This window comes from Theropithecus gelada, chromosome 14, assembly GCF_003255815.1.
Source record: "Theropithecus gelada isolate Dixy chromosome 14, Tgel_1.0, whole genome shotgun sequence".
NCBI lineage: Eukaryota > Metazoa > Chordata > Mammalia > Primates > Cercopithecidae > Theropithecus > Theropithecus gelada.
In genome coordinates this window covers 115,992,040-116,116,909 of record NC_037682.1, presented here as the reverse complement: position 1 = coordinate 116,116,909, position 124,870 = coordinate 115,992,040, and the positions used below count along the sequence as shown (strand labels likewise).

At 45.4% G+C, this 124,870-nt stretch overlaps 4 protein-coding genes, 1 long non-coding RNA gene and 1 pseudogene across 12 annotated transcripts; 3 read left to right on the top strand and 3 right to left on the bottom strand.

The window, feature by feature from the left end:
* Nucleotides 1–7,702: 7,702 nt before the first annotated feature.
* Nucleotides 7,703–11,900, bottom strand: LOC112606027 (annotated as a pseudogene).
* A 47,589-nt stretch (nucleotides 11,901–59,489) lies between these two features.
* MSANTD2 (Myb/SANT DNA binding domain containing 2) lies at nucleotides 59,490–94,152 on the top strand. 7 transcript variants are annotated; one of them, XM_025358425.1, is made up of 5 exons: nucleotides 60,263–60,796; nucleotides 81,531–81,620; nucleotides 85,668–85,923; nucleotides 87,590–87,650; nucleotides 92,632–94,152. In XM_025358425.1, the coding sequence occupies exons 3-5, from the start codon at nucleotides 85,848–85,850 to the stop codon at nucleotides 93,482–93,484; spliced, it is 990 nt and encodes a 329-aa protein (XP_025214210.1). In that variant the 5' UTR covers nucleotides 60,263–60,796; nucleotides 81,531–81,620; nucleotides 85,668–85,847; the 3' UTR covers nucleotides 93,485–94,152. The 7 variants fall into 7 exon arrangements, 6 of the variants coding, with proteins under 6 accessions (XP_025214207.1, XP_025214206.1, XP_025214212.1 ...); XM_025358423.1 differs by having other exon boundaries at nucleotides 81,531–81,666; XR_003115760.1 differs by lacking the exon at nucleotides 81,531–81,620 and having other exon boundaries at nucleotides 59,490–60,796; nucleotides 85,811–85,923; nucleotides 92,632–93,058.
* A 571-nt stretch (nucleotides 94,153–94,723) lies between these two features.
* Nucleotides 94,724–101,504, bottom strand: LOC112606019. The gene is made up of 2 exons (XR_003115575.1): nucleotides 101,246–101,504; nucleotides 94,724–95,926 (listed from the first exon to the last, which is right to left on the bottom strand). It is a non-coding gene; the product is annotated as an uncharacterized LOC112606019 (long non-coding RNA).
* On the top strand, nucleotides 98,321–107,351 carry ESAM (endothelial cell adhesion molecule). Its single transcript, XM_025355916.1, has 7 exons — nucleotides 98,321–98,557; nucleotides 102,117–102,295; nucleotides 103,887–104,088; nucleotides 104,269–104,424; nucleotides 105,716–105,838; nucleotides 106,139–106,265; nucleotides 106,518–107,351. The coding sequence occupies exons 1-7, from the start codon at nucleotides 98,488–98,490 to the stop codon at nucleotides 106,831–106,833; spliced, it is 1,173 nt and encodes a 390-aa protein (XP_025211701.1). The 5' UTR covers nucleotides 98,321–98,487; the 3' UTR covers nucleotides 106,834–107,351.
* Nucleotides 98,352–112,946, top strand: VSIG2 (V-set and immunoglobulin domain containing 2). Its single transcript, XM_025355917.1, has 10 exons — nucleotides 98,352–98,557; nucleotides 105,716–105,838; nucleotides 106,139–106,265; nucleotides 107,789–108,412; nucleotides 108,910–109,067; nucleotides 109,608–109,815; nucleotides 110,646–110,804; nucleotides 111,677–111,796; nucleotides 111,902–112,046; nucleotides 112,749–112,946. Exons 4-10 carry the CDS (start codon nucleotides 108,340–108,342, stop codon nucleotides 112,879–112,881), a joined length of 996 nt encoding a protein of 331 aa, XP_025211702.1. The 5' UTR covers nucleotides 98,352–98,557; nucleotides 105,716–105,838; nucleotides 106,139–106,265; nucleotides 107,789–108,339; the 3' UTR covers nucleotides 112,882–112,946.
* A 252-nt stretch (nucleotides 112,947–113,198) lies between these two features.
* NRGN (neurogranin) lies at nucleotides 113,199–120,516 on the bottom strand. Of its 2 annotated transcripts, none has more exons than XM_025355918.1 (4): nucleotides 120,329–120,516; nucleotides 114,681–114,907; nucleotides 114,421–114,438; nucleotides 113,199–114,011 (listed from the first exon to the last, which is right to left on the bottom strand). In XM_025355918.1, the coding sequence occupies exons 1-2, from the start codon at nucleotides 120,341–120,343 to the stop codon at nucleotides 114,686–114,688; spliced, it is 237 nt and encodes a 78-aa protein (XP_025211703.1). In that variant the 5' UTR covers nucleotides 120,344–120,516; the 3' UTR covers nucleotides 113,199–114,011; nucleotides 114,421–114,438; nucleotides 114,681–114,685. The 2 variants fall into 2 exon arrangements, with proteins under 2 accessions (XP_025211703.1, XP_025211704.1); XM_025355919.1 differs by having other exon boundaries at nucleotides 114,421–114,441; nucleotides 120,329–120,511.
* Nucleotides 120,517–124,870: the final 4,354 nt, after the last annotated feature.

Sequence of the window (124,870 nt, the reverse complement as noted above, 5' to 3'; positions counted from 1 at the left end):
TCTTTCTCAAAGCACCTAAGATGAAGGATGAGGCTCTGTCGAACTCTGCCCTTCCGCCCAACTTTAGAACAGGAGTCTGTCCTCTCTTTTCCCTAACCTTATGGAAACTGAGGCAAAGCGCAAGCAATGCTCCTTGCTGCCAAAGCTCTGACTTCCATTCCCTCTCAAGTCTAGGGATTTGGCGACGGAAGTGCAGGAGACTGGGGTGGTTTGCAGCAAGAGTTGGGAGCAGGAAAAGAACTCCAAGACAGGTCCACCTCTCTGCCCTCTGGTCCTCTGTTCTACAGCCTGGAGGCCAGGGGATGGTGCGGCGCGCCCTGACCCGGGAGTCCTGCTCCAAACGCCCTAATCTAGGAGTTCCTGTAGGAGACCGAAAGCCAGGGAAACCCCGGCAACTGTCATGTGCTTGAATACTTTTACATTACTCTGCTTTGACATTTTTTATTAAATTGTTTTACGTTTTTGAGGAGACTGAAATGGAACCAAGGATTCTAGGATAAAAACAAAGATAATATTATTTTTGTAAAGGCATGTGGGATTGATGCAAAATTCGTGCAAATCTGTTCAAATCTGATAACAGTCGTCCTTACTGGGGGGCGAGAAGAAAACCATGCACCCCCCCTCTCGCCTCCCACTTCCAGTCGCGGTCTGCTTCTGACTTTTCTGGGGTTCTTTCTACCTGAAGAGCCCCCAGTAGACTGGAGATGGCTTTGGGGTGTCTAGGAAAGAGAGAGGACGGGGCATTCCTAACCTGAGGTAAGACCCTGCTGATTGAAGAGTCAGTGCCTGAGTTCTGGCTCAGCCATCAGCTCCGGGATGAGACAAACTTCATGGGGCGACTGCTTCTGACCCCAGAGGGATGGGTGCTATACAGTCGCAGACCCGGGAGTAAGCAGAATCAAGAATTGAAGTATTTCAGGCAGAGCTTGTTGAAGGGAACCCGAGACGTTGTCAAGGGGTGGGGGGCTTCTTCCAAGCCTCCTTCATCAGTCCAGGCCCCTGTTTGTGAGCCTCCAACTATGGGTATTTAGGTGCCTTCCAACCCTAGCAGCTCTGGGCGGGACGTAGAAAGGCTGGAAGCACTGAGTGTGGGGGAACGGGGGAGGTGGGAATGAGGATGGGGCCGGATGGACCCCCACCTCCCCGCAACGCAGCGCCCTGGGAACTGTCCTCTTCAGCACCTCATCTGCCGGTGCCTAACTAGGGCCCTGGAGGCCCCACAGAAGACACAGATCCGAGCAGACCCTGAGGCTGAGGACTGGGTAGGTGAGAGACGGGTTAGAGACACATCCTTTCAAAAGCAAGAAGATACTAAGAGATTCGACGCCCCTCCCTTCATCGCTCCAGGGTTGGGTGTTATTCAGATAAGAGAGAAGGTAAGGGATATATTTCCTACCCGAAATCTATTCCTCAGGAATGACCAACACGGAAGTGGGTTCTAATCCTACGTTTGCCAAGTGCAAGACGTCGCCGCTTTGGACCTCAGTTTTCCCATCTGTTAAGGAGGAATTGGAGTGCTTGATCTACTCTGACCCGTGAGATTCGAGGCTCCGGGGCCCTTTGCTCCGCCCCCTGCTGACCGCGGTCACCTGGGTTCCATCACACCAGCAGCTGAACCGGGATAGAAACCCCGCGTCCTGGCACCAGGCCCTGCTCTGCGGCGGAGGGGGCCAGAAACCCTCCCACCATGCGGCTCCTGCCCTGTCCTAATCCCCTGATTTGCTCCCGGCTGGCCTCTCCGCAAACACAGGGCCTGCCAGCGTCTAGGGGCTTGTCACCCTGTTAGCGGATTTGTTCCCGGAGACGGCGCAGTTAATTGGCCCTTTATGTGGGGATCAGGGCGTATTTGCTTAGGGTTCCCTGAGCGGAGGCGCGGCTCAGCCCGTGGGCAAGGCTGCTTCACAGTCCCTGTCATGTGGGTTTGGAGGCTGGACAAACAGTGGGGCCACTCTCCTTTCCAGGAATCTGCTGTCTCTCCTACACCTCACCTCGCCTGGGTTCTCTCTAATTTTCACTCTCCACTTTTTCTTGTTTCTCTCTGTTCCTTCCTTCTTTGTACTTCTCTGTATCTTGATTATGCTCTCCTTTTAAACCAAACTCAGACCTAAGCCAAGAGGGCTGAGTTCTCCCAACTGGGGACATCACAGAATAAATACCTCCCAACTATAGTCCCTCCCTTTTCCTCCTCATTCTCTAGTGTCCCCTAGGGGGGACATTTCATAGTTCGCTCCCTTTTCCTCCCCATTCTCTAGTGTCCCTAGGGCCCTGGGCTGGGCAGAGGGCAGTGGAGGGTGGACAGAGAAGGCTGAGCAGAAGTCACACCTACCAGCTCTTCTGCAGCCCTCTCCCCACCTTCCCTTCTTTACTGAGGGTCAGATACACAGCCTAGAAACTGACCCTGCCCCTGTCCACATCCAGCTTCTCTCCTGGTTACCCCCATAGGCAGTTCTGAAATGGGGTTGCCTCCTACTAGTCTCCTCGTTGCCTGCTCTACCCTCTGAAAATTACCAAGACAACTCTGTACTTTTGCTGGAGTGGGTATGCAACTCATTGCAACTATGTCCATTTCCTAATTTGTCAACTGTAAGGGCCTGTACAGCACCTAAAATACTGAACAGGTGCCCTGCAATTGAAGGAGCCTCAGCCAGGGTCCATTCGCTCTGTTGACTTAAAAATTTCCAACTTAGGCTGGAGAAAGAGTCAGAGCTGAGTTTAGAGCCCCTCGCTTCTACCACCTCAGGAAACTGCTTCTTTCCCCGAGTTTTACCAACAATACATACAGTCCAGACTTTAGAAAGGGTAAGAAAAAGAAACAGAGGTTTTGAAGGAGGGTTGGCAGAAGGAAGAGAGAGTAGCAGGAAGCAAGGAGGATGGGGTGAGTTGAATTTGTAGAGTTAAGGGCTAAGTTTGTTCTGATAAGGTTATAGCATCTGATGGGAAGAAGTGTGTGTGTATGTGTGTGAGTGTGCGTGTGTGGGTTCACAGGTAGAGCCCTAGAAAAGAGCCCTGGGCCAAGAGTTGATGAGGTAATATGGAAGAGGAATATTTCTTTCCTACAGTGGTATTTGGGTGGGTGGATTTGCAGAGGAACATGGGAAATGGGAAGGGCAAGTGATTATGAGTAAGGCAGGAACCCTACACAAGAGTGGTGTTTTGGGAATCATGAGCCTCTAAAAGGACTCTCCATCCCACCACCGCCCCCCCCCCCCCTCCGCCGGTGTGTGTGTGTCTGTGTGTGTGCATTCACGTGCTAGGTCAGAGAATAGCTACCCCAGGCTAACTTCCTTGGCCTAGTGCCAGCATATCGGCCAGAGAATGTGGCTGGGAATTTTCAGTGGCCAAGCTGGGGCCATATGGGGAGGCTTCTTGGTGGTCTAAAGCCTGCATGCCAGCTGGTAGTGGATGAAGCTGCTGGCATGTAATTGCCCAGGAGGGCAGTCTGAAGACAACCCCCCATTACTACCACTGCCTCCCCCCAACGCACACACACACTGTCCAGTCCATTTTCATCCCTCCAAAGCCTGTAGCCTCTCATCACTCTCTGCCTGGACCCCTTCCCAGGGCATTAATAAATATTGAGTGTGAGAGTGTGTGTGTGTGTGTGTGTGTGTGTGTGTGTGCGCGCGCGCGCTGGGAGGGGGACAAGGAAATAACATCTGCCCCTTACTCCCACTAGGGTATGCCTGTGAATGGCCCAGCAGGGCTGCTGGCTTCAGAGTCATGATGCCAGGGGGCAGTGACCCAGCCAGCAGGGGCCAGAGAACCAAACAGGAGGGGGAATCAGAGAGCAAAGAGCAGGCACCCAGCTGGAAAGCAGACAGCAGGAGCCTGCCCCTGGCAGGAGCCAGAGTGTGTTGGCTCAACCCCTGTAGCTGCTGAGATAATAAGCCAAGGCCCCCTGCATGAGGGTACCCCTTTCCCCACAGGGTTCCAGTGGAGGAGACTATGGGGAGACGCTTTGCAACACACTCTACCAAGTCTGGAAATCTGGAGGCGACTGGGCAGAAATGTTCACATCCCGATACAGATATGACAAAGGCCAGGGAGAACAAGAGCTTTCTTGGTTCTTTTTATAAAACTAGATACAGAGCAAGCTTCCGTAAATATACCTTTGGTGACTATACCTGATTAAATAGTTAGTCCTCACAACTGCCCCTGCAGAGCCCACCAGACTTCTCTGTCCCTCCTTTTGCATTACAGCTGCTGTAAGAAAGTACCAAAAACTACGTGGCCTAAAACAACAGAAACGTATCCTGTCACAGGTTAGAAGCCTGAAATCAAGGTGTCAGCTGGGCCGTGCTCTCCCTGAAGGCTCCAGGGAGGGATCTCTTCTTGCCTCCTCCAGCATCTGCTGATTACCAGCAGTGCTTGGTCTTTCTCTTCATCACTCCATCTTTGCCTCTGTCTTCTCATGGCCTTCCCTGGGTGTGTGTCTCGGTGTCTCTTACCTCTTCTTATAAGGCCACCAGTCATTGGATTAGAGTCCACTTTAATCCAGCATGACCTCACCCTAACTAATTACATCAGCAAAAACCCTCACTTTCAAGTGAAGTCACATTGTGAAGTTTTGGGTGAGTAGGAATTTTTTTAGCGGAGGCAACGCATTTAACTTAGTGTACCTTATTTTCCTGTATTTCCTTCCTCTTCTGCTCTCTCCATATTTCTGATACTCTTCCAGGGGTCTATTATTTGAGTTTTTAAAATATTCTTGTAATGATAATCATAATGCATGCTCAGGCAAACATATTCAAGCAGTATAAGAAATTATAAGATGAAAAGTCTAAGTACTCACTCCATCATTAAGTCCTTCTTTATCCTACAGATCCAGTTGCCTGGGTAGCTACCACTGGTTTCTTGTGTGTCCTTTCAGATTTTTTTTAAAAAGCATATACAAGCATAGGTATCTCTATTCCTTCTATTTTTATTTATTAATATATTTTTTGAGACAGGGTCTCACTCCGTCACCCAGGCTGGAGTGCAGTGGCACGATCTCCGCTCACTGCAACCTCCACTTCCCAGGTGCAAGCGATCCTCCCACCTCAGCCTCCCAAGTAGCTGGCACCATAGGCGTGCACCACCATTTCCAGCTAATTTTTTTTTTTTTTTTTTTTTTTTTTTTTTTTTTGGTAGACACGAGGTTTTGCCATGTTGCCCAGGCTGGTCTTGAACTCAGCTTGGGCAATCCACCTGCCTTGGCCTCCCAAAGTGCTGGAATTACAGGTGTGAGCCACTGTGCCTGTCCTCTCTATTCTTTTAAAGTAAAATTAGCCAGGCATAGTAGCACAGGCTTGTAGTTCCAGCTACTTGGGAGGCTGAGGCAGGAGAATCACTTAAGCCCAGGAGTCCAAGACCAGCCTGGGCAACACAGTGAGACCTTTGTTTCAGTTTATTTGTACTGTTCTGCAACTTGCCTTTTTTAACCCATTGATATTTTTAAGGCATCTCTTTATATCAGTTCGTGTATCTCCACCTTTTTTACTTTACTAGTTGCCTAATATTCCATTCCATAGGCTTATTGTACGTTTGTAATCAGTCCCCTATTTATGGAGGCGTAGGTTGTTTCTGGCTTTTTGTTTTACAAACAATGCTACTAATAAACATCCTACACCTGTATCTTCATACACATCTATAGCTGTAGAATAAATTTTAAAAAGTGAAATTATAGAGGCAAATAATAGCTAACAACAGCTAATGTTTATTGAGTGGTTCTATTAGTTTCTTCATTCAGCAGATGTTCACCAGGTACCTACTGTGTGCCAGACAGTTCTGGATGTGCAGGCTATCAGGAATGAGAAAAATCTGAGCACTTTACAGGCATAATCTCATGTAATGTTCATAGGAACCGTGTGAGGTAGGTACTATTATTTCCAGTTTTCAGATAAGAAAATTATGTCTAAGAAAGGATAGCAAGTAAAGTAACTTTACTTAAGTAACTGCCTAAAGTTATATAGCGAGAAGTATGTGCATTTATATATATATGTGTGTTTTTTTGAGGTGGAGTCTCACTCTCGACTCACTGCAACCTCTGCCTCCCAGATTCAGGCGATTCTCTTGCCTCAGACTTTTGAGCAGCTGGGATTTCAGGCGCATGCCACAGTGCCTAGCTAATTTTTGTATTTTTAGTAGAGATGGGGTTTCACCATGTTGGTCAGGCTGGTCTCAAACTCCTGACCTCAAGTGATCCGCTTCCCTTGGCCTCCCAAAGTGCTAGGATTACAGGTATGAGCCACCGATCCCAGCCCCATTTAAATTTTTCATATGTATCATCACATTGCCCTTCAAATGGTGCCACAATTGACAGTCCCACAGCAGTGTATGAGAGTCTCTGTCTGTTTGCCATGACCAAATATTATTTTTTTATTTTTTACAATTAAATAAATATGTATTTAATTACTGTAACATCTATATAGTTAACTCTGAGTGAACTTGAGCACATTTTCATATGTTTAATGGGCACTCACACATTTTTTCCATGATTTGCCCTCTTGTGTCACTGAGGAAAATTTGTTATTTGTCTCATGTGTATATGTTGAAAATTCCCCGCAGTTTGTCATATAATTTTTGACTTGAAAATATTTTACCAGATTTTAAAAAACAAAGTCAAGTGTATTAATGTATTTCAATATAACTTTTCAGTCTGTTTCATGCTTAGACTTTCCTCATGCTAAGATTACAAAAATAGAATCTTTACTTTCTTCTAATAATTTCTAAGGTTTGATATTTTGCATACAGATCTTAGATGCATTTAGAATTTATTTTGGTATGAAGAGTAAGGTAAAAATATGGTTGTTTCTTAGATAAGCGGTTGTCCCTGATTCCTTCACTCATCTGCAGAACCACTTCTCTTATACGCTGAATTCCTATTTATATTCCTAAATGTGAATAGGAACCTCTGTTCTGTTAGTTGATCTGCATGTTATTACCCATGACAGTACTTAACTGTTCAATTATTATAACTCTGTAGCATAGTTTACTATCTGATAATTTCCCTTCATTACTCTTAATGTTTAGATGTTCTTTGGCTATTCTCATTTTTTTTCAGATGTCCCTAATTATTTTTCTATTAAGCTTTAGGTCCTTGAGCTGGAGCTGCAAGGAAAAAATTTTAAAATAGTAATAATAAACAAAGCTATAGGAAATATATATATATATATGTATGTGTGTGTGCGCATGTATGTATGTGTGTGTGTGTATATATATATATATTTTCTTTTTTTTTTTTTTGAGACAGAGTCTCACTCTGTCACCAGGCTGGAGTGCAGTGGCCCAATCTCAGCTCACTGCAAACTCCACGTGCCAGGGTCAAGCAATTCTCCCGCTTCAGCCTCCCGAGTAGCTGGGATTATAGTTGCCTGCCACCACAGCCAGCTAATTTTTGTATTTTTAGTAGAGACAGGTTTCACCATGTTGGCTGGGCTGGTCCCAAACTCCCAACCTCAGGTGATTCGCCCACCTTGGCATCCCGAAGTGCTGGAATTACAGGCATGAGCCACCATGCCTGGCCTATTTTTGATATTTTTGTTGAGTTACATTGAATTCATAGATTAAGAAATTTGACATGTTTACAATATTGATTCTTTTCAAGAACAAATTATGGGCTGGGCACGGAGGTTCATGCCTATAACCCCAACACTTTGGGAGGCCGAGGAGGGCAGATCACGAGGTCAGGAGTTCGAGATCAGCCAGGCCAGCATAGTGAAATCCCGTCTCTACTGAAAACACAAAAAATTAGCTGGGCATGGTGGCGCGTGCCTGTAATCCCAGGTACTCGGGAGGCTGAGGCAGGAGAATCACTTGAACCCAGGAGGCAAAGGTTGCAGTGAGTTGAGATTGCGCCACTGAACTGAAGGTTGGGCAACAGAGAGAGACTCCGTCTCAAAAAAAAAAAAAAAAAAAAAAAAGAACAAGTTATTTATTGAACATCTACTCTGTACCAAGCACTCTTTTAAGGCACTGGGAATACATGAGTTATCAAAATAAACAAAAACTCCCTCATGGAGCTTACATTCTAATGGTACTACAATTTAGCAGACAATAAAAAAGATAAACAACTCAAATATATAATAAGTTAAAGAGTCGTGAGAATTATTTGGTAGTGTCATGAGAAACTTACATTGAAATGGGATTCCCAGAAGCAGCCCCATTGAAAAAATGACATTTGAATAAAGCCTTTAAGGAAGTGAGAGAATTAGCCATGTGGCTACCTTAAGGAAGAGTTCTCCCAGATAAATGGAACAGCCAATGCAAAGGCCCCAAGATAGGAGCATAAAAAGTTAGTTGGAGGGAAAAACAGAGGTGGAGTAGGGTGAATAAGAGAAAGAGATATCAAGACTGGGGTAATTACGTAGGACCTTGTATGACCATAATAAGAACTCTAGCTTATTTTGGGTGAAATGGGATTCCATGGAGAGAGATTTGAGAGGAAGAGTGACATAACCTCACTTATTTTAATAGAATTTCTCTGTCTGCTATGCTAAGAACAGACTGAAGAGAAATCTGAAGAGATGAAGCAGGGGAAGCAGTTGGGAAACTTTGGCAAACTTTTGCAATACACACGTAAGTGATGGTGGTGTTTCAGATCAGGGTGGCACCAGTAGAAATGGGAAGTACCTGGATTCTGGATATATTTTGAAAATAGAACTGACAAAATTTTAGTGAGATGGAGAAAGCTAAAGGCACTGTAGATTCAATGGATAATATTAGGAACTCAGTTGGGGGCATGTTAAGTTAGAGATGTCTGAAGTTCCAGGGAGTAGTCTTGGCTACAGGTATATAAATTGGAGCATCCTCATCATATAAATGGCATATGAAACCACAGAAGTAGGTAAGATCATCAAAGAAAATTTTAAAAATCGACAGGTCCAAGGACTGGGCCTTTGGGTACCCACACATTTTGAATTTAGGGAGTAGAGAAGGAAGAATAAAGAAGACTAAGAAGGGACCCGAGAAATAAAATAAAATCTGGGAGAGTGTGGTGTCCTGGAAACTCAGTGAAGAATGAGAAAGCAAGTGAAGGAGGAGGGAGTGAACAATAGTGAAGTGGAGTAAGACCAACTAGCGTTACCGACTGGATGTCAGGGTCCCCTCAAAATTCAGATGTTGAAATCCTAACCCTCAAAGTGATGGTATTTGGAGATGGGGCCTTTGGGAGGTGATTAGGTTATGGGGGTTGAGCCCTCATATATGGGATTAGTTCCCTTGTAAAAGAGGCCCCAGAGAGCTCTCTCACATCTTCTACCACATGAGGGCACATGGAGAATACAGCGTCTATGAACCAGGAAGCAGGCCTTCCCCCACTGAATCTGCTGGCACCTTGAGTCTGACTTCCCAGGCTCCACAACTGTGTAAAATATATATTTGTTGTTTTGGCCAACCAGTCTTTGGCGTTGTGACAGCAGCCCAAGCAGACTGAGACAGCTAAGATGACGACTCATTGACTATTGAATTTAGTAACATGATGTCCCTGTTGACCTTATTAAAAGCATGTTTGGTAGATTGGTGAAAGCAAAATCTGACTGGAGTGGACTTAACAGTAAATGGAGGCACAGAAGTTAAAGTTTTGGTGAAATGGGAAGGACATTTATAAAGAGATAGTTGAAAAAGAAATGCGATCGGGAATTAAAATGAGAAAAACAAGCTCGTGTTTATATGCTAACTAAAATTAGGTCATTGAGAGGGAAAACTTATGATACAGAGAAGAGATGGGAGAGTTGCTGGAACAATATGCCTGGGGAGGACAGATGATGGGGTCTAGAGCATAAATGAATGGAGTCAATGAGCCAGGACACAGATATTTCATCCACAGTAATGGGACAAAGGATAGGGTATGTGGACACAGACACAAGGAGGTGGTAAGATGTGGGGCTAGGAGCCAATGGGAGTTCTCTCCTGATTGCATCTCTATTCTCCATGAAATAGGAAACAAAATTACCAGCTAAGAGTAAGAATAGGTGAAGAGGTGATGACTGTTTGAGCAGAGAGGAAAATATCTGACAGTCAGGAAGGAAAGCAGGACAGTTTACAGATATAGAAATATAGTAAAATTGGCTGGGCATGGTGGCCCACACCTATAATGCCAGCACTTTGGGAGGCCAAGGTGGGAGGATCACTCAAGGCCAGGAGTTTGAGACCAGCCTGGGCAACATAGTGAAATCCTATCTCTACAGAAAATTAAAACATTAGGCATGGTGGCATGTGCCTGTAGTCCTAGCTACTCGGGAGGCTGAAGCCAAAAGGATCATTTGAGTCCAGGAGTTCGAGGATGCAGTGAGCTGTGATCACACCACTGCACTCCACTCTGGGTGATGGAGCAAGATCCTGTCTCTAAAATATATATTCCTAAGCAGCATTAGAGGTCTGCTTCAGGTTAGTGATCACAGATTAAAAGTGAGACCAGTGTGCATGGTTTTGCACTTTTCTGCAGGTACATTCGGTTGCTTGGGTGCAAGTGAAGAATAGGTGGAGAGTTCGATTTGCCCAAGGTTGTGGGTTAGCCAGGCAAGCTCAAAGACGAGAGACAGGTAAGGAAGTTGAAGATGTAAGCAAGAAACTGATTCTGATGATTGACCATGGGAATCTAAACTGAATAAGGAGATAAGTGGAGCCATGAGTCAATAAATTGAAGGAGCAGCAGTGAAAAGAAAATTAAATCAGCAGAAAGAAATTGAGATCGATGGGTTGTTTTGGTGTGGCCTGAGATTTGTTGGAATTGGAATACCAGAAGAAGCGAACTGGAAAAAAATATGAAATAGTGACTAGCTTGAAACTGACATCATGCAGAAGTTCAGTTACTGGTTATGACAGTTTACTACGGTATTATCGCAGGAATGAATAGCTAAGGTAGAGTAGACAGCAAGATTGTGGGAGGAGAGGAGGTCACAAAACTAAGAAGCAATGATATTAGGTGAATCATCACAGTACACTTTGAGGTAATCAAGAATTAGAGCAGGGGAAGAGTTGGTGACAGTGAAATGAGCTGAGAGGTAAACTCTGCAGGGAACGAGGTACAATGACCCCAGGAGGAGGTAGTCAGTGGCACTGAGACAGCAGATAGTGTGTCTTATGACATTAGACTCAAAGATGGGAAGTTTTTAGGGAGGGTGAAGGGAGAATGGTTCAGATTTAACAATGAGGAGCAAGGAGGATGCCAACCCCACTAAGTCCAATAGCACAGTTATGAAAGATGAAACAGCTACCTTGTTCTTATAGTCTTTAATATTTTTTAAATTTTCATAATTTAGATCTAGATCATTTCTTGCTGTGTTTATTCCAATAATAATAAGTATTATTTTTGTGTTACAATTGTAAACAGGATCTTTTTCTGTACTCTTTTTAGCTTCTCCATACCCCTCTTAAGCCCTGAACCCCAAACTGAACATACCACTCCAGAACTGCTGAGAAGGAGTTCATCAACCCTGTACCTCTGCCCATCTCCATTGTGACTGTCTTAGTCCAGGTTTTCACCAAAGCCTCCTAACTGCCTGCAGTCCACCCACTACACTGATGCTGCAAGGAGTTGCTATATATTTGTTCAACTCCCACGTAGTTAAGCACCTACTAAGTGCCAGACACTGAGCTACATGCCTGTCTCTAATGTTCAGATCTCATCATGTCACTCACCTACTTAAAAATTATAAGGGTGGCCGGGCGCGGTGGCTCACACCTGTAATCCCAGCACTTTGGGAGGCCGAGGTGAGCAGATCACAACGTCAGGAGATCTAGACCATCCTGGCTAACACGGTGAAACCCCATCTCTACTAAAAATACAAAAAATTAGCCGGGCGTGGCGGCGGGTGCCTGTAGTCCCAGCTACTCGGGAGGCTGAGGCAGGAAAATGGTGTAAACCCGGGAGGCGGAACTTGCAGTGAGCCGAGATCGTGCCACTGCACTCCAGTCTGGGCGACTGAGCGAGACTCCATCTAAAAAAAAAAAAAAAAAATTATAAGGGCTTCTTTCTACGTCCTGTAGGATAGACCCACACAGGTGGTACACAAGTTATCACCATAGTCTGGGTACTGACTGCCTTTCATCCCAACTCTACCCCTTTGGCCATTTTTTTTTAAGACAGGGTCTCACTCTTTCACTCAGGCTGGAATACACTCTTTCACTCAGTCTCAGCTCACTGCAACCTCCATGTCCCTGATTCAAGCGATTCCTCTGCCCCAAACTCCCAAGTAGCTAGGACTACAGGCCTGCGGTCACCATGACCAGCAAATGTTTCTATTTTTGGTAGAGACAGGTTCTACCATGTTGGCCAGGCTGGTCTCAAACTCCTGGCCTCAGGTGATCCTCTAGCCTACGCCTTCCAAAGTGCTGGGATTACAAGTGTAAACCACTGCAACCGACCCCTCTTTGGGTATCTGTATTCCAGCACCAAACCACCTTTTTTCTTGACTGTGTGGTACTCTTTATACCTCTATGCCTCAACTCTTTCTCCTCCCTCTTCCTGAAATGCCTTCTCCTCTCCATTCTCCACTTTCTGAATTCTTTTTATTCCAGCAATCCAGCGTCAGTTAACTAACTAGTGACTCTTTCCCGACCCTCTCAGACTGTGTGTCTTCCCAGACCACTTGGTTTATTTCCCTCCTGCATAACTTGATAAGCAATGTTTTGATTGTTTGCTTACATGTATATTTTCCCCATAAGCTTCAAGTTCCCCATAGAATGCGGGGATTGTATCTTATTTGTCTTTCATCCCTGGTGCCTAACACAATGTGTGGTTTATAGTAGGTGTTCATTTAACATTAACAAAGACATGAATTTTCATATATAACATGAGTGTACAGTTGCTATTGTGAGGGCTGTTCCAAGTGCTGTACATGTATTCTGTAAAATAGAATGAGTCTTCTGATGAGCCGAGCAGAGGAGGTTGATTTTATAGACAGAAAAGGGCTGAGGAAAGCAGAAACAGAAAATAAAAAAGCAGACTGATCTTTTCAACATAACTTTTCTTGTAAAGGTGAAAGCAGAGGGGACTTCCTTATTACACCTGCTAAAATTGGTCAGTTGGGGATTTGGCTATTACCTGTCTCTCTCTCCCCACTGATTTCCGGGAAAGTCAGATGAAGACCTTAGTTTTTGGCTGGTTGTGGGGAACTTCAGCCTGAGTAATTGCATTTTGCTTTGGTCTGTTGGGTCTAGTGCAGGAGCTCAGTCCAAACCAATGGCCTCCTATACATTTTATTTAACACGCACTTAATTTTCCAATAACTCTAAGACTAGGACTAATTATTATCCACATTTTGGGTAGTCACGGTGACTTACTCCTGTAATCCCAGCACTTTGGGAGGCCGAGGTAGGCAGATCACTTGAGGTCAGGAGTTCGAAACCAGCCTGGCCAACATGGTGAAACCTCATCTCTACTAAAAATAGAAGTAGCTGTAATCTCAGCTACTTCGGAGGCTGAGGCAGGAGAACTGCGTGAACCTGGGAGGTGGAGGTTGCAGTGAGCTAAGATTGGGCCACTGCACTCCAGCCTGGGAAACAGAGTGAGACTCTGTCTCAAAAAAAAAAAAAAACAACAAATCCACATTATATAGATAAGGAGACTTAGGCACAGAGTGGTTAAATAACTTGCCCAAAGTTACTTGGCTGTGACATAGAACATCCAGGATTTAAACTCAGGCTGACTGTACACTTGCATACTTACTCAATAAGGTACACCACATCTCTTTGAAAGACTTGCATCTGTATAGCAGGTATAGCAGAAGGAAGACTCCTCGACTCCCCCTTCCATACACATTCTTCTTTTACGTATGTTTCTTGTAACAGAATGCCTCCTACCATTTTATTACTGAGTGTAATCCACTAAGACCTCTGGATCTTTTTCTGTCATTCTGTTTTTAGTTTCCAAATCCCTTAGTCCCTTGCACCTACCCATATTAAACCTGGTACTCTATGTGTTTGCTCTTTCACTCTCTTTAAAAAAAAAAAAAAAAAAAAAAATCAGCTTTAATTTCAAACTCTTTTTGTGTGGCAGAGGTTTATTTTTTTTAACTGAGGTAAAATACACATAATTTACCATCTTTACCATTTTAAGTGTACAGTTCAGTGGTCATAAATATGTTTATATCATTTTTTTCCCCTTTCATTCACTTCCTGCCCGCTTCCCAGCCTCTGGTAACCACCAATCCACTCTGTATCTTCGTGAGATCAACTTTTTTAGCTCCCACAAATGAGTAAGAACATGTGAGATTTGTCTTTCTGTACTTGGCTTATTTCACTTAATATCATGGCCTCCAGTTCCCTAGATGTTGTTGCAAATGACAGGGTTTTATTCTTTTTTATGGCTGAATAATATCCCATTGTGTATATGTACCACATTTCCCTTATTCATTCATCCACTGAAGGGTACTTAGGTTGATTCCGTATTTGGCTATTGTGCATAGTGCTGCAATAAACATGGGAGTGCAGGCATCTCTTTGTATATTGTTTTCCTTTCTTTTGGAATATATATATATATATATAAAACACACACGCGCGCGCACACACACACAGGGTAGTGCTATTTTTCGTTTTGTGAGGAACTTCCATGCTGTTCTCCATAGTAGCTGTACTAATTTGCATTCCCACCAACAGTACATGAGTGTTCCCCTTTCTCCATATCCTCACCGGTGTGTTATTGCTTGTCTTTTTGATACAGGCCATTTTAACTGGGGTAAGATGATAATGAATTGTGGTTTCAGTTTGTGTTTCTCTGATGATTAGTGATGTTGAACATTTTTTCATATACCCATTGACCATGTGTATGTCTTCTTTTGAGAAGTGTCTGTTCAGATCTTATGCCCATTTGAAAATCAGATTATTTGGTTTTCTTTTTCTATTGAGATTTCGAACTCCTGATATATTCTGGTTAGTAATCTCTTGTCAGCTGGCTAGTTTGCAAATATTTTCTCCAATTCTGTGGGCTGTCTTTTCACTTTGTTGATTGTTTCCTTCACTGTGCAAAACTTTTTAGCTTGATGTAATCCCATTTGTCTGTTTTTGCTTTGGTTGACCATGCTTTTGATGTCTTACACAAAAAGTCTTTGCTGAGATCAATGTCCTAGAGAATTTCCCCAAAGTTTTCTTCTGGTAGTTTCATAGTTTTAGGTCTTTAATCAATTTTGATATGATTTTTACGTACGGTGAGAGGTAGGGGCCTAGTTTCATTCTTCTGCATATAAATATCCAGTCTACCCAGCACAATTTATTGAAAGAACTGTCCTTTCCCCATTGTATGTTCCTTGCACCTTTGTGGAAAATAAGTCAGTTATAAATGCATGGATTTATATCGGGGTTTTCTATGCTGTTTCATTGGTCTATGTGTCTTTTTTTATGCCAGTACCATGCTGTTTTAGTTACCATAGCTCTGTAGTAAACTTCGAAGTCCAATATGGTAGTATGATGCCTCCAGCTTTGTTGTTGTTTTTAGAATCTGGGTCCCTGTCATCCAGGCTGGACGCAATTACGGATCACTGCAGCCTCAAGCTCCTGGGCTCAAGGGAGCTTCCCGCCTCAGCCTCTCAAATGGCTGGGACTACAGGCTTGTGCCACCATGCCTGGGGTTTTTTCTTCTTTTTTATAGAGAGGGGGTCTCACTATGTTGCTCAGGCTGGGCTCAAATTCAAATTCCTGGCCTCAAGTGATCCTCCAGCTTTGACCTTCCAAAGCACTGAGATTACAGACATGAGCCACTGCACTTGGCCCTGTTCTTTTTGCTCAGGATTGCTTTGGCTTTTCAAAATCCTTTGTGGTTCCATAAAAGTTTTAGAATTTTTTTTTATTTCTATGAAGCATATCATTAGTATTTTGATAGGGATTACTGTATTTGCCATTTCTTTCATTCCTGACACTTTTCAGTCTTAAGAAGGTCAGAAATGCACTCTTCTTTATTTCTCTCATCTTAATCTCTCTCTTCTCTCTCCCTTTCTCTCCCACATCCCTCCCCCACACCAATTTCTCTCTCTTTCTCTCTCTCTCTCTCTCTCTCTCTCTCTCTGTAGGTGAGGATCAAATTCACAAAGGAAGGGACCAATTAAGATCTTCAAATCCCCTACATCCTACAGAGGATGTCCCACTTTTCAATTAAAGAGGAATATTCCCATGCCTCTAATGATTTCCATTCAGAGGGAAATGCTTTTGTGTTAAATGCGTATATGAAAGGTTTTCCACCTGACGTTACTGAGTCTTTATTGTTCTGTTTCTGTGTGCCTGTATGTGTGTTCTTAGATTTGTTTGTATTCATTGAATATTGGACCTTTCTCCACTATCTGCAGGGATCCCTTGCCCCTAAAGTCCCTCCTTCCACTGCCTCACATTGATCTTTAGTTTCTTGCCCCGTAAGGGGCTCCTTTCCACTGAATTCTGGATCTCAATTCCTTTCAGTAAAGATGACTCCAAGATCTCCCTGGGCTCCCACAGAGAAACAGAGTCTGCCCTGGGAAAGTCCAGCTTCACTCTAACCTCACTCCCCATCTACACAGTGAGATGCATCTAGGTTTTAAGGGCATAGAGAGAAGTCACCATTCTGACAAGTCATGGGAAATACTCCCTCTCTCCTTCCTTCCTTTTGTGTGTCCCTCTCCATTTCTTATGGCTTCTCTTCCATGTCTCTCTCCCCTACCCCCATCCTGCTGCCTGTTTATTTTTTAAGCCTTACCTTCTAAATCCTGATTGCATAGCTCATAAATATTCAGCATCTCCTAGGAGGAACCTCTGAACAGTATATCACCACCCAGCGTTGTTCCCTCCTGTAATCAGAAATGGGGCTAGACTTTTCTCAGAGTCACTTGCCTTCAACCCCTGAGCCCTCCTCTTATCAGGATGAGGGCTTTATTTTCCTCTTTATGGTCTTAATCATAAAAAGATTCCTCACTGTGACTTTGGAGCCCGGTATGGATTCTAACCTCCATCATCTCAGGGTCCTGTATCTCCAAATGTGAAAATTTCCAAATATTCCCTGATGAGAAAGTTTACCTATTCCAAGGCAATTACTCTGGCATTAGAAGAGGAAAGGAAATAGAAATGAGTCTAGAGTTATAATCCAGGTGGAAAAATTATAAGCACTGTGCCTGGCACATAGAAGATATTCAGTAAATATTTCAATTATGCTGAATGATTTCCCATGTGCCTATGAAAAAGACGGGAATGAAAGATAAACCAAAGTATAAGCGATGGTGGAATCAGGTGTGAGACAATGTATACAACTTTTCCATCTTTCCTCCATTTTTTAATATTTTGTCATCCTAATTAATAATGGAAAAATATACAGTTATCATTTAGAGAGGGTGAAGTAGAGGAAAGTGGGCAGGCAGATTATGGCTGGCTCCCCTTAGCACCCCAAGCTCCTGCCTCTGTGGGCATCATAGAGCAGCCCAAGGCCGCAGAGGCCAGAGTCTCTTCCCCCCACTGATTTGGCACCAGAGCCAGCAAGGCCAGTTGTTTGTATTAGGGCGAAAGAGGGAACAAAGAGGTGGGAATAGGAAGTAAATGCAGAGAATCAGAGAAGTGTGGTTTCTTTGCAAACATCCTCCCCAAACCTCTCTTCTATGATGTTTTAAACAGATGTCATCCAGGTTTGACTCAAATCCTTCCAGAGGCAGGGAGCTCGGAACCTGATGGAGGGTGCCTAGGACAAGGTAAGGCAGCTCCCACAAACAGCAGGTCTTCTCTATAGATACCTGCCTCATCTGTTGGGCTAGTCCTGCCTCTAAATAATTGGTTCAGAAATGAATAGGAAGAGAGACTGGGCACAGCGGCTCATACCTGTAGTCTCAGCACTTTGGGAGGCTAAGACAGGTGGATCACTTGAGGTCAGGAGTTTGAGACCAGCCTGGGCAACATGGTGAAACCCGGTCCCTACCAAAAAAAAATTAGCTGGGCATAGTGACGTGCACCTGTAGTCCCAGCTACTTGGGAGGCTGAGGCAGGAGAATCGCTTGAACCCAGGAGGCAGAGGTTGCAGTTAGCAGAGATTACACCACTGCACTCCAGACTAGGTGACAGAGCAAAACTCTGTCTCAAAAAAAAGAAAAAAAAAGTGTATGAGAAGAGAGAGCAGAAGTGGAAGGCAAGATATAAGGAAAAGAACATCTCTTGGTATAAGATTCACATATTGGTTGAAACACTAAAGGCTGAAGGTCGAGCTCATTGTTTAACTTGCCTTTAGCCATTTCTGCTCAAAGTCTACAAGAGGACTGAGGCTGGCAGAATTTGGGGGTTGGCTGTGTAGCAGTGACTTGGGCCAGTATCCAGAAAAGCAGCTGCATAATCCCCATTTAAATCCTATTTCGGCACAACTTACGTTGGAGATGGGAGCGGGGACTATTCCATGGGGCTATTTCAGAAAGACCAGGGATGCTGTCAGCGGAAGCTGTGAAAGTGTCTGTGTGTGGACGGTGGAGACAGGGCCCATGTGTTTTGGGCTCTATTAACTATCTCCCTCCCATCCATCACAGCCTCCCCCCGGGCCTCCACAGCCCTGGCAGCTGGGTCACCCCGGGGAGGCTGGGCTCGGGGTCCCTAAAGGGAGCTAGGCTTCAGGCAGAGCAGCGGAGACACATGTGTGCTGGGCTGGGTTGGGGCCGGCACCTCATTGAGAAGGGGGCTTTCCAAGCTGGGCTTCATTAGGGCAGTGGCACTAATAGGGAGGGGGTCCTGGGGACTGGGCTGACAGCCAGTTACTTGCTCGTCTGCATTATGGATTAACCCATCTGGGCCTGAGAGATTGGCTCTGAAAGGGGCACAAAAGGCAGGGGGCGTGACCACAATCACACACTGAATTATCCCGTCTGAGCGCAATTGTCCACCAACAAACGGGGCCTCGGGATGGTGACCCCCTTGGGTTCTCTTCATCCCCCATCCCCATAGGGGATGCCCCATAGGAAAAGTCAGAGATAAACTGCTGCCTGGTTAAAAAACAGGGTTTGGGGCAAGGAGGACAAGGATGCCATTCCAGAGAGAGAAGGAATTTAGGGGAGAGGAGAGGGATTTGAGTTTCAGCCAGAGAAGCCAGGAGCCAAACAGTTCTCCCAACATACTTTCTGACTTCAGCCGTCTACCTCAGAAACAAAGAACGACGTAAGAATCACACCTGTCAGAAATACCAGGCAGAATCCCGGAGCAGAGGGGCTCAGCCTAGGGGAGAGGCATGGGAAGGATCAGAGTCAGGTGTCTCACATCTCACCCATCACCCCCTCTGAGGCTAATTGATTCCAGACATGAATAAGGGGCTCTCATTTGGGGTCTTGAAGGACCCCTGCCCTGCTCTGGCATCTCTGATGCTCTCCCAGTGGGAGTGCCCCAACCCCTCCCCCACATCCTCCTCCAGGAATAAGACCCTGTGCGATGCAGGGTGATGGAGGGAAGAACAGGAGGGGGCGGCAGGCAGGGGGCCCTCTCCTCTGCCTAATCCTCTCATTACCATCTCATAATCAGAATCACGCTTTCGATGTAAATGGGGATGTTAAATATTGGTTTCTCTAGACACAAGCTCCTTTGGAGAAAATTATTAATGCTCCCCCTTTTGCCAATACTGGTGGCCCCCACAGTGTAGGGGGGGATGGTGCAAAGTATTACTGAGGGCTGGGGATTTAGAGTCAGACTGGTGGGAAGGTGGAAGTGTCTGATTTCCACGGGGGTAGACTGATTTGTTTTCAGTTGGCCTGGGCAGCCTCAATTTCCCTGATTCAGCAGAATAAACTCATCCAGAGGAAATTGGCTCATTTCAAACTCATCAAGCCTTGGTTGGAGCTGATTGACTTCTGGTCTCAAATCATTCTCGACTGGAGATCAATATGGAGTTGTAGATCCCAAAATCAGATTACTAGGGGAGGGGAAGGGTATTCACTGGAGAGCTCAGGCTCTTTGCCCTGTTGCCCATTGCTAGAAACTCCTGGCATATCCCAGGGGAGTGACCTGCACTCTCCAACCAAGGACAAAAAGTGACAATGTCCTCTCACATCCAGAACTTCCTGTTTGCCATTTCACAGTAGTCCTGCAACATAGGGAGAGCAGCTACCATTCCCAACTGGCAGGATAGGCTCAGAGTGGATAAGCAACTCACCCAGGCTCACACAGCTGGTAGATGACAGATTCGTATGGTAACATGGGTCATCTGAATCCAAACTCACCCTCCTCCCTTTGCACCATGCTCTCTCTTAAAATTCGGGCTACTACTCCTCTGCTACTTGTAGGGAGATGGAGACCATTCGGTGTGTCAGTGTTTTGACCACAGAAGAGTGTGCATTGGGGGTGCGTTGAAGGCGTGGCGGTCAGGTCAGGCAGAGGTCACTGTCAGCTCTACTCTGCTCCTGCGGTTAGGACATGAGGACTCGGACTGCTGGAAAAGCCATCACCCTGCCTGTTCTCTTTGTTCAGTGGCTCCATCCCTCACTGCGTTGTCTGAACTCTGGGTTCAAAACTGAGAGTGAATGTGAATCACAAGAGTCTTGAGCTCCCGGCCTCAAATGATCATCCTGACTCAGTCTTCCAAGTAGCTGAGATTACAGGCATAAGCCACAGAGCCCGGTAAGTTAATATTAATAGCAATAATAATTGCTTCTTCTCACATTTGCTTAGTACTTTACAGTGTACAAAGTCCCTCTCTGGGCTGGGCGCGGTGGCTCATGCCTGTAGCCCCAGCACTTTGGGAAGCCAAGGCGGGCAGAACACTTGAGGTCAGGAGTTCAAGACTAACATTGTGAAACCCAGTCTCTACTAAAAACACAAAAAAATTAGCTGGGCGTAGGTGGTAGCCGCCTGTAGTCCCAGCTACTTGGGAAGCTGAGGCAAGAGAATCACTTGAACCCGGGAGACGGAGGTTGCAGTGAGCCAAGATTGTGCCACTGCACTTCAGCCTGGGCGACAGAGTGAGACTGTCTCAAAAACAAAAAGCCCCTCTCTGGATTTGGGGATATGATTTGATGCTCAAACCCCGCCTTGAGAACTAGCACCACAGCATTATGCTGAGGACAGGACGCAGGTTCTGGGATCAGCCTGTGTGTGTTCACTTCCCGGCACAACTGCTTATTAGCTGGGTCGTTTCTGGTAAGCAGCAGTATGACCTCAGGCAAGTTAAGTCCCAGCGCCCTGCCTCAAGGTCCTTATCCCTGAAGTAAAGACGGTAATAACAGAGCCTTCTTCCTAGAGTTGTTGGGAAGAATCAATAAGATTATACAAGCCAAGTGCTTAGAGTAGTGTCTGGTACTCACTAACAGTCATTTTTAGGGCGGGTAAGGAGTGTGATCCCATCTTACAGACGCAGAAGCTGAGGCCCAAGGGACTAAGTAACTTGTCTAAGGTTACTTGGTTGGCATGGCAGAGCTGATCCTTAATTCGGGTCTGGAACGCACTCTGCAGGTGGTCTGGGACCGGTGCCCAAAGTTCCCTGAGGAGAAAAGGAAAGGGGCGGTCTCCTGAGGCCCTTTGTTGTGTTTCAGATGGCAAGGCAGGCTCTTTTGCTGTTTAGCCGGGTTAGCCACACGCGGAGGAGGCGGACTCCACTGCGGCCGGCGTGACTTGGGGCGACCCCTCTTCCCCCGCCCCTGGGCTTGAGGCGGCAAGAGGAGCCAGGGGCACCATGTGGCTTGCGCTAAGCCGCTACTAGAAAGAGAAGGCGGGAGATGCCTTCGGAGGGCCCCCTCCAGGGCCTCGGAGAGGCCTTCCGCGGCTCAGCTCCCTGCGTTTAGCTTTCTCCTCATTAACTCCCCGGCCTCATTAATCAGCCCCGATGAAATGCGCCCCCGGGAACGCTGCCCGCCCGCTCCGCACTTTGGCGCTTTAATTATCCTCCCAGCGGGAGGAGGCGGGGCTGGCGAGGCTCTGTGTGTGTGTGTGTGTGTGCGCGCGCGTGCGTGTGTGTGTGCGCGCTCACACACGCGCACACACACACACGCACACATGCATGCACAGGTCCGCGGATGGCCGAGACAGGCAGAGCCCGGGTCGTGACCCAGCCAGGGCTGCAGACTCGGCTCGCTTCCCAGGATATTACCTCAGCCCCAGGCAGCCCTAATGTCTCCGGGCATCTGCCCAGCAAGGCTACTGCCAGGCTGTCATTTGCATCAAGTCCCTTCCCTTGCAGGGATCCTCTTTCTCTCCAACAGTCCACAAACCTTCATCTCTTTTGTTTAACTTCACTGACTAACCAAATCCATACTGGCCTGCACCTACTTTGTGCATGGGAAACATGGTCGGGAACATGGTCTAGGAGTTGGAGATACAGACACAGCCCCTGTCAGGCCTCAGGAAGCTCCCACATCGGCCAGGAGGGAAACAAGTGAAAAAACAAACCAAACAAAGAGCAAAACAACCCTTCAATGGCAAGGTCCTCATCTTAAAGGGAGCACACAATGCTATGGATGTGCAGAGTAGGATACGGAATGCAGTCAAGGCTTGCCAAAAAGGCTTTTCCTAAGATCAAAGCCTGGAGTGGGACTTAAGCTATAAGTGGGAGCCAGCCAGTGAAGCAGTGGATGTTTAAAGGAGTAAATAGCAAATACAGAGAGGACATAACATAGACAAAACTGTGTGCACAGAGCCCTGTGGGTATTCTGTCCAGCTGGAGGACAGGGTTGTGACAAGGAGGCAGCATGAGGTAAGGAGCTAGCCATGGTAGAGCCCAGGACCTGAGAAGCCTTGTGTGCTGTGCTAATGTTGACTTAGATGTAACCTAAAGGCAATGAGCAGTTAGTGACGGATTTTAAAGCCAGAGAGTGACACGGTTAGACATATGTTTTAGAAAACCTCATTGCGAGTGAGGAGGATGAGTTGGAGGGGGACAGGAATGGAGGAAGGGAGGCTAATTAGCAGGCTAGGTGGCTGATTGGATGTGGGAGGCAAAAGAGAGAGTGGAGTTTGGAATATTCCCAAGTTTCCTCTGCAAGGTGTGTTTGGAAATGGGGAGGAAGATTATCCTGAAGTGGTCCCAAGTCTCTGGCTCAGTTCAACTTGCAGGTGAGGGAAAGACCAGCTGGTTTTCCCTGTTTGCTTTACCCTTGTCTTGGTAGGCAGCCAGGAGACTTGTCTTCCAGTCTCAAGTAGGTAAGCTACTTCATCAGCGCTCTCATCTACAAGGTGAGAGACTTGGATGGGATCTGGTTTACAGACTTACTCCTGCAGGGCAGAGGGTCCTGGGTCTAAGAAGATCAAAGCATGCCAAGGCAAGAATGAATGCCTACTGAAGGAGGCAGTGCTCCTCAGCCAAAGTCTGCTCTAGTCTTGCTGGAAAAGGGTTCAAGGTTGCCAGATGTTCTACAATAGAAGCCAGAGGTCAATGTTTTTAATATGACATCTCCTAATTTTAAAATGCCCAATCAAAATTTACTTGGTTTGAAACACATGAGATATATTAGTTCATAAGTGCTTAAAAAAAATCATTGGTTACCATTAGGGGAATCTGAGGAATAACCTCATTACTCTGATAAATAATAAGGGAAAGAATCAAGCATTTATCCTGCCTTTCCTATTTGACATGTACCTCTGCATAAACAAATCATTGATGACAGATACTCTTTAAAGAAGTATTCAAGCTCATAAATGAAGAGTGAATCATAGAACTAGACTGTCACAACTTGGCAATCCCTAATGAAATAATGGATCTAGACAATGGTCGTTACTGACAAGCAGACATTACTTCTGATCGAATTAAACTATGGTCTATGAAATATTCTTGAAAAAAATCAAGCATTAATTGATCAAGCCTCTATATCTAACAACCAATTTACAGGAAATATAGAGGTAGAAGAACATGTTAAATAGCACCATGGGGATACATTAAACAAAATTCAGACTGTGGAAAATTCTACAGAACAAATGATCTGGTTTATTTAACAAATAAATTTCAAGGAAAAAAGAGATTAACTGGGGGATTATCAGATTAAAGGAGAGAATGCACTGTGGAGATTCATTTGGATCCCAATTTGAACAACAATAAAGAAAAATAAGACAATTGGGGAAGTTTGAACATTGACGATATATTTGAGGACAAGGAATTATTATTTTAGGTGTGATAGTGATATTATTATTATGCTATTTAAAAGAATTCTTATCTTTTAGGACTACTTTTTAGTACTTACAGAAGAAATGATAGGATTTCTGAGATTTGCTTCAAATTCTGGAGGAGAGTGGGAGAACAGATGAAGCAAGATTGCCTTTGAATAGATTAAGTGCTGAAATTGGGTGGTGGGACTATGGGGGTTCATTATAGCATTCTCACTAATTTATATATGTTTGTGATCCACAATATGCTATTATTCATGATAGAAAGTTTAAAAAACACTTTATGGACCAAAATGTGTTGGTGACCTGGATTTGGTCCACAGGCTGCCAAACTGTGGCCTCTAAATCTGATGACACTTCAGCTTCCATCCAACTGTAAATTGCCCGTGAGTCCAAACCATCAGTGGTGGGACTCCATATTACTAGACTTTGATTTCCCAAACCTTTTTCTGGTCCCTTTTCAGGTCCTTTCCCAGAGGTTCCCATCCCACAGGGAACGTGATAGTGTGGCAGAGCATTAAACAAAGCCACGACGACCAGCCAGAGTTCCCTGGGACGGAAGACACCAGACGATTGGGGTGCTTAGGACTGGGATGCTTGGAGCAGGACGTCTGGAGCTGTCACAGAGTAGCGCCGCTCCTCTATCCAGTTCTCTCGCCTCCATGTTAAAGATATACACTGAATCCGGCCAGACCCACTTTTTACCTGAGCATTCCAGAGCCCAGGCAAGGCAAAGGCTTCTACTACCCAGGAAAATAATAATAATAATAAAAGACTGAAGCCTCCCCTGCGGATTTCGGGTTAGAGAAGAGGGTGGTCAATGTCGGGGAGACAGAGCGATTGGGGCAGAGGAGGGGAAAGAGTGAAAGTCCCCTTATCCGAAGGCACGTGAGAAGGACAGTGCTGCAGACGGGCACGGAGCTATTTCCGTGCGGTCTCTTGTCTTATTGCATGCCCCCAGCCCCACGCAGTGAACAACCCTGGCACGTGTCTGCGGCGCTGGCTGCTCATTTAGAAACCAAGGGGCCAGCTCGCAGAGTGCATCGCGCGGGCTGCGGCAGAGGGGACGCACAATGGGCAATCAGCGGCCGCTGGGCGGGAGGGGAGGGCGTTGGGGCGCTGCCGGGGGCGCTGCCAGGGGCTCCAGCAGCCTGCGCACTCCACAGACGCTTCCGTTCCTCGCCAGCCCCGGGGCCTCTTATTGTTCGCTGGACCAGCTCCTGTTAGTCGGACTGGCGCTGGCGTGGGGGATTTGGCTAGAGTCGGTCTCGGCGGCTGCCTGGCCCGGGGTCCTGCGTGCAGGCGCTCCCTCTACTCGCCAGCGCTCCGACCCAGGTGTCCGCGTGCGCCGATTAGGCGGCCCGCCCGGCTCCCGCCTCCTCCATCAGCCGCTAATGGGCCGCCCTGGGTCTAGCCCCAGCGCTATTGTGTGCGCGTGGGGGTGACGCTGGGTCTCCACGGCGCGGTGGAGGGTGACCGCGCGCCGCTGCCACCCCGCTTCACACCTGCTCCCCGCCCCCAGCCCCGGCCGCGCGTCGGGTTCCCTCCCTCCCCGCGGGAGGGGTCTCAGCTGGGGCTGCACTTGGTAAAGAGGCCGTGGAGAGGCCGGCGGCGGCCCAAGGAGGAGCCATAAATTTGGAGCAGATGCGGCCTGACAGTCACCCAGCCCGGGGAGGTGGGGGAGGGCTCTGCGCCCCTCCCAGGCCGCGTCTTCTGGTTTGCAGCTGAGTTAGATGGATTCCAGGCCGAGGTGACTTGGGACTTTGGACACAGGGAGCCTGTGCTCTTCACGCCCCCACCTCTGCCGACCGCCCATTGTGTGCCCACATGCCGGGAGAAGGAATAGGGGGCAGAGACATGCCTGCATTCGCTTATGACTTTCCCCCTAAAAAGAGTCGTTTTTCAGTAGAGACTGGGACAAAGTCGGCCACCCTGGCTCTGAGTTGGTGCTTTTTGACAGCAGCCAAAGAAAAATATGGAAGATAGTAGAAGCAAGCTTCAGCTGTTCATTCTGCACTATTTATTAAGTGCCTGTTTTGTGCTAGAAAGGTAAGGAAGCACAAGCAGACAGGATGGGGGAGATGGGAAAAGGTGGCAGAAAAAATACCAAGGACTAATACTTGCCGTTCTGTAAGTATTGTGTGTACTGTAATTCTGCACATTTAAACAGTATTTTCCTTTAGAAAGTAGCGTTTCCTCCAGCAGAAACGGAGCGGGGTGCAGTGTCTTGGGGGTTGATGGAGTTCGTTCTCAATCCAGGTATCCCATCCACAAATATGCGTGTGTCAGGGGTGCTTTCCACGGATCTGGAAGGGAGTGAAGACAGTTGGAGCTGCGCCCAGGTGGGGTGGACACAGCCCTATTTATCTTACCTGCTCTGGGTACTGTAGGGATCCTTCTCTAGTGTCGCTTGAATCGAAGACTGAGTCTCCCATCTGAAGATCTTGTGACCAAGGGTGATTGAGGGGTCAGTGTCCACAAAGCTGGTGCCGAGTTGGCAAAAACCTCTGCAACCTCCCTTTGTGGCTCTTCTCTGCTCCCTCTAACACTCTGGGCTGGGCTGGGTAACTAGATTGGCTTCTAGGATCCATTGCCTCTCCTCTTAGCTCCCACTCCGACAAGTCTCCCTGGTCTGTGCCCACAGGATCACCCGAAGACTAGAGCAAGCTTGTGCAACCCGCGGCCCACAGGCGGCAGGCAGACCAGAACACCTTTGAATGCAGCTCAACACAAATTCACAAACGTTCTTAAAATGTGATGAGGTTTTTTGCAAAAACACATTTTTAACTATTGTATTTTATGTGTGGCCCAAGACAATTCTTCTTCCAATGTGGCAGGGAAGCCTAAAGATTGGACACCCCTGGACTAGAGGTTCACAGCTTGCATGAACATCACCTGGAGGCCTTATTAACCCTGCCCTACAGTTTCTGATTCCTTTGGTCTGGGGTAGAGACAGAGATTTTGCATTTCTGAACGTTTCCCAGGTGGTTACAGTGGTGATACTGGGGGCCACACGTTGACAGTACCGGCCTACAAGGAAAGGAAATTAGGAGTAGGCGAAAAAAGGAAGGAGCTGAAGTCTTCAGTGCTGGAGAAGGTTACTGAAAGCTGGAGCTGTCCAGGGTACTGGGGTATCTTCACCCTCTGTGAGGGATCCATGGGCCAAATCCACAAATAATTGTGGACATATTCCAGAATTTGTATTCCAAAATTTGGGGGGGGGAGTGTGTGTGTGTTTCTGGAGACTTAGCACTCCCCCTAATGGCCTCAGATGATTCTGCACTCTCCTCAGCCTTTCAACGGGAAGCAAGAATTACTCTTACTTTCCCAGCCTAACTTGGTTATCCACTCCCATCTCTGTCACTGATGGAGCAGGTGCATTGTCTTACACATTTGTTTGCAAATTGATGAGCATAGATTTTTTTTTTTTTTGCACAATAGTTTGTGTACTGATGAATGAATTAGTGCTTTCTTTCCTCTTTAGGAGAACCTTATTCTCCTAAAATCTCCCTTAAGTCACATTGGAAGTGTTGTAGGTGGTTCCACCAGTGTTCTAAAACACTTCAAATGTGATTTAAGGGATTGAGTTCCAGATGGTTGCTTAAAAATTCTCCCCAAGGTGTCGGTGCCATTGTCATCAGTTGGGAAATTTTGGCTGGTGGCAAGCACAACCGAGGTCAGAGGTTAAGGTTGGGTTTGCAAAGTAGAATTTTTAAGTGTGGTATATGGACAGATTAGATGAGAAAATCAAGTGGCATTTTATTTTTAACCACCAGGTGGCAGACCTAACCTCATTAATGAGAATCATCCCTAGATTTAAAGCTTGGCCTGCATTCTACTTTTTTCACATATGAGCCAGGGCAAAAGAGCTGTTCCTCTACTTAAATGACTCAGAAATTGGGGTAGGGAGAACAATGCTTGAAAATATCTTCGTAACTGCTGCCACTGTACTTGAATAATCCCTTGAGCTTCCTGATCCATGAGGAAAGGCTCGCTGAAACTTTTTTTCCTTCTGAAAAGAGGGAAAAGATGTAGATGTAACAAAATTGGTTACCTAAGAAAAATGCAAGGAATCGAACTAACCAGAGGTTTCTGCCACCACCGCATAAACACCTGGCAGCCCTAAACAGCTTTACAGCCACGTGGCTTCCTTCGCTTGCAGACCGTCTGGCAGGCACCCTCTTAATTCCTACCAACTGAATTCCTACCACCCGAGTTCTTTGTTCTGTCGCCCATATTGAAATTTCCTCAAACTAAAAATGAAAGCTTTATTCTAATTCTGGAATCTACTCAGGGCCTTCTTACTAAATTTAACTTGCAGTCTGTGGACATGTGGTTGATCTCTCTTTATCCCAAATGATCTTGACCTTCAGATCATAGTCAACGTATAAATTAAATTTAACCTAAATCATATAATAACTATAGCAAGGGTTACACATGCACAGCAAGAATGCAGGACGGACAAGGTGGCTCATGCCTGTAATCCCAGCACTTTGGGAGGCCAAGGTGGCGGATCACCTGAAATCAAGAGTTCAAGACCAGCATGGCCAACATGGTGAAACTCTATCTCTACTAAAAATATAAAAATTAGCCAGGTGTGGTGGCGTGTGCCTGTAGTCCCAGCTGCTCAAGAGGCTGAGACATGAGAATCTGCCTGGGAACCTGGGAACCTAGAACCTGGAAGGCTGAGATTGCAGTGAGCCAAGACTGCACCACTGCACTCCAGCCTGAGCAACAGAGTGAGACTCTGTCTAGAAAAATATATATATACACATATATATGCATATATATACATATATAGATTATATATGCATATATATACACATATATAGATTATATATATCTCTCTCTCACAGGAGGTGTCAATGAATGTTTTGGGAGAAGGGCGGTGAAGATTTCTGTTCTACATGCCTTTCTTATCTCACGTCTATGTTACAGCAAGTACTGACAGTATAGTAGCTTTTTCCACAATGTCAAGGTCAGAGCAGATCTATATCTTACATAGAAGACAGAAAATTGACTATACCAACATCAGGTCCTCTAGCATAGGTGGGACATTACCTTTTTAGCCTGCAGGGCTTAGTACTACTTTCAGCTGATTGGCTTTAGGCCTCTTCCTCATTTTGGAGAGGGCAAATCTCAGGTGCACATTGAAAATCTTAACTAAGTAAAACCCTCCAGCCCAGAGTGCTTCTCTGCATTGGGCAATTCACTTTCACTGCCACAGCTGCTTTATACACTTTAAATGCTTATAAATACACTAACAGACAGAGCCTATGGGAAACAATGCAAGAGGATTGAATAGTAAGTATTTGGTTTTTTCTATGTAGTTTGTTAACAGAATCAGTCAAAAAATATATTTATGGAATGCCCACAGGCTACATAGCATGGTACTTCACCCTTCATTGAAAATCCATTAAAACAATCACTGGGTCATGCTTGGAAAGTTTTTCCACAAAGGAATTTTCTTTAGTTGCTGGGTTGACAGGAACTAATTTAAGATGCAAAACTAACAACTCCATTTGAACTAGCAAGCCCTTATGTAAACTACTACAAATGATATGTTTGAATTTATTTGCTCGTGTGCCTGTATAGATGGACTTAAAAGCCAAAGACATCATGGTATTAATATGCATATAAGGTAAGAAGAGTTTTAAAAGTTAGTAAATCATCTTCTACTAATGCTTGGTAAATGTTTACCAAGAAGGTTGTGCCCTGGTTATAGGCCGGCAATGACCACCAATAAATAAAACTGTTTTCACCTCTATAACAGTTACGGAATGTCATTCCTTCTTGCCTTTCATACCAGGAAAACTAGGCTGAAAAAAAAATCACTTCTTTTTAATCAAGGCAAAAACAGACACATCCAACCAAAAACCAACCTTTGGTGTTTGAAATTAGTTTATAAACATAGGGAGAGTTCATTTTTTTTTATTGTTTTCTCCTACCTCTAACTTTAATACTTTAACAACCTTTTTTAGAATACATATATGTATATATAATTGGTTCTGTCTTCGCTAAATCATTTGTTTAACAAAGAATTATTACTTACTTAAGGCACTGGTATAGAAAATGTACCCCATTTCTTGCAAATCTTGCATGTTACGGGGTCTTATTAAGTGTTTCCAAGTTTAGTGGAATCACCACCATTTCTACCCCGGTCCATATTTTTAGTTCCAGATCTTCTCTGCAACCACTATCCCAATCCCAAACCCTCTACTGTACTCCCTGTCTTCTTAGTGCAGGAGGAGAAAGAAAGAGCAGGGTTTGGCAGAGGGTCTTATTCTGCCTTAAAAGAAGGATATACTTTCCGTCAACCGATAGAACTCTGACTGACTTAAGAAAGATACAGTAGTATAAGTTTAGACCCAAGGTCAGATAGTCCTGGAGCCAAAGCTCAGATTCATCACTTAGCAATTATGTGATTTGCTGCAAGTCACTTAACTTCTCTGAGCCAAGGCTGCTTTTCTCACTTGCAAAGTGAAGCTTAAATAATACATGTGAAAGGCTGGGTGTGGCAGCTGCACCTTAGTCTTTGCACTTTGGGAGGCCAAGGCCTGTGGAGCCCTTGAGCTCAGGAGTTCAAGGCCAGCCTAAGCAACATGGCAATACGCTGTCTCTACAAAAAATACAAAAATATGCTGGCTGTGATGGCATGTGCCTGTATTCCTAGCTACTTGGGAGGCTGAGGTTGGGAGTTCGAGACTAGCCTGAGCAACATAGTGAAAACCCATCTCTACAAAAAATACAAATATGCTGGTCATGGTAGTACATGTCTGTAATCCCAGCTATTCAGGAGGCTGAGGTGGGAGGATCGCTTGAGCCCTGGAGATTGAGACTGCAGTGAGCCGTGATAGTGCCACTGCACTCCAGCCTGGGAGATAGAGTGAGACCCTGTCTCAAAAAAAAAAAAAAAAAAAAAAAAAAAAGCACATGAAATGCTTAATGTCTGCCCTGCTACAAAGCATCAGAGAATAGAAGTTATTAGTATCTACCGGACCCAAACCTCTGCGAGAATAGAAGCCTGCTTCACTTCTGTTGCTTTGGGCGAAACTTCACCTGTGATGAAGAGAGTACGTGTGTGTGATACTGTGAAATATATATTTGGTCTTCTCCTGTTTCCTGCCATATAGCTCCCCAAATGCTTGGAATCTCTAAAGCAACAGGAGTCTTTTGTATGCTAATAAGATAACTAGTGGCCCAGCTGTGATTAGAGGGCTGGGACTTTCAGCCTCACCCTCCAACCTCTAGGGAAGGGAAAGGATCTGAAGTTTGGGTTGGTCACCAGTGGTCAATGATGTAATTATTCATGCCTACATAATGAAGCTTCCATGAAATCCCAAAAGGACAGAGTTTGAGGAGCTTCCAGATAGCTGAACACGTGGAGGTGACTGAAGGCTGGTGCCCTGGAGAGGGCATGGGAGCTCCGCGCCCCTTCCCTGTGCATCTCTTCCAGCTAACTCTTCATCTGTGTCCTTTGTAACATCCTTTTAATAAATGGGTAAGTGTAAGTAAAGTGTCTCCCTGAGGTCTGTGAGTCACTCTAGCAAATTAATCAAACCCAAGGTGAGGGCCCTGAAAACCTCAATTTATAGCTGCTTGGTCAGAAGCACAGGTTACGACCTGTGCTTATGACTGGCATTTGAAGTGGGGCAGTCTTGTGGGACTGAGCCCGCAACCTGTGGGATCTGACTGAGCCTGTCTCCAGGTGGAAGGTGTTAGAATTGAATTGGAGGACGCACAGCTGGTATCTGCTGGAGTTAGAATTGAACTGGAGGACATACAGCTGGTATCTTCAGTTTTTTGTTTTTTCTTGCCTCTTTAGTATGCATGTGCAAATACAACAGAAAACTCATTGATAGCTAAGCACAGTAGCTAGCACCCGTAATCTCAACACTTTGGGAGACTGAAGCGGGAGGATTGTTTGAGGCTAGGAGCTTGAGACCAACCTGAGCAACACAGAAGGAAAGACCCAGTCTCTTTAATTTTTTTTTTTTTTTTTTAATCAGCCAGGTATGGCAGCGCATGACTGTAGTACCAGCTACTCAGGAGGCTGAGGCAGGAGGATCACTTGAGCCCAGAAATTCCAGGCCGCAATGAGCCATGATCGCACAATTGCACTTCAGCCTGGTGACAGAGCAAGACCCCATCAAAAGAAAGAAAGATGGTGAGAAAGAGAGAAGGAGGAGTGGAAAGGAAGGGAAGAAAGGAAGGAAGGAAAGGAAGAAAGGAAGGGAGGCAGAAAAGAAGGAAGGAAAGGAAAGGAAGAAAGAGAAAGAGAGAAAGAAAGAGAGAAAGAAAAGGAAGGAAGGAAGGAAGGAAGGAAGGAAGGAAGGAAGGAAGGAAGGAAGGAAGGAAGGAAGGAAGGAAGGGAGGGAGGGAGGGAGGGAGGGAGGGAGGGAATTCTCGTTGAAGCACCAAAACCAGGATACTGCATCATAGGACTTATTTTTCTGGGAAAAAGCTGTGTTTTGAGCAGGATAAAAGATGACCAAGATCCTTTGCCTTTCTCTAATTCTTGATCAATTGAGTTGGATCCTTTCAGAGATGGACACTGAGATAAGCATTTGAGTGCAAGGAGTTTCTCTGAGGAAGATCACCCATAGGAAAATAAAGGTGTGAGAAGGGAAAGAAGCCAATAGAGGGTAAACTGTGGACATCTGGGGCTTAATTCCTTCAGGGAACTCTGGGAGAGATGGTTTAGGATGCACCTCAGAGTTTTCCTACCTGCGGGGCAAGGAAGTTGGGATATTTATCTACCAACTCTTTATCCATCATTTGTTAAGATCTGCTTCTAGGAGCATTAACAGTTGCAGGCATGGCCTTGCCACAAAACCCCAGAGGCCAGTACTGCAGCTTTCCTAACAGAGCTTGCAAGAGACTCTGTGTGGCCTACGTGCCTGCAACAAGTACCTCTAGCACCATGGAATTGCCAGGCACACGGCCCAAGCAGAAAGGCCACTTAAACTGCAGCTAGAACTTGCTGCGGAGTGTAGTCTTGCTCTGGGCCTCCCTCAAAATCCGTAGCCTTCAGAGTTACCCAATACATGGGTGGGAGCAGTATTCAAAGAGGTGTGTTGCTATCTCCAAAATCCCAAATCCCAGCAGTACCATACCTCTCAGTGGTAGAAAAGCAAGGTACAAGAACTTGTCCTCACCCGGGGATGTCTTGGCATACCCCAGACAACTGGACCCCTAAAAACTTCACTGATATGGTAGGCCCTGAGTCATTTTAGGGTTCATTTTCTCACCTCTGGTGATACAATTGACATAATGCCATCAAAATAGGGAAACTGCATGGAGTTCTGGGGTAAATATCAAGAGAAGCAAGGTCTTTTGGGCATTATTTTGAGACTGCTCTTGGAAAAGACCTTTAAGATTCTCAGAAGCCGTGACTGCAAGGTTCCTTCAGACATTGCCTTAAAATCATTCAGAGGTTTTCACAGGGGCTCTCACAACCATTCCCTTGATGTGATTTTTGGTTTTAACTTTCAGGAAGTTGAGGTCTTGCTCTCTTGCCCAGGTTGGAATGCAGTGACTCATCATTGCTCACTGTAGCCTCAAATGCCTGGGCTCATGCAATCCTCCTGCCTCAGTCTCCCGAGTAGTTGGGACTACAGGCACACACCACCACTGATTTTTTTTTTTTTTTTAGAAATGGGGTCTCCCTATGTTGCCCAGTCTTGTCTCAAACTCCTGGCCTCAGGCAACCTTCCTGCCTCAGCCTCCCAAAGCACTGCCATTACAGGCGTGAGCCACCATGGCTGGCCAACTTAGACTAATTTTTTACCAGCTGGGAAAACAGAGGATAAGAGACAGTTATGTTTTCCAAACTAGCAAATCCCTGGGCTTCTGTAAATCCTCTAAACTTTGCTTGTAAGCTGAATGGTTCCTTCCTTTGCTCATCTCTCTTTTCCTGTCTGTTATCATACACAGGAGAAGCCAAGTGGTACTTTCAACATTCTGCCTGGAGATCTCCTTAATCGTGTTTTTAAAATGTTATTAGGTCCTTTTTTTTATCTTTCAAGTTTCCCCAGAAAACATTTTGCCAGTTGTTCCAGTGACAACATAACACAAGTTGCCCTTTCTTCAGCCTGCAGTAACTATTTTCTCACTGCCTTTCCAGCTCCAGCAGCTGTTGGTTCGCCATTTCTCCAGCCTCTGCTCACAGCTTACTTGGTGCTTTTCCAGCCTCTAACCACCAACTGGTCCAAGGGCAGAATTCCAAGAGAAGGAGAGTGGAAGCTACAAGCCTCTTGAGGTTAGGCTCTGGAACAACATCAACTTCTGCCACACTTTATTGGTCAAAGCAAGACACAGGGCCTCTCCAGATTCAAGGAGTGGGGAAATTGACCCAACTCTTTATGAAAAGAGTTGTAAAATAATGAAACAATGTTTTTCAATTTGCATTAGACATCTTTTCACTAAAACATGGATAGATCTATAGAATAAATTCCTAAAAGTGAACTTACTGGTTCAAATGCAAATATGTATTTGCAATTTTGTGATGTATTGCCAAGTCACCCTTCACAGAGGTTGTACCAATTTTGAATTTTACTACCAATATATGGGCGTGCCAGATGACATTTCCCCAGATCTCACAACATCATGTGTTATCCAGAATACAGTTTTCCCTTTGCTCATATGACAGGGAAGAACGGCATCTCCCTGTAATTTTAACTCGTCTTTCTCATATTATGAGTGAGATTGGGCATCTTTTGTTTAATTAAGAGCCAATTACATATTTTTTCTCAAAACTGGCTACTCATAAGTTTGCCATTTTCTATTTATTTTATTGGCTTGTTATCTTTCCATGCACTCAAGAACTAGCATATGTTAGGAGAGGGATATCTGGATACCAATTCTGGGACAGGCTCTCAAGACTCTGGACTAAAAGTTTCCTTAGATAACCAATTTTAGTCTTGCTGAGGTCAACAAATTCTCTCTTCCCCTGGGAAAGGCCAACAGTATGAGGAGAATATAGTAGCTTAATTAAATAAAATATGGCCAATTTCACTCATTGTATGCAAAGTTTACTTACTTCAGACCAGCTCACTACAAAATAAGAGGTTCCCATGATCACCCTCAGGTTCAATAATTTTCTGGAATGATTCACAGAACTTGGGGCTGACAGTTTTAGTTTTATTATAATGACAGGATACAAATTAGAACAAGCCAAAGAAAGAGACACATATGGCAGAATCCAGAGCTAAGAGTGTCCTCAGGAATGTGTGGCAACCCAAAAAGCTCATTCTAGTTTTGATGTCCAGACTCCCTATTGAGGCTTCAGTAGATAATAACTCAATTATTACATGGGTATAATTGAGGGTGGCTGGAATTGGCTGAACACAATTTCCCACCACCTTCCCTCCCTGGAGGTCAGGCTGATTTCACTCCTGTAACTCAGGAAATTTCAAGGGATTCAAGGGAAATTTCCAGAAGCGGAAACAAAGGTCAGACCTTTCTTTGTATAGTGATAATTCTTCACTACACAAATACCAGTAGTTTTTCTTTGTTTTGGTTTTTAAATCTTAATTTAAAATGTATTTTTCTACAAAAATTAGCCCAGTGTGGTGGTGCACCCATAGTCCCAGCTATAATCCTTCAGAGACTGAGGCACAAGAATCGCTTGAACCTGGGAGGCAGAGGTTGCAGTGAGCCAAGATCATGCCACTGCACTCCAGCCTGGGTGACAGAGTGACACTCTGTCTCAAAAAAAAAAGAAAAAGAAAACGTAGTTTTCTTACATAGTAGCATAAAAAACAGCCGACACTTGCCTTTCACAACTTGTGTGGCCAATCCCATGTACTTTTGATATGTTTTGGTCCATTTCTGAGTTGTATCTTTTTCCTTAAAGGACTGGGGCATACACACCTCCTGTGGAAGTTCCCCTTCATTTTCCCTGTGCTAATGTGATGGTGTACAAAGTCTTGGAAGGGACAGAGTGTCTTTCATATCCTCTCCACCTTCCTTTTCTGCAATTTCCAATAACCTAATCGCCTTCCTTGTGCCCTGTGCACTTTGTTCACTGTCGCCAGGTCCTCCGCTGCTGCTTTTCACTCTTAGCCCTTGCTGGGGAGAGCACCGTTCAAACTTTACCAGGTTACCATTTTCGCCCTACTCTCAACTAGTTATCTGCATGAAAAAACAATATAGCAAACTCTTTTTTTTTTTTTTTTTTTTTTTTGAGACGGAGTCTTGTGCTGTTGCCCAGGCTGGAGTGCAGTGGCATAATCTCAACTCACTGCAACCTCCACCTCCCAGGTTCAAGTGATTCTCCTGCCTCAGCCTCCCTAGTAGCTGGGATTACAGGTGCCCACTACCATGCCTGGCTAATTTTTGTATTTTTAGGAGAGATGGGGTTTCACCATGTTGGCCAGGCTGGTCTCAAACTCCTGACCTCATGTGATCCGCCCACCTCAGCCTCCCAAACTGCTGGGATTACAGACGTGAGCCACCATGCCTGGCCCAATATAGTAAACTCTTAATGTTAGACTATTGAAGTCTGATAAAGATTTAGTGTGTTTTCCCTTTCAGGTATATTTGATTTTGAAAAAGAAATTTTTGTAAAGCACATGGGGATGATTCTCTAATTGCAGAATTTCAGGCCAGAGAGGAAGATATATTTGACAGAGGTCCTGATGAGGGAGTGAACTATGTGGTGGATATTTGGGGAAAGGTGTTCCAGGCAGAGAGAATAGCAAGTGCCAGGGTTCTGAGGCAAACGTGTGCTTTACATATTCTAGAATCAACGAGCAGACCAGGGTGGCTAGAGCAAGGGAGGCGGCAATAGGGGATGAGGTCAGAGAGGCAACTGGATTATTCTGATTGTTTGGGTGAAAGTAGACTGCAAATGTAGACGATGTAGACTGAAGATGTAGAAGAAAGTAGACTGAAGTGTTTTGTGCAGAAAGATCGGTTAGTTGGCTCTCAGAACAATCTAATCAAAAGAAAATGGTGGCCAGAGGCGGTGGCTCATGCCTGTAATCCCAATACTTTGGGAGGCCAAGGCAGGTGGATCACCTGAGGTTAGTAGTTTGAGACCAGTGGGCCAACATGGTGAAACCCCATCTCTACTAAAAATAAAAAAATTAGCTGGGTGTGATGGTGCATGCCTGTAATCCCAGCTACTCAGAGGCTAAGGCACAAGAATCACTTGAACCTGGCAGGCAGAAGTTGCCAAGATCGGGCCACTGCACTCCAGGCTGGGTGACAGAGTGAGACTCCATCTCAAAAAAAAAAAAAAAAGAGGGTGGGGGCAATAATGGTAGTGGTGACTTGAAACAGCAGTGGATGCTGTGAGAAATCCAGTTTAGAACAAATTTTGAAGGTAGAGCCATCAGAATTTGCTGATATATTGGACATAGAGTGAGAAAGAGTCAATGTCCACTCCAACTCCATGGTTTTTAGTCTGAGCAGCTGGACTGATGAGGAGGAGGGGAAGGAGCAGATTTGGAGGGGAAGACCAGGAGCTGTTTTGTGCACATAGTTTAAGAATCCTGTTAGGCAATGTGGAGCTGTCCGGGAGGTGGCACATTATATGTGTGCAGTTCGGAAGAGAGGCTTGGCCTGGAGATATAAATTTGGAAGCAATTAGCATGTGGATGAGTACTGAGAACTGGGAGACTTGTGCCCTCGATGTGGCACCATTCCCTGGGGTGATCAGCCGGCTACTTGGTGGCAGGTTGATTATACTGGACCTCTTCCATCGTGGAAAGTGCAGAGGTTTGTCCTCACTGGAACAGACACTCCGGTTGTGGGTTTGCCTATCCTGCACACAATGCTTCTGCCAAGACTACCATCTGTGGACTCACAAAATGCCTATCCACTGTTATGGTATTCCACCTAGCATTGCCTCTGACCAAGGTACTCACTTTACAACTAGAGAAGTGTGGCAGTGGGCTCATGCTCATGGAATTCACTGGTCTTACTATGTTCCCCATCATCCCAAAGCAGCTGGATTGACAGAATGATGGAATAGTCGTGTGACAAGGATCCCGTTTTTACCTGAACTAAGGAGAAAGTCCTACAATAACATTGCCTTTCCAGAAATGATTCTTCTTCTCTTTTAACCAAAACTTCTTGAAAGCAAGGAGTGACTGCTGTGTCCTCACATGGCAAAGGTGAAAGGGCAAAAGAATCTAGCTAGTTCCCTCCAGCCTTTTTATAAGGGTACTAATCCCACTGCTCTCATGACTTAATGACCTCCTAAAGGCTCCAGTGCTGCAGGTTGAGACTGGCTGGGGCTGGTGTCGCACGTGATAAAAGAATTTACCAAGACAGTTGTGGGTAAAGGAAGGCAGATTTTGGGCCAGGCACGGTGGCTTACGCCTGTAATCCCAGCACTTTGGGAGGCCGAGGTGCGCGGATCATGAGGTCAGGAGTTCAAGACCAGCCTGGCCAACATGGTGAAAGCCCGTCTCTACTAAAAATACAAAAATTAGCCGGGCATGGTGGCGCATGCCTGTAATCCCAGCTACTTGGGAGGCTGAGGTAGGAGAATCTCTTGAAACCAGAAGGCAGAGGTTGCAGTGAGCTGAGATCACACCACTGTACTCCAGCCTGGGTGACAGAGCAAGACTCTGCCTCAAAAAAACAAAAAGGCGGCAGATATTTTAGAGAAAGTACGAAGATACATTACAAGAGTGCAGCAGGCAGCACAGCAGAGAAGGTAGCAGACATATTTGGGAACAGAACAATATACTGTTTGCAGCATTTGAAGGTGAAACAGCTGAATTCTAGAGGACACAAACTTGACAAGTAAGTTGAGATGCAAATGCTGAAAAGGAGAAGGGCTCCTCATAATAAGGAGGCACTGAAAAATGACATCCAAGGTTGAGATGTCGGGGAAGGGGAGATGGAGCAGATGGAGTAAGTGTAATTGAATGTAAAACTGGTTTGTCAGGGGAAGAATGTGTGGCCTCAATCAGTCCACCGGGTTGGAGAGAATGGAAGAGAGTAGAGGAAGGCTGGTTTCGAATGTCTGAAGAGTCAGTGGGGCCAGAGAATTTGGCCAAGCACATCTGACAGGTTTGGCAGAGACTGGGATCCCGAGAAACAGTCAGGAAAGCTTGGACATAAAGAACTTCAGACCATTTAGAGAAATCATATCAGAAGAGGTTAAGCTGTAAAACAGTATTGGAGACAAGGGTCCCACCCAGAGGCCAGGCCTCCTGGTCTGGAAATTTATAAAGTGGCCATTTTGTATTACATGAGAAAATTAGATGTTTCTTTCTGAGAGTCTGAGGGTCAAATTGATCCCAATGCTTTAAAATGCAGCCCAGGGGTGAGTCTGAGGGAATGGAAGGGCTTTGTCCCATAGTGGGTCCAGGAAAGAATCTCTGCTGGGGACACGAACCACAGTTTTCTTGGGGGCATCCCACTGAGGGAAAAGGGCTCCCCTCACGTTCGCTGAAGGACTCTGAGATGCACTTTCCAAAGGGGAGGCCCACCTACCGGAAAGGATCTCCTGGCGTTAGGGCCTTATGTTAGACGAACACTGGGTGAGCAACCCCAGGTCAATGCAGGTACAAACTACACTGAGTGCTCGATCCAGGTGCCAAGGGAAAAGACTGAAAGAAAACTCACCAACCCAGTGCTGTTTGGGATCACCTGGCTTAACACAGCTGGAGCTGGCTGGTGGCTGTCTTCATGGAAGAATTTAGGGTGAGAAAGAGGGGGTCTGAGTTCCCCAAAACATGTGTGGATTCATCCTGGTCAAGCCGCCACCACCAATCATGCCCCGCATAGGGATAGGGAACTTTTGACCAGAAAGGATAAGAGAGAGCCTTCCTCCCTTTCAGGCAAGCTGCCAAACCTGTTCACCCCTTGGGCTTCAGGCTACACCAGGGAGTCGCCCTGGCCAGTTGCCATCACTTGCCGGAGGGATACTAGAGATTGTCAGCTCGAAGACTGAAAAGAAAACTAAACTCTCTCCAACTGGGCAGCGGTCAGACGTCTTTCCACCGGGACCTTCTGCTCTGCCAGGGAGTGGCCCCAGCTAGGACTGTCAGTCATCTCCAGGCCCAGACCCTCTTTGCCAAGAGGTTGGGGTTGAAGGGGGAGAAGGGGAGAGTTCCCTATATGGGCCACCAAAATATCATGGGTTGTGACTGGCTAGGGCTAGAATCCAAGTTGACAAAAGAATTTACCAAGACAGTTGCAAGTAAAGGAAGGCAGATTTATTAGAGAAAGCATGAACATACATTGCAAGAGTGCAACGGGCAGCACAGCAGAGAAGGGGCTCTCTGCCAAGAGGCAGAGTCTGGAGGGAAGTTTTAAAGGGTCATGCTGGAGGGGACTATATGTGGATAAGGTGCGCCGATAAGCTCATGCTGCTAGGGCTCTATGTGGAGCAAGATATTTGGGAACACGATGTTGTACCAGTGGGTTGTTTGTGGTTAGCCGTTTCTCAGAGCAATTATTCTCCCCAACCTGGGGACCCTTCCTCGTTGTTGCTTACTTATCAGGACTCCACATCCACCTCTTTTTTTGTTTGTTTGTTTGTTCGTTCGTTCGTTTGTTTGTTTGTTTTTTTGTTAGAGATGGAGTCTCGCTCTGTTGCCCAGACTGGAATGCAGTGGTGCGGTCTCAGCTCACTGCAACCTCCACCTCCCAGATTCGAGCAATTCTGCTGCCTCAGCCTCCAGAGCAGCTGGGACTACAGGTGTATGCTGCCACACTTGACTAATTTTTTGTATTTTATTTTATTTTATTTATTTATTTTTTGAGATAGAGTCTCACTCTGTCACCAGGCTGGAGTGCAGTGGCGTGATCTCGGCTCACTGCAACCTCTGCCTCCTGGGTTGAAGTGATTCTCCTGCCTTAGCCTCCTGAGTAGATGGGACTACAGGTGCACACCATAATGCCTAGCTAATTTTTGTATTTTTAGTAGAGAAAGGGTTTCACCATGTTGGCCATGATGGTCTCGGTCTCTTGACCTTGTGATCCACCCTCCCTGGCCTCCCAAAGTGCTGGGATTACAGATGTGAGCCACCGTGCCCAGCCAATTTTTTGTGTTTTAGTAGAGACGGGATTTCACCATGTTGCCCAGGCTGGTCACAAACTCATGAGCTCAGGCAATCCTCCCACCTCGGCCTCCCAAAGTGCTGGGATTACAGGCGTGAGTCACCGCACCCGGCCTTTTTTTTCTTTTCTTTTTTTTCAGACGGAGTTTTGCTCTTGTTGCCCAGGCTGGAGTACAGTGGCACAATCTCAACTCACTGCAACCTACACCTCCTGGGTTCAAGGTATTCTCCAGCTTCAGCCTCCCAGGTCACTGGGGTTACAGGAGCCCACCACCATGCCTAGCTAATTATTTTTGTATTACTAGTAGAGACGAGGTTTCACTATGTTGGCCAGCCTGGTCTGGAACTCTTGACCTCAGGTGATTCACCTGCCTTGGCCTCCCAAAGTGCTTTGATTACAGGCATGAGCCACCATGCCCGGCCATCCACCTCTTGATATAATCACACTGGATCTTAGGTTCTAGCATATGAATTTTAGGAAAACACACATATTCAAACCATAGCAGATTTCAGTACTCCCCATCTACAAATTGATCTACAGATTCAATGCAATCCCATCAAAATCCTAGCTGGCTTTTTTTTTTTTTTTTGACAAATTAATAAGCTGATGCTAAAATTTCTATGGAAATACAAGGCACCCAGAATAGCCAAAAGTCTTGAAAAAGAGTAAAGTTGGATAACTCATTCTTCATAATTTGAAAACTTACTATAAAGCTATAGTAATGAAGATAGTGTAGTATTGGCATAGGGATAGATGTACATTGATGGACCAGATGAGAGTCTAGAAGTATATTCTCACATTTACAATCAATTGATATTTGACAAGGGTGTCAATTCAATTGAGTAAGAATGGTCTTTTTCATGAACAGTGATGGATCAACTGGATATCCAAATGCACAAAACAGAAAGTTGGATCTCTCCCTCATACCATACACAAATATTAACCAAAAATGAATTATAAACCTAAATGTAAGAGCTAAAATTCTAAAAGTCTTCAAAGAAAATATAGGAGTAAGTCTTTGTGACTTTGGGTTAGTCATAGACTTCTAAGATTTGACAGCAAAAGCACAAATTACAAATTAAATAATTAGGTGACTTGAACTTCATCAAAATTTAAAACTTGTTATGCTTCAAGTGATGTTATCAAGAAAGTGAAAGACAGCCAGGCATGGTGGCTCACACTTGTAATTCCAGCAACTCAGGGAGGATGGGATGGGAGAATCTCTTGAGGTCAGGAGTTTGAGACCAGCCTGGACAACTTAATGAGACGCGTTTCTACAAAAAAAATTTAAAAATTAGCCAGGTGTGGTGACATGTTCCTGTAGTCTTGGCTACTCAAGAGAATGAGGTGGGAGGATAGCTTGAGCCTAGAAGTTTGTTGGTTGCAGTGAACTATGATCATGCCACTGAACTCCAGCATGGGCAACAGAGAGAGACCCTGTCTCAGAAATTTTTCTTCTACATGAATATTCATAGCAATATTATTCATAATAGCCAAAAAGAAGAAACAACCCAAATGGCCATCAACTAATGAACAGATAAAATGTGTTTATCCATACAATGGAGTATTCATTGGCAATACAAAAGGATGAATTACTAATTTATGCTACAATATGAATGATCCTTGAAAACATTATGCTAAATAAAAGAAGCCAGTCACAATAACCAACATATTATATGATTCCATTCATATCAAATGTTCAGGATTGGCAAATCTATAGGGAGAGCAAATGTATTAGTTGTTGCTTAAGGCCGGGGTGGTTTGGAGGAAATGGGGAGTGGTTGCTAATGGGTATGGCATTTTTTTTGCATGATGATGAAAATGTTCTAAAGTTGATTGTGATGATGGTTGTATAACTCTGTGAAGGCACTAAAAATCATCAAAATGTACACTTTAAATTGGCAAATTATATGGTATGTGAACTATATCTCAATAAAGTCACTGTATCTTTTTTTTTTTTCTTTAGATGGAGTCTTGCTCTATCGCCCAGGCTGGAGTGCAGCAGCACAATCTCAGCTCACTGCAACCTCTGCTTCCCGGGTTCAAGCAATTGTCCTGTCTCAGCCTCCCAAGTAGCTAGGATTACAGGCGAGCACCACCACACCTGGCTCATTTTTGTATTTTTAGTAGAGATGAGGTTTTGCCATGTTGGCCAGGCTGGTCTCCAACTCCTGACCTCAAGTGATCGGCCAGCCTCAGCCTCCCAAAGTCCTGGGATTACAGGTGTGAGCCACCGTGCCCAGCCGTGCTATATCTTTTTTTAAAGGGAGAGAAATTGGACAGTAACTGGAGGAAGAGGGTAGGTTTTGAGATTTTTTTAATGAGACAAAAATAATGAAAGCATGATATACTGAAAAGAATGATCCAATGCAAGGGGAAAACATTGCTGCTGAAGGAGTTAGAAGAGAAAATTTCTGGAACAATGTCCTTGTTGGTAGAGGTGATAGCATTTAGTGCTTAAGCAGAGGAATTGATCTTAGCTAAAAGTACAGACTACTAACTAGTACTAACTAGAGGTACACCATGCAGGTAAGTAAATGTGTTGGGAGCTTCAATTCTAATCCTTTCCATTTCTTTTTCAGTGAAAAAGGAAGGAAGACGATGAGCTAAGAATGAAGATTGGAGAAAGATTTTCGAAGTTTGAGGTGGCCAAAGGCATAACATAGTTGTATAGGAGAGTGAGAGAATGAATTAATACAAGAAACGAAATGGTTGCTGAGCCACATTAAGAGCTCACTTGAAATCTGTGGTCACATTTAACTGAAAGGAAGACCACTCGGCATAGTTTTGTGGTTTTTTTCTAGCCATAAGCAGTTATATGGTGCAGGCATGACATAGGCAGACAGTTGGATTTAAACAAGATTGTGGTTTTGCCAAAAGGATACTACAAAGAGAAGAAGGACCAGTGAGCTGAGAAGTAATAGCCCTCACTTACAAGAGCTGAGGAGGAAATGAGACAGCCAAGTTTGAGTAAGAGCCAGAAAGTGTAAAGAATGGTCAGATAAGAGATTGAGGACATAGGGATTTTTTTTTTTTTCTACCATCAATCCTGAATACCAGAGGATTTTGGAATGGGTGAGTAACAGAATCAGAAAAGAGAATTTGCAGAGTCTCGAACATTTAGAATGTCATCAGATTCCTGGGCTTCTCATAGTGAGTCTCTTCAGCAGGTAAAAGGGCATGATGAGATTAGTACTGGTGGTTCCAAGTCAGATAGTGTGACAAGGCTGTCATGTTGGATAGGAGTGGGTTTGGGGATGGGAGCCCTTCCATGCGGATAAGAGGAAATAGCATCAGTGATCTTTTATTGTGTTTAGTAGTACTGGGCTCCATGCAAAATACCCTTCATGAATTAGCTTATTTATGCCTCACTCTTTCCTGTGAGGTAGGCATTATGTCCCCATTGGGCAACAAATGTGACACAGACTACCTTCAGTGTTACAGTGGCCCAGGGTGGGCTGCAGCCATGGAAGGGAGGAAACACTACTGTGTGATTTCTTCCAATACTTCTTTTTTAAACAACCGATTTTCCTTTCTTAAAAATCACAAGACCATCACTTCTTTCTATGTAAGAAAACAAAGATAAATAACAACACAAAAACCAGCATTCAGCCTAGCCAATACTAAAACCAGTTGCATATTTATTTCAGCCCTTTTTCGAATTAACAAATGTAGGCCTATTTAAAAAAAAAACATTTTAATAAGCTTTATTTCTTGGAGCAGTTTTGAGTTTATAGAAAAATTGAGCAGCAGTACGGAGAGTCCCCCCCGACACGCCCTACCCGGCACCCCACACAGTTTTCCCTATTATTAACATCTTGCTTTAGTGCGTAATACCTTTGTTACAATTGATGAACCAATATTGATAAATTAGTATTAACTAAGGTCCATCATTTACATTAGGGTTCACTTTTTGGGTTGTATAGTTCTATGCTATGGGATTTAACAAATGTATGTTTCATATCCACCATTACGGTATCATACAAAAGAGTTTTACTGCCCTAAAAGTCCCCTGTGCTCCATCCATTAATTCCTCTCCTCCTCCCCCATGGTAACCACTGGTCTTTTTACTGTCCTTATAGTTTTACCTCTTCCAGAATGTCATCTAGTAGGAAACATAGTCTTTCAGACTGGCTTCTCTCACTTAGGAATATGTATGTAAGTTTCTCTCATGTTTTCTCACGGCTTGTTAGCTCATTTCTTTTTATCAAATACTACTCCATTGTGTGAGTATACCACAGTTTGTTTATCCACTCTTTAAGGGGCATCTTCCTTCCTTTGTGGTTTTGGTAACTATGAATAAAGTTGTTTTGAAAATTCATGTACAGGTTTTTGTGTGGACATAAGCACTATTGCTGGATCACATGGCAAGACCATGTTTAGCTTTGTGACTGTACATTTTGCATTTCTACCAGCCATGAATGAGAGTTCCTGTTGCTCCACATCCTCACCAGCATTGGGTGTTGTCAGTGCAAAATGAGTAAAATGTAAAGCATTGGGTTTTGTCAGTGTTGAGTGTTGTCATATGCAAAATGAGTAAAATGTTTTGCATTTTACTCATTTTAATAGGCGTATAGTGATAATTCATTGTTGTTTCAGTATACCAGTCCCTAATGACATCTTTCCATGTTCATATTTTTCATCTGTTTATCATCTTTGTATAGATCTTTTGCTTATATTAGGAAATTGAATTGTTTGTAATGCTTACTGTTGAGTTTTAAGAGTTCGTTGTATATTTTGCATGCAAGTCCTTTATCAGATTTGTATTTTGCATATATTTTCTCCCAGTCTGTGGCTTGTCTTTTCATTCTTTTAACAAGTCTATTATTATTATTATTATTTAGACACATGGTCTCACTATGTTGCCCAGGCTGGTCTCCCGAATAGCTGAGACTACAGACTACAACTGGCTTAAACAAACCTGTTATTTTGAACTACGTTAGTTCATTTACTAAACCATTTTTTATGTCAGAATAATATTTCATGGAATGAATATAGCAGTGTTTATTAACCAGTCTCTTACTGCTGGCTTTGTAGGTCAATTCTAATTTTTGATATTATCAACAGTAACGTGATGAACAGTCTTGTGACTACAATTTGTGTGCAGTCTTGTTTTCTTAGCATACATTTCTAGAAGTGGTACAGTTGGATCAAAGGGTTTTTATGTTGTTGGAGCTTTTGATATTTATTAAAATTGTCCAACAGAAAATTTCTCCCAGTTTACGTCTTATTAGTAGAGTAAGGGAGAGCAGCTATTTTCCCAATCTCTTGTCAAGTAGGTACGATAACATGCTCTATTTACTTATTGAGATGGAGTCTTGCTCTGTTACCCAGGCTGGACTACAGTGGTGGCATCAAAGGCTCACTACAATCTCTGTTCCCTCAGGTTCAAGTGATTCTCATGTCTCACCCTCCCAAGTAGCTGGGATTACAGGTGCACGCCACCATGCCCGGCTAATTTTTTGGTATTTTTAGTAGAGATGGGGTTTCACCATGTTGGCCAGGCTGGTTTCGAACTCGACCTCAAGTGATCCACCCACCTCTGCCTCCCAAAGTGCTGGGATTACAGGCATGAGTCACCGTGCCTGGCCATAACATGCTTTAGAAATGGAAATGACTTCTTTTGTTCTTCCAAATATAAAATAATATGCTTATTCCATCATTTAAAATTATTTGCAAACTGAAAGATTAAAAACAGTATTTCATTATTTTAATTTGTATTTTTAAATTGCTAATGAAGCCAAACATTTTGTCAGAAAAAAATATATTATCTCTAGTGTCACTTAAATGACATGAATTTGATGGATATGTAACAGACAATAACTTTTTTTTTTTTTTTTTTTGAGGTGGAGTTTTGCTCTTGTTTACCAGGCTGGAATACAGTGGTACTATCTCAGCTCACTGCGACCTCCACCTCCTGGGTTCAAGTGATTCTCTTGCCTCAGCCTCCCAAGTAGCTGGGATTACAGCATGCACCACCATGCCCAGCTAATTTTTTATATTTTTAGTAGAGACAGGATTTCACCATGTGGGCCAGGCTGCTCTCGAACTCCTGACCTCAGGGGATCCACCCACCTCAGCCTCCCAAAGTGCTGGGATTACAGGCATGAGCCACCATGCTTGGCTGATAACATTCTTAAAATAGCATTTATTGAGCACTTATTCCAGCATGGTATTTAGCCAGGTATTACATAAACATGTACGGAATAATCAATCCCTAACTGCTAACAAGTCACAGTCCAAGAAAGTCAACGACCGGTTTACAAATGGTTACTGAGTGCCTACTATTGCCTGGAACTACTTTTTATAATAACTTTATTAAGGCATAATTAATATACAACAAAGTGTACATACATACTTAAAGTATACAATTTGATAACTTCTAACGTAGGCATACAACTCTAAAACTATCACCACACTCAAGATATCCACCACCCTCAAAAGTTTCCTTGTGCATCTTTGTAATCCTAGCTGATTCTGGCTCCTCTGTCCTCTCACCATTTCCAGGCAATCACTTTTCGTTATCATATATTAATTTGCATTTTATAGAACTGTATATAAATTGAATCATGAAGTACATACTCTCAGGGAGCAGGGTCTGACTTCTTTGACTTAGCATAATTATTTTGAGAGTAATCTTTATTACATGTATCAACAATTCATTTCCTCTTCTTTTTTAATCCAGCTTGTGTGTGTCAGTGGTTTATTTCTTTCAACTGCTAGGTAGTAAATATAACACAATTTGTTTATCCATTCTTTTGTTGCTGGACATTTGGGCTGTTTCCAGTTTTTGGCTATTACAAATAAAGCTGCAATGAATATGTATGTGTATCTTTGAATGAACATATGCTTTCATTTCCCTTGAGAAATGTCTAAAAATTGTCTGGCTGGGGCATAAGGCAGATGTATGTTTAACTTTTTAAAAACTGCCAAACTGTGTTCCAAAGTGGTTGTGCATTTATCTACCAGCAGGGTGTGAGAGTTCCAGTTGCTCCAAATCCTCATCAGTTAATATGGGTTAGTCTTCTTAATATTAGACATTCTAATAGGTGTGTAGTGTATCTTATTTTGTTTTAATTTGCATTTTCCCAATGGTCAATAATATTCAATATCTTTTTGTGGGCTTATTTGCTATCTGTATATTTTCTTTTGTAAAATGCATGTTAAAATGATTTCTTAAATTGGATTGTTTTCTTATGATTGAGTTTTGAGATTCCTGTGCATATTTTGGGTACAAGCACTTTATCAGGTATGTAATTTACAGTTACTTTTTTTCCAAGTTTGTGGCTTGTCTTTTTATTCTCTTAACACTGTTTTTCAAGGAGAAAACATTCTTAATTTTAATGAAGTCCAATGTATCCATCCTTTTTCTTCTATGGATTGTGCTTTTGGTGTCAGACCTAATATCTTTGCTGGTCCGAGAGCTATGTCACAGAGCTGAGCAGCCATGACAGCCTGTTTCAATGAACAAGACTGCAAGCTGTTGAACCCCAAGCGGGAGACCCTGACCCACATGCTGCTGGAGCTCACAAGATCACTTTTCAATAGGATGGATTTTGAAGACTTGGGGATGGTAGTAGATAGGAATCACCACCTGCCTCCACCAGCTGCCAAGGCAGTGTGGTTGGGAACCTCCCCAGGACAGTCATCAGGAGCTCTCAAGCTGAGAGACACACACAAGTGCCCCATGTGCTTGAGGAGGAGGCGACTGTCGTTGGGATGCCTTGCCATTAACTTTTCCATTCTAACTGCAATTTGCCCTGGCTAAGCAAGACAGATCTCTGTCCCTTGTGCTGCCAGGAGCTGTCCGCTGATAACGACACTTGTGAGGAGCACAGAGGAGATAAGGCTCAAAACAGCAGCAGCAGCACTGTCTGGAGAACCTCTACAGAGCCATGTACATATGAGGAGGCTGGGGCTAAGCGCTGGCTCTCTACAAGGTCCTCCTCTTACACCTTGAACTCTCATTAAAGGTTTCTTTACCCACAAACACAAGAAAATATATTTGCCTAATCCAAGACGACAAAGATTTTACCCCATTTTTTTCTGATACATTTTAGAGTTTTAGGTTTTTACATTTAGATCTAGGACCTATACTTATTTTGAGTCAATTATTGCATATGGTGCAAACCGTGGATCCGAGTTCATTTTATGGATATCCAATTGTTCCTGCACCATTTGTTGAAGAGATTTTTTTTTTGCACTGACTTGCCTTTGTACCATTGTTGAAAATAATTGATCATATATATATGAGTCTATTTCTGAGACAAAACCCTTTTGAGGATTGTGTAGCACGGAGACTCATTAATCCTCTCTAACACTTGTGCCTCAATATTCTCTGCTGTTTCATCCATTCTTCTAGTTATGGTGTTAGCTGAAAGAGGAACATGTACCACCTTTTGAACAACAGCCTCTCCTAAAAGTTCATGACAAATGTCCTTAGCAGCAGGCAGGATCAACTCTTCACCAATACTAAAGGGCTTCTTAGCTTTAATAACGTGGTTAGCCACTAAGAACGATGCTCTCAGTACAGACACTTAATGAAGTGGTGGCCTTCAATAATTACTTCTGTTCTCCGTGTTCATGTTTTTTCTTTAGAAAAACGCCAAAGACTTGTCTTTTAATGCAGGGTGCTTGGTCTCCAGGTGGTGAAGCAGTTTTGAAGTTTTCACGCTTCCTTGAATAGCGGGTGATCACATAACATGCAAAGTGGGCTTAAAGAATGTGAATCACCTGTTGCAATTAACCCATAATTTAAGTAGAACTTCTGGCATTTCCTTTTTTTTTTTTTTTTTTTTTTTTTTTTTGAGACACAGTCTCGGTCTGTCACCCAGGCTGGAGTGCAGTGCCACAGTCTCGGCTCACTACGACCTCTGCCTCCTGGGTTCAAGAGATTCTACTGCCTCAGCCTCCTGAGTAGCTGAGATTACAGGCACGCACCACCATGCCTGGCTAATTCTTTTTTTTTTTTTTTTTTTTTTGGAAACATGGGTTTCACCATGTTGGCTAGGCTGGTCTCAAACTCCTGGCCTCAAGTGATCCACCTGCCTTAGCCTTCCAAAGTGCTGGGATTACAGGTGTGAGCAACCACACCTAGCCTGGTATTTTCTTTTAAGTGCAGCTTTTCTTGCTGGCAGTCTTAGAGTCTTCTGCTCATCACTGGGTCTCTCTGACTTTTCAAAGAAGCTCTTCAGTGATGTTTGCTTTTACTCATTTTAGCTAGGGTTAGCTTGTGGCTCACCAACACTGTGACTGAGACAAGTGTGCAGTGCAGGAAGAGACACGGACAGAAGTGGTAAATAAAATAATGGGCAGGCCATGCACAGACTAAATTAAGTGTCGGATTCTGACTTAAAACTTGCCACCAGATACAGCTGTGCAATTGAAATACATCAACTCACTTGCCTCTATAAGTCTGCCACCAGATGCAGCTTAATTGTCACTTGCCGCTCACTGATAGGGTTTTGATATGAGTCTGCAGGCAACTGTTTTATTTTGGTCTCTGTGCGGTCAACCCTCTCTGCTAATGTTAATCTGTATTTGCGGTCCCTCCCCAGCAACAAAATACCTACCTCCTAGCAATGCTGCCTCAGCTCCACCTCAGATCATCAGGCATTAGATTCTCATAAAAAGCGTACCTAGATCCCCTGCACATGCAGTTCACAGTAGGGTTCGTGCTCCTATGAGAATCTAATGCTGCTGCTGACCTGAGAGGAGATGGAGATCAGGTGGTAACGCAAGTGATGGGGAGTAATGCAAGTGATGGAAGATAAAAATATAGATGAAGGTTTGCTAGCTAGCCTGCCACTCACCGCCTGCTGTGTGGCCCAGTTCCTAATAGGCCTTGGACAGTACTGGTCAGTGCCCCTGGAGGTTGGAGACCCCTGCTCTGCCTAATGCCCCTTATCTATGGGGTCTTCCAATTTGGTGAGAATAGAAATTATTCCTGGTTTGTACATGCTCCACGTATTCTTCTCTTCACACTTTCAGGTGATTCTTCCCCTGGCCTTGGGGTGCTTTGTCACATGCATGTACTGATACGTGCACAGCTGAAGAGCTGAGATCTTTTGCAGATCTCTGAGGTTCTCTCTGTGCATCTATTTTCTCTCTGGTACTCTGCTCTACAAACTCCAGCTGCCTTGGCCACTCTGGAATTTCAAATTTGTCTCCTCAACTCAGGGACACCACAGAACCTCCCAGGATCCTCCTCCCTCTGCCATGGTCGGGAAACTCTTTCTAACTAGTAATATTGGGCTATTGCAGTACTCACCTTGTTTGTTTCCCAACTCAGTGTCTACTGTCCTTGGTTGTCTGATGTCCTATGTCTTGAAAACCAGGGTTTCATAAACTTTGTCTGGGTTTCCAATTATTGAAGATAGAAGGGTATGTCTTTTCCCTGTCATTCCATCTTGGTTGGTGGGGAAAGCCTGCCTGGCATTCTTCTAAGTGCTGGATCTATGGAAGTGAACAAAACGGACAAAGTCCTCGGCTTCAAACGGCTTACATTCTAGAAAGAAAATGCAGACAATAAATACATGAAAAAAATTAATATGCATAAATGAATGTTTTCTGAAAATAAGTGCTGTGGACGAAATGGTAACAGGCCTCTCTGGGGAGGTGACATTTGAGGAGATGAATTACAAGAAGGGAATTGTCACTGGAAGAGCTAAGATAAGAGTGTTCTAAGATAAGGATATATGACAGCTCCAAATGCTCCAAAACAGAAATAAGTCTGGCTCGCTTGATGGGGCAGATGAGGTCAGGGTGGCTGGAGCATAGTTGAGGTGGTAGATGAAGTTTGCACAGTAAGTTAAGCTCAGAGTTAAAAGGGCCTTACAGATTGTTGTTCCAAATATCCATTGCTACATACAAATACCTCAGAATTTAATGGGTTAGAACATACAACAATAATTCATTTTGCTCGTAAATCTGGGGGGTGCTTGGTGTCCACTAGGCAGCTCTTAGGATCTCTGATATGGTTGTCTTCAGGTGGTGGCTGGGCCTGGGGTCATCTCAACACTTCTTCATTCACAAGTCTGGAGCCTGGAGTAGGTAGAAAAACAACTGGAGGCTGGACTATTTCTGGCTCATTGGCTATCTTCTTTGTTCTCTTTGTGATCTCTCCACGTACACGTAGGATAGCCTAACTTCTTTTTTTTTTTTTTTTTTTTTTTTTTTTTTGAGACGGAGTCTCGCGCTGTGTCGCCCAGGCTGGAGTGCAGTGGCGCGATCTCGGCTCACTGCAAGCTCCGCCCCCCAGGTTCAGGCCATTCTCCTGCCTCAGCCTCCGAGCAGCTGGGACTACAGGCGCCCGCCACCACGCCCGGCTAGTTTTTTGTACCTTTAGTAGAGACGGGGTTTCACCATGTTAGCCAGGATGGTCTCGATCTCCTGACCTCGTGATCCGCCCGCCTCGGCCTCCCAAAGTGCTGGGATTACAGGCTTGAGCCACCGCGCCCGGCCAGGATAGCCTAACTTCTTACATGGTGGATGAAATCTTTTCCAGCAAGTATCTCAAGAGAAACTGCCAGAAGCTGCAGGGTATTTTCAAATCTAGCCTTGAAAGTCACCGTGTCACCTGTATCGCATTCGGTTTATCAAGGCAGTCACCAAGACCCACCCACATACAAGGGGAGGAAATATAGACTCAATTAATTTCTTCTTGGGAGAATGTCAAACAGTGTGCAGACATGTTTTAAAGCCACCACAGTCATGGCAAAGAGTTTGGATTATATCATTCCAAGGGAAAGCCATTGGTGGAGTTTTTTTTTTTTTTTTTTTTTTTTGAAACAGGGTCTTGCTCTGTCACCCTAGCTGGAGTATAGTGAATCGATCATGGCTCACTGCAGCTTCAACCTCCCAGACCCAAGCAATCCTCCCACCTCAGCCTCCCGAGTAGCTGCAAGTACAGATGTGCACCACCATGCCCAGCTAATTTAAAAAAAAAAAAAACTTTTTGTAGAGACAGGGTCTCACTAGGCTTGGATTTTTAAAAAGAGAATGACGTGCAATGATATACAATTTTAATCAACTGCTCCATCAGGATTACTAGATACAAGATAAGATAATCAATTAGTATTTTTATATACCAGCAAAAACAATTAGAAATTAGTCAGATGTATTGGTGCATGCCTGTAGACTCAGCTACTTGGGAGGTTGAGGCAGGAGGTTTGCTTGAGCCCCTGGGGGTGGAGGCTGAAGTAAGCCAAGTTCACACCACTGCACTCCAGCCTGGGTGGCAGGGCAAGACCCTGTCTTGAAGGGAAAAGAAAGAAAGAAAAGAAAATTTTAAAATGATACCACTTATAAAAACATTTTTAAAAACTCAACTACCTAGGAATAAACTGAACAAAAATGTGTAAGACCTTTATGAAGTAAATTATGTAACTTTATTGAGAGACTACAGACTAAATAAATGAAGGTTTATACCATTTCCAAGGACTTTAAGGGTGATTACTGTACAAATGTCAGTTCTCAAATTGGTCCATAGATTCAAGGCAATACCATTCAAAATAACCACAGTTTTTTTCTGTAGAACTTAACAAACTAATTCTAAAATGTATATGAGAATGCAAAGGATTAAGAATAGCAAGCTACTCTTGGAGGAGGAGGAGGAAAAGCAAGAGGGTGAGAAGGAAGCACTTGCTGTACTTGACATAAGACTTATTATAAACTCACAGTAATTAAAGCAGTGTGATATTATCACAAGCAACAAAAACAGAAAAATGGATAGACAAATAGACCGATGTAATAGAAGAAAGAGCCCAGAAACACACCCCTGCATATAGAGATACTTGTTTTATTTTTTTGTTTTTGTTTTTGGTTTTTTCGTTCGTTTGTTTTGAGATGGAGTTTTGCTCTTATTGCCCAGGCTGGAGTATAATGGTGCTATCCCGGTTTACTGCAACCTCTGCCTCCGAGGTTCAAGCAATTCTCCTGGCTTAGCCTCCTGAGTAACTGGGATTACAGACGTGTGCCACTACGCCCAGCTAATTTTTTGGTTTTTTTAGTGGTGATGGGGTTTCTCCATGTTGGTCAGGCTGGTCTTGAACTCCCGACCTCAGATGATCCGCTTGCCTCGGCCTCCCAAAGTGCTGGGATTACAGGCGTGAGCCACTGCGCCTGGCCCAGTCACTTGGTTTATGTCACAGATGACATTACAAAAAAGGGAAGGAAAGGATTGTCTTTCCAATAAATGGAGTTGGAATAATTTTGTATTCACATGGAAGGAATGAAAGAAGTGAGTGAGGGAGGGAGGGAGGGAGGAAAGGAGGGAAGGAGGGAAAGAGGGAGAGAGTTATAGAAATACTTGGACATATGACCTGGGAGATGTGTACAAGAATGTTCATAGCAGCATTATTCATAATATCCCAAATTTGAGACAACCCAAAAGTTCAACAGTAGAATGGATAAATAAAATGTGGTATATCTGGCTGGACATAGTGGCTCACACCTATAATCCCAGTACTTTGGGAAGTGGAGGTGGGAGGATTACTTGAGCCCAGGAGATCAAGAGCAGCCTAGGCAACATAGTAAGATCCTGCCTTACAAAAATGTTAAAAATTAGCCAGGTGTGGTGGTGCACACCTGTAGTCCCAGCTACTTGGGAGGCTGAGCTGGGAAGATCACTTGAGGCCAGGGAGGTTGAGGCTGCAGTGAGTCTTGACTGTGCCACTACACTCCAACCTGGGTGACAGAATGAGACACTGTCTCAAAAGAAAAAAAAAATGACATATCCACAAAAGAGCATTTTATAGAAAAAAAAAATGAACAACCTACAGCCTCATACACATACATAATTTTTTTTTTGAGATGGAGTTTTGCTCTTGTCACCCAGGCTGGAATGCAATGGCACGATCTCTGCTCACTGCAACCTCCGCCCTCAGGTTCAAGCAGTTCTCCTGCCTTAGCCTCCCGAGTAGCTGGGATTACAGGTGCCCACCACCATACCTGGCTAATTTTTGTATTTTTAGTAGGGATGGGGTTTCACCATGTTGGCCAGGCTGGTCTCGAACTCCTGACCTCAGGTAATCTGCCTGTCTCCGCCTTCCAAAGTGCTGGGATTACAGGCGTGAGTCACCGTGACTGGCCTGAACCTTAATTTTTTAAAGTAATATTCAATTAAGCAGGCACAATACATAATACATAATTTATAAAAAGTTCAAGACCAGGGAAAACTTTAGTATTTAGCAATGCATTATAAAATCATAAAGCTATAAAGAAAGACAAGTTAGGAGTGTGGTTATCTTTATAAGGGAGATGAGGGTAATATTGGCAAGGTGTGAGTGGGGCAAGACCTCTAGAGTTTTGGAAATATTCTGTTTCTTGATCTGGATGGTGCTTATGTGGTATTTGCTTTATAATAATTCATATAATTGTACATATATGTTTTATGTACTGCTCTATATGCATATTTCACCAAAAAAAAGTTTTTAAAAACCAAGTTCACTGTGACTACTGTGTAGGCAGGCAAGTTCACTGTGACTACTGTGTAGGCAGGAAGTCCAGTTGTTGAGTAAAGACAGGGTGGAGGCTTGGACTAGGGTTGAGAAGTGGTCAGATTTAGGAACTATTTCAGAGATAGAAGTAATAGGACTTGATGTGGAATGTGAAGGAAATAACAAAACAAATACACTGACTCATAAAACATAAGGCTAGAGCACGCAACAGAATTAACAAAGCTTTTGAAACAGAAAACATGAATGTGAGGTGCTAGGTTGTGTGAGTAGGTATTAGATGGAGGACCTCTGTCCAACTACCTCAGGGAAGACATAGAAAAGCTAGAAAAACCAACACTTGACACAGATTATGCAGGAAATGAATGAAGGATGATATAATTAAAGGGAGTAGTTGACAGTTTACAGGTTGAAGATGAGTATGTATTGTTTTATTCTCTTTTGCACATTATATTATTTTCAAGACATTTCATACATTACTTCTCAAATGATTTTTATTTACTTATATCATTTAGATCCACAATTAAAGGCGTACCACACTACTTCAAACACAGTAGGCATTCCATAAATTGACTGGGCTATGAAGTCTTGAGCAGGCACCTCACACATCCCCCAAAATCCAGGATCAGCCATGGTAAGCCAATACGACAAATACATGATCGCGGCTATTTGGCAGTGCCTATATAGTATGCAATAAATACTACTAACTTTTACAGTATTCGCTTAGTTTTAACTTTAGGATGTCGCTGGAAATTTCATTTTTGTTACAACTTTTTATCATTACATAGACTGATGGGTATGGGAATGAGGTGGGGAAGGGGTAATACAGAAATAATGATTAGAAACAGAAATTTGTGGGAAGGGAGACTTCTCAACCAAGCCATTCTATTTAGGAAGTCTTCCCGTATGATTCAGGGTTGATTTGAGAATCATCCAAAACTAGGCAATAGTGATGACAGCAATGTCCTGTCTGGAGTGGCTGCTGCAAAGACGCCAGCTGCAGCCAGGCTGTGTGCTCCAGAGAACCAGCTGGAGCAGAGAACAGGCGGGAGCCCTGCCCCCTTCCAAGATGGCAGGGCAGGAGCCCCACCCCCCCCGGCACAGCTGCAGCCACCCAGCCACAGCTGCAGACCTGGGCATCCCTGTACTCTCAGAGACCTAGGAAGCTCCTGCCCCTGCAGGCTCCGAAGTGCCTGATCCCACTGCCTGGCCTCTCCCCACTCCCCATGCCCACTCTGATTTTGGAGCAAAGTTGAGGCCGAGCCCAGGTGCTGTTGCGACCTGGCCAGGTGTGCTTGCGCTTAGGGCAGTGCTGACATGCCAGCCCCCTACTGCCTCAGCCCCCTTTGGACTTTGGACACTGACAAGCATGGGAGGGAGGCTGAGGGCAGCTCAGTGTGGGCCTGCAGACACCCCTCAACACAAACAGCCTGGGTGCCATGGGTGCTGCGGACAGCCGGTTGACAGTGGCAGGAAACTGGGTAGAAAGGGGTAGGTCTCGATGAAGCCCCCACCTTCAAACCAGGGACGACCTGAAGCCTGGGGGCTGGGCTGCCAGTTCTGTGGACCAGAGTGAGAAGTTACCACACTTTTTCTGGGCCCACCTATGGCCACCAATGGATCAATCAGCATGCACTTTCTCCCCTCTGAAGCCCATAAACACCAAGGACTCAGCCAGACTCAGGCAGACAACAGGATGACCTGCTTGCAGATAGGAGCTACCCATTCCAGTTCTCCTCTCCACTGAGAGCTGCACTCATTGGGACAACCTGCCTGCAGAAAGGAGTCATCCACTTTGGGTCTTCTGAGAGCTGTACTGTCACTCAATAAAGCACCTCTTTGCCTTGCTCATCCTCCAATTGTCTGCATACCTCATTCTTCCTGGATGAGGGACAAGAATTTGGGACCTGCTGAATGGTGGAAGTGAAAGAGCTGTAACATAATTAGGGCTGAAATACACATCTCATTTGCCATGTTGTGGACGACAAGGAGAGAAGAGAGGAGAGAAGAGCCGTGGCTCTTTGGGAAGCCCAGACCTAGGAACTCCCCAAGCCAGGGCTGTGACACCCTCTTTGGGACTCTGCAGTTCCTGGTGTCTCCAAGCTTCTGGGAGCCACCACATTCCCTGGTACCAGCAGTGGAAGCTGCTTGCGGTATGCCTGGTCCAGCTGCGGCCTCACAGGGAGCCAGTGCCCATGCTGGCTCCTGGAGCTGCCCAACCTGCCCTAGCTGATGTGCTATGTGCAGTGGCCAGACCCCACACTTGCTCACTCATGCACCCCTTGCTGTCTGTGCCTGGCTTACCCTTGGCAGGCATGGGATCCGGGCTGGTAGCATGAGCTGAGTGCAGCCTGCCAGGCTGAGTGGGCAGAAGGAGCCCAGTGGGCCCAAGCAAAACTTGGGCAAAGGCACCACCAGCCACAGAGATTTCTGGCTGGCAAAACGACATCCCAAGGATCCCATGATAATAGGAGGAGGGTTTTTTTTGTTTGTTTTTGCTTTTTTTCCCAGACTTGTGGGGCAATGAGATAAGGTTAAAGTGGTAATTTAAAAACTCTTTGGAGGGCTGGGTGCAGTGGCTCATGCCTGTAATCCCAGCACTTTGGGAGGCTAAGATGGGGTATCACTTGAGTCCAGGAGTTCGAGACCAGCCCGGGCAACATGGTGAAAGCCCGTCTCTACAAAAAATACATAAATTAGCCAGGAGTGGTGGCACATACCTGTGGTCCCAGCCGCTTGGAAGGCTGAGGTGGGAGGATCGCTTGAGCCTGGGAGCAGAGGTTGCAGTGAGCTGAGATCACACTACTGCACTCCAGCCTGGGTGACAGAGTGGGAGACCCTGTCTCACATACACACATACAACTCTTTGGAATCTCTGATTTAGTATATGATTTAGGCACAACTCTCCCTTTCATACACAGCAAATACCTTATGACATTAAAAATTTTATCACTGGGCTGAATGAGAGTTAATTTTGATAGATGTTTCAGATTCTAATACAGTCCTCACACAATGTTTACTGTGAACCAGGCACCGTTCTAAGGACTTTACCTATATTAACTCAGTTCTCTCTACAATGCTGTGACGTAATCCTCATTTTATAGATGAAGAAAACAAGGTACTGAGAGCTTGGTTAAGTAACTTTGCTAAGGTCACAGAACTGGAATTTGAAGCCAGGCAATCTGACCTTAGAGTCCATATTAACTGAGGTGCTAGATTGCATATTTCTTTGGAAAAAAGGGAAGAGGACATCATCCATTCAGGAACTTCCTCAGGCTTCTTCTGTTAGCTTATAAAACTACGGTCGTATTTTCATATGACATACGAAGACAATTATCTCCTCCTCTACTTTATCCCTATTGCTTAATCCTTTGGCTTTTTAGTAACACCCAATGGTAGTCATTCTCTCCAGTGAGTCTCAGAGTTAAAAAATTTAGCTGGTCTCAATGACACATTGGACTTTGGGGACTCGGGGGCTCAGGGGTAAGGGGGGGTAGTGAGGGACAAAAGACTACACATTGGGTACAGTGTACATTGCTCAGGTGCACCAAAATCTCAGAAATCACCACTAAAAACCTTATTCATGTAACCAAACACCACTTGTTATCCCCAAAAATCGATTGAAATAAAACAATAATTTAAAAAAGCACATAACCCCCCCCAAACGTAGCTGACCTCAGCTTAAAAAAACCATACATTTGTTATTTTTAAAAATATTGCATAGTTTATTCGCATTCATTGGTCAGCATCCTCAGTTATGTTTGCTTTGAAAGAAAAATCTGCTGAGGTTTTTAAGTTAATGATCCAAGATATACAATTAAGATTTTCAGCTTTGAAAAATATGGAAATACGGTACAGCTGTGTACTGGATGTGGCGTGCTACTGTTAAGTTTCAGTACTTTAAGGAACGTTCAGGACTGACTAATACACTAATTCATTCCCAGAGGTCACTGAGCTGTCATAATTGACAGTGTTCCTTGAGTATGAAAAACGGGAAAACGATGCAACTTCCAAACGAGGGAGGATGGAGAATGGTATTGGAAAGTAACTGTTCTGCTGGGCTCAGGAGTTTTTACATGCTCAAGCTATAGACAACTGTACCAACACAATAAAGACTAATGTAATCTAACTATTCTACAAACGGTCACACCTACCCAGACTAACTGGAAAACTGTAGTTTATAACTGGAATTAAACAGTTGCTGTTCTTTAATTAATGAGATTGGGGTTCTTGAAAAGCTACAGCGTACGAACTCTATCTAACCTGGTCCACATCTGCTTTTTAAAGCCCTCCCCAGAACCGCTCTCCCTCCAGCCTTGGTGCCTTCCCAGATATACCCTCCAGAGGCTTCCGTGGTCCCCATCCTGGACGTCAGCCTCTGCACCTAGAGGCCGGCTTAGAGGGAAGACGGGCAGAGGCGGGGGAGACAGGAAAGAGAGAAGCGGTCAATTCCTCCTTAACTCCGGGCCCCCTCGCGGGCCTCACCCCTCCTCCCGGGGGCTGAGATTGGAGAGGAAGTGGGAAGGCTCCAATCTGTTCCTCACTCCAGCGCCCTCATGCCCCCACCCTTCTCTTCAGCTCGGGGCTTCGGCGCGCCTCGTCCCCGCCTTTCGCCCCGGGAGAGGAGCGGGCGGCGTGGGAGGGCTCGCGGAGAAAGGCCCAGGGGGGTAGACGACCTCACTCCGGCAGCCACATCCTCGGCAGCAGGGACCCGGAGCCATCCGCCCGCGGGCGAGCCAGGCCCGAGGGCAGCCCCGGAGACCGCGGTGGCCGGATGCGCGGGCGCGTCACTTCCGGGCGGTGCAGCGGCGGCCGCTTGGAAGATGGCTGCGCCCTGTGGCTCGGAGCTGCCCGCCAACTCGCCGCTAAAAATCCCGAAGATGGAGGTGCTCTCCCCGGCTTCTCCTGGTGGCCTGAGCGACGGAAATCCATCGCTGTCCGACCCTTCCACGCCTCGGGGTGCCTCCCCGCTCGGGCCGGGCAGTGCGGCGGGCTCGGGGGCAGCGGCGTCCGGGGGTCTCGGGCTGGGGCTGGGGGGCCGCAGCGCCGCCTCGTCCTCGGTCTCCTTCTCCCCTGGTGGCGGCGGTGGCGGGGCTGCGGCAGCCGCCGCCGCCGCTTGCCGGGGCATGTCGTGGACGCCGGCCGAGACGAACGCGCTCATCGCAGTGTGGGGCAACGAGCGGCTGGTGGAGGCGCGGTACCAGCAGCTGGAGGGAGCCGGCACGGTGTTCGGCAGCAAGGCCCCCGGGCCAGCCATGTACGAGCGCGTGTCCCGGGCCCTGGCCGAGCTGGGCTACGAGCGGACCCCGTCCCAGTGCCGGGAGCGCATCAAGGTAACCGGCCGCCCGGCCTGGGGCAGCGAACCAGAGGCAGAGAGAAGGCGGGGAAGCGGGCCTCGGGGGCAGGGGCCGGTCTGAGGGCAGGGCTCCCCTCCGGGGCCCGGTGGGCGATTCGCATCTCCTCCGCCTTTTTCTTCTCTCCCTGGGAAGGGGGCTTTTTCCAGATGGCCGCCAGCCCGTAGGTTTCCTGAGTTTGAAGTTGGGCGTGCCTGCCGCCGCCCCTCTTTCTTGCCAATTGAGGATGTTCCTGCGCTCTGAAGTTGGTAGTTTCTCATTGTGCGCCGTGCGGCAGTCCCCGTGCCGCGGGCGCCTCTTGCCCCCACCGCCGGGGCCCCTCGCTTTGTTTCAGGCGGAGGGGCTCCCAGGCAGAGGCTTACCGGCCAGGGCGGGATTGAGGAAGGGCAGAAGTGGGGGCATTGAGCCCCCAGTTTAGGAATATTTAATAAGTGGCCGTAGCGGAGCCCTAGAAAAAGCGCCTTGGGACGACTGGCCTTTGTGTCAGTCGCTTTGCTTCTATCTTGAGTTACGAAGGACGAGTAAGACTACAGATGCTTTGGAGAATTGGAAAGGCTTGATTGTAGCCAGATTGTGTATTGTTACCGTGGAGTTAGTGGACACCATCAAAGTTAGCTTGGCCAAGAGTTGGTCTGGAATTTGGATTGTCGATGCCTCCAGAGTTAAGATTGGCTTGAGGCCCTGCGGTTTCTTAGGAAGCTCCTTCAGGAAAGCCAGTTTTTCCCTGCTTCAGTTACTGTGCCGGATGTGGTGACAAGTAGAACTCTCAGTGTGCATCTGGCCATCCTTGTGTACCTGCATGTTTAAATGCAGAGGCTTAATTTGGGCTAGAAATCTTAGCCAGTTTAAGATTTTGCTACTACTACTGACTAGGCGTTCATATTTGTATTATTGGCAGATAAGGAGTTGTATTTTAGTTAAGCTCATTTCCTCATTGTAGTGGCTGCTAAAAAGATTGTGGTAGGATTCTCCCAGGTTTTACTGAACTGCTTATACTACTTAGTCCTATTATCTGTGCACTTCTTTTCTGATACAGCTGGCACTTTTTCTGGGAACTTCTTGAGGGGGGATAAAAGCCACCAAGAACAATCATAAATAAGAATGATCACACTAAAGAACAAGAATAAAGTCTAATAGGCGCAATCATGAGTTAGAGTAAGCTAAAGGAGGGAAATTGCACCAAAGTTCTCCAGGTCTTGGCTCCAGTAGTATTCCTTTAGGGATGTTGTTGCTTAGAAAACTTGGTCCAGAAACTAAGATATTTAAAACCTTCTATTGTTCAAGCAATTTGCCACGCATTAATTACTCCATTACTAATTTAAATTAGTGTATTTGATAACATGTATCTTTGGGACTTAAGCTCTCTCTTTTTTTTGACAAGGACATTAAAGTAGTAGCTAACAGGACAAGGCTACTCTTCTCTGAATCTCATTTGTTCTATTCAAAGTCATTAAGGTTAAATATTAACTTTTATTTATGTATATTTAGAGACAGGATCTCCCTCTCTTGACCAAGCTGAAGTCCTCCTGGGCTCAGACTCTCCCTTTCTTGCCCAACCTGAAGAACTCCTGGGCTCGAACAATCCTCCCCAGTAGCAAGGACTACAGGCATGCCCCACCACACCTGGCTCCTTAAAAAAATTTTTTTTCTTTTTTTAGAGACAGGGTCTTCTACGTTGCTCAGGCTGGTTTTAGTTCCCTGGTCTCAAGCTGTCCTGCCTCAGTCTCCCAAAGCACTAGGATTACAGGCGTGAGCCACTGTGCCCAGCCAAGGTTTAATTTTTGGGAGAGTTTTTGTACTGTCTTGGTTAGCGTGTATCCATGACCTTTTCTTGAGTTAGAAGTGCACTTTAGGCATTTTAAACTGTTTTAGCTCAATTAATTTCTGTCCGTAGAAACTTCCCAATCACACAGAAAAAGTGTGTTGTGAAAACGTCACTGAATATAAATCTCTCCATAAAACTGTTTCTCAACCAGGGAGTATCTAATTGGGTTGTTTCATTGTCCAGTTATGAGAAGGATAACTTAAAGCAAGAAAAAGAGATTTATCTTACTTGAATAATTTTGAATAATTTTTAAAAGAGGATCGACTTACCTGTGTCCAGACAGGTAAAACCAAGTTGACCTCAAGCTCTTAGGATATTTTGAGAATGTGCTGATGAGTATGGGTTCTCTGATCCATTGTAGCTGTTAACAAGGAGGGCAGATAACTGTTTTGTGTTTTAAAGTGCTCTACTCTTTATGTGATTTCAATCAACCCAGACTTTTTCATTAGTAAGTTTTCATTAGTTGAGTTTTCCTGCCAGATTGATAAGCTAAGGACAGGTTCTGGTCTCTCTTATTCACTGCTGTACTAGCATATAGTAGACACTACATTTTTTGAATTTGTTTTAAGTTTATTTTTAATGGAGACAGGGCTTTGCTCTGTTGCCTAAGCTGGAGTGCAGTAGTGTGATCATAGCTCACTGCAGCCTTGAACTCCTGGACCTAAGTGGTCTTCCCATCTCAGCTTCCTGAGTAGCTAGGACTATAGGCATTTACTACCACGCCCAGCTAATTTTTGAATTGTGTATTTTTATTTTTTTAGAAACAGGATCTCACTGTGTTGCCTAGACTGGTCTCAAACTGCTAGGATCAAGTGATCCTCCTGCCTTGGCCTCCCAAAGTGCTGGGATTATAGGCGATAGCCACCACACCCGGCCTTATTTAATTAATTCACCAAATGAAGTCTAGAAAGAGAATTTTGGAAAATATAAAAATCTGCAGCAGTATTATTCAATAATACTGCTGTTTAACGCAAAAACAGACTCTGGAACCCAGTCTGAAGAATACTGCATTTGAGGAGATTTCGTGTGAATGTAATTTTCAGCACAGAAGCAAATGTGGTCACTGAAATCATATTCCTACACAATTATGAAGTGGATGTTCAAGTAACTCAAGATTATGCTCATGAAAATAAAACTACTACCTTAAAATCTCAGAGAATCTCACACCTCTGAAAACAAGTCATTAGATCCCAGTTTCAGAAATGCAGATTTAAAACAAGTAGTTCAAAAATCTTTCACTTTGTTGTGTTGATGAGTACTACAAAAAGAAACTTAGTAATACTTTTTGCTTTAGATTTTACAAAATAGAAACAAAGTAGTAAGATGTGGAAAAGGAAAAGGAAAAGGAGAAACTTCTTATGCAGACTGAAGTACAGGTGAACTCAATGTCAGAGGCTCACAGAGAAGGAATATGTGTGAATCAATTACATTTGTGGTCTAATATATTTGAAATTCCTGTCAAAAATTCAGTTATGAGCTGGGTACAGTAGCGCTTCCCTGTTGTCCCAGCTACTTTAGAGGGTGAGGTGGGAGGATCGCTTGAGCTTATGAATTTGAGGGTGCAGTGTGCCAGATCGTAGTACCTGTAAATAACCACTGTTCTCCAGCTTGGGCAACATAGTGAGACCTGGTCTCTTAAAAAAAAAGAATTCAACTGTGAAACCCAGTAAATAATTTCTTCTAACTTTAAAAGGAAGAGATATATAGCAACTTTAATTTTTCCATGCAAACCTTCCTTTAGTCAGATAATTTCTGATTAGCAGCCTTCCTCACACTATATAAAGGATCAGGAAGCTGAGTCTTATTGCACCCTTTTCTGACCACCTTCCTGAATCACCTTAAAGCATGTCACTTACCTTCTCTGAACTGTGCCCTGGTCCTCTTATCTATACAGTAAAAGTACTAAAATTATAAATAGTGAAATTGAATTAGTAATTTAACTCTTGGATTTTGAGACTAACATCCTACTTTTTAATACTGTCTGAATGAACATATTTCTAAGCACACAAGATTTTAATTTACAGTCAGATATAAACATTTGTTTATTGCTGCAAAGTTTGATTTTGATGTCTGTCATCTTATTGGTATTTGCTCTGTCGTTTGGGTAAAACGGATGTATTTGACACTGCCTTACTACATAGATTGTTTATCTTGAAGTTTTGTTGCATTTTTGTTTGTTTGCAGCGGAAAATTTGTCTGCTAACAATTCCAGCCCAATTTTGAAGTCAGATACACAAATCTAGGTAGTTTTTTGTCTAGTGATTGCATGATTTTTCTCTTTTACTATAGGCCTTTTCTTCATATCTCCAGTCACCAAATACTTAAGTACTTACTATGTGGAGGGCTGTCTGCTAGGTGTTAGGATGAATAAAAGAACTGTAGCTTTAAAAATAAAAGTAAATAAAGAAAAGAAGTATAATATACAATTCCTGTAGCCCAAGAGCATAAAATCCAGTTGAAGCTTGTATACATACATCAATGAGTCAAAAAGCTGGACAGGACAACACAAGGGATGGAATGCAAGGCGGTACTTGATTTAGTGTTATTTGCCTAAAGCAGACTATAAGCGTAATGACTTCAAAGGAGGGGGCAATCTCATCGCTGGCCATACTGTAGTAGTTGAAAGACCTATCTAGACTTGGAATTCATGAAAGCATTCACTCTGAGCCAGATGCTACATTCACACTTCAGTCGGTTAATCTGATGCACTGCAAAACTCATTCTCAAGTCCCATATTTTTGGGTGTTCTCCAGAAATTTGCCTCTTGAATGTTGGCTTTATGTCTTTGAAACAGATGTGTACTTCTAGCTGTGCCTCAAGATGAAATGCAGGGTGATTGTATGTGACCTAAAAAATTTGCCTTTTCTGAATCAGTGCTGGTCGCTTATCAGACAAATTTTAAAATGGTAAAAGAGGTCGGGCATGGTGGTTCATGCCTGTAATCCCAGTACTTTGGGAGGCTGAGGTGGGCAGATCATGTGAGCTCAGGAGTTGGAGACCAGCGTGGACAACATGGTGAAACCTGTCTCTACCAAAAATACAAAGAATTAGCCGGGCGTGGTGGCACACACTTGTAGTTATAACTCCTGAGGAGGCTGAAGTGGGAGGATCACTTGAGCTTGGGAGGTGGAGGTTGCAGAGCCAAGATTGCGCCACTGAACTTCAGCCTGGGTGACAGAGTGAGACCCTGTCTCAAAATACATAAATAATAAATAAAAGATAAAAGAGCCTTCTGCTCAGAAAACAAAATGATTAATTTTCTAGCGACATTGCTTAGATTTATTCATTAGTAATTGTCATCATCTTTGGAGCAAATTTTGTACTTTAACAGGAAAATCACCATATAATGTATTTGGTCTTTCATTTTAGCTCTGAAGCCTTGCAATTATTTATTTGTAAGAACCAACAGGGCAAAGATAACTAACTTGGAGCAAAAAGCTACCATTGTCTCTGATAAGCATTTTAATGACTCTGCGCATCTCTGAGGACTTCTTTTTCGTGTTTGCAGACAAGACATTTCTTCTGCCTTCTCATTGAAAGATTTCTAAGAAATATGATAAGCTACTCAAATAGTTCGTAAGAAAGATTTAGATTTATTTTCCGTTATTTTTGATATATTTAGTCTCTGTTGTTACCCTCCCAATGTTATCTGAACTCTCGTGCCTTCCAGTTTGCTTATCTGCTTATGAATTTGACAGAGGCTTGATGTGTATCCTCAAAGAATAGACCATCTCTGACTACCAGTCATATGCTTATACTTAAACTTTCAGTTTTAGAAGGAAAGGAGCTAACAAGCACATGTTAAAACTGTGAATGAGTAGGATTCTGGGTTTATTTTCTGGCATTTTTGGAAATACAGTGAAGGGTGGAGTTAAATATTCTGGTTACTTCATTAAGAGGATATGTTAAAGGAAAAAATAATTTAGAAAGCATGTAGTACGAACAGTACTGTTCCATAAAATTTTGTAGTGATGGAAATATTCTCTGTCTACCTCAGTTCAGTATGATAGCCACTGGTCACAGGTGGCTGTTCAGCCCTTAAAATGTGAGGCATTGTGCCTGAGAAACATAATCTTAAATTATATTTAATTAATTCAATTTTAAATTATAAATAGGCGTAATGTGACTAGTGGCTACCATATTGAACAGTGTCAGGTAAAAAGTTGTTATTCACAGTATTAAATTCATCTTTGTAAAAGGATTCTTGTGGCCACCTACTCAAACCTCTAGGGGGAGCTCAAGGTTCCTTCTTGACTTTTCTGTCACTTTACCCCTGTGTAGGAGGAACCTTGATAAAAGTCAAGAAAAATGGCCTGCCATTCCAGGAGGTGCCAGGAGTAAAAGTCTTATAACTTCAACTCACTGGGGCAAACAGTGCGTATTTTAGGTTCCCTAGGTGAGCCCTGTCCAGTAGAATTGACTGTGACGGTGGAAGTGTTCTGAATTTGCACTGTCCAGTACGGCATTACTAGCCACAGGTGGCTACTGAGGACTTGAAATGTGGCTAACGTGTGACTGCAAAATTGAATTTTAATTTTATCTAATTTACATTTAAATAGCCACCTGTGGCTAGTGACTGTTTTTTTTGGCCAGAACAGCTTTTGAATAATGAGTATTCAAACTTTTTGCTTGTGTACTCCCAAAAGACTTTGAAATCCGTGTATCCTCTGGAAGATTTTTAAGCTGACATTAAAATTTTTTCATCATGTGTTTGGAAATCTATAGGAAGTTAGCAGGACATAGAAAATGTTAAGTCTGGTGTGAGATGACTATGATGAGAATTGGCGATAAAATGTACTGAATAGCAAACTGAATCTGAAAAATACACATTAAATCATTATTTGTGAGTTTTATCAACTGTCTCTTGAAAATTTTGGTGTTAAGGAAATACTCAAGTTACATTTAAAAGAAACAATATCACTAGCCTATATTGTTTTGGTTATTCTAAATTCAGGGGCCAGGATTGATAAACAATATAAATAAGAGGGGGAATGACAGGAATCCCTAAGGTTTCAAATTGCCTCCATCAGTTATTAAAGGAGGCTACCCCAGTTAAATACTGCTGCTTTAGAACTCAGTATCTTTTTGATATCTTTCTTGGCTGATGCAGCGGTGCTGGGCTCCTGAATTCCCTTGCCATTAGAAAGCCAGAGGAAAACAGGAGAAGGTTACAGGGGAAAGTGTGGGGCTTAACTCTTGGCTAAAGTTCAGGTATCTGGCAGGGGGTGGGGGGGCGGGATTTAGGTATTTTGCTCATTCCCTGTCATCAGATTCAACTGACGGATTCATCACAAGGTTTCTTTAAATGCTAAGGTCTGAAATAAGTTCTTTATTTTTTTCATTATTCATCAACAGATATTTGAGTGCCTACTGCAGTAGGTCCGAGAATTACGGTAGTATACCATCACCTTCAAGATGTCCGTCTTCTAATAAAGGAGTCAGATTACTAAAGAATAAATTACAATATTGTGAGCAAGGTCTTGTGTGTCATGTTAATGTTATGCTCATGGTGCTATAGGAGCACACACATCCTAGGCTTTCAAAAGGTGGATCCTGAAGATGAAGGTGGACTCAAAGGTAGATGAATAGTTGGTATAAAAGCTCAGAGGCAGCATAACCTAGAATAGTGCAAACTGCAAATATAGTGAGATATACTTACCAAAGAATGTAAAACTGGAAGTCTCCAAACAGTCATATACTTTCAAAAATCTTTAAGTGTTCAGCTGTTTAAAAAGTCATGCTTTTCAATTGAAGAATAATTTACCAGTATTGCATGGCACGTGGTGAAAGAGTGATGTAGGAGTCATAAATGATGCCTTGATGGTGTCATAACCACGTAGAATGGTGGAGCCAGTAGTTTTGGGATGACATTGTAGTGAACATACCAATTCCAGGTCATTTATATGTTGTGATGAGTAACAACTTTTTCATGGCGTTGAATTGCAGTTGAGTAAATATCCATTATGTATCTCATTTCTTAATTTGTATGCTAGAAAGTAAACCCAAAGCAGTGCATCTTTTTTTGACCACAGTTCGCAGGAAGAAGAAATATATTTTATCCTGGGACCTGGTAGTCGCATAACATGTATGTATAACTGAAACAAATTTCACAAAACAGTGGTTATAACCAACACTTACATAGTATTTTCTGTGTGCCATGCACTATTCTAAGTGCTTTGTAAATGTTAACTTAATCCACATAATGGCACTATACTTAACTACATGTAATGTGCTCTGATATGTTCTGTTCTAGTTGAAGGCAGACACTCCAGCTGTAGAGCCTGTTTCAAAACAGTATACACATGTGAATGCACCTAACACAATACCTGCCCTGGCAGGGCATCTTTCTCTGCCCCCATCCTCCCCACACCCTCCTCCTCCTCCCCAGTGCTTGTCAGCATTGGCTCCCCTTTTCACCCCAGTCCCTGTGGTACCTCCCATCTTTCCCCTTCCCCAGCCACAGCCTTGGCTGTCTCCAAAAACGCCCTCACCAAATGCTGGTGCAAAGAAAGTCTGGAAGGATGGGAGCCGCCATCCTTTTGACCAAGGTGGTCACAACTTGCTAAAATTAATTGTGCAACCCACTAATGGGCCATAAGCTACAGTTAAAAGAGGACTAGAAGATAATACAGTGAGATCAATATTTATTTTTTCATTCGTTGTGTTCTTTTAGACTTAAGATATTGAAACTCCAGAAACATTGATTTGCAACGGCTCCTGTCCTAGATATTCTGGTGAAATTATATTATGTAGTTTTAGATAGATGTAGTTTGAGCCTAGGGTTTGAGATAAAGGGTGAAGCAGGGGAGTGGGAAGTAGTAAGAAATGAGACTGGAGACTTAAATAAGAGGTCAGGTGATGTGCTAAAGTGCTTGGACTTTATTCTCATCATCAAAGGATTTTAAGCCAGGCAATGACATGGTTAGTCTTAAATTTTAAAACAGTCACTGACTGTAATGTGGAGAATCAAAAGGGTAAGACTGGAAGCACAAAGGTCGTTTAGAGGCTTCTTGCAGCAAGCTAGATGGAAAGTGAAATAAAGCAGTGGTAATGACGATGGAGACACAAGAATAAATTTCATATACATCAAAACCAAGGACCTGTTCGAAGAATCTGGGAATTTTAATTTCCAGAATTTGTTAGATCCTAACCTGTGAGACAGCTCAGTATCTACTTCTCTACCAACTTACACAGAGGATTCTTGGCTGCGGTCATCAAAGACCATAACAATATTTCATAGCTGAAGTTTTTAGGCTTGATTTCTAAGAACCCAAGGAAAACCAACTACAATACCGAATGAAGACAGTCCTGTCCGTATGGCCTCTAGCATATAGTCTCTACAGACTTCAGTTCTGCTTCCCAGTCTTCAGAAGTGATTATCCTGCTTTCCCCCCCACTTTTTCACAATATTACCGGAGAGTAAGAAGTAAAATTCAGATCCAGTATTTCAAATGTTAAGTGTCATGTAGATAGATACCTGGATTTGTGCTCCTAGTGTTTCGTTAATATAGAACCAGCAGTTTTTTTCTGTGGAAAATTGTATCTGTGTAATGTTAAAACAAATGAAATAAAATAGGAAGAAAAAGTTTTGAGTTTCAAAAACCACAGACCAGTACTCTAAAGAACTTTTTAAAACAATTAACTGTTAGGATTGCAGTTATGACCAGATATTATTTAATTCTGTTTCTGATGTGGGGTTCCTCCACTGTGTTCTGTGTGCTATTAATATTTACCGTTGCGGAAGCTTCATTCGGTGTTGAAAATGAATGCTTAGTGGATCTGTGCCTTCTATGCATATGTTACAAATTATCTGGAGTTCATAATCAATGCAGAGTTCCCCTCCCCTCCGATTGTTCTAAATAATTGAAAGATGTCTGCTGTGGAAAAAGGCATGTGTTTAAATCTGTATAATTCTCAACTATTTTTAGTTGGGAAAAGTCCTTGAAAGCCAATGGAAATACTTTTTTTTTTTTCTTGGCACTGATCAAGTGAGTGTTACCTTTTCACTTAGTAGGATGTGTTGTTACTCTAGTAAAATACAAACCTGTGTTTATTCTCAGGTATTTTAGAAATAACAGCCATCATTTTATTTTATGTGTGTGTTCTTGGCTGTATTCATAAATTATATATTTTGGGCTATCAAATATTACTTCATTCAATATAAATAACAGTAGTAGAAGTTGTTTACTTAGATATGCTTTCTAGTTGCATTTTCTCAGCCTATGTAAGACTACTTTGTTGTAATAGCTTTTGAAATTTACACTACTGTCTCTACTATCTTCAGATTACTTGATTCAAATAAACCAATTATGTTTGTAATTGATATTAATAAAACCAGAATAAAAGTTCATATGTACCCAAAACTGCTTTTATTATTTTTTTAATTTGCAAATATTTTTCTCTAAAGGGAAATAGCTGGTTTATAATTTAGAGAGAATAGGATAGGTCAAAAAGCACTTCAACCTAATACTTGGTATCTCCACTACCTGTATACCATCTTAAGGAATTTTCCATTAATTCATTCGACAAAAATGTATTGCACCCCATTTACATGTTAGGCATTGATTTGGGCTCTGGGAATACTTTGGTGAACAAAACTGACACAAAAAACCCTGCCTTCAAAGAGCTTACATTTTGGTAGAAAATAATGTGATATTTAAAATACGTAATTAAGCAATTAACACAGTTAGGGAAAAAGATCCTCAAATATGATATTCCTTGATAAATCCTTGAAGTTGAGCTCTATACCTCTCATCATGCTTATGAAAGAAGTTCATTTGCTATTGTTTTATTAAGAATGATTTACATGATTTGATATCATTCCTTTGTCTTGTGTATATCCAGTTGTCATTGAGGTTTGTACCACCAAGCAGCAAAGTGCTACATTGTAACTCATTCAACCATCAGTTCATGAGCATCTGCTATTGTGCCAGGCATTATGTGGAGCCCTAAAGAGTCAGTCTTAAGCAAAACCAGGAGAGATCCCTTCTCTGTTGTACAGTTTAGAAAAGGAGGCGGAGCTTGCAGTGAGCCGAGATCGCGCCACTGCACTCCAGCCTGGGCGACAGAGTGAGACTCCGTCTCAAAAAAATAAAAAAATAAAAAAAAAAAGAAAACATGGCTAATAGTTGGGCCTTGAGCAATCAGAGTTGTGCCAATTTTAGAACAGTACAATTACTTTTTTCCTTATATAAGTAATATAAGCACACTATAAAATTAAAAGGAAAAATCAGGAAAAAAATGCTAACTTCTTCACTGCAGTGTAACCATATATCCATGAAACCTTTTGTTATTTTCCAAGAAACAGTAGTGGTAAGTCTGATTTTAATTCCAGTAAATTTCTATGCACCAAAAAAGGAATGAAAGATCTACATGCTTTTTATTTTGTTTAACTCCAAGAGCATTTGTGGGTTATGCATATTTCTATTCATGCTGAATTTTGCCTGCCTTCTGCTTCTTGTAAACAGGTTGCCCAGTGAGTGAGGCCTCATCCTCACTCTGTATGGGTAGTTAGGATTCCTTTTTCCCCGTTGGTTTATATGTCAATGTGTTAGTCACCATATTCTTGCCAAGATTATAAATCTTTCAAAATGATTAATTAATTGGCTTTGTTTTTTCTTTTTTTTTTTTGAGACAGGGTCTCGTTCTGTTGCCCAGGCTAGAGTGCAGCGGCACCATCATGGTTTACTGCAGCCTCAACCTCCCCAGGCTCACGTGATCCTTGCACCTCAGCCTCCTGGTAGCTGGGCCTACAGGCATGCGGCACCAAGCCCAGATAATTGTATTTTTTTGTAGAGATGGGTTTTTACCATGTTGCCCGGGCTGGTCTCTTAACTCCTGGGCTCAGGCAGTCTGCCCACCTTGGCCTCTGAAAGTGCTGAGAGCCACTGCCCCCAGCACTAATTGGCTTTTATCTATAAAAGAAGAACTGAGAAAAAAGTCAAACTATGGCAGTATAGCCAGATGTTTGTGAAACTCAAATAATGTATGGGCAAAAAGATGTTTATTTACATAGGTACTCCTAGATATAAACTGCTTTTACCTATAGAGTTCACATGTTAATACAAACAGTTGTGTGAAATACTTTGAATAAAATGAAAAATCAAAAAAGTCTTTGAGACCAGCCTGGTCAGTATGGTGAAACCCCGTATCTACTAAAAATACAAAAATTAGCAGGGCTTGGTGGTGCACGCCTATAGTCCCAGCTACTTGGGAGGCTGAGGTAGAACAATAGCTTGAACCCAGGAAGGGGAGGTTGCAGTTAGCCGAGATTGCGCCACTGCACTCCATCCAGCCTGGGCGACAGCAAGACTCCGTCTCCGAAACAAAAAAACCTCAAGCTGGCATTCGTTTAATGATGCTTTAGATGATGTGGTTTAGCTGAAGCTTGCTTTTCGCGACATGGCTCTGACACTGATTGTTAGGGTAAGGGTTCTTTTGAGTATGTTACTCCTACGTGTTACTCCTACCCATGTTGCGCCTCGTGATACCACACTTTGCTGCACTACTTTACTTGAACTAACCTCAATTCATAAGGCCCCTTGGTCTCCATATGGTGTGACTGTATCATTTTTGTAATAATTATAATAATAATGCAAATATTTACTGAGTGCAAGCAATTAAGCAGACACTCTTAAATGCTGTGTTTTCTCATTTAATACAGCAAATCTATGATGGAGGTAGTGTTACCAGCCCCACCATATAGATGAAGAAATTAAGGCACAGAGAGATTAATTTGTCACAAAGCTTGCAGGCAGTGACACTAGACTAAGCAGTGTTTCTCTGGAAACCATGCTCTTCTTAACCACTTGCTTATATCACCTCCTTCCGAATCAGCCCATGTTTATTAAATTTTGACAATTGAAGTCATGTTTTTGGCAACAATGTGATTATCAACAGTCATAAATACAGTACCAAAATCATATAGTAACACCTAGATGGACAGCATTATGCTGATATTTCTTGTCATTGAAATGAAAAGAATTTTTTAAATTCTTGGAGATAATTTATGGTTTCCTAAGATCAGAAACACAATGAGATCTGGAAGTCCTAAGGAAGAATTTAAAATAAGTATTGAAACCTAGTAAGTAAGACTTAATTGTAGAAGATTCATTCAGTCATTCGTTCAAGATCTCAGATAAATGATGGCATTTATTGGATGACCAACTCCTCCAAAAAGAAGTAAGTTTGAATTATACAAGCAGAAACACAATGTAGAATTACTTTTTGACAGTAAAAGCAGGTAAGGATGTGGCTTATCAAAGGAGGCTATGGAATATCCACCACCTTATGCCTGCCATTGTTTACCTAATGTGTAAATGGTTTGTATACTTCCTAGAGATAGATGATGGGGATGAGATGGACTGCTTTTTCGTATGTGATATACCAAACAAAACGTATCAGCATATTGAGAAAGCTAAAAGTAGAATGAAGAAATAAGAAAACAGAGAATGCCAGTTTGGTGTGGTGGTGCACGCCTATAGTCCCACCTACTCAGGAGACTGAGGCAGGAGGATCACTTGAGCCCAGGAGTTTGAGGCTGTTGTGCATAATGATTGCCCCTGCAAATAGTCACTGCACTCCAGCCTGGGCAACACAGACCCCATATTAAAAAAAAGAAGAAAGAAAAGAAGAAAAGAAATCAGGATGCAGGGCAAATAGCAGTAACCTAGGTAAATATGTTTGCTTAAACTAAATATTAAAATGATCTATGAGCTTCCTGGCAACTGTGGCAAAAAGTAAATACAGTGCCTTGCCATAATTTTCAGTGTCTTCTGAAGAGAAGTATACCAGGTCTTAGTTTTGAAACCAAAGATGAACTTGCATTAAGGACACTGAAAGTGATTTCGGATAAGCTCTTAACCTTTCTCTGTCTTATTTTCTTGTCTGTAAAATAGGGGTACACCATATATCTCTTAATATATATGTAATGTGATACCCAGATCCCTCTTCCAGGAATGAGATGCTAGTCCCCCCCTAGCTGTCTGGAATGCTGGCTGCTGGTGGCTTCTGGTTGATTTCTTCAGAATTTCACTCTGCCCAAGGGAACTGTCTCACCCAAGATGAGACCCCCACTCTCTGGTGGCAGCCTGAATCCAATAACTGGTCAGTGCTGAAATACAAAGGTCCAGCCTCCTTGCCTCAGTTCGGTATAACTCTGAAGGATAAGCTGAGTTCCATACCTCATTTTAGGATTAGCAGAGGCTGCTGTTGCAACTCTGTCTACTTTAACTTCTTTCTGTGCCCAGCCCTGCTTCTCAGTCTCTCACATGCATGGTTCCCAAGAGCCTTCCCCAGCAAACCTGCACAGTCTCCTCAGACTGTTTCCTGGGACACTGTCTGTTAACATTATTGTTAAGTGGGAATGATGATGTAAATTGCTTAGCCCAAATCTCAGCACACAGTTAGCACTCAGGAAATGGCAGCTATGATTTACCTTCATTACATGGCACGTTGAGCCACGTAAGGAAAATGTTTGGTTTTTGTAGAAGGTACAGAGATATTTTTTCATGTGGCTGTTTCTCTTAGCAATCTTCATAAAGCTAAGAATAGAATATAAAAATTCTACCAAATGAGCTATAAAAATAGTTATGATTGCCTGAATTTATTTCTAACAACTTCCTAAATAAGTTCAGGTCACCCAGGATAGTTGCTTATAATAAAACATGCTTATTTTCAGATTTTTCTTAGAAAGGATATGTGTCAGGATATGAAGATGTGTTCTTTTCGTACATTGATGACCTGTAGTTTACACTGTGTAAATGCAAAAAAATATATATTTTTTGAATGTTTACATTTTCACAAGTAAATGAATCTGGATTTAATGTTCGTACCCAGAGGTCTTGAGGGAAGATTTCAGATAACCTTAGTTTTTGTATGATTTTATCTGCCTGTCAGGATTCTTTTTCTCATAACCAAATGTGTAAAATTTACTAACGGAAACATCTCTATTATAGGTTATCTTTACACTATAGATGGTAGTTTTTAGTAAGAAAATAACAACAGAACTGAGAGAATCACATGGTCAACAGATGAAAGGAATAAAGTGGCCTACTGCTTCAGGGGAAGCCTGCTCTGCACAGTCTCCCTTTTAAACATTGGTCTCATGAATGGAAACACCTTCGTATTTGGGAAGCAATACGATGTTGTAATGGTAAAGCTGTGTGCGGATTTTTGAGGTGGCGGGGGGGTTTTAATTTTTAGACGTGGTTGTCCATGGAATAATTAGTTCGTAGTGGAGGTTGTTTGGGAGTACTTTAACAAAGGCTGGTTCTCCCCGGCTATGCCAGAAATATTTTAGATAATTTTCTTGAATGTGTTTTAGATATCACATGCTAATAAAAGTATCATTTTTAGTGTATCTGAATACCTCTTTGATGGAGTCCCCCAAGGTGTGAACTGAGAAAAAGATTCAAAGAGGTGCTGACATAGCAACTTCAGAGGTGATGTAGGAGGTCAAATGAAAATAACCTCTAATCCCAGTCAGTTCTTTGCCAACAACTGATTTTTTTTTTTTTTTCCCCCTTTCAGGTGAGGAGGAAGTTCTAGACAAATAGTGTTATCTGCTATCTTTGGTGACTGTAGCTACCTGTTGCTGCTTATATACTGAAATAGTTCAGTATACCCTACTTTTTTGACCTGTATTGTTCTAAATAGAAAAGCACTTGAGAATTCCATGTCTTGAAGGATTCTTGTACCCTAAAGAAGCCCTTATACATGAACATGCATGCTAGGTGTGACTTTCATCTGAGATCATTGTATGAGTGTCCGTGAGAAGCACACATAGCGCAGGGTCAGAAGCTTTATGGTTACATGGATTGAGTTCCTTGAGTCATGGAAGCTGTTTGTTTTTAACAATTAGTATTGTCCTTCTTTAGGGTTTTTTTCTTAGCAATCTGAATGGGCATGACCCTCAGCTGCTAGCATGAAGGAATCTAGAAAACTTAGAACTTGATATTCATTGACAATCAACATTTCCTGAATTTTATATTTTTTAAAAATGTTGTTTTTACTTTCTTTTATTTTTTATTTTTATTTTTATTTTTTGAGACAGAGTCTCACTCTGTCACTCAGGCTGGAGTGCAGTGGCACAGTCTTAGCTCACTGCAACCTCTCTCTCCTGGGTTCAAGCAATTCTCATGCCTCAGCCTCCCGAGTAGCTGGGACTACAGGTTTGCATCACCACACTCAGCTAATTTTTGTATTTTTAGTAGAGACAGGGTTTCTCCTGTTGACCAGGCTGGTCTGGAACTCCTGGCCTCAAGTGATCTGCCTGCCTTGGCCTCCCAAAGTGCTGGGATTATAGGCTTAAGCCACTGCACCTGGCCCTGAGTTATTAATATATATTCCAGGCAAGAATCTCTTCTCATGGAGGCAGTACTGACCAGTTACAAACACAAAGTGAGTGAGTCGTTGATAGCCAGATTCAGAATGGAGTGCAAGCTGATAGGATTCAATCCTGGACAGTTCCCCACAAAGACTGAGGCTCCAGAGAGGTAAGATCTGTTTGTGGCGGTCATTCTGTTTGACCTTATTAAAATCAGGAAACAATCAAGTCTTTCCGCCTTCCTGTCTTTGACAGAACTATCTTATATTCTTGAATATTTCACTTGCTTGTTTACTTTGTAAGGCATAAGAAAAAATTTAGACAGGGCTGCAGAGCTCCCTTTGGCACGTGCCCTGCCCACCCAAAGAAAGCTGTAACAACAAGAATGATAGATATTTTTTTAAAAACCTTGCCCAGCTATTTTCAAAAAGTTTCAGGAGCCCTGCGCATCAAGATTCATTGATTTTATAATTTGTTTTAGTTAAGCAATGAATTTTTTGAAGTTCTTTGCTAAGAAAATTTTTATCCTCTTGCTAGTGATTTACTACTTTAAAATTAGGTTAATTTATGTATTGAATAAATATATACTTTGAATAAGCCTCATGTGATAGGCACTGTTCCAGGCTTGGGGAATAGAGACAACCAAGGTGGACAACATCCTTACCTCATGGAGCTTACAATCTAGTGAAATAACTTCTTAGGAAACATTAAAGTTTCTTAAGTGGCGTTTGATAATTTTCATATGCCAAACTCCTCTTAAAGGAATACTTATTTATCTTTGGGCCTTGGTTCCTCATTTGTTAAGTGAGGAAGATAAACTAGAAGATCTCTAAGGTTCTTTTCCATTCAGAACTTGTAATTTTTTTTATTTTTATTTTTTTTTTAGAGAGAGGGGTCTCACTCTGTTGCCCAAGCTGGAGTGCAATGGCGTGATCATGGCTCAGTGCAGTCTCTACGTGCTAAGCCCAAGGGATCTTCCTGCCTCAGCCTCCTCAGTAGCTGAGACTGCAGGTGCACACCACCACACCCAGATTAAATTTTTTTTTTTTTTTTTTTTTTAAGTAGAGACAAAGTCTTGCTATATTGACCAGGCTGGTCTTGACTCCTGGCCTTGAAGCATCCTCCAGCCTTGGCCTCCCAGAGTGCTGGAATTATAGGCATGAGCCACTGAGTCCGGCTCCGTAATGTTTAGAAGATGGAGCATGGTTTGTAATTAGAACCTTAGGCAATTCCACCCACCTTCAGTGGATCAGTGTATTAAAAGAAGTGTTATAAAGAGACATTTGCCAAAGACAGTGATATCAATAGGTGATGGAGAGTATCAAATGCTGCAGGGAAGTCAAATGAGTTAAGGACAAAGTTTGAGGACCATTCAGTTATTAAGAATACATTGGTCGGGCGCAATGGCTCACGCCTGTAATCCCAGCACTTTGGGAGGCCAAGACAGGTGGATCACTTGAGGTCAGGAGTTTGAGACCAACCTGGCCAATATAGTGAAACCTCGTCTCTACTAAAAATATAAAAATTAGCCAAGCGTGGTGGTGGGTGCCTGTAATCCCAGCTACTCGGGAGGCTGAGGCAGGAGAATCATTTGAACCCAGGAGACGGAGGTTGCAGTGAGCCCAGATTGTACCACTGCACTCCAGCCTAGGTGACAGAGCGAGACTCTGTCTCAAAAAAAAAAAAAAAAAAAAAGACATTGATGATCACAATAGGAACAGTTTTAATAGTCATACATTAGACTGTGATCCCCTTGGTTGACGATTGAATTATTGTAGACATTGCCTATTCCTGTGAGACCCTTTAGACATTAGGCGTGTTAAAGCAGGAAAACGTGAGAGCTTCACCATAGAGACTACTGAGGAACATAGTCAAGACTTACTTTACTGTACTTGTTTCTGGATGTGTGTTTTTCTGTTTTAAGTTGTTACTTGAGGTAGTTTATCTGGCATCTATATTGATAATCAGATAATGAATGATCAAGTACTGTGTGATGCAGTTGGAACAGATAATCAGCATAACTAATGAATCATTTAATATTGCTTAATTATCACTTCAGAAAAAAAGATTTCTTGCCCAGCAGGTAGAAAGAAGTGCTGTATTTTTTTTAGAAGAGTAAAGTAATATCCTTGTATGCTTTTACTTTTTTTTTTCTTTTTTCTTTTTTTTTTTTTTTGAGACAGAGTCTCTCTCTCGTCACCCAGGCTGGAGTGTGGTGGTGCGACCTTGGCTCACTGCAACCTCCACCTCCCAGGTTCAAGTGATTCTCCTGCCTCAGCTTCCCAAGTAGCTGGGACTACAGGTGCCCAACACCAAGCCCGGCTGATTTTTGTCTTTTTAGTAGAGACGGGGGTTATACCATATTGGCCAGGCTGGTCTCAAACTCCTGACCTCAGGCGATCCGTCCGCCTTGGCCTCCCAAAGTGCTGGGATTACAGGCATGAGCCACCGTACCCAGCCTTTGTATGCTTTTACTGATAGAAATTATTTCTTTCAAGAAACGGGAATTTGGCTAATTTACCTCTTAAAGGAAATATTAGTGCTGCTTCATCTAAATGAACAGGAAAGTGAGTGAACTGACAATTGTACTTAAAATAGTTGTTCCAATCTTTAGAATCTCCTATAAAACCTTAAGATACAAGTTTACCTTATTTTAGGGTTTCAAACTAATATATGTTCTATTTTATGGAGGAAAGAACTACGTAATGTAGAGCAGAGTTTTTTAACAAGAGGTTCTTGTATGGCTCTTTAGTGAGTCCACGTACCCCCTTGAAATTGTATGTGGCAGGTTGTGTATGTGTGCATGTTTCTGAGGAGCGGATCCATGACTCAAAAAGGTTAAGAACTTCTGCCCTGGAAAGGAAAAGCAAAATATAGAATAAAGACATTTTGAAAAATAAAAACATTTTGTATTTGCCAAAACTTGCTCTGCAGCAGTAAGTCTGAAACAAGTTTGCTACGTTTTTCTTTTTGGTTTTACTTTGTTTAGGCTTTTTTGTTTGGTTGGTTTTAAAGGATTTAGGGGATTGGCAAGTCAGTTTGTCAGATGTCAATGAACAGAAAACCTAAGAAAAAAGGTAGCAAAAGTTCTGCTGGCCCCAGATGGATTTTGCCTTAAGTAATTTCCTAATCATTAGTTACAGCTCTGTGTTAAAAGATGTATATAGAAATTTATGCTAGATTCTTAACATCTTTCTTACTGTGTGCAGAAATGGTTTTTTTATTTATGTATGCTACGTGAGAAATTTTCTTTCCTACTTTTATGCTCACAGTAACAAAATATAACTGAAGAAATTAATGTTTTTCTTAAAGATATTAAATGGTGGTGTTTTGTTTTGTTGCCTCAATTAACTAAGAGCAACTAGTTTTTTTTTTTTTTTTGAGACGGAGTCTCGCTCTGTAGCCCAGGCTGGAGTGCAGTGGCCGGATCTCAGCTCACTGCAAGCTCCGCCTCCCGGGTTCATGCCATTCTCCGGCCTCAGCCTCCCGAGTAGCTGGGACTACAGGCGCCCGCCATCTCGCCCGGCTATTTTTTGTATTTCTTAGTAGAGACGGGGTTTCACTGTGTTCGCCAGGATGGTCTCGATCTCCTGACCTCGTGATCCGCCCATCTCGGCCTCCCAAAGTGCTGGGATTACAGGCTTGAGCCACCGCGCCCGGCCAAGAGCAACTAGTTTTAACAGTTACAATAGCAGTAATGTTAAAGGAATAAGATCTTTTTCTCAAAGACCTTTGTTGCTTCAAAATACAAATCTGCTTTAGTCTGAGGTATCATTTTTAACAATTTTATAAGAACATCAGTCACTGGAAATTCACTCCCAGCGTAAATGTCCTCATCTCTTGTGGAGCATGATATGTGATTTTTAAGGCCTTGTTTGTGAATAAGCGTGCTCTTTAATCATTTGGGTAAAAGGAATCTGAAATTTATCATGTGTACTTGGCAGTGGATTAAGATAACTATGTAATCCATTTCTAGTGTGGCCAGCTTGACAACTACATTTGAAAATCTGTTTCACTGCTTGTTTTTTCTTGTAACATTGTTTCCTGCTATTATAACTAAGCTGTCCTCCCTGCAGATTGACTTTATTTTTCATCTGACATCTTAGACTGATCAAGCCAATGTTTTCTAAACAATACATTTATATAGCTGTTATGCCTTATTTCTGTTCCTCCACATTATATTGCTCCATTCCATGTATGGTCAGTTAGCTAGAACAGTGGTTTTGTCCTGGTGAATATTTTATGATTGTATGAAATGGGGCAAACTTTGAGAAAATTATTAAGCCAATACTGGAATTGGTTGGCATATGCCTTTATGATTTATTTAGTTTGTTTTCTACTTTGCCCTACCAGGGAAGAATTTAATTCTTCCCATTTCCTGAAAGTCAAAGGATTGGAGGACACTGAAGCAAAATAAACCTTAATCTTGCCTCAAAAGGAGCTTAGATAATGTCAGGAAGGGCTTTGATGAAACCACTGTCCCTGCTTATAGATCTTATTTTCCAAGCCTTTCAATATTTTATTTGCCCTTTTCTGAACTCTACAATTTCCCTCTCTTGTAGCTGGTTCGATGCCCAGAACTGAATGCTGTGCTCCAGCTGTGGCCTCACCGGTGCTGAATAGAGAGGAAGAGCCACCTTCATAGCTTACATGTGATTCCTCTGCTTATCCAACCCAATACTGGATTTACTTACTTTGGCAAGATAGCTGCATTGTGCACTGTATTTAATGTTACGTGTACTGTAACCCTGGGTCTTTCTCTGCATTGCTGCCGTTAAACCCCCAATCCTGCCAATCTAAAACTCCTGCCTTTGTTTACCTTCCCCCTCCCCCATAGACTCCCCATACATTCATCCACAATGAATGTCATCTTTTTATTCTCTCATTTCCTTTTACTCTAATCTTAAACTTTGGCAAAACTTTCACTCTGTCCTATAAATTGTCAGTTGTCAGCCATCTTATTTTTCTCCCTGCTTTGGTAATGGGACATCTTTCAAGTCTTTTCTCTGGTTCTTTTCCCTTTGTAGTCATGAAGCACTTGGCACGGTGAATTCAGTAAGCATTCTCTTGCCATTGCTTCCAGATCAAATACCATGAACTCCTGGGTTGACCACCTATCAAGTTGTTACCTATGCTTTGGTTCTTCAGTCCAGGTTTTCCTGACTCCTCCTGACCTCTATCCCTACAGCTTCATTCAGGATACAGTATTCTCTCACAAGTCTTCCTCCAGGGGGAGACAACAGCATCATGTCAGTTTACTGGGGAGATTTCCGACAGTAAGGAAAATTCCAATCTCTAATTGTGAATAGAATCGTTTTTAATAATTTTAAGCACATTTCTGCCCCTACCCCAGACCTTAATTTTTAGAAACGATTAAGCTTAAGTTACTACAAATTTCTAGGATGAGTAAAATAAAGGAAGAAGGAAGGGAAGCAAGGTTTTTGTGTTGAATAGGACGTGGTTCTCCCAAGAAAGCCAAACTGAGGTTCTTGTTGGATTTGAGAGCTGTCTGAAATGGGAATTGAGGCTTCATTTTTGTGAGCATTATTGTAATCTCAGCTCTAGAATAGGTTTTTAAGTTGGCTTACGTAGGACTGTTGACACACACAGTCTTAATTACATGCTTTAGCTAATTTAGAGTATGGAAAGTGTAACCTTTTTTGCTTTATTAGGGTGATAATTGGAAGGTCTCCACAGTTCCTTTTTATCCATCTCTAAACTCCCTCAAGTTTAACTAAATCCTGGTGCTTCTTGTAGTACCAGTCAAGCCGAAGTTTAAGTTCTTACTCTTTTTTTTCTTAGTTGATTTAAATAGCCTCTCCTTGGATCTGTGGTCTTTACTGAACCCAGAAGTTACCTCCTAAGTGCATTTATATCTTGAGAGTGTTAAAATCAGCTGGGAAATCTTTTTTAACATGATTTCAATACATCAAATTCCTATCATGGTTTTAAAAGTTACCAAACATCTTTCCTTCAGGCCCCTGATAGATATTTTACATACCAGCATATTGCACTATTTAAGTGTATTACAAAAGTACACTACAAAGTAAGAGGTAGCAAGATCTGTTAGTGTCTTTTGATAAATTGTAAAATGTATCACCTGACTTTTCTTCCATATCTGTAACCATTAGATACTGCTAGTTTCCTTATTCACAATTACATAAGCCAAGCTCAGTTTGGTGGTTCCAAAGAGAGTAAGTCTTTTCTGTGGTTTCCTCCCATGTCTGTTGCCAGAGATTGGTGGCTTTGCTTATGCTCATGTCACTTCCTGATAAGTGTGGCACCTTTCTTCAAAGGAATGTTAGTTTTATTCCCTGACTTCTGAAATAACCCTCAGCAACAGAGCCAGCTGGGCTGTTGTGTGTGCTGAGTGCTTTTCTCCAGGCAGTCAGTAAGTAGTGAGCAGTGGCATGGTTTCCTTCTCCATTTATGGCCTTGGAAGGGTGAAAGGGACATGGTTGGGACTCTCCATTTACGGTCCTTGGAGGAGTTGAAAAGAGTGGTTGGGGTGTTCTTGGAGGCAGAAACTAGACATTGTGAGATAAAAATAAATTGGCAAGGGATGTTTGGAATTCAAATTCCAATCCCTGCAAGGAGGGCAGAGGGCGCTGGGAAAGGGGGAGTGTGTAGAAAGTCAAATGAGCTCTGCTGCAGGCATTTGTCTCCTTCCATTGGAAGGTTTGCCCATGACACGTATTTGCCTATATTGTTCTAGAAAGTTTTGTCTTATGTGATTGTGACTGTCTTTTACAAAGAGGAAGAAGAAACACTTTAATAAAGAGTGTATTGTTGGAAACCTCAGTTCTCTAAGGCATCATTTGAGGCTCTGGAAGAGATCTCAAGAAAGGGAGAATGAGGCAGGTGCTTGTGCAGAGGGTAGGCCGGCTGGCTTTAGGGTGGGAGACTCTTAATTGTTGCTCTGTTTTTGTGTGACGAAGATCATCACACATGTTGTGCTTTTATTATTCCTTTTACCCATCTAGATTTCTGGCTTCAAGGGACAAATTTTTAAAGTATCTGACAGAGTATTTTATAGATTGTCAACTGTGAATTAAAGATACTGAACTTCCTGGCCAGGTGTGGTGGCTCATGCCTGTAATCCCAGCACTTTGGGAGGCCAAGGCGGGTGGATCACCTGAGGTCAGGAGTTCGAGACCAGCCTGACCAATATGGAGAAACCCCGTCTCTACTAAAAATACAAAATTAGCTGGGCATTGTGGCTCATGCCTGTAATCCCAGCTACTCGGGAGGCTGAGGCAGGAGAATCGCTTGAACCCAGAAGGTGGAGGTTGCGGTGAGCCGAGGTGGCGCCATTGCACTCCAGCCTGGGCAACAAGAGCGAGATGCCGTCTCAAAAAATAAATAAATAAAGAGACTGAACTTCCTTGGAGGCTCTATAGAGATTACTAAGAGTTGTTTTAGTTTGGTGAAAATAATTAACATATTGGCTTATCGATTGCAATCTCACGTTTAGGAGAAATTTAGTCTGGCAATGCCTATAAATTAAGTCTGAGGTGAACTACTTTTGAACAGTTGAGTTAGAAAGTGTTTGGTAGCCACCAGGGAAAAGAGATCTTATTTCAAGAAAATTCTTAGTGAAACTCAGTAAATGAGAAGGGAGATTAGAAGGAACAAAGGGAGGCAGAGATGGAATAGAGACTGGTTGCAACTTAACTAAATTTGGAAGCTGGGATTAAGCCCTTGGTTTATCTTTTGAAATGCCATATAAGATAGCATAAGATGTACCATTAAACTCAAGAAACTGGGCTAATAATCAGAAATATGTGTTAGAAATAAAGACCATGGTAAAAATGGAAGGGTTATACAAGAGAATAAAATTATTCAGGTTTTATCTGTGGACTTGCATAATGATATTTATTTGCTGTGTGTCACATGGCAGAAAAGGAAGTGAAATGACACCCCTCTGCCCTGTCCTTCCCCCCAAAAAGAAGTCACTGGCTTCATTTGTTGGTTTGTTTATCTGGCAGCTTGAGTTGGTAGAATAGACTAGTAGATTGTCTAGTTTTAGATGTAGGTCTTAGTGTACTGTTTCTTGATCATGGATGTTTGAGACCTGGAATTTGTAGCATTATTGATTTGACCTCTGTTTCAAATTTTAGCGGCTTCCACAAAGACTGAGTTAGTAAGGAATACAACTATGTAAGTAATACGTTTTACTAGCTAATTTGTTTAGGCAATTATTTTTACCCCGTATTCATTCCTTCTTAATCAAGAGTAAGTCAGGTATTCTTTGCTTTGGGAAATTCTTCTTTCTGTCCTCCCTTCCCTCACTTTTTCCAAATTCTGGGCACAATAGCAACTCTCTCTCTTCTGTGGCAGGTGTGCATCCTATTGGCTGGCTGGTATTTCTTGTTTTTTCCCCCCCCCCCTTATTCTTTTTAAATGGGGGTGGGGGTATAAAAATATGTGTATGGGGTACATGCAATAATGTTGTAATGTTTCTTGTTGTTTAATGGATAATTAATTGCAAAATAATTGTTTTAATTATAACATGTTTGAGTAAATGCTAAATTAGTATTTTTTTTCTAATATAATAATGAATTTGAAATCTAGCATTCCTGTAACAATGTGTCTATGTTTGTCTGTCTGTGTCTGTCTAATAGTAATTAATATCTGTGGTCCGTACCTGGAAGAGGAAGTACAGCTTTAAAGGAATAACAAAAGACTTTGTGTCTTAGACCCTTCGCAGGTGTTACAGTCGGGTGAAAGAACATGGTGTTGGGAAAAGAAAGAGCAGTTACACATTTGAACAGTTGGAACAGGTGTTTGGTCAGGGAGGATGGGATGCTCAGCCCTGCCAGCCTGTACTTATTAACAGTAGTGGCTTGTACCAGGAGCTGGAGTCAGATGGCAGCACTATGGAGGACTATTCACAGGAGGACTGGGGAAACCACAGTCAGGATCTCCATGGCTATCCAACAGATCAGGAATTGGGTAAGAAAGCCAACATATATGATACTTACATTTGTGTGTATTTATATACCTTTATGTATGTGCACCCATACTTCTTATCTGTAAATATCTTTGGTACTGTTCCTTATAGTGGCCAGCACGAGGCATAAAGGGCATCTCTGCCTTGTATGTCTTTTATGAATTTGCACGTCCCAGTCTATTTGGGGCAATATAGGCATCCTTGGTTTAGCCTTAAACTGCCAACTGGTGCTTGATGTTGTTCATTTGGCAAGTTATTTACCAGCAAGATTCCCAAAGACACAGAATAATTTCTAATTCTGAGCTATACAAGTACCCTCCATGACAGGTAACATCCTATGCAATTCTAAGTATCCTGTACCTTCTAGTTCTAAGATGACTGCTAAGATAATGACTCTTGGCCCAATTGCTGTAGATGTAGTTCTTAGGAATTCCTTCCTTTATCCCAAATATATTTTTCTTTTCTGTTTATGATTTGGAAAAGGTCTTCTCCCAGACTTCAGCCTGAACAAAAATTGAGGGGAAGCCTCCATTTATCTTCAGTAGAGCTGATATTTGAACTGTGTGATCATATTCCTTCACACTTCTTAAGGGATCCCATTCCAGCAGTAGCTGGAATGATTTATACAGTCATAGGCATTAAAAATGGAAAATAAAATTCCTGGTTATGAAATGTAAACTTGTAAGGCCTAAGAGTGTATATGTAGTTGTGGGGTTTTTCTGTTTCTCTGCTCATTACATGCTCCAATTTTTATTTTCATAATTTGATTGCATAATTTGGAAGTACTGATCAATCAGCCATTATACACTAAGAGCAGATTGTGTAATGAGTGCTCACTTAGAAGGGTATGTTCTTGCTCCCAGCCCTTGGTGCTCAGGCAACCCCCAAGGAAGTACAGGTCGGATTGGCAGTATAAACATGCTCCCTGAGCTTTAGATAAAAGTCCATGGGCTCTGTTTTTTTACCAAATTCTTGATGATAGAAAAAAGTTAATTCCAAAGAAAAAGGACTAAATGCTAATATGTTTCTTAGCAATGTTGTTTTAAAAATATTCCTCAAATATTGGAAGACAGTGAAAGAAGAAAGAGGTTATAAAACTATAAGACTAACAGCGTATAAGAGATGGACTTAACGATTAGAAGAATAAAAGGGGTAGATGGTAAGCGATCACTACCGATTACTTTCAAAGGAGTAATAAGGTCTAAATTACTTTGGCATTCCATAACACTGGTTTTGCCGTAGAGAGTTAAGTCACTCAAACCTTTGGGAAAAAAGCAATATGCAGAATGTGTTGATCCTGATATTGGGGGAATAATTGCTTTATAAAACCTACATAGAAAATCTAAATAGAACAGAATTATTTTTATTCTTATCCTTTTAAAATCATGTCTGCAGTGAAATTAAGCTTTAAGCTCCTAGCTGGAAATCCACTGGTGACCTTGAAGAATTTTATACTTGTCGAGCTGGTTTCTGATCTTGCATATGAATGTATGCATCTCATTATATAAGAGCTATATTTATAAATCTGATATTGGACAGTGTTTGACACTAGAATAAAAGCCTGGTTTTGGAAAGTATGGGATGATCAGTAAACATAGCTACTTATCTACATACATGCATGCCACCACTTAGGAAAACATAACTTGTTTCAAAATATTTGCTTTTCAGATGAAATACCTGTCACAAAGAGAACATTAAAAATAAAACAAGAGTCTTCTGAAGAAGCACAGTAAGTAGATGCTTCACCTTTCCAGAAAGTGTGTCTGCCTAAGTTTAATGACCATTGGGAAGATCAGAAAATATTTAGACATGTTATGAAAGTTCCGGCCATTCACCAAGGAGGCATGTCTATTCATTCTTTAGATTTAATCAGGGACTCACTTAAAGCTATTAGAAAGCATCGCAAACATAGCATCACTGGTAATTCCAAAAACTGTGATGTCTATACATTCTTCTTCTTTTTTTTTTTTTTTTTGTCTCGCTCGGTTACCCAGGCTGGAGCGCAGTGGTGCAATCTCTGCTCACTGCAAGCTCCACCTCCAGGGTTCACGCCATTCTCCTGCCTCAGCCTCCAGCATAGCTGGGACTACGCAGCTATGTAGTTGGTGGATGCCCGCCAACACGCCCAGCTAATTTTTTGTATTTTTAGTAGAGACGGGGTTTCAACGTGTTAGCCAGGATGGTTTCAATCTCCTGACCTGGTGATCCGCCCGCCTCAGCCTCCCAAAGTGCTGGGATTACATGCATGAGCCACCCACCACGCCCAGCCAGATGTCTATACATTCTTTCACGTCTTAGCTTAACTCTTCCAGCGATTAGCTAAAATGTTGATAATTTTGTATAGAAGAAGAAATAAATGTGTTACAGGAAAGCAGGCGTGTTTATGGTGTTTGACTGTGTGTGGATGTGGACATCTGGATGTTTAATTAAGGCACAAAGATGAGTCACAGGAACCTGAGTTTATCTGAGGTTAGGTGAAATGAGAGGCAGACCAGAGGGACACCTGAAGTATTTTGGGAATCAAAAAGAAAGCTCTTAGATGGCCTATTATACATTTGGAGAAGAAAGCAGTTGCTAGAGGAAAGTCTAAGAAAGTCCAGGGACAGGGTCCTCCCTGGTCCACACAACTTGATCTTCCCCAAGTTTAGCATTATCTTTTGTGCAAGGACATCGTAGTTCTTGGAATTACCAGTGACATTATATTTGTGGTTCTTTTTAATAGCTTTAAGTGAGTCCCTGATTAAATACAATTACTGAGGGGAATATACTGACAGAAAATTTATAGGGAAGGTAAGGAACACCATTCATTTTTTTCACCTGTTAACCTTGGAGTATTGTTAGCACCCACTCATTCTTGGGTGCTTCATCCCACACATGTGATCTTGATGTCTGAGAGATGGCAGAGAAGAGGCAAAAAGGGCTGTGATAGGTGACAGGCAGCACAACAAGAAAGCACTAGTTGTTTTTTTTTTGTTTGTTTGTTTGAGACAGTCTTACTCCATCATCCAGGCTGGAGCGCAGTGGTGCAATCTCGGCTCACTGCGAGCACCTGTAATTCCAGCCTGAGTAGCTGGGACCACAGGCGCGTCACCATGCCCGACTAATTTTCGTATTTTTAGTAGAGATGGGGTTTTGCCATGTTGGCCAGGTTGATCTCGAGCTCCTGACCTCAAGTAATCCACCTGCCTCGGCCTCCCAAAGTGTTGGGATTACAGGCGTGAGCCAGCGTCCGGCCACATGAGTTGTTTTTATTCAGCAAGCCACCACTATCACCTCCCCTTTGTAAATGCTCGTTTCTTTTTCAGAGTCTCTCTTTGGAATCAAAGAATTCCCGTTGTCATCTGATTCCATGTCTGAGAAGAGGGTGAGAGTTCAGGGATGAGGAGTTTTTCCCCCAAATGGTAGCCATTATTTCATTTCTCAAAAAAGAAACTAATCGCCCACATCAGTAAGTTTAAGGCCATTTCTTATTGGGAAGTAGTTGTCTCTTAGGAGTGTGACATCAAAGTGTACCAAAGGAAGGGAAACTGATTATTGTTGTAAAAAAAATAAGTTAGGCATGATGGCTCACGCTCCCGCCTTTAATCGCCGCACTTTGGGAGGCTGAGGTGGGTGGATCACTTGAGGTCAGGAGTTTGAGACCAGCTAGCCAACATGGTGAAACCCTGTCTCTAGTAAAAATACAAAAATTAGGCCTGGTGCAGTGGCTCATGCCGGTAATTGCAGCACTTTGGGAGGCTGGTGCAGGCGGATCATGAGGTCAGGAGTTCAAGACCAGCCTGGCCAACATAGTGAAACCCTGTCTCTAAAATACAAAAAATTAGCCAGGCGTGGTAGCAGTTGCCTGTAATCCCAGCTACTTGGGAGGCTGAGTCAAGAGAATTGCTTGAACCTGGGACATGGAGGTGCCAGATTCTGTCTCAAAAAAAAAAAAATTAGCTGAGCGTGGTGGCACACACCTATAATCCCAGCTACTGGTGAGGGTGAGGCACAAGAATCGCTTGAACCCAAGAGGCAAAGTTTGCAGTGAGCCGAGATGGTGCCACTGCACTCCAGCCTGGATAACAGAGTGAGACTCTGTCTCGAAAAAAAAGTGAGTTATTACAAGGCAAAGAGTGGTGGCTCATGCTTGTAATCCCAGCATCCTGGGCAGCCAAGACAGGAGGATTGCTTGAGCCCAGGAATTCAAAACCAGCCTGGGCAACATAGATAGACCCCCATCTCTACAAAAAATTTTAAAATTAGCTGGGTATAGTGGCATATGCCTGTAGTCCCAGCTACTCAGAAGGCTGAGGCGGGAGAATTACTTGAGTCTGGGAGGTCCGGGCTCCGGTGAGTCATGCATTCCAGCCTGGGTGACAGAGCAAGATCCTATCTCCAAAAAACAAAAAAAAAGTTATTACAAAATCTATACTTTCAAACCCTTACTCTCCAAAAAAAGTCACTGGTTTTTCACTACAGTGTCCTATCTCTTCCTTATAATCATTCAGGACCTTCACGGGAGGCCCAGTTGATATAACTAGGAATGAACTCAAATTTTATGGATTTCACGTCACCAGCCTCAAACCACTTAAACTTTTCTGGTGATTGGAACGTCAAAAACCAGGAAATCTAACAGACAGTTCTCAGGAATTGTTTAAATAACAATGAGTAATTTAAAAGTTTAAATAACAATTATAAATGTTTAAATAACAGTTAATGAGTCTGGTTCTCATTGTGCTCCAGAGCTTTGAAATGCTGGTGTGAATCTTGAGTCCAAATCAGCTTCAGGCTCAGATCAGCAGGGCAGGAAACTGACAGGCTTTGCAGAAGTATCCAGCCTGGCTGCCTCTCCTCCAGGTTTTAGCTCTCGGGGTGAGAGATTCTGAACAAGGTCTGGGTAGGCCAAGAGTTTCTTTAAAACGGTTCTTTGCAGGGTCTGACTATAGCATTAGTGCCATGAGAATGCTGAATAAAATAACGTGATTTGGGCATGGGATTGCTTTTTCTCCTTAGGTATAGGTGGGATTAGCTGAACCTAGCTAATCTCCTAGTCTGCTCATTTATTCAACACGTTTCTCAAGTGCCTACTATATGTCAGGCATTGGGATACTTCACTGAGCATAATAGACAAAAATCTCTGCTCTCCATCCCAACTCCTTAGCATAGTCCTCTGTAAGATCAATAAAACATTTCAAAGGAGGGCAGGGAAAGATGGTAGCTATGAAGGATAATTTTCCTTTAAAGCATCGACTTATGCAGAAATATGATCTATGTCTTAGCCTCATAAGCACCACAATCAGACATCATAAAAGTGACCAAGTGCTTTTGTCTCCTCTGAGAAGGGGAATAATTCCCTGAGAATGTAGTGATTTCATCTAGATAACCACTCTCATACTTGAAAGCTTTCAAGACAAACTAAAGGATAGACGGTAAATTCAGGGCAGTCTTAGCTCCAAGAAGCAGCTGATAACAAAATATTAATTCTTTGCCATCTTGCAAAGGAAGTCAAGGAGAGCGAGAGGACAGACTGAGAATGGCCATGTGAAGCCTCCCCAGAATGTTCCTAAAGCTCCTCCCCTAGAAGGTATGAGAATGTAACAGGAAAAGTCTCAAGAATCGAGCTCCTTCCAGAGCCTTTTTTCAAGAACCTGTTAGCACACACACACCCCTTTCTTGCCTGTGTGTGATTGTATGTAAGTGTGGTGGTTGAGTGTTTTTGTAGGTTAAACCTGTAATTGATGTGGAGGGTAATAGTTCCTTTCCAAGTTAATATTTAACAAACCAATCTTCTAGTATCAAAGTTTTGCTGTACTTGAGAAACAAACTTTATATAGCTTCATATATATACAAGTTACATGATTTAAGCAGCCTGTGAAATTAAAAAAAAAAAAAAAAAATTCCAGCATTTTCTGTCTTATTCTGTTAAGTATACAAGTCAAAATTGAAATAATTCTTTTGCTTCTCTTTATAAAGGGTTTTCTAGCACAGTCTCAATTTATTATCTTGAATGTTACTCTCTTGAAATCTAAGCCTAATGTGAGCCTTTTCCGTCTGAATTCCCAGATCTTAATTCTGTGCTAACCTGACTTCTTTTAATTTTGGGATTAGTAATGAATTTCAGACAAATAGAAAATGTCATTTTCAAAAGGTCATTAGTCATAATCAGTTGTATATTTTCCCACAGCACACACAAAGTCCATTATTGGACTTTCTGAATTTCCAGGTTAGAAATTAAGCTGTTAATTATTTTAAGTGATGCCAGATACTTTTCTTTTCTAAATACAGCATTTTTCACCTTATTTTGGTAAGTAGTTAGGTCCAAAGGCCATCGTAGACATAATAGCCACTTTAAAATGTTATGATCCATAGATTTCTGAAATCCTAGAGTCTAAGGTATGGATTCTGATTATACAGTGAGGCTATAGAAGTCACGGAAAGCAGTTTATCATTAATTCTTAGAAACTTGCTAGGGGTGTGTTTCTTTCATTTTAATAGGTTGATTATCTAGACTTACACTGCCCAGTACAGTAGCTGCTAGTCACATGTGGCTATTTAAATGTAATTTTAAACTAAATATAATTAAAAATGTAATACCTCAGCCACATTTTATGTTCTAGTGGCCACCACATTGAAGAGCAGATACAGAACATTTCCATCATCACAGACAGTTCTATCTGACACTGCTGTTCTAGATACTTAGGGAATTTGACTTTTATTTCTCTTTCCAGGAAGAGAGACATCATGCAGAATATTGTGCAGATTTTGGAATCGGTACAGTTGAAATGGGAACTTTTTCAGAGCTGGACAGACTTTTCAAGGCTCCATCTTTCTAATAAACTGGCCATTTTTGGAATTGGTTATAACACCCGTTGGAAAGAGGATATCCGTTACCATTATGCTGAGATCAGCTCCCAGGTGCCCCTTGGCAAGCGACTTCGGGAGTACTTCAACTCTGAGAAGCCTGAAGGACGGATCATTATGACCCGAGTGCAGAAAATGAACTGGAAAAATGTTTACTACAAATTTTTAGAGATCACTATTAGCGAAGCTAGGTGCTTGGAGCTGCACATGGAAATTGACTGGATACCCATTGCCCACTCCAAACCAACTGGTGGGAATGTTGTTCAATATTTATTGCCTGGGGGTATTCCTAAAAGCCCAGGCCTTTATGCCATTGGCTATGAAGAATGTATTGAGAGGCCCCTCTCACCACACATGGAGCAGCGTTCCCTGGACCCAGGAAAAGAGGGCCGGGTTGACCTGGAAACCCTTTCAGCGCAAACCTCATTACAGGTGGAAATAGAACCCACCCGAATTACCTATTGCTACCTCGGGATTGCTGAGGTCAGGACTCTGCAGCAGTGCTTATTTTTACATTTCCAAGCAAATACCAAAACCTTCAGCAAAGATTGGGTTGGTATTAATGGGTTTTTGTCTCAGAACTGTATTGTGGATCCCGGAGTTTCTCCCAAATCCATCTACATCAAATTTGTAGAAGTAGAGAGGGATTTTCTTTCTGCAGGCTCTTTAGTTGAGTGCCTGGAAAAAGCCATTGGATACCCCTTAAAATTTAACAACTGAATGTCATCCTTCATAAGGATTTGGGCTCTTAGCTCCTTCTTCTCTACTCTCTTCCCATTACCTGGACCACCCCTCATCCAGATGCCGCCATCAGACTCTTCATGGAAACCCTTTCTTCAGTTGGGCCAGTACGACTTCTAAGGAATCATAGTAGACTTGGGCCAGAAAAAACAGACCTCACCTGAAAATGCTCATTTTGAGCAAGCAAGATATATAGCGAACTTGCATAGTGGGTCAGCTATTTCTTTTTTAAAAACAGAAAAACAATTTTTAAATGGATTTTAGAGCCCTAATATAAACAAATGTAGGTACATTCCATATTGGACAAAACTTATACTTTGAGTTTCATATGAAATTGAAAAATTGTATTTTTTTCACAATGTTTCATTTTTACACATCTCTGTGTCTCTATATAAACAACCCTGAATAAATAAGCAATAGATAATGGCAAGTTAAATCTTGATTCACAGTTAAAAAGACTGTTTTTCAGTATCACCCTTAGCTACTATTGTATATAATTTAGTTTCATTTTTTTCACCAACCAAGTGTTTTGCTATTTCCAATCAGTGTTGCCTGCAAAGACCTTTGTTTCTGTGATGTACCAACTTTACAGTTGTGTTGCCATTTAAACCTTTTTTTAAAAAAAAAAATTAAAGTAATTCCTGGCCCCTTGGTGTAGTAGTTGAGCTTTTTGTAGCAGAGTGTGGCCGCACTGGCAGTGGGGGCTGTGCTCTGACTTTACTGCTAAGAATGAAGAGAACAAACAGGGCAGGGGATCTTCACATCTTTTCATTCTCTATACCTCACTGACCAATGTCATTATTGTCAGAGTACCAAAGGTCACTGGACATCTCATTTTGTAATTCTTTTAAAAATGACTAGGATAATCCTTTTGACCCTAAGTACATGAATTTGTAAAAGATTCATTCCTCATCTTTTACACTCAGTACTCAGGGGCAGCTCCCAAGGAGTACAACTGGAAAATTGATATAATCTTGCTGTCTCTCAAAAGGAAGGAAGATCCAGTAGAAACATCTTTTTTTTTTTTTTAGATAGGGTCTTGCTCTGTCACCCAAGGTCTTGCTGTCACCTAGGGTGGAGTGCAGGAGTGCAGTCATAGCTCACTGCAGCCTCAAACTCCGGGGCTCAAGTACTCCTCCTGCCTCAAAGCTTCCTGAGCAGCTGAGACAACATTCTCGAGTGCCACCACACCAGCAATGTTTTCACTTTTTTTTTTTCTTTTTTTGGTAGAGACAGGGATTGTGCTATGTTTCCACCGAGCTAGTCTCAAATTTTTGTCCTCAAGCAATCCTCCCACCTTGGCTTCCCAAAGTGCTGGGATTACAGGTGTGAGCCAGTGGGGCCAGCCCAAAAGTATTTTTTTAGGAGAGGGAATTGACAGGTATAAGTCCATTAGGAAGGTAGCTGTCACATTTAGATCTTTCAGATATTTCTAATGGGCCAATCACCACTCCACTTACAGGTTAGTACTCTTGGCTGAGAATCGCTTACTAACAGAGTAGTCAAGGATCACTTTGGTCTCATGGCAGGAACTTGTTGGATTGGTTATTTATCTTTATGATTTCCCAGCATCTCTCAGGTACTCTACTTAAAGTGGGCTGCAAATCCAGGTAAGAACTCTCATTCTTCTCGTTTTTCTATACTACTGAAGATACAGTTGCATATTAACAAAAAGTGTTCTTTTCCTGCAGCCGGAATGTTCTCAGATCAGTGATTTTCTCATTCTGATGCCTGTTGGTTGATTGATGCTTATCTTTGTAATAACTAGAGAGCTTATAATCAATGAGATGGCTTTTATTTCTGTTAAATATTTGAGTCTGGGGTTATGGAGTTGGGTACTAGTTCAGGGAGAATATAAATATCTTGAGAATGTTTTGAGTGTGGCACCTGTTCTCCCCAGGCAGCATCTATAGGCAGAGGCCTGAGGAAATCCTCCTGAGTTTGCTCTTCTTTGGAACTTAGAATTCTGATCCTAAAGGCTGAGGCAGTCTTGACCATCTTTTAGCCATAATCTCATCGTATTCAGTGCTAAATGCTGTAGGAACAAGCATTGTTACCAGGAATACTTCATGGCATCTCTAAAATGTGGCCACTGACCAGCCCCAAAACTAACATTATGCTCTATGCATTTTTTTTTTCTGCGTCTTCCCATTGTTGTTCGTTGCTTAGCTGGGGCAGAACACTTGGGGAACATTTCGCAAGGATGTTTTAGACCTACTGAACATTACCGAGAATGGGACATTGCTAGACCCACTACCAGCGGCATGGAGAAGATAGCAAAGGCTGGATCCAATAGATGTTTTCACCATTTGCCTTGGGATGGGTGGGGGGTAGAGGACAAAGATGAGCATTGGGAAATGGAGGTTTACCAAGAAAGTACCTTGCTGATACTGGATCTCCAGTCTCTTTGGCCAGAACAGTCTAGAAAAGAAGATAGCAGGATGTCAGATAACTATGAGCATTGCCAAAAATAAAAAATGTACTATTTAGACCTTAATGAAGCTTTATAACTGATTCAAGGGGGACAGAGAAAGTATATTCAAATGTAAAGGTAAATATTAGGAATTACTTTTGAAATCTAAGATGAGATGTGATTGGAAGAAACACTAATGACCTGCAAGTCTCTAACAGATGAAACTGTGAACTTAGCTCTTGCACACATGTTTATGTAAGCAGTTCCCAGGTCACACATAGATCATCTGTGTCATTTACACCAGGGTGGAGAGCAGTCCACCCTAAAATGAATCTTGGCCAAAACTTTCACAAAGTAATGGAGCTACTCTGCTAACTTCTACTACTTGACTGCGTCAGGGTCAGAGGAAAGAAATTGCTGAAATAGGAGACAGGAGATAGTGAGGACAATTCTCTAGGGTCAAAGAATCTTGAAAAGACTGCCCCTGTGTCGCATGGAGACATTCACTGACTACAAATCATTGGTTGCAGCTTTACTTCCCATGTCAGAAGTAATTTGGGATCTGGATTCTGAAGGAAACGTTAGCTACAGGGAATGAATGTTGAGGCTACGCCTTATGTAGCACTTGATCAGGATAAGCACAGCCTGTGTGATTAGATACTTGGTGTTTCTAGGTTAGAACCAAAAGACTTTGTACTTCCTCTCTTGGAAGGAGTTACTTATTTGGGGTGACTTGTCTGGAAACAAAGGAGGGGTGTTTACAAGAGATGGTTTGCAATGCAGACTAAAGCCAAGAAAAATTTGAGTGTGATGGAATAGGAAAACCAAACAACAGCCCCCAACCCCACCACACAATCTGCTTGGCCAAGTCCAAGTTTGTAGCTCCCTACACAAGAGTGTGAGACTGGCAGGTATCTCTTCCTGTTGTCTTTGCCTCCACTGAGCTGCCAAGTACTAGATTCCAGGGTTTGCATGAGCAATTTTGTGTTTGCATAGGCATTTCTCAAAGTCACTGCATGGCAGGTATTTGAAGAGGAGCCAGGCAGATCACACTAGGAAGAAGCAGCTGAGAGGGCGTATGGGGCACTGTATAGAAAAAGACCTTGTGTGAAGTGTGGGCCCAGGGACTACACTCTGTTAAAACAACAGAACTATGTACAGTAAATGGAATCCCGCAGGCCTGGCTGCTTTTCTTCCCAGACAGCCGCGGGCAGCGCCAGGAAATCGTCGTTATGCTTTCTGCCCTCACTGACCTTTGCTGGGTGGTTGAGCTGTGCTGGGATGTTTGAAGCATCTTTTTCTTTTTCCTTTTCTTTTTTTTTTTTGGGCGGGGGAGCTGTTGGACAGAAAAGCAAGAACAGGTGCGTGCCTTTCTGTAAGGGAGCGGCGGCCGCCAGAGGGCGCAGAGGTGCCTTTTGACCGAATGGCGCGGGGAGGGGGGCGTTAAATTCAATTCACAACGAACAAGATCTAGTCTCGGGAATTAAAGGATCAGCGCGCGCCTGAGCCTTTCACTGCGGGAATGGGAGGCACTGAAGATTCGGGGTATAAAGAAGAAACGGAGGGACTGTCCTGTCTTCCTTCTCGCAGCCGCCCCTCCTCCCCAGTCAACATCAGGCCTGTACGCCGCTCATTTCAGGGGCCAAGCTGGGAGCAGCATGCACATTGCCTCAGTTTCCCGCTCAGCTCCTGAGACTACTTTGTGCCAACCTTTCCTGCTCGGAATATGAGGCACAGGCCGGGGTAATCCTCCAGCCTGGGTTGGGGTCTGCGGAACTCGCGGAGCGCTTTTTCCTGCCCGCAGGTGAAGATTCCCCGCGCGCCCTGGGCTCCCGCGCGGCCTCCGCCGTCGCCCTCGCTGCAGCGCTCCGGTGACCGCTCAGCCCCCGCCTCCAGGAAAGCCACAGATTCCCGCGGTACAAAGGAGCCCGCGCGGCCGGCGCTCTGGCCTCTGCCTGCAGCTGGAAAATGCTGCTCCCCTCTTCCTCCTTCAGGAAGGCCGCCCTGATTGGGCCGGGGATGCGGCACCCCCAAGCTTGGAGCGGATTGCTGGAGCCAGAGCCCAGGAGCGTTTACATGTCAGGGGTTACGGGTGGTTCCGACTTCGGATAGTCCCCAAATTTCCCACCCTTCCTGGTCACCCTTCCTATCCCACCCCGGCGGAAGGGGAGGTTATGGCTCAGGATAGTTCTGGAGCCTCCTCTTCCCCCTCCACTCCCTGGCTGGCTCGTGGGGCATCACAGCTTACCTCACCCCTCCCTGCGTTCAGACCTGGAAGAGGCTGCAGGATGCCGCCGTCCGCGCGCTGGGAGCGCCCCCGGGCGGCGGACCCCGCGCGCCCCGCCCGGGAGGACAGCGACCTCTCCGCCCCCTCGAATGCCCCGCCCCGCTGTCGCCGTCGGTCCCCACCCCGCCACCGGCACACAGGCGCGCAGACTTGGGCTGGAGCCGCCCTGGGTGTCGGCGACCCGGCTCCCGCGCACGCTCCGGCCGCTGCGCAGCCTCGGCACCTGCGGGTCCGTGCGTCCCGCAGCTGGCGCCTCTGACTCGGTCCGGGCCAGGGAGGACCATGATTTCCCTCCCGGGGCCCCTGGTGACCAACTTGCTGCGGTTTCTGTTCCTGGGGCTGAGTGCCCTCGGTGAGTGAAACCCGGACCTGGAGGGGACTTGGGATTCGGGATGGGGTGAGTTCGACCCTGAGGGAGAACTTTGGCCACTGCTGCGGAACTGGGTCCCACGACTCGCCCTCCTCCCCTGACCTCCTAATCCCACTCCAGGGCATCGCTGGCTGGCGCTGACTTCTCGCTTTGGCGGGGACAGCTCCCAGTTTGGGTGTGGGGGCGGATGGCTGGGGGAGGTAACGGCATCTCTCGCAAGACCTGGATACCTCTGGGGTGAATTATCGGAACCGTTGCTCACCCTGTCCACTCCCCACCCCCCACCCAGCAGAGCCGGATGAGCTGAGCCGCTAGATGAGACACTGGCTAAAGAGCTTAAGGACTTAACTCTAGCCCCCTCTCATCCCCGACCCCACATACAAGCTGATGAGGAAGATCCCCCGGGGAAATACCTCTGGTCCCCAGGCTTGACACACGCACTTTGTGTCAATTCCCCAGCGCAGATCCTCTCTCTTGGTCCCTCCTGCTTCCTGCCCTGGGAATCAAGGGAGGTGCCCCAAAAGGACGACCGTGAGGTCATTTGGGACACAGGAAATGGGGGAGGGGTTCAAACGCACAGAGAAACAGAATTGTGACCCCCCCCCCCTCCAGGCCCACCACCCCTGTTGGTTCCCAGAGCCAAAGGGATGGGGGAAATTGAGAGGAGGGTGGCCAAAGGTCAGGAAGGGAACCTCCTTGGAGCAAGGGTTTGGGAAGCGTTGGAGGCCTCCAGGGGCGCTGGCTTCAGCTGAAGCTGGGGTGGCTCAGAACTCCACCTGGGAGAGAAGCACCCGGCGGGACTAGGCCCTTTGAAGCTGTTTCACTTGCTATCCCTCAGCTTTCTTGCCATCCCCCTTCAAGGATCTCGAATGGGAGTGAAGGGTGGGTTTAGCTATATTGACTTTAACTCATTTCTCAGGTTGCAGGATGTCAGGACAAGTAAGGCCTGGAAAGCTGTAGAGTGAAATTCAGCCACAATGATGAGGACTGAGATGAGGATCACCAGTGTCCCCTTTAGCCTGTTCTGTGCTCCGCAGTTGTTGGGGCATGCAATAGTACAGTCCTTGGATAAAGTGGGTCTCAAGTACAGCCCCCCAGGCCACACCAAAGCCCGCAGTAGTCTTCTGTCCCTCCGGGCGTGGTGGGCCTGCTCCAGGATCCCTCAAACATCTCATCCCGGCCTTCCCAACTTCAACTTCAGCTCTGTTCCTTCTGCATTCCACCCCAACTCTATCCCCCTTCCTTGTGGGGGGTGGGGGCTGGGGGCTGGAGGAATCTCTGAAGCGAGGGAGGACAGTTCAAGTTGGCTGCCTGAGTGCCCCAGGCTTCACCTGCTGCTCATCTGCAACCCTCTGTCCTACCCCAGCTTTGGGCCTCCGTTCGTCATACTGAAGACCTGGACTCAAAAGTTCCTATCGGCTCCCCTGGGGGTGGCCCAGTCCCCGCCAGCCCCTCGAGGGTTAAATGGCACTGGTGACCGCGGGGCAACGGGCAGGCGCCCGGCTCCGCTCTTCTGAGCTCCCGAGGAGGCTCTCCGCCTCAGCACGCTCCTCCGCGGCTCAGCGCGCTGCCCCTGGGGCGTGAGAAGCCCGCGGGGGGAGTTTCTCAGAGAAAGACGGAGACTAAAAATAGTTGCCCTGGGGAGCGGGCCCATTTCGCTCTCCTTAGGCCCCTGCCGGCTCCCTCACGCTGGCCTCGGAGAGGGCTGTGGGCCGAAAGGGTCCCCTTCTTGGGCTGTCCCAGTGTCCTCTCAGACCCAACCAGCCTCCTTTTCTCTCCCAGTGGCTCCGTGGACCCTGGGACCGAAGAAAAGGGACCAGTTGGGTGACTTCCGAGCCAGCAGACACCCAGGACAGAGAGCAGAAAAGCCTCAGGCCCTCTTCTGTTCCTAGTTTCTGACAGGGCGAAGGGCAAGAAGCACGTGCCCAGACCCCAGTGTGTCCGTTACTATCTCTCTTCACTCTCCTCTACCTTCTGGAAAGTGGAATTATAAATGTGGGACCTGGGGAGGTCGCTGGTGGTCCACAAGGTGAAGGAAGCGCGCGCCCCTTTTGGGCCTCAGGCAGTTCCCTGGCGGAAACCGCTTCTGGCCGCTCGGTGCGCGTTGTAGGAAGGCTGGGGAAGAGCCGGCGGCACCTGCAGGCTCCAGGCGTGCCCGGCCTCGGCGGAATGGCAGCGGGCCGGGTCCCCAGGGGGCGTCCAGCTCCTTGAGGCGGGGACTGTTTCCTCCCGTAGAGCCTCCGGTCTAGTGGCCCCCCCTTCATTGTCTTCTGCCTTATCACTGGGTACAAATTTCCTGCCCAGACCACAGAGATCCTCCAGGAAATGAGAAGGGGGATGCTGCGAAGGCCAAGTAACAGAGGTGGGGGTTCTGTACGGCGCAGCCGGGAAGCGGTGGGGGTGGCTTGCATCCTGGCCGGATCGGTTCCCAGGCCTTAGAGGCCTTCAGCCTGGCTCTCCGAGGGTGAGGGTGGAGAGCGGGGCCTGGCTGCGGCCTCTTCCCGCGGCCTCTTCCCGCGGCCTTGGCCGCCTGCTCGCCACGCAGAGGTGGCGTCTTCTGCTCCGAGGCAGAGGGCCGAGGCCTGGAGGGAGTAGGGCCCGGGACTAGAGCAGCCAGCATCCTCAGGCCTGGCCGTGTGCAAGCCCAAGGTTATTCCCCAAAGGGCTTACCAGTTGACTGCTCTGTTGCCTCCCCAAAGGGCAAAGGATGAGTATTTCAGGACGCCGTGGTGCAAACAATAGCCCCCTCCTCGAGACCAACACCCCGGCCCACCCCGAGTGCCGGACACACTTGTCCGGAGACCGTCGTTCGCCCTGCCCTTAATTCCTTGCCACCCGAGAGTTCTCTGCCCAGATCGCCCGACCCCAGAAGGGCTCCGAGGAGATTTCTGGGTTTCAACTCTCCGTTTTCCAAAGGAAGCCCGCCTCTGGGATTGCGCGGGAGGGCGAGGAGCATCGCATTCACCGGGTCAGGCTTGGGCGCTGGGCCGCTCTGCTCTCTCCCGCTCCTGGCAAGTTCAGAAGGAGCCGCAGGGTTAACAGGTAACCAGGCGGCCTCCCAAACCCCTCCGCCCGTCGGGAACTCAGGAGTGAGGGACCCTGGCGGCCCTGAGCAGCATCGCTACTCTCCCTTGGCTCTCGCTCAGGAAAACTAGGGAAGCAAGTGGGCTACGTGGAAGGTACAACAGAAACAGTCGATCTGCCCTTTCTCCTGATATCTTCCCCTCCTCGCTGGAAATCTGCCCCCTTTCTTTGATGCTCAGAAATCTACGCCTCTGTATACGAATAAATGCATAGAAAAGTGTCCCCATCCCCGCTACAAACGCAGAGGCTGGCGGTGAAGTCGTGATGAAATGGGAAGCAGGACACTGAACCAGTGGTCCCTGGGCACCCCTTGAGGCCTCCAGGGGCCGGACCCCGCAAGGTTCCTCTTTCCTGTTAGAGTGACTTTCCTCACCCTCTCGTGGAGCCGCGTCGGGCAGGGTCCTCGCGCGGGGCTGGGAGCGGGTCCCGGGCACTCACGCCTCGCTCTTGTCTCCAGCGCCCCCGTCGCGGGCCGAGCTGCAGCTGCACTTGCCCGCCAACCAGTTGCAGGCGGTGGAGGGAGGGGAAGTGGTGCTTCCAGCGTGGTACACCTTGCACGCGGAGGTGTCTTCAGCCCAGCCAGGGGAGGTGCCCTTTGTGATGTGGTTCTTCAAAGATAAAGAAAAGGAGGATCAGGTGAGGGAGGAACGCCTTTCAGCCAGCGGCAAGTTGCGCCCAGCGGGGGTTGTAAGCAAAGAGCTGGTGGGGGTGGGAGGGGTAGAGACGGAATGGGGGCCGGGGAAGGAGTTTCAGGGAAGAGCAGAAGTCTTCACCGGTTCAGTTTTTGTTCTGATATGGGAGACTTCCCAAACAATTATCTTTTGCCGACTTTCCCTAAAAATCCAGCACACAAAATACTGTAAAAGTGGAGAGGCATTTTACTTGGTTATGGGGGTGGAGAGGAGGAGGGAAAAAATGGAAGTGGAGGACTGGGAAACGCTTAGGGGAGGTAACACACACGACTTGTAAAAGCATATTTCTGGCCTGGCGCGGTGGCTCACACCTGTAATCCCAGCACTTTGGGAGGCTGAGGTGGGCACATCACTTGAGGCCAAGAGTTCCAGAGCAGCCTGGCCAACATGGTGAAACCCCCGTCTCTGCTAAAAATACAAAAATTTGTCGGACATGGTGGCACCTGCCTGTAATCCCAGCTACTTGGGAGGCTGAGGCAGGAGAATCACTTGAATCCACAGGCAGAGGTTGCAGTGAACCAAAATCCAGCCACTGCACTTCAGCCTGGGCGGCAGAGTGAGATTCCGTCTGGAAAAAAAAAAAAAAAAAGAGCATATTTCTGCTTTTCACATTCTCTGCTTTGAATACTGTCGAGTCACAGGCCACTTCTCTTTCCAAATGATTCTCATCTGTCACCTTGCCCCCCTTTATACCACCTCAAGAACCAAGAGACCATCTCCTCTCACAGTCTCCCGCCCATCTGTCTTGACACCAGGTTTACATCCAAATACAGGTTTACCCAGAAGAGAACGAAACAATGTTCAGAACCCCTGAAAACTGTGTTCAAGGAAGTCATTTGGATTTTTTTGAGACAGGGGTCTCATTCTGTTGCCCAGGTTGGAGTGCAATGGTGCGGTCTTGGCTCGCTACAGCCTCTACCGCTCCTGCTCAAGTAATCCTTCCACCTCAGCCCCCTGAGTGACTGGGACTACAAGCACACGTCACCATGCTAGGCTAATTTTTGTATTTTTTATAGAGACTGTTTCACCATATTGCCCAGGTTGGTCTTGAACTCTTGGACTCAAGCAATCCACCTGCCTCGGCCTCCCAAAGTGCTCACAGGCATGAGCCAATGTGCCCAGCCTCATTTGATACTTTTAAAATATATTTTTCATATTTTTTTTCTCGAAGATGTCTCCCCCCATTGTGTAAGTTTCAGGTCTTACAAACCTGGATCCACCCCAGCAGTCTGAGTTGCATGCATACATACCTCCTATTTACATTGTCCCTCCTCCCACTATTATGTCACCTTTCTAAACACCGCAATTGGGAGATGAGACAATGTACGGGAACCAAGAACTGTTCTGGTGAAGAGGACCCGGGGCAGTGAGAGGGGCTAGGGACAAAAGGTGAATGGGGAGCTGGTTCAGGTTAGAAGAATGGGTGCACGTGAGGGGCATGTGGAGAATGCCAGTTGGGGGAGGGAGATGGGCTGAGCCTGTAGGCACAGTATACACATGTAGTAATGGTAGGGATGTATTATGCCCCACACCAGGTGTTGTCCTACATCAATGGGGTCACAACAAGCAAACCTGGAGTATCCTTGGTCTACTCCATGCCCTCCCGGAACCTGTCCCTGCGACTGGAGGGTCTCCAGGAGAAAGACTCTGGCCCCTACAGCTGTTCCGTGAATGTGCAAGACAAAAACGGCCAAGCTAGCGGCCATAGCATCAAAACCTTAGAACTCAATGTGCTGGGTGAGTGAGAAGCACAGACTTCCGGACCCCTCCCCACCCACACTGGGAGGTCTGGTGAGTCTCTCTCCTAAAGGGCGAGAGTTGGAGGAGGGACAAATGAAGTGACAGAAGGGTGCAGGGCAGAGGGAGAGGATCTGTGGGTCTCCTGGTTGTGGTTTTAATCTGTCTCCCCCTGCCCAGTCCCTCCAGCTCCTCCATCCTGCCGTCTCCAGGGTGTGCCCCGTGTGGGGGCCAACGTGACCCTGAGTTGCCAGTCTCCAAGGAGTAAGCCCGCTGTCCAGTACCAGTGGGATCGGCAGCTCCCATCCTTCCAGACTTTCTTTGCACCAGTGTTAGGTGAGGACACTTCTGGAAACAGCCGGGACTGTGGCTGGGGAAGGGGAAAGATGGGAGGTACCACAGGGACTGGGGTGAAAAGGGGAGCCAATGCTGACAAGCACGGGGGAGGAGGAGGAGGGTGTGGGGAGGATGGGGGCAGAGAAAGATGCCCTGCCAGGGCAGGTATTGTGTTAGGTGCGTTCACTGTGTATACAGAAAGGGGCTCTATAGCTGGAGTCTCTGTGTTCAAATTCCAGCTCTTCTAGTGACTAGCAGTGTGACTCAGTGCCTTCATTCTCAAATTTGTAAAATGCGGATTTTACACGCATCAGCTTGAACTCATTAGTGTGACTTGAACACACCAGTTATAAAAAAGTATTTTAGGGATAATTGAAAGATTTTTAATATGAAGTATTCAATGATTTTAGATAGTTATTTTATTAATTTCCTAGGCATGGCAATGCTATTGTGGCTATATGGGACAGCGTACTTCTTTTTTTGGAGATTTATGCTGAAGTGTTTACTTTAAAATGTCTAAGTAAAAGAAAGAAATCAAATAAATATGGCAAAAAGTTAGCAACTGTTGGATCTAGGTTGTGGAAATATGGATTTTCATTTTGCCTCTGTTTCTACTTTTCACATGACCATTTTTATAACAGTAGCTTTTTCTTTTTTAAAAATAATCTTTATTACCTCACAAGTTTGTTGGGAAATTGTGGCAAGTGCATACACATAAATAATCTAGAGTAGTCTTTGGCACAGGGTAAGCAGCCAATAAACATTCACTGTTATAATGATTAGTTCATATTGTCCTTTCAACACCATTAGGTAGGTCATATTGTCCCCATTTTACAGATGAAGAGATGGAGACCCTCAGATATCAACTACCTTGCTTAAAGTCAGTCACACGGCCTGTCCTGGAACCCATGTTTACCAGTTCCTACCCCAGTGTTCTTTCTCTCTCATCTCATCTGTCTTGCCGAAATAAAAGTAAAATGGTGTTTTGGTTGCTCTTTGCATCACTTTCTCTGCGGCCTCCTGTCGGATATCCACTGGGGGCTTTGACTGAGGAGTGGGAATGGAGGTTATTGCGCTAGCCAGTCTGCAGCTAGGAGCCGAGCCCAGCTGTCACACCTCTCCCCCAGTCAGGGAATAGACAAGCCATGACTCCCAGAGGGTCAAAGGGGACATTCCAGAGGAGGGAAATATATATAAATTTTATATATATATATATATATATATATATATATATTTTTTTTTTTTAATGGGAAAAAGGGTCCCTGGACTGATAGCTAAATTGTGTCCACAGATGTCATCCGTGGGTCTTTAAGTCTCACGAACCTTTCCTCTTCCATGGCTGGAGTCTATGTCTGCAAGGCCCACAATGAGGTGGGCACTGCCCAGTGTAATGTGACCCTGGAAGTGAGCACAGGTCAGTGAGGGGTAAGTGTGGTTAAGAAGAGTGGTCAATGGTGGGGGAGGGGTTGCAAGTGGGGAGGAGGCCTGTCTGCTGAGGCCTCTCATTGTAACAGGGCATGGAGCTTGCCCTGATCAAATGTTTGTACAAATGGTTGGTCAGTGACCAGTCATTTCCTGCTCAACAGCCACCCCTCTCCTTGACAGGGAAAAAGAGGGAATGTGTATGGTGGCAGAAGGGGTAGGGGGAGTGGGATTGGAGAGGGGTGGGAACCCCTCAGCTGGGTGTCCCCCTCTAACACGATGCCTTTTCCAGGGCCTGGAGCTGCGGTCGTTGCTGGAGCTGTTGTGGGTACCCTGGTTGGACTGGGGTTGCTGGCTGGGCTGGTCCTTTTGTACCACCGCCGGGGCAAGGCCCTGGAGGAGCCAGCCAATGATATCAAGTAAGTGTCCCTGGTCTCTGCTGCAGTGGGGGCTCTCCCTGCTCTCCTCACAGAGTCTGGGAATTCAGGCCCCTCTCATCTATTGGAATGGGGTCAGTGGCGGAAACATCATTCCTATGGGCAGATTTTAAGGGAGAGGGAAAGGGGTATTGAAGTGTGCAGGGAGAGGTGGCATATAAGACCAAGCATGTAGAAATGCTCTCCTCCTTCCCCCTCCCACTTCTGACCTCTTGTTATTTCTTTGATGACTAGGGAGGATGCCATTGCTCCCCGGACCCTGCCCTGGCCCAAGAGCTCAGACACAATCTCCAAGAATGGGACCCTTTCCTCTGTCACCTCCGCACGAGCCCTCCGGCCACCCCACGGCCCTCCCAGGCCTGGTGCATTGACCCCCACGCCCAGTCTCTCCAGCCAGGCCCTGCCCTCACCAAGACTGCCCACAACGGACGGGGCCAACCCTCAACCAATATCTCCCATCCCTGGTGGAGTTTCTTCCTCTGGCTTGAGCTGCATGGGTGCTGTGCTTGTGATGGTGCCCGCCCAGAGTCAAGCTGGCTCTCTGGTGTGATGACCCCGCCACTCATTGGCTAAAGGATTTGGGGTCTCTCTTTCCTATAGGGGTCACCTCTAGCACAGAGGCCTGAGTCATGGGAGAGTAATCACACTCCAGACCCTTAGTACTCTGCCCCCACCTCTCTTTACTGTGGGAAAACTGTCTCAGTAAGACCTAAGTGTCCAGGAGATAGAAGAAGAGGAAGTGGATCTGGAATTGGGAGGAGCCTCCACCCACCCCTGACTCCTCCCTGTGAAGCCAGCTGCTGAAATTAACTACTCACCAAGAGTGAGTGGCAGAGACTTCCAGTTACTGAGTCTCCCAGGCCCCCTTGATCTGTACCCCACCCCTATCTAACACCACCCTTTGCTCCCACTCCAGCTCCCTGTATTGATATAACCTGTCAGGCTGGCTTGGTTAGGTTTTACTGGGGCAGAGGATAGGGAATGTATTTTTAAAACTAACATGAAATATGTGTTGTTTTCATTTGCAAATTTCAATAAAGACACATAATGTATGTATGGGATAAGAAACAAGTTGCCTTTTCAAACTAAGAATTCTAGAAATTAAGCTTCAGGAGCACGCAAAGTGGACCCCTTCCCAAGCTGTGTACCCAGGAGGGCTTCTCCCCACAGGCTCAGAGCAGCTCTTCTAGTGTTTAGAAGGGTCCTTGTTTGTCACGTGGAGAAGAGGAGACTCTGAGCTACTCTGAACAGCAGAGGGATGAAGCTGGCAGCTTTCTGCTGGAGCTTGAGTGCTCCCAGCTACGGGGTTCGTGTACCTCATCTGCATCCTCTTCAGGGACAGGGGAGAGGAAGCTCAGGAGGGCTCCTCTCCCACACCACGGAATTCTTAACAAAAACACTTCTTGTCCATCTGGAAGAGATCTCTGTTGTTACTGAGGGAGAGCTGGGCATAGTATGGGGGTGCAGGTCTGTGTCCAAATTCTGCCATGTTTTTTCCTACCAAGGGTGGGGTCTCTTTTAGATCTCAGTTTCATGCCCACAGTGGCTGTGGAAATGGAGAGGTGCTCATTTCCACCGAGACTCCTACCTCAGCAAGTGGTGAAATGAAAAGCGGCGTGGACAGAAAGGGTTTGCGGCCTGGGGCTCACACTGATAGTGAGGCTCCGAGCTGGGGACCCCACTTGCCAGCTCTGGGGTAGCAGGACACCTTCCAAAGTCAGCTTTCCTCCCGGAGCTCCAGTGCTGAGCCCCTCTCTGCAGAAGGCCCACACCAAGCCCAGCCCTTTTCCCAAGGCCTGATAGCTTCAGACTTTGGGGAGAAGAGGAAGGAAGGAGGGAGCAGGAATAGAGAGATTGGAGAATTGGGGCTGGAGGAGAGGAGGGAGGCCCACTTTTTTTTTTTTTTTTAACCTGCGGTGCCGGCCTCTCCCCTGTTTGCTCTGAGATACCAGTCTCGCTCCTGCCCAGCCCGGGCGGCTACCCTTGGGTGCTCCCTTCCCTCCCCAACACCCAGACCGACCTTGATCGCCCACCTGGCAGGAGCAGGACAGGACGGATGGACGCGGCCATGGCCGAGCTCCCAGGGCCCTTTCTCTGCGGGGCCCTGCTAGGCTTGCTGTGCCTGAGTGGTGAGGAGGCGCCAGGCAGGACCACGGCGAGAACTGGGGGGCATAGGCCTGGCTTCCCGGGCTCCTTGGGACCCACTCTGTCCCCGCCAGGCCAGATGAGGCTGCCGTGGGCCTCAGGGGCCCTAAGGCGCCTGGGGTGAGGCCGGGGAGGGGGTGTCGAAGGCCCGGAGTGGGGAGGAGAGAGGCCCCCAGGCCGGCGGGCGAGTTCGGCCTCTCCGCCCGCACAGGCCTGAACCACCCCACCGCAGGGTTACTGTTTTCCTTTCTCTGCTAAACACACACACCGTCTTACCGGCCCGGTTCCGGCTCTTTTACCCACAAAGACCCGGCCCCTCCCGGAAACCTCAGGTTTTGGGAAGGGAGGGGTTGGATTGAGGGAAGAGCGTTGTGCTCTGGGGAGGGAGCCCCTAGCTTCCAATGTAGATGCCCGGGGGTGGGCCCGACCCTCCAGATCACTGGAATTTGGGTTCCTACCTCCCTCTGGTCCCCGGCCCCAGGGCTGGCCGTGGAGGTGAAGGTACCAACGGAGCCGCTGAGCACGCCCCTGGGGAAGACAGCCGAGCTGACCTGCACCTACAGCACGTCGGTGGGAGACAGCTTCGCCCTGGAGTGGAGCTTTGTGCAGCCTGGGAAGCCCATCTCTGAGTCCCATCCAGTGAGCTATGAGCAACTGCATGAAGCTGGGTTGGCCTGGAGGGACAGGAGCCCAGGAAGAGGGCATGGGGTAGGGAGGGGGCGTTTGGGGATCAGTATGCTTCGATGAAAAGGTAAGTGGGCTCTCCCAAGATCTTTTCAGAGCTGCAGTCTGCCTGACCCTATATCTTCCTTTCCTCTCCCATAGATCCTTTTTCCAACTCCCCTGCCTTAGTGTATCCATTGACACTAAGGTGTTGTGACTGATACCAAGATAATATGCTGCCTCTTCTGTCTCTCTCTTAGAGAGATGGGGGGGGGGGGAGAGAGAGATAGAGAGAGAGAGAAAGAGAAAGAGAGAGACCAATGGATCAGGTTCATTTAGCACCTAAAAGGGGGTGGTGTTTGGGAACAGAGAGACCTTTGAGGTTCCAGCTACAGGGTGTCAGCTCCCTGGCTGATGTAAGTCAGGGGCCTCTTATACCCACTTTGATGAGGAAGGACTGTAGAGTTGATGCTAGGCAGAAAAAGGCACATATGTGTGTCTTCTGCCTCTCCCCAGATCCTGTACTTCACCAATGGCCAACTATATCCAACTGGTTCTAAGTCAAAGCGGGTCAGCCTGCTTCAGAACCCCCCCACAGTGGGGGTGGCCACACTGAAACTGACTGACGTCCACCCATCAGATACAGGAACCTACCTCTGCCAAGTCAACAACCCACCAGATTTCTACACCAATGGGTTGGGGCTAATCAACCTTACTGTGCTGGGTAAGGCAGGCTGGGGATCCATGAGCCACATACTCTTTCACATACTTGGGGGGGGTTTGCACTGGTCCTGCTAAATCTCCAGTTTCTGACTTTTGACCCCAGCACACAACTGCACTGGGGGCCCCAAGCAAAAATACTCTCTCTTCAAGTCTTCTAATCCAGATGGTCATACTCCAACTCCACCCTCCACTGAGAGCATCTCCTCCATCAGAGCCTAATAACAGAGGGTGGGAGAGAAAGCCCTTCCCATACGTGGGGATCTGAGTCTGCTCCCAGAAGCTCCATCATGGGGGAGCCTCTCATTGGGAGTTGGATTCTGTCCCTCCCAAGGTCAGTGGCAGAGAAGGGGAGTGGCCATCAAAGGAACAAGGGCCGATATTACTGAGCAGCAACTTTGTGCTCAGAGCTTCTGTCTCAACCCAAACTAGAGCCTGTTCAGAGATGAGCAACCACAAAAACTATCAAAGAGGCTGGCAGTGTTTAGATGGAAAAGAGAAGGCCTAGGATGGGTGTATGACTGCTGGATTCAACTATCTGAAGGGCTGTCATGTGGAGGAGAGATTTTAATTTCTCTTTGTGGGCCCAAAGGGCAGGAACTGAAACCAATGGGTAGATATTATGTTAACACACATTTTGGCTCAACATGAGGAAGAGTTTTCTCTAACAATCAGAATTTCCAATAGTGGAAATCTCTCAGTTCCTGGGGATGCAGTGGTGTGTGGACACAAGAGGACCACTGTTTGATAGGGGTATTGAAGTAGAGAATGTAGCACCTAATGAAGTTGGGAGTGGGGTTGGAAGATTGCTGAGGAACTTTCTGTTTTTTGCAGTTCCCCCCAGTAATCCCTTATGCAGTCAGAGTGGACAAACCTCTGTGGGAGGCTCTACTGCACTGAGATGCAGCTCTTCCGAGGGGGCTCCTAAGCCAGTGTACAACTGGGTGCGTCTTGGATCTTTTCCTACACCTTCTCCTGGCAGCATGGTTCAAGGTAAGGGCCCAGGGCATCAGGAAGAGGGGACTGGAGACCTGGGTAAATCTGCCTCTTCCTTGGCTTCCTGTATTATTCCCTCCTGCCTGTCTTCCTGCACAGTGTGTGGCTGGGTGATCCTGGGAGTATTTCTCAAGCTGAATATGTTACTGATATCCTGGAAGAAAGTAGAGGGCAGGGAGCATTCTCTTGATGCCCACCCATCTGCCTTGGGGAGATTTCTTTCAGGTTTCCTAAGGGTCATGGATCACTTCCAAACTTCCTAGAGAGGAAACTGAGGCAGAGTAGCACGGACTGTCTTGAATCTTTTAACCAGTATCTTTGGAGGAGCCTTAGTTTCTCAGCTTCCTCTTCCTGGATTCAGTTGTTCTCTCCAGCCCCAGCAAACTCCTTTATCAATCCAGAAATGAATGAGCCACCCCCAGATCACCTCCTGGTATGTGCTTTACCTTCTCAGGCAAAGGTAAACAGTTTAGAAAAGCATTTGTGTCCACTTAGAGCCACCCTACAGGATGCAGTTTCTAGCAATCAAGCCTTTTACCCCAAACCAGGAACCTGACATCAGCTAGGAAGCACCCCACCCTGACTCCATGGCCAGTTTCTGAATCCTTCATGAGTGTACAGTCCTCCTCCTCCCAAAAAGGCAGCTATGTAGGGTGGAAAGAACAGGTAAGTTGTAGCAGCTTTGGAATTCCTCTCTGGGTCTCCTCAGATACACTACTTCCTTTTTCTGAACTGGTTTCCCCACCAATAAAAAAAAAATTAGTTCCTCCCTGACAGGATTGTTGTAAGGATGACATGAAATGTGCTGTCCTCATAGAGGTGCTCACTGAGTTGAATGGGCCGCAGAACACTTCCTCTTCATCCTCTAGATGAGGTGTCTGGCCAGCTCATTCTCACCAACCTCTCCCTGACCTCCTCGGGCACCTACCGCTGTGTGGCCACCAACCAGATGGGCAGTGCATCCTGTGAGCTGACCCTCTCTGTGACCGGTAGGGATGCTGGGTGGAGGCCAGGCCAGCAGCCTTGTGTTGGGGAAGCTGTCGGCTGGTGGGCCAAGGAAAGCCTGCAACTCTGAAGGTCCTGTATCTCCTTAGAACCCTCCGAAGGCCGAGTGGCCGGAGCTCTGATTGGGGTGCTCCTGGTCGTGCTGTTGCTGTCAGTTGCTGCGTTCTGTCTGATCAGGTTCCACAAAGAGAGGGGGAAGAAGCCCAAGGAGACATATGGGGGTAGTGACCTTCGGTGAGCAGAAGGGCTGGGGGATGGTGCAAGGAGGGAGGAAGGGGCTTGGGTTAAAAGCAGGTGCCTGCAGTTCTCAAACTCCAACATCATTCAGTGTGTTTAGGGGTAGGAGGTATTGTTCAGCCCTGGGATTTGCTGGTGGCAGCAGTATAACCTGTGTATTTGAGGGTGCAGGCAAGCAGTACAGGGTGGAGTGGCTGGTAAAAGCTGTGGCAGGGAAGCTCAGTTTGCAGGACTGCCCTGCCCCTCCTCATATTTAACAAAGTTTACTTTTCTGTTCTGAACCACCTGGGAGTAGTAGTGGCTTGTAGATGCCGGGAGCTGGATTTGTCCTGAGCAGTCAGCTGAGTTCAGTTCTTCCGTGGAGGAAATCAGGAAAGGGGAGGAGAAGCTGCCTCTGTCATCCACTTTAGTTGCCAGTCAGGGTCTAGGATAGAGATCAGAGCAATATTTCTCCAGGTGGAGTCCTCAGATTACCTGGACAGAAATCACCGGGAACTAGTTATACATTCAGATTCAGGCCACTCCTAGCCTTCCTAGAGTTGTGTGTTAGGGAGTGATGAGGCCCAGAAACTTCATTTTGACCAAAGTTCCGCAGATTATTCTCAAGCACAGTGAAATTTAAAAGTCCCCAGGTTAGAGGATGGCCCTCCTCTGCAGGAGGCTTCTACTGTTCACTAAGAACTTGCCTATACCCATCAGGGAGGATGCCATGGCTCCTGGGATCTCTGAGCACACTTCTGTGAGGGCTGATTCTAGCAAGGGGTTCCTGGAAAGACCCTCGTCTGCCAGCACCGTGACAACCACCAAGTCCAAGCTCCCTATGATTGTGTGACTTCTCCCAATCCCTGGGAGGGCGGTGAGGGGGAATATCAATAATTAAAGTCTATGGGTACCATACTGTCTCCTTCTTTCTGCTGGTATGGTGAATTCCTCCAGGCGGCAAGAGTATCAACAGTAAGAGAAGGAATGGGCTTGAAGTCCGAGAAAAGGTAGGTAGGAAGTTTGGTTGGGTCAAAGGGGTAGGTTTCAACCTAGGTGCCTCTCCACTTCAATCCACCAGCTCCCGATTTTTGGTTTGGCCCAAGGAGACTTGTTCAAGTTCCAAGCGGAGGCCTTGTGCACCCAAACTCCCTCCCCCGGCACCCTCTGAACACTTGGACATTCCTCTTTATTGTTCACATTCCAGCCCAGCACAGTCACATGCACACACGGAGATTAAAAACCTTTCGGCCACAGCCCCAGGAGCCCGGCGGGGGGGGGGGGGGGAAGGGCGGGGCCGACGGGGGCGGGGCGGGGCCGTGGAAGACTCCTCCTACCGAGCCTCCCAGGCGCTCGGCGTTTGCATAAACAAGAGAGCTGGAGAGGCTGCCCTCAACAGTGCGCTGGGGAAAGGGGAGGGAACGTGACAGGCAGGTGTGGGACAGGGACTTTTCTTCCGGTCAGAGCAAGGGGCGTCCGAAACCATAAAAACACTTTCCCTTCATCTCACCCCAGATCAAAGTCCTGAGGCTAGGCTGGGGCGGGAGTGGCACGGAGATGTAGGGCGCCCCTTTTAGCTGCGCACAGAACGAAAGAACTTGTTTTTTCTTTAAGTGAGTGTACTTGGGTGACGCTTAGGGCGCCCTCCGCAGTGCGCGCAGGAAAGCGCACTGAGGCTGCGGAGGCAGAGCTGCATGCTGGGTGCGGGGAGAGGTGGGCGAGAAGCAAAAGAAGGAAGATTTGGGAACGCATGGTTTAGGGTGGGGTGGAGTGGAAGGGCAAATGGGGACCATACTAGACTGCAGAACTAACTAAAAGGGCACGGACTCAGCGACTCCGCGACGGAGCCTGCCTGGGTGAGGGAGTCTCTGGGACGCAGGGGGCTCCCGTAGCTGGCAGGTTGCTGGGCAGGAGGGGGTCACAAACACGGCAGGGAAGTCTCGTCGCTGCGAAGGGAACGCGGCATCCATCTCTCCTCGGGAACTGAGGACAGAAAAGGTCTGAGAACCTGCCCTCTCCCGCCACTTCCTCTTCCCCCTCCTTTCCCCCTTTCAGTACCAGGATTCTTTGGGCGGGGAGTGCCAGGGGGCCTCAGTCACCCAGAACCCCTCACCCCGAGTCAAAGCGCTGAAATGCGCCCCGCGGCAGGTACGTGTGCGAGCCGCGATGTATTTCTGCCCCTCGGCCGGGCTTATGCAGCCAAATGGGGTGGCTTTGCATATGTATGTCCCCGTCGCAGCCTCGGGGGTCTGGATGTATCAGAAAACCTGCAGGGGCAGGGTGCATTTTCCCCGGCTGGGAGGGGTGAGGACGGGCAGAGGAAAGGGCTAGGGATTCCATCCTTTTCTCCTACTCAGGCGTCCCACCCCGCCGCCTAGGGGCCGTTCATTACCTTTGAAAATGCTCAGTTCTTCTTCGGTCCAGGGCGGGGCAGAAAGGAGGATACAGAGGGAGAAACAGGTGAGCTCCTGGAATCCGCCCAACCCTCAGCCTCTAACCACCCACCCACCTCCCATCTCAGATTTCTATCCCCCAACCCTTGGCTCCCTCCACGGCCCCTGCACCCCCAGCCCGCCCTTATTCTCCCCCTGCTCCTTCTGGGGAGGGCTGGGAAGGGCAGCTGTCAGCCTGCCGGCGCGCCGCCCGCCTCACCTGGCCTAGTCTCCGCTGGGGCCGCCGCCCGCGCCTCCCCGGGCCACCCCAGCTCCGCCAGGCCCCCCAGGGCCCGGGCCCTTCCGGCCGCGCTCTCCGCTCTTTATCTTCTTCCGAGCCATGTGGCCCCGAAAACTCGCCTGGATTTTGGCAGCGGCCGCGTTGGCGCCGGGGTCGTCCAGCGGGATGTCTAGAATGTCGTCGTCCGGCTTGGAGCAGGCGTTCTCCTGGGGGCGGAGCAGGAGGGTTCTTGTGGGGTCACTGTGTCTTGATCCGCGGGAGTGGGGTAGGAAGAGCCCTGAGGGACTGGGACTATAGCGATACGGGGGTGGGAGGTGCGGGGTGTCGAGCCTGGAGCAGGGCTATGGCAGGGACACGCACTGGGGCATGGGCAGCGACAGGCGAAGAAGGTTCAGGGCCAGGTGGACAGTCATGTCTCAATTCAGGAAAGAGAAGTGCAGGCAGGACTGGGTGTGGAAGAGCCAGGCCCATCACCAGCACCGAGTTAGGGGTGTGCAGAGCTGATTGGAGGCTGGTTTGGAGCAGCAAGGAAAACAGCGGCAGGCACTCCTGGAGTGGCCGCCTGTCCCCCTGCTCTCAGAGGGTAACTCCAGCTCAGAAGGACCCGGTCTGAGTCCAGGGTTTTCCATGGAGAGGGTGGAGAAGCCTCAGTCCGCCAGCCCTCTCCCCAGTAGAAATGCAGGAATCTCACAGCTGGAATTGGGGAGAAGTTGGGGATACTAGTCAGTGAGTCAGCCTCCCCCGACCTAAGACTAGAGGCCCAGAGATTGTTTTCCCATTGACTCTTCATTTTCCACTGCCCAAGGATGAACTCAGACACAGGAGATAGGCGATGATTTGGATGAAGTGATAGAGAAAAGTATTCACTCCAAGGAAAAAAAAAAAAGAAAAGGAAAGGAAAGGAAAGGAAAGGAAAAGACCAGCAGGAGCAGGAAGCCCTCCCCAGGGTGTGCTTATGATGAAGAAAGGAATTATGGTGATAACTACCACTTAAGCACTTATCTTGTTCCAGGTGCAATAACAGTGTTTTACAGGCATTATTTTATTTAGTCCCTCAAAATAAAGCTATTACGTACCCTTTTATGATTACCCCTAATAAAACTAACGATTAGACTGTTTAAAAACCTACCTGGGTCATACAGACAGTTACCAGTGGACCCAAGATTCAAACCTTTATATTTCAGAGTCCAGAATATATTTTTACCCCTACTTTTCAGGACAAGCAAATGCAGCCCAGTCAACCAACCAAGGTCTACCATTTGCTATAGGTGTGTGGCCTTCGGCAAGTTATCTCATCTTTTCCTATCTCAGCACCTTCCTCTAAAATATCAGGATAATATTATCTACCTCTATGGGTTGTGGGGAAGAATAAACAGCATGATATGCATAAAGTCTCTTGCACAACCTAGCTGCTCAATAAATGGTAGCTCTTATGATTGTCTTAAAAATAACATTAAGTTAATGTGAAATAGTTGTTTTTGCAGGCCAAAAGTGGTCATATAATAAGAATTTCATATGGTTCAACCTACTAATAATTAGGCCCACCTCTATGCTTCAAACTAGGTTTCTGTTTCTCTGATAGCCTGCCCTGGTTGAAAGTAGAAGGGGTTGGGGGATTGATGGTATAGATTGCAGAAAAAAGGCTATGGAATGGAGAGGAATTCAGCCTCTGAGCCCCTTTGTTGCTTAACATTACTTGCAGTATTAGCGTGGGTCAGGATGGGGATGGTTACTATGAAGTTAGAAGGACATTTCTCCTTTGATCTGGCTCTCTGGCTTCTAGGAATTTGCCTCCTTCTTTTTTTTTTTTTTTTTTTTTTCATGAAGTCTTCCACTGCTTTGACTATCTTTTTCTTCTAGGACACGAGATGACCAAGGTTTCACATAATAATGGTAATTCAGTTCTGCACATTCGCTCTCCCTGCCATCATCCATCCAGTTCATAGAAGTGGACAGGATATGAGCAAGGCTTCAGTGATCACTGTCCTAGCCAGATTCTGCCCCAGGGGCACAAGCCTTAAACTCCAGATGCCCAAGCCCCGGCTTAAAAATGGCTCCCCTCACCATGTTTCCCAAGGTTAGCCTCATTTCCTGGGCTTCACATTCTTCCATTTGTGCTCAAGATGCCCACAGTCGATTTAAACACAGGTAAAAGGAGTTACATTTTGGTAGAAGAGCCAAAGAAAACAAAAGTTACAAAAAGGCAGGTATGGTTGTGGAGGGGCCCAACACAGGTCTAGAGTGCTCAGAAAAGACTCCTTTGGAATGTTTTATTCTTAGAGCTCAAGTCTTTCTTGGGATATCCTCAGGGAACAGTAAGGCTTCTTCTCAAAAGAGGGTGACAACCATAAAAAAGAATTCCTGACCTACCTCTCCTCCTTGGCCTCGCAGCTGTGGAGGAGTGGGAAGGTTGAGTGGAGGAAGGGATATCTGCCTCCAACCACGCTAGACCCGACCTGCTGTCACCACCCGCCCCAGCTGGATCCAGAATGGAAACCTGGAATAGCAGGCAAAGCCACCCCCGACACGCCATGTTCCTCCCCAGAACCAGCTCCCTCTCCTTCAGCTGAATTGTCAGGACACAGCTGCCAGGTTGCCAGTCCACAGGTGGAAGTGGAAGGGGATTAAAAGGACCTGGGAAGAGGTTCATTGGTCATGGTGTCTGGCTAGTGCCTTCCGAAGCTACGGTTGTTGGTGTGTGCCTGAGAGTTCCATAGAAACTAGGGACTTCTGGGAGGGAGGAGGAGGTGGAAGGGGCCCTGGTCAGCAAAGCAGGAGCCAAGGCTTCTAGTCCCAACTGGGCACATCGCTTCATTTCTGAGAGTCTCATTTTCTTCAGCCACAACTAATGAATAAAGTCTCCTTCAGCTCCCAAATCCAAATAGCTTTAAGGATTTCCCCTGCTTGCTGCTTGTTATATGTCAGGCCCTGTACTAAGTGCTTTGCACATATTACCTCATTTAATCCCCATTTTGAGAAGTCAGGAAACAGCCTCTGAGACATTTTGTAACTTACCTAAGGTCACTCAGTTGACAAATAGTGAAGGGATGGATTCAGTAGCCTCTGCTGTTAGCCATTGCCTCAGGGCAGGTAATTATTTCTATGAATTCAGCAGGGCCAAGCCAACTAGACTAAGCAAAAGAAATGAGTAGGATCAAAAAAAAAAAAATGTTTCTTTCATGTGTTTTTTCATGCGCAGTGAATGCAGGGAAAGTCATATATATATGGCTATGTAAATCAGCAACTGCAATATTTGAATCAACAGGAATAAAAAGCCATTCCTCTGTCTCTTAAAAAAAAATAGGCAGATCTGTTTTCTTCTTCCTCATTTCTATTTGAGCCTCTGTACCAAGGAGAAATGAGAAGACAGGACTAGATTCTTCCCAAACACCAGGTGATGCGGTCAGTGAGGAGAGCTCCAGAATCCAAGAGGAAGAGGGACCTGCCTCTAGCCCCCAAGAGGTATGCTGTTCTTCCTACACATCGCAGCTCCCTCCCAGCACTGAGTCCCGCCCTCCACAGAAAGGGGAAGAAAATGCCCACCCCCAGCCCTGCCCTTCCCCAACCCTCCATCCGTCACCCTTTCTTCTTCTTCCTGTCCTCCTGCACAGTCTGATGTTGGTGCTCTCTCTTGCTCAGCCCTAAGACCTGCAGATCTCTAGGACAGGGCATGACTTGGGAAGGCTCCTTTGTACAGGGTGCACTGGAGGAGGTGCCCCAGGCCCTGGGCCATGGAGATAATTGTGTATCTGCTTCTTCTTTACCTTTTGGGTGGGTAGCCTTTCCTTGTTTAAGGGACACTGACTCGAACCATGTCTACTAATCCTTCAGTATGGTTCCCTGGGCACTCAAGAGCAATAGTTCCAGGAAGGGACCCCCACATCCTACTCTAATTACTCCTGCAGACACAGAGGAGACCAATTCCATTCCTTCCCTGGCCTCTTGGATTCTTTGTTTACTCACCTCTTTCCAGTGACCATGTCTCCCAGTTTCCCTTTCCCAGCAACACTCCCCTCTCATCCTCACCTCTCCCCTCCCCCCAGCTCATTTCCCAGAACCCACCATCCATTTATCTTCTCTACTTTATACAACACTGCTGGGAGGAGGGGCTCTTCCTCAGTGGAGCCCAGGAACCTCCATGAGGAGCCCATTTCTCCCTTCACAACCAAAAAACTGCTTCCTGTAGAATAACAAGCAGAGGGAAAAGGCTGGAAGGAGATATGTTATCGGGGTGTTCTTCAGGGGGTGGGACTGTAAGTGACTGACATATTTCTTTTTCATACTTTTCTCTAGTTTTTACATTTTCTATTATGAGCAGATTACTTTTATAATCAGTAAATATTTAGAGGCGAGGTTAAAGCACAGCTCTTCGAAGAAGACAGGGCTATGTTTGAATCCTGCCTCCACGCTTAGGAGTCATCCTTCCTTGGAAAGATCTAACTTGCTAAACCTCAGTTGGCATATCTGTGAAATAATACCTACCTCACAGGGTTGTTGCGATGATTAAATATAAAGTGCTGACTACAGGGCAGGCATTCAGAAACTGGCAACTATTATTGAAACTAATAGGAGTTAAAATGGCAGCAACCACCACTTGCCCCTAAGTTTTCTCTGCCTCTTTGTACCCAGACATGGGAAAGTGTCACCTATTATAGTACTGGGCTATCCTTTCCTTCCAAAGCTCACTTTTTTTCCTTTACTGTGCCATAAGGTGGCAAAGTCAGTAACCTCGTGTATCATTAGCTGGTTGACTGAATGACTGAAAATACAAGGACTTTGGAATAGTCTTTCTCCGAGTGCAGAGAGAGGCAAAAAACAAATACGCAAACAAATACATTTCATATACGTATGACCACTATACTCTTCCAGTGAGGCAGGAGCCAGGGCCTGTGCCAGGCGCTTTCATACCTAGTCACCTTAACAGCAGCCCTCTCAGGCGCTGGGCACTCGCAGTACCCCGGTTTCCGCGTGGGCGCTGACAAATTGCAGACACTTCCTTCCCTCGCCAGCAGGGCTCTCTCGCGGTCACTTCACCCAGCCCCTTCCGAGCGAGAAGGCCTTGGGGGCCGGGACAACCCCTCCCTAGAACCACCCTGACTAGGCTCTTTGCAGCCAGCATCACTACCGAGCTAACCAATATGGACCAGCCCGCGCTGCACAGGGAGCTTAGGCGATCGTTGGAGGGTCATGAGAATCAGCCTGTCCGCCCACCGACGGCGGCGGCAGGGGATGGGGAACGGATTGGGGGCCAAATGACAGGAGAAAGGAGTCGCCGCAGTGTCTCCAGGCGATGGTTTCCAGCGTCCCACTGGGGAGGAAGTTCCTCCTGTCACCTAACCTGCAGTTCCCCTGTTGCAGAGCCCTGCCGAGCTCCCAGTCCAGCCCAGGCTGCCTGGCGGATGGGCGCTCAGACGCCCCCGCGAGTTGAGGAGCATTTTTCCTACGGCTTCCAAGTCGGGCGGGCGCCTTCCACCATCCACCACCCACGTCTCGGCAAGGACCCCTTTTCTTTTTGCTCCTAGGTCTTCTGCATCCACTTCCATTCCTCACTCGCCCTTCAGGGCTTTCTCAGGCGTCTCTCGCAGCAGACCCCGCCAAGTGCCCCTCCCCCGGGCCCTCTAACTTACGGTGCAGCAGTCCATGCTGGTGTCGGGGGTCCTCGGCGGGGACCAAGGCTGGCGCAGGGCGGGGGTGGGGTCTGTGTGGTGCCGGGTGGGGGCTCTGGGGCAGTCGGCAGCCAGCCGACCGGCGCCGAACCTGCAGCTCAGCTCTCGGGTCCGGTCTCCCGCGCTCGGCTCCGCTCGCGAATGTAACCTGAGCCCCGCGGCCGGGAAGCCAATCAGGAGCAGCCTCCGGCAGGGTGGGCGGGGAGAAGTGGAGGGAGGACCACGCCCTCTCGCGGCTGTCTCCGCCGCGCTCCCGCTCCTGCCCCAGCCCCTCCGCCTACACGCTTGTATCCAAGCCTCCTACACACTCCATCCTCCCGGGCGCAATCCCCTGGCTTGCTAGGCGGCAGACTGCCAGGCAGATGTACGCCGGAGTAGGCAGGAGGACCCCGACACCCCGAGCACAAACACCCACATCTGGGCACAGCACCCCCTCCCGCTTATAGAAAACCACGCATCCCTCACCCACCCCTCCACACTTCCACAACCTAGCAGGAGTCCCAAATATGGCTCCCTCTAACTTCACTCCCCCTCAGTCCGCAAAGAAAGGCTCCCTAAGACGTGCGGTAAAAAGGTCTCATCATCACTCCTGCTACAGAGGGAGAAACCTGTTGGTACAACCTGGCCATGGGCATGCGTCCACGCAAAAGCTCACAAGCCCCACATGTCCACATATGATTTTCCCAGGCCGCCTTCCAACATACAGACACTGCAGACACAACCTGCAAAAATAACTACGCAGCCCTTCAGTTTCAGGTAAGTGTGAACACCCTGTTGTGGGCGCCCGCGCGCTCACGCACGCACACGGTCACCCAACTCAAGCTGTCAGCACGACATATCTATTATTGATCTGTCTATATGAGCTGCAGCAAACAAACAAAATCATATATGCACAACATCTATTTTTGATGCATTTATATATGGGCACCGACTTGGAAGAAGTATCCTCCTCCCTTTCATACCAGACTCGGCCTAACCTTTTAAGCTACTGCCTCAGAATAAGGCAAAAGCTGGCCACACTCGCCCTTGCTCCTGGGAAGAAGAAAAATACCCTAAACCCAAGTATAGAGAATTCGAAGTAATTGGCTCTTGGGTCCAAGATGAGGCAGGATGTGGGCTTCGTGAGAGGCTGGGAAGGGGAGCTATGGAAAGAGCATCTGGGAGGGACAGCCTGCCACTGTTGTGGTCGTCAGCCTCCCCCAACTCGGCAGGGTAGAAGAGCTGGCAGTGTGGCTTGTTATGTGGGTAGGGTAGGCCTTCTCTGAGAAAACTAGAAAGTCTTTCTCAGCTAAGGTCCCAGAGAAGGGAAGGAGGAAAGGATGGCTGCTGCTGGGAGCAAAGGTGGGAAATGCCCTGTGGCTTCGGGTGGGACAGCAGATCCTGCGACAGGTCTACTGTACATCCCCAGCCCCCGGCCATGGCCAGGAACCACATGGCAGTGACATGCTTCCTTCCCACCTAGATGTTTGGGCCCGAGGCTCTGCTTGCCAAGGGAAAAATGAGTGGGAGGGAAATGCCTGTGTCCATTCAGGGTGGGGATAAGTTTAGCCAGCTTGCAGGCCCAGGCTGAGCTGGATGCTGGCCGGGATTCCAGGGCTTGGGGTGTAGGGGTGTCTCCCCCAGCATGTTTGGGACCCACCCACTTTTGTAATGAAAAATCTGTTCCCCAATCTGTCTCTGGCACATCCTCCATCTCCCCACCTCCACCAAATGGCCAGATGTCCTGGGAACTCAGGCCCTTGCCTAAATGACGGGCACATCTGTGACCTTAGGTTGTGCCAATTCCTGCGGGACTTCAACTCCAGAATCCAGAGAGGAGAGGAAAGGGGAAAATTAGGGGACAGAGTGGATACCAGGCCTAGACTCTGTGCTTTTCTCTTCCCAAATTAGAGCTGAGGAATTCGGGATTTGGTGAGTTTGCAGTAAAGTCTCCCAAGTTGCTAGGCAACATCCCTCTGCAGACTGCACTGCCTCTGGGCCCTTCTTCCTGCTGGTCAGAACTGAAGGGGGGGGGTATCTTTACAACACTCCCCCCCCTACCAACTCCCACACAGGCAACACAGCCCTTCCCTCTTCCTGAAGGACACCTTTGTGTGGGGTGAGGGTGTCTCTGAACACTGGAGGGCCCATAGGAGGACAGATACGGCAACTGTCAGTTCCATCCGCAAAGCAACCATTTCAGCAACAGCCCACTCAGGGCGCCTACGCAGAACTGGCCACAGTGCTGGCCCTGGGGGATGGGAAGGCTCTGAGGTGAAGAAAAGACAGACAGGAAGGCAGAGCCTGAGATGAGAAGACAGACACTCGCAAACTCAAATACCAGTGGCAGGAGCAGCAACACATATGGCCTCATAGAAATTACACACACAGACCCAGAGATGCAGACACACACACTGCCCACACACCCAGAGACACACACCCTGCACGGGCTGTCACCCACTGACATCCAAAGACATGCTCAGCGTGGGCCCCTTAACCGCTGTGGGGCCGGGGCATCCACTAGCCCTAGTGAAAAGTCCCTCTTCTGAGCCTCTAGGTGGCTGGGGTTTGCCAGCAAGGTAGACTGGTAGGACTCAGCCTGTGATACTCAAATAGATGAGCTAGGAGAAAGGACAGATGCAGTAAGGGATGGCTGGGTCTGCCTCTGCAGGCTCTGGTCTTTGGCAGAATGATGCCAAGTTATACTCCCCATGGTAACCTGCCTGGCCTAGGGCCTGGGTGCCACTGGTCAACATTTGGAGTATGACTTACTGGCCAGATGGGCTTAGACTCGTAGTTGTTCTTGATTTTTCGAATTTTAAAGCTGCTCATCTACTGTGTGCAGCCCCCATAGCTACTGAAGGAGAATGGCTGGCCTGGAAAGGAGATGAGCTCTGGAGGGGAAGGGTCAGGTTAGAGAGGCAGCTGGGGCATGTTGTTGGGTGCCGTGGGATGGAACCAGCAGGAAGCACGGAGGTGAGAGGGGTAGGTGAGGGATAGACAAAAGAGAGGATAAAAGATGGATTAGTGGGAAGCTCCTGTGGTCCAATACAGATTCTTCTTGGGACAGATGGAAGGGGATTTGGAGAGGGTTGGTCCTAGTAAGCAGGGAGAAAAAGCCAAGGCATGTGACAATCTATTTGCCAATAACTTGTGGCTTCCCCTCCTCGGAGTGGGCACCTTCTGAACATCACATCCCAGCTCAAGCCCACGGAGGGACTCATAATCAGAAGGGGGCTAGAAAGTAAGAGGCCTGTGCCTTTGGTGGAGCTGATCTGGGGGCTTCTTAGGTCAGGATTTTACCCATTTGAGTGGAGGGGGTGGAGGTAGCAGGAAATTCAGTTTTCTCTGCAAATATTTCAGCTTTTGCTGTTGTAGTATTTTTAGCAACCTGGTTGGCAGAGGAGGAGCCCGGGTACATTTTTAAAGGGGCCTCTGCCAAGCTGGAGGCCTCTTCCCACCCTCACCCCACATGTCAGAAAGGAGAGGGGGAGAAAACACGTGGTTTAAGGGGTCCATTCAAAGGTAGAAATCAGGTTTGCTGGACATTAGGTGACCGTTAAGTCATTTTCACCAGTAGTCATTTCGTTCAGTCATTGTCAGCATCGTGATTGTTACCAGCATTATCAAGAGGAGTAAATATGTATTGAACTTCTGCTATGTTCAGGGTGCTGCTAGGGAGGCAATATGGAAGGCTTGATATAATATATTTGCTAAGATGGGGAAAGAACCACTATTCCAGAGTGAGTTCTAGGCTAAATCTGAATAGCACTTTACAAAGTGCTACCACATCTATCATTTAAAGTGGTGTTCTTGAGAACAGTGTGAGGAGGTGTCTTCCTTCCTTCCTTCCTTCCTTCCTCCCTTCCTTCCTTCCTTCCTTTCTCTTTCTTTCTCTTTCTTTCTTTCTCTCTTTCTTTCTCTCTTTCTTTCTTTTTCTTTTCTTTCTCTTTCTTCTTTTTTTTTTTTTTTTTTTTTGAGACAGAGTCACACGCTGTCACCCAGGTTGGAGTGCAGTGGCACAATCTTAAGCAACCTCCACCTCCCAGGTTCAAGGGATTCTCCTGCCTCAGCCTCCTGAGTAGCTGGGATTACAGGCGCCCACCACCACACCTGGCTAATTTTTTTGTACTTTTAGTAGAGAAGGGGTTTTGTCATGTTTGCCAGGTTGGTCTCGAACTCTTGGCCTCAAGTGATCTGCCTGCCTCAGCCTCCCAAAGTGCTGGGATTACAGGAGTGAGCCACCATGCCCAGTCTAGGAGGTACTGTTATTTCTAAACTTTTTCTGAGGAGGAAACTGAGGCTGGGAGAGGTTAAGTGACTTGCTATTTGTCCAGCATTAGATCTCTGTTGAAATGCAGAACTAGGACTAAAACCCAGGAGCTCTGACTTCCAATTCTGTGTTTCTCCTCTACAGTGCTCCTAGCATATGCTAAGCAAATCAGACGTAATCCCTTTTCTCTTGGATGTTGTAATCTGATGGAAAAAGTACATATATGTGTGCATATGTGTGTATAAAATAAA

What these genes read in the sequence shown, in the direction of transcription:
- MSANTD2 (XM_025358421.1), top strand. Translation starts at nt 60,020, where the DNA reads ATGCCCCCACCCTTCTCTTCAGCTCGGGGCTTCGGCGCGCCTCGTCCC. An exon ending in AGTGCCGGGAGCGCATCAAG is followed by an intron (nt 60,797 to 85,667) that starts GTAACCGGCCGC and finishes TTTGTGTCTTAG; the next exon opens with ACCCTTCGCAGGTGTTACAG. An exon ending in GAGTCTTCTGAAGAAGCACA is followed by an intron (nt 87,651 to 92,631) that starts GTAAGTAGATGC and finishes TTCTCTTTCCAG; the next exon opens with GAAGAGAGACATCATGCAGA.
- ESAM (XM_025355916.1), top strand. Translation starts at nt 98,488, where the DNA reads ATGATTTCCCTCCCGGGGCCCCTGGTGACCAACTTGCTGCGGTTTCTG. An exon ending in CCTGGGGCTGAGTGCCCTCG is followed by an intron (nt 98,558 to 102,116) that starts GTGAGTGAAACC and finishes TCTTGTCTCCAG; the next exon opens with CGCCCCCGTCGCGGGCCGAG. An exon ending in CTTAGAACTCAATGTGCTGG is followed by an intron (nt 104,089 to 104,268) that starts GTGAGTGAGAAG and finishes CCCCCTGCCCAG; the next exon opens with TCCCTCCAGCTCCTCCATCC.
- VSIG2 (XM_025355917.1), top strand. Translation starts at nt 108,340, where the DNA reads ATGGACGCGGCCATGGCCGAGCTCCCAGGGCCCTTTCTCTGCGGGGCC. An exon ending in AATCAACCTTACTGTGCTGG is followed by an intron (nt 109,816 to 110,645) that starts GTAAGGCAGGCT and finishes TGTTTTTTGCAG; the next exon opens with TTCCCCCCAGTAATCCCTTA. An exon ending in GCTGACCCTCTCTGTGACCG is followed by an intron (nt 111,797 to 111,901) that starts GTAGGGATGCTG and finishes GTATCTCCTTAG; the next exon opens with AACCCTCCGAAGGCCGAGTG.